Here is a 131,900-nt window from a genome sequence, read left to right as displayed (position 1 = left end):
ATAAGAAGATGGTAATCGTTTTTGTTCCTAATCATTGTATTTTCCAATTCTTCACGTTCTTGAATAATTAGTTTCTCAATCCGATTTTTTCTGATCTGAATCGGCTTGTTTGTTCACAATCCCTTTGTGGGTATCTCTTTTTTCTGATCTGAAATTCTTTTAGTTGTTAATATTCATATCAAGAATTTTAATTTAGGGTTTTTATTAAACAATAAAAAATCTAATCTTTTGTTTTTCAGTATTGAATAAAAGAGATAGAAGATTGCAAAGAAGACATACCTGAACTCTCCATTGAATCTATCTTTATGAAGCAGTCAATTTGATTTCAACTATTTTGATCTTAATAATAGTTTTCCAATCAAATGAAAAAAAATTGAAAAAAAGAAGAGACTGAAAAAAAAATTAAAAAGAGGAGATGAACAGATTTTTTAGTTAAGGTTTAGGTTTAAAAATTTTAATTAATTAAATTTTTAATTAAAAATCTATTTTCATCCCATTTAGAAATCCAAGTTGACATCTAAAATCTAGTTGGACTGCCATATAGATTACCGTTAGAGAGATAACAGAACTTAACGGTAGAGTGATCACTTCGTAATAAAATAGTAACATAAATGGCTAAAACAAAACATTTCAAACATAAGTGACTAAAATGTAACCTGAGGCAAACAATAGTGACTATCTTTGTAGATTACCCTTTAAAATTTTACCAATGCAATTGGTGTGTATTTAAATCCCACCATATGCATAATTTTTATTTTTATTTTAAATTAAAAAGACTAAGTACCCTTGAATATTATAACTTATTTAAATACGAAAGGATATTTTTATAATTTACCTAACCGAGTTGATACTTGGTTAACCAAAGGACACCAACTTAGTCGAAATTTTATTAATTGTATAGATACATAATTGATGAAGGTAATAAAATGTGCATAATAAAATTAAAACTTATAAAGAAATCAAAATAGTAGTAAATTTAAACTTTTATCAATGCAACTGATGTGAATTCAAATTACATCATATGCGTAGTTTTTATTACTTTTTAAATTTAAAAATTTAAGTACAATTGAATAATATATTTTATTTTAATAAAAATATATTTATAATTTTTAATCAAATTGATATCTGATTAATATGTGATACTAACTCCATAAGTTTTTTATTAATAGTATAGATATTAATTTAATGTTTTAAAATTTCGCCCCAGCCAGGTGAATGCCATGCAATAAATGTTATTTGTGTAAGTAGGTAAAATTTTCTTAATTCTTCATATACTTGGGAAAAATTTCCTCCACTTTTCTAAACTATTTATTAATTATTTTTTTAAATTTTTATTACTTTTATTTAAAAATAATAAGTAAATTTATTATTGAACCTGTTTTCAATAAATTAGATGGCTCAATAAAATTAAATCAACATTTCATTAGCTAACTTTGAAATTACATGGAAATTATCATGCATTGATTAGTTTTAATGTTATTGGTGTAACATTTTGTTGTTATTGAGTTCTTTTTTCTTAATGCTAGGTAACAATAAAGTTAAAATTAGGGGGAAATATCAAACAAGGACGTGGAGGATCCATTGAAGACAAGTTCAGGATGTCAGTAGGGTTGCCATTGTGAGCTATGCCAATAACACCACTGCTACGAACCTCTACATCATCTTTGTGAAGGGAATCAAGGGCCGCCTCAAACGATTGTTGTCGGCTTGCGTTGAAAACATGGTGGTGGTTATTGGTTTACCGTTGCTTCATCCCTACTGAAGGCATCGCCATTCGGTTCTTCTTCTTCCCCCACCCCCAACTCGCGAGTTGGCTCAATGAACTTCGCAAAGGGTCCACTCAGTCGGTAAAGAACGAAACGCCGTATTGACTCAATCGAAACAAAAAACCCAAGAAAACCAAAAGCAGAACGTTAAAAAAACAGGGAAGTAAGGAAACCCAATAGATAAAACTTCAATTAAAAAATGGATCGAGAACGAGTTTGCACCAAGACTGATAACGTTTGACTCATCTACAACTGAGTGGTGAGTAAACAAAGAAAAAGAAGAAGGTGAAATAAAGATGGCCAGAAAATGCTGATTTTAAAAAATATTTAGGGGAATTTTTTTTTTCGATATTTAGGGAAATAAGTAGATTTTTAAAAGCGGAACATAAAACATCCTACAAGAGTATTTTTGACTTTTTTGATGTATTAATTTTTTTGGTTAAATGGTTAAATTTGTATTTTTATTTTATGTTATTTTAAGTTTTTATTTTAATTAATATTTTAATTAATAAATATATTATTTTTAAGTTTTTTAATTACTAAAATTTATTACACTCATGATATAGAGTGAAAAATATATATTACACGTATAAAAATTATATTTACTAAAAATAATAATATTTGCAATAATTATTTGATTTCATAAATAAAAGAGTTATTAATTAAAAAGATGGATTAAAAATAATAAAAATTAAAAAATATATTTATTAATTAAAAATAATAAGAAACTTGAAAGAACATAAAATAATAAATACAATTGTGCTGATATGTTAAAAATATTAATTAAAAAAATTGAAACAACATGAAATAAACAATACAAATGTGAATAAAAGAAGAATCAATTCGGATCCTCGGACAATACTATTAATATTTTAATAATCTAACTAAATGAGTTAATATATTAAAAAATCAAAAGTACATCCTATAGAACATGTTTTCGTCTTTTTCTTTAAAATCAATATTTTTTAAATATCATAGAAACTAATTTTTTAATTTTTCTATTTTCATCAAATTTAGCCGAATAAAAATCAATTAATTCCAAGTTTTCATAACCTCACGCCAAAAAAGAAAAACCATGAGACCAAAAAAAAAATTTATTTATAAAAAGGACCTTTTCCACTAGAAATTAAAAAGAGAAAAATAGAATTAGAGTTTTGGAATTGCACGAAAATCATATTTTTGGAAAAATAAAAAATGAAACGTCGTTTATCCCTATAAAGTAAAGAGAGAATGAAGCGGGGTTTAATTTGCGAACGCTTTAAGCTTTCATGCCCCATAAATTCAATTATAAATTTTAATTTTAATTTTTTTTACATGTGATTTTTGTGTGCCAGATTCAAGAGCTAGATTGTTTTCTCATCTCTGTTTGAAACGGTTTTTCTCTTTAGAATTTTATGAATTTTTTTTGGGTATAATCATCATTTTAAAATTATAATTTCAAAAGTAAATAAAATTTTTAAAAGTTTTTTATATATTTATAATACTTTTTAAAATTATGATTGAAAACTTTGTAAAAGGAACAACTGAAGCCATAATTCATGGATGAAATTAAATATTAAATCATGAGATTTTTAGTTAAAGCTTCAATGATTGTTATGAAATGCATGATTAAAATATTATAACTCGATAATGTTAAGGATTAAAATATAAATGTTAAAGGATTAAAATGTAATTTAGATAATATGTATTGTTATAGATTGATATATTGACACATATATTTATAATTATATTTGTAACCCTTTAAAAAAAATAATATTATGTAAAAAAGAATAAGAATTATAAATTGAATGCATTATGTTTGCTCATTCTTGCTTCCCTACCATTCGTTCCAAATCCTGCTTATTCGTTGTCTTCGTTCCAAAGACCTAAAAGTTTAGAACTTCGAATTATCAGCCATGGGAGCTTTCTTTCCAAACCCTGTAATTGGAGTGGCTGGAATCTTTGCCTTGTTGCTCTTTAGCTATTTGTTGTTTACAACTGTGATTACTCGAAAAAGCTCAAGCAAGAAGAAAAAACCACCAGAAATTGGCGGTGCAAGGCCATTTCTTGGCCACCTCCACCTGTTAGGAGGGCCAAAACCAGCCCACATCACCATGGGTAACTTTGCCGACGCATACGGGCCGATCTTCACCTTCAGGCTAGGCATGCACCCAACACTAGTAGTAAGCAATTGGGAAATGGCTAAAGAGTGTTTCACCACCAACGATAAAGCCTTCGCCAGTCGTCCCAGAACTCTAGCGGCGGAGCTTTTGGGATACAACTTCGCCATGTTTGGGTTCAGCTCTTACGGCCCTTACTGGCGTCACGTTCGCAAGATAGCGACGCTCGAGGTACTGTCCAACTACCGATTGGAGAAGCTGAGACATGTACGAGAATCGGAAATCAGAGCATCAATCAAACGGCTTTATGAGTTAGTCACCAATAATTGTTCGGAACCAGTGGTTGTGGAGATGAAGAGATGGTTTTGGACTTTGAACATAAACACAGTTTTCAAGATTGTTATCGGGAAGAGATACTCCGAGATTGAAACTTCACACGAGGAAGAAGAAAACGAGCAACGGCGGAAAGCGTTGAGAGATTTCTTCCATTTGACAGGGACGTTCACGGTGGCGGACTCGCTGCCGTTCTTGCGGTGGTTGGATTTGGGTGGGCATGAGAAGGCGATGAAGAAGACGGCAAAGAAACTGGACCAAATTCTTAAGGAATGCTTGGATGAACATAAACGGAAGAGAAATTCAGGCAAATCGTACGACGAACTTGATAATTTCATGTACATGATGTTGTCGCTTCTTGAAGATGCTGGAGACCACCCTTCTTATGATGCTGACACAATCAACAAAGCTACCTGCCTGGTTAGTTCTTACTGACTTTTACCTACAAATCGCTTCTTCTTTTTCCTTCTACCATTCAATCATTGTGATGTCAAATTGGGTGGTGCCTGATTTTTTTTCATTATTTAAATCCGATATTTAAGTCAAGAATTAAGATTGGACAATATCAACGTATTAAGCCACCCTGCCTTTTGATCTGAAATCTTAGGTAATGTTTTATTAATTTTTAAAAAATAAATGGAGACAGAGTGGGATTCACATGTCTTGTTTACTCCATTTAAGCACAAAATTATTGAAGCGTCACAGTTGGAGAATAGAGGTAAAGTTGATTGCATTTTGAATCCCATGGTAGAATTTATCTTCAAAATTGTTTCGTTACTTTTGCAGGCGATAATTGTAGGTGGAACCGACACAACAACAGTGACGATATCATGGGCTCTATCGTTACTATTAAACCACCGCGATGTGTTGAAGAAAGCCCAAAATGAATTAGACACTTTTGTCGGTAAAGACAGGCTAGTGGAAGAATCCGATATCAAGAACTTGGTCTATCTCCAAGCCATAATCAATGAAACAACCCGATTATACCCCGCCGCCCCACTGTCTGTACCGCATGAATCCGTCGAAGACTGCATCACCGGCGGATACTTCATACCGGCAGGCACACGCCTTCTTGTAAACATTTCCAAGCTTCAGCGAGATCCCAAAGTGTGGTCCGATCCCGACGAGTTTCGACCCGAAAGGTTCCTTACAACGCAAAAGCACATGGATGTGAGGGGACAAAACTTCGAATTCATACCATTCGGCAGCGGTCGAAGAGTTTGCCCCGGAATCTCATTTGCTCTTCAAGTTTTACAACTCAACCTTGCGACTCTGCTGCAATCGTTCGAGATTACGACACTGTTCGATGAGCCAGTCGACATGCGTGAGGGTGCCGGTTTGACTAATCTCAAAGCCACGCCACTTAATGTTGTTTTCACACCTCGTCTTCCTCCTCATCTGTATGAATAAATCTACCCATATATATAGTTGTTCGCCGGAATGTTATATTTTTATAAAGTCGCATGTTATCATAGGAATGGAAGCAAGCGACAATCTAGGACTGTAATTTGAACCTGAAAAATGGATGTCAAAACTCTTCCCTATAGTCCTCTTCTAATGGAAATCCATAATATAAGATGACAATAGTCAGTAGATAGTGTGGATTGAATATTATTGTAATAGGCTACTTTAGCATACTTTAGTGAATGATATATCACATATATGTATGTTATAAGTTAACCTTTGTTTTTAATATGGATTAATGCTTAATTTTTTATTTTTAAAATTATTATTTGGTTACCCAATTTAGTTTGATTTTATAATAGCAATAAAAATTCAGTTGACATGCAACCCCAATTAGAATAGGTTATATGACATTCATGTTTATTAAAATTAATATATATATAAATTTAAAAATAAAAAATAGAAAAATAATGTTAATAATTTTAAAACAATTTAAACATTTTAAATATTTCTGTGACTTTAGCTAATAGTTTACAGACTTCTCCTTTAAATTTTAACATTTTAATATTTTCATAATTTTTATACAATATTAAAGATGAGGGATGGGACAAGACAGTTCGAACCTATGTCAAATAAGTGTAACCAAAAAGTTAACTAGTTCTAATTCAAGTCAAGACAATATTTTCATAATTTTAATTTTTCAATTTTAAAATTATTAAAATTTTCTCAATTTTATATTTTTTATTTTTATTTTTAATTTCTAAGTTAAAAGATTTCATTTTTTCAATTTATAGAATGTATACTTTTTAGTTAAATTTTTTGAATGTTTCATTTATTGTTTTGAATTTTCAGAATTTAGAATTTTTGAAAAAATTATTACAATATTTCTAGAATATATATTTTGAAAATTTTAAGGTTTTTTTCAAGTTTCTAAAATTTAAATAATTTTAAAATTTTTGCAAATTTTTTTATTTTATATATTATTTTGAATTTTTAAAATATATTTTATATATTTTATAATATTTTATCTTAAAAACATTTTTAAAATTTTAAAATTATTTATATATTATATATGCTTTTTCAATTAATATAATACACATAATATTAAAATATAAAAGAAGACAACGTTGCACATTCTAATAAGCCACGTGTTAGCTTTTTTTGTTTTTTTAACATTATGGGAAAATTTGTGTAATGAATGATAGTTTAAGTATAAATGTGAAACAAAAAAAAATTTAAATACTCAAGTGAAAAAACGAGTATAGTTCGGGGGCAATAAACATTAAGATTTTCAATATTTTTAAATTAATATTCACACGTATACACGTATAGTTCGATGAGCCAGTTCGTGGAATAGCTCCCTTCCACCGGGAAAGCCTCTCTATTGCTCTCATGGTCACCCACCTTCGACATTGCCTGAGCAAACTCCGAAACGCTCCACACTTTGACGGACTTATCAAGGCTTCCACTGTAAACGATCCATCGATGGTCATTCCCCGATTCATGATCTTTTTCGACGGCCAAGCACTTCACTGGCCCAGTGTGCCCCGTCAGCACCGAAAGGCATGTGTGGATGTTGCCATCTTTACGCCAAACACATATACTTTTATCAGCTGACCCGCTGAAAACCAAATTCCCAGCCGCCGCAAGGCAAAGAATGGCTAATTTATGGCCCTTAAGGACTCCACCGTGGGATAATTGCTTTCCAATCCCCCAGAAATTGACCAGGCCCTCACTGGAACCACAGTAAACTGCTGAACCAGCGGCATTGATGGCTAAGGCAGTGACCGCGCTTTCTTGTTGTAAAAGTGTTTGAGCCAACTTATGCTTTGTTCCTTTATGTTGCAGTTCTCTTTTCCACACTTTGACGGTTCCATCTGCTGAACCAGTGAAAACCATTTCTCCCGCGGTGGAGATCACTGAGTTAACAGCGTCTTCGTGTGCATGAACCGATTCGAGACATTTAGAATCTGAAATTCTCCAAACGTTGAATGTCCGGTCCCATGAAGCCGAATAAAGAAGACCGTGTTCGCTGTTCAAGCTCAAACACGACAGCGCATCCGAGTGTTTGATCCATAAAGAACGCTTACGTTTCACTTCGATGTAGCTGCTTGGTTTAATGGAGCTTTTAAGAATGTCTTTAAGAGTTGGCAAGGTTCCAGATCGTTTATGAATGCTGGGGTTCTTAAGCGACACTTTCCAAACACGAATCTTCCCATCTTGATGACCCGTAAAAATCTTTTCACCAGATATAACAATGGCCTTAACCAATCCACTGTTTGACTTAAACCCTGTAAATTCTTTCAAATTCTTCCACACACGAATGTTCTTGCTATCAGAGCCAGTGTAAAGAAGATCCTTTGTTGCTGCCAATGAATAAATGTGCCCTTCTTCACGTACAATGGAGCCGATGAGACTATTAGCCGGAACGTTGGCTTCGTCGGAGTGGGTCCATGGCTTTTTGCTCAAAGGAGAAGCTTGCTTCCAAGGCGACATGGTCAAAGGTGAAGCTTCGCAACTCACCCTGTTGACTTCATAACAAGCGGGGGCGGCCGATGCGCTGCTGTATCGGATGTTGAAATCATCTTCACTGGCGGGATCAGTGATGGAAATGTTGGGATCAGAATGGATGGTTTTGCCATTTCTGGCTCTTGGAAAGCCATCAGCCTCAGCAAACATTGTGACCTTACTGCGTCTCTCATTACGATCACGACAGAATCGAAAACCAAAAAAGAAAGAAGTATGAAACTAACTATGGCCCAAAAAACTAATGCCAATTCTAAATATAGGAAAAGGAAGAACATATGATGGACAGGAGGGATTTGAGGGTTGAAATCAACATCAGAAACAATAAAACAACTACTTTAGGTCGAGAATGGCCATTGGAATCCAGCTGGGTCCGTTTTGCCTAATAATAACGTTCCTTTGTAGTTTAATTTAATTCCCAATTTGTGTTGTTTTTGTTTGTATGATATATGCTTGATTGGTTTAATTTCTGTTTATTTTCTTTTTTTATATAATAATTAAGATGACCTTTGTTCTTCCTAAAAAGAGAAAAGCAAGAGTCGCAGAAGTCTGTTTTGAGCTGTTTCTGAAACCTGACACTAATGAGGATTGGGGGAAGAAAAAGGAAGTTAGTGAGTGCCAACATTAGGTTTTCACGGCATTTTTCAAGTAGGAGAGATTAAACCTTAATTTTGGTATTTCAAAAGTAGAACTAACTCAAAATTAAAACTGAACTCATTTTTAAATTTATAAAAATATCAATATTTTAATTATATAAATATAAGTATTTATTTAAATAATATTTTACTTCATTTATCTCTTATAATGTTAATGTGTCAATATATACTCTCATATATGTAATATATGTAATTTAAATTAAGTTTCAAAAGTATTATTTATAATTAAGTTTATATATGACATTACTTATTACAAAATACTTTTTATTATAAAATAAATTTCGATTGTTAAAAGGAAATTATATTATAATATTTTATAACAAATACATTTACGTCGTGTTTGTTTTACAAAAACAATGTAAAATATAAATTTATAAATACAAAACAAACTCAATTAAACAATAAAATATAAGAAAATATCGAATGTATGTTTGTTTCATTAAAAATAGTTTTATGAAATATTTTAGGAAATCATTAAATAACAAAAATAATATTTTACAAAGATTCATCTAAACACCAAAAATATTAACTTTTCCGAAAAATAAGTTATTTTTAGGAATTATTTTTCCGAAGTTATTTTCAATGAAACAAACAGAGCCTTAATTTGTATTTTTTTATTTGATATAATTTGGTTCCTATATTATGATGACACTGGTTAATCTAAATAATTAACATTCTTAATTATTTCGTTGAAAATGTTAATGCAAATTTGTTATTGAAAACACATTCAAATTCATCTTGATAAAATAAAACTTTTTGAAGAATAATATTTTTAAGAAATATGTTGTCGGTATTTAATTAAAATAGTTAACAATATTGATCATTTAGGGTGGGTTTGGATGGGCGATCGTTTACTTGCGATTAATATAAAAACAACAGTAGTGGTGAGATTAGATACTATAGCGATACTGTAGCATGAGACAAAAAATAGATATACGCCCCGCACCAACCATTCAAACCCACTCTAAACATATAGATATCAAATCATGTAAAAATTTAATGTATAAAAATTAAAATTTAAATCCCGACATAGAATAAAGATCAAAACTGAAATTTAACTATTGTATTATAATTAAAAAAAAAAAACAAAAAGCTAAGGTTGACACTTGTTAAAAGGTAAAAACCCACCGTACTATAGTAGTATAGATTAAAAAAAAAAAAAAAGAGTAAACTATATTTGTTGTCATCCAATTATGTTTTCTATCCAACTATGAAAAATTACAAAATTGTTACTCAACTATTTAATTTTGCCTTCTTTAGTCACCAGCTGGCTAACGTGGAAATGGAAACATTCAAAAATTCAATATAGTTGAGTGACAAAAAAAGAAATTTACTAATAGTTGAGTGACCATTTTGTAACTTTTCATATTCGAGTGACCAAAAAATAAAAATCATAGTTAGATTAATACTAATGCAGTTTACCCAAAATAATAATAATGAAACGGTAATCTAAAAATTTGTTGGGTAAACTACACCATTAGTCATTAAACTATGGGTAAGTTTTCGTTTTGGTCACTTAACTAAAAAAAGTTACAATTTGATTAATGAACTATTCAAAAGTTTTTATAAGTAACTTGGTTGCTAAGGGGTTTTTTTTTTTTAAAGTTCTGTCAATGAGCTCTAAGCGACAATTCGATGATCGGAATAGTGGATCAATACAAGTCAGTGAGTAAAAAAAAATATTTTAGGTTCAAGTTAATCTGATAGTTAGTGTTATAGATTAGAGAAAAAAAGTTGTTTGAATTTTAGTTCACAGATTCATAATGTTCAAAATTATTTTATGAAAAAAACTAAACTATAAAAGAATAAGAAAAAAAAGAGCTTTCAATTGGTAGAGATAATGCGAACAGATAAAATCATATAGAATAGTTCGGTGATTTAAATGAAGATATTTTAATAATTTAATGATAAAATTGTAATTTTTTTTAATTAAAGGAGGAAAACAAAAACTAGTTTACCCCCAACTTGTTTTAAGATATTGAAAAATGATAAAAAGGTCGAATCCAACACTACTTGGGTTGTAAACTCGTGATGCTTGACGAATTATATCCAACACTTCTCGGTTATCACAATCAAAGACGTCAACTTTCCCATTTTGAGCTTTGAATTTCGGACATCTGCCTAACACGCACTTTGAATTCAAAGTTTCTTACATTAGCCGATATGCATAAAATATGAACGATTTGTCATAACCCAAAGCCCACAGAGTTAAAGACAAGTACTCTTCTTTTTGTTGCCCAAACTTGTCCCCACAATCATGATTTCCACCGCGGTCACGTCTACTTTACAACCATTTCCTTGCATTTCTCGTTTTTGGCTAAAAAACCTTAAATTTTTAGTATCGTGTATTTAAGTTCTTAACTTTGCACTTGGAATAAGCCTATCATATTAATTGATTATATCCCACATACAACCATTGCAAATAAGAAAATAAATTATAAAAAAATATGTGATATAATATCCTACCATATTACATGACTGACTTTGTCAAAGTTTACAATTGACAGAAGCTAAAACTTGTTGGGCTTAAAAACTAGCTCTCTTCAAGGATGTGACGGTAACGGCAGCCCCCAAAGCCGACTTACCCACTTCGATATCAAACGAGTCGTAACGTCTAAACAATTCCACCACCAAAAGCCTCGACATCAACACCACGAAATCCTTCCCTGCACACTGTTTGTTCCCCAACGTCGGTTGCTGAGTCTCGGGTCCATTTGACCATATCACGTGCTTCAACAACTTCTCCCCCTCCTCTCCCATGAACCTCTCCCCCACAAACTCCTCCGCTCTCTCGAATATTTTCGGGTCTTTCGTTGCAAATGGTTGGAACCCGAACAGCATCTCCCCTTGTTTCACTTGGAACACCGCGTCGTGGCTCTCTATCACGATATCTTTCTTTGCTCTCCCGTACTGTAACGGGACCGGTGGTTCGATCCGTAACGCTTCGTAGACGACCGATTTCATTAATGGCATCTGTTCCATGGCTGCCATTGTGAGTTTTCCACCGTTGGATCTTATGGCTGATCTGATCTCCGTTGCTAATCTATTGTGTAGCTTAACTCCAGCCCTGCCAATCCATTTAAGCATGTTGGGGAAGAAGATCTTCATGCCACCGAATGAATTGAAACACGTAGCAAATAACAGATTATGGCAAGCTTCTTCTCGTGAAATACTCAGTTTCTCAGCTTCATCTTGAATGGAACCAGATGATTCGTAGAAGAAATCATACAGTCTCTGGTAATCCTTTTTAACCAAAGCCGGGGGAAGAGGGAAGGTATGGATCAAGAGTTCTTCAACATACTTTGGGAGACCGAGTTTAAGAACCGGACCGAGTTGAAACAGTACCCATTTACTGATCAAACTAGGACCATCGGTTCCTAGTTTAGTATCCGGTGGGTTTGAACCGAAGAAAGCCCGGCACAAGAAGTTAAACCCAGCTTGATCGTTAGCTGTCTGAAAGCTGCTTTTGCCTTTCTCGGCGACTTCTTTCTCTAACGTTTCGAATAACTCACTGTAAGAGGCTTGGAACTCGGGGATTACATGATCTCTCCTAGATTTCAAGAGGAAAAAGAGGAGTTGTTTGAGCCTAGCGTGTTTGGGCTCGGAAGGGTCGAGATATGAGAGGATTCGGTAGCCGCCGGTGAGGTCAGTTGAAGGCATGTAAGTGCCGGTGAAAAGGTCTTTTTTTTCAACCTTGGTGACATCGAAAAGGACGGGGAAGCTCTTACCGTCGAGTAAAGCGACAACCTTTGGATCTTGAGAAATGAAAGGACCAGGTGGCATGTTGGTCCGAAACACTGTCGAGTTGTATTTCTGGATTTTCGATTTAAAAAACTCGTCCCGGCCTTGATTGTAGAAATAATCAAGTCGATCTTTGAATGGACCAACAATAGGAACCCCATAATTCCCCGGAATTTTCTTCAATGGAAGCTTGGTTTCTCCCTTCGCTGGAACCGCCACTGCCGGCGCTGGAACAGGTGGTTTCTCCGACACTGAGGCTCTAATCCGCCGAGAAGACAACCTAGTGGTAGATGATTTTGTGTTTGGTGAAACAAATTGCAGATGAAGAGAGGTAAAAGGTAAAGAAGAAGATGCCATTTGAATAGAGTAACAATGAGCTTCCTGAGCTCCGCGAAAGGTGTTGAGGTGGGGGATATTATGATAATAAGCTGAAGTGGCTCGCAAGTGGATGACAGAGTCCAGTCTTCAATTCTATATTTATAATGTTTGCCAACAATGGCGTAAGCAAAAGGTGAGGGGCCGGGTCGGACCGGTCGGTGATTTCTATTAAGCTTCAAATATATCTTGATCCAGTCATGAAAGGTGTGCACTATTGAATATTATATTTTCTTTTCCCTTTTTCCTTTTTTCAAGGAAATTTTTTAAAGAATCTTTTAACATTTTATAATTTTTTTAAACTGAAATTACCGTTTCAGGATGTAATAGGCACGTGTGGACGGTATGCAGTTAAACGGATTATTTCGTTGACTGTGAAGGATAATTAAGAGGTTGATAAGTGCGTTATAATGAATAGTAAAATATTAAAAATATATAATATTATTTTTAAAATTATTTATAAAATAGAAAAATATAATATATCAAATACTAATTTTTACTATAAATTATTTAATAATAATTTGAATTAATGTTAAAATATGAAAATAAACCCTTTTCTCAAAGCTAAATACTAAAATCATTCAGTAATTTTTTTAATTACAGCTAAATCTCACCGAATATTTTCAAGTTATTTACGGGAATTAATTGTATGGATTAATGCTTAATTTTACCATATATTTTAATTAATTTATGGTAACAAATATTTTTATAATAATTTTAAATTCTTACCATATATAATTTTAATGCATATTGTTTTTAAGGGAAATTTTCCCATGGGGAATTATTGAAAAATAGAAACAAATTTAATTTAATGATTGAAAATGACTTTTTTTCACCTTTTAAGTTTAGTTTGTAAATGTTATCCATCTAATTCCTAACACACACTTTAGCTTTTAGTTTTTTTTCCTTATTTGTTCTATGATTTTATCATATTTTATTATTATTATCATTATTATTTTTATTTTTACTTCCTTTTGTTGTTATTTGCCGATTTCATATTTTGTGTTTGTTTCAAACTTATTTTATATTAATTATTTTGTTATTTGTATTTTTGTTCATTTACTGTAATAGTAAACACACTATATTTTTAGACGATGCATGAAACGGTACATATTTTGTACCAGATTTTTAACAAATAAATATAATGTATTTAATTAATATATACCACAATGCATGAGTAAAAATTATATAATTTTGTTAATAAATAAAATAAGGTTCCTTATTAAAAGATTCTGAATATAAAAATAAAAAATTTAATTTAAGGTTAGATTAACCAGCTGGAGCTGGTTGGAATTGCTTGAGGATGCTGTCCATGCATGATATGTATTAATGGAAAATATGAATTAAAGTTGAATGATCTTTTTATTAAAAATATAAATCTTCTTTATGGATTAATCAATACAAAACCTTGAGTTTCTAAGCATTTTCCTCCATGAATTCGCACGTTTTTACATGTTGATTACTTTGGCTAATCAACGCGGTAATAGGCTTATGAAGAATTTCATAGTTTGACCGCCCTAACTCTTAATAATTTATGTTGTAAAAATTCCTAATAATTTTATATTTTAATTATTGAACAAAATATATTTTATATGTTGTGGAGGTTATATAACCCAAGAAGGACAAGAGGCAGTTGAAAACATTGACAAGAGGTGGACCAAGAAAATGGTACAAACTACAAAATGTCAAATGCTCTTCGACGCCGTCACAGCTCCGACCAATTTAACTTGGGATTACGGCTGGTTCTCACTGCCGGCCAAATTTGACATTAACTTCACGTGACTTATTTTTTGGGCAAATTACACTATTAGTCACTAAATTATATAATTTTTTGTTTTGATCACTTAACTGAAAAAAGTTACAATTTGTCATTGAACTATTCAAAAGTTTTTATTTAAATTACTTAACTATTCAAAAGTTTTTATTTAAGTCACTTGGCTATTAAGTTGTTTTTTTTTTAAGTTCTGCCAGCTAGCTTCAAGTGACAATTTAACGATTAGTACAGTGGGTCCAAGTCAATTTGACATTCAGTATTGAAGATCGAAGAAAAAATTGTTTGAATTTTTGTTTGCAAATTCATTACCTCCAAAGTTGTTTCATGAAAAGAATCTAAACTGTAGAAGAGTAAGGAAAAGAGAAATTTCGATTGGTGTAGGCAATGCGAATAGAGAAAATCATAGAGCATTAATTTTAACAGCCCAATGACTTAAATAAAATTTTTTTGAACAATTATATAATTAAATTGTAACTTTTTTAGTTAAATGACCAAAATAAAAATATTAGCCACTAATGATGTTCACCTCTTTTTAGTTTGTTTTTTTTTTTATATAAAACCAAATGTCTAATTTAATCTTTTTTCTACGGACATAAGTTTATTACAATTTCTATAATTTCAAACATTGTGATTTTTTTTAAAATTTGTTGTTGTCACATATAAAATAAAAAATTACTCACTTGATAACTATGTAATTAAAAATGATGTCGTAATTAACTTGAATTTAACAAAAAATTTAACAATATCATTTGTGGACCTAAATTTTGAAATCTGAAAAGTAGATAGACTAAATTCTTAAAAATACAAATACAAAGGCTAAATTGTTAATTTTCAAAAGTATAGATACTATAAGCATATTTTAACCTAAACATAACACCGATACAGAACTTTGTCACTAAACTAGTGAGTTGTCAGCTTGGTAATATGAAAATAAGGGAAAATAGATCTATCATCTATCCAAAACCATACATAATATATTTTTAATTACTCAGATCTTGTAAAATATATTTTATTTCAAGTTATTTTTATAACTTATGTTTTATTAGTTACACATTTTAATAAATTTTTATCTATAATCTACACTCTATATAATATATATATAAAAGTACAGGTTTAAATATTTTTTAACCGAAAAAATACATTTTATTGTTAATTATATTACTAAATCAACATTAGAATAATAATTTATTAGTATTATTATGTGATAATAATAGAAATAATATTAATTAATATGATAATATATTAATGTAAAATTAATTAATTTGGTATTTTTTTAAATTTCTACTAAAAATAACATAATATGTTATTAATTAATAAAACCATTGGATATATTAAAAAATAAAATTCCAATTTTTTAATTAAACATTTTAATTCAATAAATATAAATTATATATTATTTTATCTAAATATAATAATAAATAACTTTAAAATATTTTTTATAATTAATAAAATTAAACGTGTGAGATTAAAATTATGTATATAAAATATAATATTAATATATTGATAATCAAATCTAAAATGCATAAAGTTATTTATTTATTTTTAATTTATATATCAAAATTAAAAATAAAATAAATATATTTTATAATTAAAATTAAATATTATTTTTTGTAAATGTTAATTGCATCTAATCAAATAATTTTCATCCAACACAAATATTGACATGACAAATAGTAGGTCTCAAATCTATTTGATAAATTAATATAAAAAATTGATTAATTAATAATTAATAATTTGCATTATCTGTGTTTCTCATATTTTTTAAATTGGTAAAATCAATAATATAATATAAGATTAATTATAATTATATTTATTTTATTAATAATGTTTTCATTATCAATTAAATAGTTATTATCATTTAATTAGGCTTTAGGTCTATATTAAAATATATTTATTATTTTAAACTAATTATCACCGCTTAATTAGTGTTACAGTTATATACTAATTAAAACAAATATTTAGCACTATAAATATATGCATTAGTAAAACATTTTCATTCAAAATAACAAATAAAAGATTATATTCAAAATAACAAATAAAAGATTATGGGAAAAATCACATTTTAGCATTATTTAATAGGTTTTGTTTCCGTCATCTTATTTGATTTTAATAATATTGATACAACTGTGAATGTTGTTTATCATTGTCTTATGAAATTTTATATAAAAATAATTAAATATTAAAATAATGATTCTTTGTAAGTGAAATTTTAGATTTATATTTGAAGGACAAATTATTTTATCTAATTAATTAATATTTTACTATCGGATGCTTCCTACTTTTTATTTTCAATTACTTTTAAAATGTTATTTTACCTTTTAATTAATTTTCAAAATTAACTGACTTTTATTATAAATTTAACCATTTCTCGTTTAAATAGTAAATAATATATTTAAAATATTTATAAAATATATTATTTAAAAATTAAATAAGTAAAATAATTTGCAATAAACATGAAATGGTAACTAGTTAAAAAAGGACTAAATGAAATAATCAAAATGAATTCAATTATATATATATATATCGGTTGACAATTATATAATCCCGTAATATTCTTCTACCAACAAAAATATGAGTAAATTATTCTCAAGTTTACTAAACTATTAGTAAGTTTATATTTTGAATATTTAACTTTAAAAAGTTATAAAATGGCCACCAAATTATCTAAAAGTTTTCATTTAAGTCATTGAACTATTAAAGTTGTTGTTATATGGCATTCTCTGTTTACATCGCCTGCATTAATCAAAAGCTCGACTTCCCATTTTATTCTACAGTTCAATTTTTTTCATAAAATAATTTTAAACGTCATAAATTTACGAACCAAAATCCAAACAACTTTCTTCTCCGATCTCCAAGGTTGACCATTAGATCGACTTGGATCTAAAGTATGTTATTTTACTCGTCAATGGGTACTAATCCACCATAATCATTACTTGAAGCTTGTTAGTCGGGCTTCAATAAAAACTTAACAATCGAGTAACTTCAATAAAATCTTTTGAATAGTTGAATGGCTTTAATGTAAACATTCAAATAGTTCAATGACTATTTTATAACCTTTTGAACTTGAGTGACTAAAACATAAACTTATTAATTGTTTAGTAATCTTAATGTAATTTGCCCAAAAATTAAGGTAGTAAAAGGGCCATGGTAACCCAAATTTTGTTCATTGATTTTCAAAATTGACATATCATAGGTGGGATTTAAAAAAACTAATAAATTTTTATAGTATCAAAATTTACTTGTCACACCTATTTGTATGGGCTAATACGTAATTTGTCTTTAGAATTTATCTAAAAGTATTTAGTTAGTACCTAATTTTTTTTATCTAGTTGGTTCTTGAATTTGCATTGTCACTCAAGTTGGTATTTTCACACTAACATTGTTAATTTGTGCTGACACGACATTAATGTCAATCCGGTGATGACACATGACAATCTCTTAATACAACACATGACAAATATAAATTAAAAAAATATATGAATTAATAAATATCAAGAATGAACATGGATAAATGTTTGTCCATCATGTGTTATATTGAAATGTTGCCACTTATCATTATCAGATTGACTATTAATGCCACATCAACACAAACTAAAGATATTAGTGTGAAAGTACTAACCTGAGTGGCAAAATGTAAGTTCAAATACGAACTAGATAAATAAAAGTTTAGATATCAACTAAATACTTATAAATATGTAAATAATGATATGAAAATCACTTATCACACAAATAAAGTGTGTAAAATTTAAACCCCGGTCCCCACTTGTTGAAGACCTTACCTTTCCAAAAATGATTGTGTAAATCAAATCAAGTAGGTGAAATTCTGGGGACCATGTTATTTATACTTGAACTGCTCTGCTTCAAAATCGACAAACTACTATATATATTCACGAAGAATCTTTATTACTACCATTGAGGTCTCTCAAACTCCAAAATTTATAGTGCATGTGGATGGCTTTCGAATGAAGGAAAATTGGTCGACCTTTAACTCAGCTCAAGAAATTGCTGTCTCAATGTCACTCAAGTGTGCTGTTGAGCTATCATCCACAATCATGGCCAATCCATCACTATTTCAGACTTGGGTTTGGCCCTTGGAATCCACCCTCCAAACTCCATTGTCTCCACCGCCTCATGCGCATCCCACTTTGCTGAATAAAAAACTCACCAAGAAAAGGCTTATATGCCCTCACCCCTCTTTCTCATTGATTCTCATTGATAATCACTAAAGTTCAACTCACAATGTTTTACTCTATACAGGTGCGAATTCAAAAAAAATTTTAGAGAGGTCAAATTTGAATTATAAAATTTAAAAGTCAAAATATAATGTTATAATATATTAATTTATAATTTCATTATTTTTAAAAATATTTATTAAATTTTTTAAAAAGATTTATTAAAATTTTTATTTTTGAAAAGACTAAAGTACAATTTAATTATATATTAATTTATAATTTAAACATGGGTCAAAATCTCCTGCCTACCCCTTTTAAATTCACTCATGTCAATCCCACTCAAACCACCCTACGGCATTCAGTGCGGCCCAAGAGGAGATGTTGTGAGATTATGTAGCTCAAGACCCATGGGTTAATTTAATGATGCGCTAGTGATGGTCTTCTGGCGGGGAACGTTGTGCTTAGTAACTGCAAAAGAGTTCTCGAGAGGTTGATGTACTTTGGGGTCTATGCATTAAATGAAATTTGGGTTAAAATTATGATGTGGAATTTTTATTGATAATTTTCTTACTAGTTCAAATAATTTAATTACAGTTAAAATACTAATCTCATGAGTATTATTGTAAAGTTAAAACATGCTCCAAGTTCTTATATTTTTTTCGTATACTTGAATTTTAATAACATCTCTACTTATATTTTTGAGGATTTAGTCCTTTTACTCTTTAGATTTAAAATTTAAATCTAATTATTGACATCGTTAAAATTATTTTGTTAAATTCAATAGTTTTAAAATAAGAAAATACTCATTTAATAGTCATGTAACAAAAAGAATGATATTGTAATGACTTTGACGATGCCAACAACTAAAAATGAGTTTGACGATGCCAACAACTAAACTTGGATTTTTAAATTTGAAAAGTAAAAGAACTAAATTTCTAAAAATATAAGTAGAGGGATTAAATTCTAAGTGTGTAGAAAGTACAATTGCTTGGAGTATATTTTAACGTTATGGCAATGCTTAATTGAAATCAAGGGTGAATCTAGAGGGGAAGTAGAGTCTTGGCCTCCAAAAAATAGAAATTTTTTAATTTAATCACTATAAATGATTAAATTATAAAATAGCATATAATAAAATTATACTTTGACCCTTCAAAATAAAAAATAAGTATATTTAGTCTCTTCAAAAATAATAAAATAATATTTTAATATTTCAAAATTTTATAATTGAATTTCCCCTCTAAAAAATTTCTCATTCGCCCATGATTGAAATATTCTTGTTTGTTTTAGAAATTCACACCACCAAGCTCGTCATTTGTTAATTAAAAAGTTAAGCGCTACCAAAAGTGATCCGGAAAGTTGACACTTCACCAAATATTATGATGAAGGAAATAAAAATAGAAGACACAAATATTGATTAGCCCATTTTGAGATAGACTATGCCCATGGACGCAAACACCATCATCATGTCTTTCTTTCATCTTTCATCTCTTTCTACTTATTCTTGAATTGCTCCTAATTTATTTAATTTTCACTTTCAGATTCAAGAATTCGATTCATATTTGGCCTCATCATTTCAAAATTCATCTAATATCGGCCAAAATTTTATTTCCTTTGGTTGTTGAATTTTTAGAGTTGGTTCTAAACATTTTAACAACTTGAAATCTATTCATCTGTTGCCCTCTATAATTATAATTTACTACTTAAAAATAATATTTATCTTTGATCATATGTAAATATATATACTTGATTATAATTACTAAACACTAAGGGGGGTTTGGATCGCTAAATCTTAGATAATGTTCTGTAATAAGATTATAGGAAGAATGTGAGATTAACTTGTTTATTTTATTTAGTTGAAATATAAGATATATGTGTTTAATTGACGGAATGTAATATTACCTAGAAGTACATTTTATTCAATTGTCCTTGTTATAGAATTTTTTTTATAAATTTAGTTCTTTTAATAATTTTTTAGCCTCAATTTCCATAAATTATGATAAATTATTAGAATTCTTACTCTTTGCCAAAATTTATATATTAATAAATAAATATATTATATTGAAATAAATTTATAAATCATAATTATAATAGTTGATGAAAAATTATTACAACATCAACCATAATTAATATATTAATAAATGAAATATAATGATTATAATTATAATGTATGATATCAACTAGTTCATTATTATGGAAAAATATTTTTTTATTTTTAATTAGTCTTAAACTTTATTTAACAAAGAAGCCTAAATTGATAGAATAATAAAAACAAAATGTAAGTAAAGATCACACCTGCATTTTAAGATTACTTAAAAAATGGGTCATAATGAATTACAATTTATATTATGAGATGTCCGAATATTGAAATTTAAATACATTAATTTTATTTTGAAATATATAGTATTATACGTCATAATATAATATTGTATTCAGGGAACCAAACACCAATTAAAGATATTCATGTATCTAATAGGGCCTAGACTCAATTTAACAAATTTCCAGACCCGAAAAAGTAGATTTTCGGTCCTCAAAGTATAATAAAAATAATTTGTATTTAAATTTGATTATAAAAATATTTATAAATTTGAATTATTGAATAATAAATTATGTCGGCCAGAGATTGAAAATACAAAACCTAAACATGGTTGGGGCGAAGCACCTGGCTCATTTACCTTACTTTGTTCATTGTATAAAATTTGAGTTTTTCGACTATTGATGATTAACATTTCACTATATTATTTTAAATATAATTGATTATTTTAACTACAACAACATTCCATCCAAACACTTTCATTGCAACAAATAATGATAATCTATACTTATATATTAAAAGAGTGTCTATGCTATTGCCATGGTGACAGGACAGGAGAAAATGCCTTAAAAGCAATTGGTAGAAATAAATAATGAATAATTCTAAATTGTTGCTTATACAATTAGATCCCTATTTGAAGCATTTAAAATGTTGAATTAGGTCCATGCCTCTAATTAATTAATTAATGTAATTTGTTACTAAATTTAGACTAAAATAATTATTTTTGAGCAAAATTAAAATAAGTTATATTTCTTTAATTTTAGTCTCTCTATTATACTTAAATTTGAGATTTACTTTTATACTTTCATTTCTAATATAATTTGGTCTCTATATTTTTATAATATTATTGATTAGTTCAAATAGTTAAAATCATTAACTTTTCGATTAAAATATTACGTAATTATATTAAAATAAAAAGTAGATAAATTAAATTCTAAAGAAGTATTGACTTAATTTTTGGGTAAGCAAAACAATAAAACCCTTTTTGAAAAAAAGAAAACAGGCATCAATTACTAGGAATTAATTGTTGATGGTATAAGATTACTTACAAATTGGCATGTTGAAACTTTCCTTTGTATGAGCTTAAGTTCGTAATCCATTTTTTATTATTGAAGTTGTAGTTACATGAAAGTGGGCATGAGAACTAGCCTTGAAACAATTTTTTAATAGATGAAAAATGTAAAAAAACTAGTTAAAAGAGACGGAGAAGAAAATTAAAAATAAAGAAAAAAAGAATATAAAAGAAAAAATTAAATTACTCAAAATGAAAAATATGGAGATTAGTTGTAGAATTTAACTTAAAGTTTTATTAAAATGATGATTTAACATATCACATTAGGTTGTCGTTACACCGTTAACGACAATTAACTGCTCAAACACTAGAATGTTACAACATTTTAACTTAAGTGACTAAAACATAATATTTCAAATATAAATAACTAAAACGTAATGTGAGATAAAATAAAAACTACTATTTTAATAGTTAACCTTAAAAATAAAACATCAAGTTGGATACACTAAAATCAAAATTAGACCAAACGTAAACGACTGAAAAGCACTGCTCCAGTTCTCTCAGTAGGGAAAAGAAAACTAAACAAAATTCACCAAAGACTATACGTTTTTCGCTTTAATTGGTGATACTTTTGCAGCTGCTACAAATAATGTTCAAAGCCAAAATATTTGTTTCCTCCATAAAAAACCTACTTTCACATCCCCAATTTGAGCATCAACAATGGAGGGGCATAGTGAAAGTGAGGTTGAAATGGGTTAAGAATCGTAGCCTTGACCACGTGATTGATACCGACACCGATCTCAAAGCGGCTTGCCTCTTGAAGGATGCTATTAAACGCTCGCCCACCGGTTTTCTCACTGCCAAGTCTTTTGCCGATTGGCAAAAGCTCCTCGGCCTCACTGTCCCCGTTCTTCGCTTCTTGCGTAGGTATTTTTTGGCCTCATATCCTCCATTTTTTAAATGCCCTTTAGCTGGTTTTGCAACGATGAATAGTTTTTTCTTTTCTCTTTTAAAAAGCTTCATTTTAATTGCTATTTCTGTTGTTTACTTTTTGCATTGTAATGTAGCAGTTGTTATACATGATAAAATCATTATTTATATTATATGAAAAATTGATTAAATTTACATCAAAATCACCCTTTTTGTTACAAAGAAATTTGTGCTTTTAGTTTTGATTAGCCAATATATTTGTATTTTTCTTTTTAATGGCAGAAGCACAAAGCAATACCCTATATGTAGGTTTTGGCATTAGTGAATCCTTTTTGGTGGGTAATTTGCTGTGTTGTTATATCTCGTGATACCCGGACACTTCATTTTTCTTAAAATATTTGTATTCGACTCCATATTTCCGATCATAGCTCCTTCAAAATACACTGAAAAACTTAGAAGAATTTGAACATACTCGTCTAAGACATATATATATATATCTGTATTTGGCACTCACCTCAAGCCTGATTAACATAACTTGGTAGACATTGTCAAAAGAGTGGTTTTCCTTGTTTAGTAAAGTGATATTAACTTGAGTTGAATATGTAGAATAGTAGTTGAAAATTGAAAATTGGTTTTTCCGACTCTGTTTTAAGTGTCCTACTCTGTTTGACGAATTCCCACATTGCTGTGTTGTTATATCTCGTGTTACTGGACTCTTTTACATTACAATGGCTATAAACTGTAGAGTAAAATTGTTCAAACACATAAAAACTTTGAAAATTTTGAGCATTCTAATGTCAGGCATATATACCCATATCTTGCACTAACCTCGAGCATGAGTAACATAAACCATTTGGCACTAACAAGAGACCTTGTTTAATAAACTGGTATTGACTATGAGTTGAATACGAAGTATAGCAGTTGGTGATTGCAAATTGGTTCTTCTGAATTTGTTTTAGGTACCCTACTCTCTTTGAAGAATTCCCACATGCACGTTACGCGAATTTGCCTTGCTTTCGATTGACGGGCACTGCACTCTTGTTAGATTCTCAGGAGCAAAGCATACACCAAGCGCATGAGAATGATACCATAGAGAGGCTTTCAAAGGTGCTTATGATGATGAGAAGTAGGACTGCACCTCTTCAGTCCCTTCATTCCTTGAAATGGGATCTTGGTTTGCCAGATAACTTCGAAAAAGTGTTGATCCCGAAATACCCTGATCATTTCAGTTTCGTTAAGGCACCAACTGGTGTTTCAGCTTTGAGACTCAAACAATGGCGCGAGGAATTTGCTGTTTCAGCATTGGAAAAAAGTAACGAGGGTGAGGAGATGGGAGATGAGTACAGGCAATTTAAGAGGGGCCAAACCACATTAGCATTCCCGATGAATTTCCCAAGGGGTTATGGAGCACAAAAGAAGGTGAGAGCTTGGATGGAGGAGTTTCAGAAGCTTCCGTACATATCTCCGTATGAAGATTCTCGGCATATTGATCCTAATAGTGAGCTTATGGAGAAAAGGGCTGTTGGTGTATTGCATGAGTTTTTGAGCTTGACAATTCATAAGAAGACCAAGAGGAACTACTTGAGAAGCTTGCGAGAGGAGCTGAACATCCCGCATAAGTTTACTCGATTGTTTACTAGATATCCTGGGATTTTCTACCTCTCGTTGAAGTGCAAAACGACGACTGTGGCTCTCAAGGAAGGATACAGACGGGGAAAACTAGTGAATCCACATCCTCTTGTTCATCTAAGACATAAGTTCTATCACGTAATGAGGACGGGGCTTCTTTATCGTAGTAAAGGTGCGAATCTGATACCTCGAGAAGACATTTTGCTGAAAGACATGGAGAATAGAATGGAAGACAAAGAAGAAGAAGGTGATGATGATGATGAAGACGAAGAATATGAAGAGATTGAAGCAGGTGATGAATATGATGAGGAAACCTCTGATGTGGAAGATTAATTTTGTAAAGAGTAATATGATTACATGATAGATTATATTGCGGCTACATTGAAAGAGTCATGTGATTGATGATTTCTTAACAGCTATGTTAAATTTATTTTTCTCAACAAAAGAGTTGGTTATTTTAAACTGATGTATTAAGAGGTGTATAAGGATTATAACACTTCTACCAAACGAGGCATCATATGTTTTGGCTCCTAGTTGTGTAACTGAAATTTGGCCACATCCTCCTATCATCACTACAGAGGAAAGAAGAAAAAAAAAACTTGCTTGGATTGATATTTGTGGGCTAATAATACTGGTTAGAGTGATGGTGAACTACTTCAGATTTTTTCCTTTAGATAGGGTTTTCTTTGGATCTAGAGTGACTGCATTTTATTGTATTTTTTTTTTTTTTGTTATCTTTGTGGTGGATACACTTTAATTCAATGTAATGTAAGAGGTAACTGTAGGGAAATGTTTTGCTGGCAGTTTTTATCATTAATTTCCACTTCAATGGAATTATACTCTGTGCTAGGTTGATGCTAGATATTTAAATCATCGGAGTCTCTGCTTTCGGTTACTTTTTTCTGTTCACAAAGATACATGTTAACTTTGTTCATAGTAGATTCTGCATTGCTAGCATTATCTTTTAAAATTGAAATCAACAACACTGAGATTGATATCAAATTTAAGCAGTAACTATTTGTGTATTTCATTTGGATGAAACCACTTTTCTACTATTTCATCTATTGGCGGCTTAGAAGTCCTTTACCATTCTCAGAGGAAATCATGAAAGCTGCCAGGTATGAAGTCTGCATCTTCTTTTACTTTTTCCCTCATCCACACACATACACACAAAGTTTGAAATTTTTGGTGTTATATTTTTCATACCTGAGTCTCAATTCAAGCTCTAATATGAGCTTTTAACCAATTATTGTAGTAAATGTCAAGCGAAATCTTTAGTCATTCTTTTCTCTTGCCAGATCACTCAAGTTTATGGTTTTTATGTTGAATGCCTGCGAAAGTGAGTTTTTATTGCTTAAGCTTCATTTGAAAGGGTGTAGTAGTAATAGCCTTAAATGTGCTAGCTCTACTAAATGTCTATTCATTATCATTTTTGTCTTCATGATATTTCTTAAACTATGCTTATTTCTAGTTAAGAAAATAAATTGGTACTGTATTTGCTTTGATTGTAGTTGCTTCTTTCTCTTGCCAATCCGTGATAATACTTTTTACAATGCTTTGCTTACAGATATGGAAATGCTAATGTTTGGAAGATCTTTACTGACCATTTTGACTATTTTCCATTAACTGCTTTGGTGGGTAGAACTAATATGAGGTGCAAACTGTTTTGATTTCAATTAATAGCAACATAAATCTTAGGAAAGAAAGAACTAAGGACATGCATATTGGCCTTAGTCCCTTTGATGTTTGGCATTTATGTTTTAATTGTATTTCATTTGGCTTTGCAATTGAATACTCTTATTGTGCTCCATATTTTTTATTATCGTGGTACTAGACTACTATATTATATTAGCTTTGATCATATTCATTCTATCTGAATTTTAAGTTTTGAGAACTCATTTTGTCTTTCTGGTTGGGCAAGAAAAAGTTGGGATTTATAGCTTGCTACCTTTATCCTGTTTCATTTTGAAATCATTCTAAATAGGAACTAGAAGTCTCTTACTTTAAGAAATGACACCAAATCTTTTTGAAATGTTATGGAAGCAATTAGATTTTTCTTGTATTTAACGTTTATTGTAAAGTCAAGATAAACGACTGTATTGCTCTATTGTTTTATTCCTGGCTAAAAAGATGTATTGCCTTCGTAACGTTCAAACTCGACTTTGTACCTCTTAGAACAAAAGGGAAATGATGGTAGTTAAAATGCTATTGTTGTTTCTGTTCACTGATGTAGTGTTTTTTTTCTTCATCTTAGGTGTCTGCATGGTTGATTGTCCTTTCAATTGAAACCGTGGATAACATAAGAAACTTTGACCGTGTTCAAGAGGTTCCTCACGAAGGCCCCATGTGTGATTTATTGTGGTCTGATCCAGATGATCGATGTGGTTGGGGCATCTCACCTCGTGGTGCTGGCTATACTTTTGGTTGGTAACTAATGTTTGGAGTGACCATTCTTCAAGTTTTTGTTGTTGTCTTGCCTTTTTTGTTTCAGTATTTTAATATCAAAAGTTTAAGTTCTTGTTTGTAGGATATATCTGAACAATTCAATCACACAAACAGCTTAAAATTGATTTCTAGAATTCATTAACTAGTTATGGATGGGTTTAACTGGGCACATGTAATCATTCATGATTCTTACAAGTTAAGCTCTTATTATTTTTTGCTTATATGCTTGCTCGGGTTTATGAATTCCCAATTATTTCCTTGTAACAGGAACGAAAGGTGGTAAACGTATTTAGTGCCCCTAATTATTGCTATCATTGTGGGAACAAGGCTTTGATTTTGGAATTCGATGATTGCAAGAGACACATTCATCCAGGTCTTTCTTCCCCCATTTCACTCTTTTTCCTTTTCCTATCATTGCACACAAATTAAGGTAAAAGAGCAATAGCTAAGTTTTGAAATTGAATTCCCGGATGCCTCTTCCTAGTGTTTGTAAAACCATTAAGTTCATCTGGCTACAGTTTGATCCAGCTCCAAGGAGAGGAGAACTCGATGTTACTTGTAGAATGCCCGATTATTTCCCCTCCCCTGAAGGAATTCTCTGATAGCTGGTTCAAGATACTTCACTTTTCCTCCACTACTCCTTCCTGTTACACAGGTAGTTGCCAATCCTTTGCCAAACTATGTTGCATCTACTACCTGCCAATTTTTACATTCTTTTTTCTTCAATGATGAGTACCGAAAGCATGTTTATTAGTCTAGCAAGATGGCCTCTAATGTTACACTTGAGTATTCTGTCTAAAAAATTGTATAGCTGATGAAAGACACACCATCATAATGTAGATTTTTGTGTCTGTTTTTGATTTTTTGTATTCCCTATCCTTCCGTTTTTGTTCTTCTTAGCCTTTTGGGCTCTACTGAAGATGGATTTTATTTGTTACACGGACTTGGATGTATATGAGCAGGTATCCTACATATGTATGTTCATAGTTTGTTTAATTTTTTCCCCATATATTCGGAGTATCATTGGAAGGCCATATCGTCATACTTATATGCAGAAATGAGTCAAGCACATGTTGAACAGAAAAAAGAATATGAAGAGTCAGAGCAACGTGGGGTGTTTTACCTTTTTAGTTTGGATCGTTCTTTGCTTTAGCTTATACTTTTAGGAGATATTTTGTGAGATAATTTTTTCTTCTTTGGCTTTGGAAACGGCCTTGAAAAATGGGTTGATTTCCTTTTATTAGTAAAACATTTTTTTTCGATTAAATCACTTTAGGGGCGTAAACTTGGCAATTCTTCTCATATTGGGGTCTTAACATTTTTCTTGATCCAAGTTAGGTCTTGAACATGGCAAATGTTCCTATAGTGAGACCTAAACGTTTTTTTTTATCCAAGCTAGTCCTTGAAAACCATAAAGTTTAGGCCCCAATGTAGGCATAATTGTCAAGTTTAGGCCTCAACGTGGGAACAACTGCAAAGTTTAGGGATTAACTTGAACAAAAGAAAGTTTAACCCCAATGTGGGAAAAGTTAAGTTCAAGTCTGAATGTGAAAATAATTGTCAAGTTCATACTCTAATGTAAAAGGAATTACAAAGCTCAGGCCTCAATAAGTGATTTAATCTTTTTTTTTTTTTCACAAAACTATTTTTCATGACAAACATATAAGGAAAAATATTTTTCAAATTTTTTTTTTCTTGTGAAATAAACAAATCCTATACTAGAGATATGAGAATGGCCTGATTTGTGGATGGTTAGCATAAGTTATGTCAAGTAGGATTCCAAAATAGAAATTTTAAACTTTGTATCCTAGAGGGATATGGTATATATTACCAATAACTAGCAGATAAAAAAAGGTTTAACATAGGTTTTAGCACAAGCAAGCATTTGAAATCGGATCTAATTTTGGGTTTAGTCCAATTGATTCATAATATTCTAGTTTCAAATAAAATACGACAGTACTATTTGGCTAGGAAGGTGGACGAAGGCGACCATGATAAATAATAATTATTAAGTGAATAATTCAAAACACTTCTTGAATTTGTTAAGTTTGTAAATGTTATATGAAAATAGTAAATTGTTATGACATTACATATATGATAATATATTTTAAAAATAATATAATTTAACTTAACAAATTTAACAATCATGTTTGGAATGATTTGGATCAAGAATGAAATTTCAAAATTTGAAAATATAGATTAAAATCATCAAATTGAAGTGCAAAGTTTAAATCTGTAAGTTATGCATATTATAAGGTGGTTATTAGAATTAAGAACTAATATGGTCTTTTCATGCTTTGCAATAAGTTGATTATTTGTTTGTATCAGATTATAAAGTAAAAATTTAAAGGGTAAAACATACTTGAAGCAAGGTTCATAATTGGATCGGTTTCAAATCATTGGCTGTATGGTTTGATTAAATAAAATCATTAAAAATTATAAAAAATAAAAAACTGTTTCAAGTAGTTTTTAGATTGACTCATTTGGTCCATATCGATTTGTTAGTCAATTGATCTAATACTTCTCTCTGGATTAGCATCCAATTAGTCCGCTTCGGTTTAAAAATCATGACTCCGAATCTTTATATATTTTGTATATTTAGATTTTAGTCTTTTTCTCTTTTATTTTAAAAAAAAAATTAATTTCTCTATGTTTTGAATTTAAAATCCACTTTCAAATAATATATAGTCACTTAACAATATTATAAAAATATAAAAATTATGTCGAATATAAAAATATAAAAATTATGTTAAAATTAAAGTATAAAAATTGAATACAAAGTTTATATATTAAAGGATTAAACCATTTTATAAAAATGGAAAATAATAAAAAAGAATGGTGGGTGTGTGCCACCTGTCATCAAGAAAGTCCTTTAATAGGTATATAGATCTAAAGCAAAAGCTAATACAGCAGTTATCGACTCCAAATAGAAGCACAAAAATGGATTTTGTACTGGGGGAATTCTTACCCTTTACAAGGAAGCAAGAAGATTTCTTATCTCGCTGACCGAAGGGATGCTTTCCGTCGGGTAAATTCTGGCTGCAAGTTGGGTGATGCCAACGTATTTGTCCATAAATGCTTTCTGTCAAATTCCCAATCAAAATGAATGAAACAATCATAAGTTTCTTTTTCGGTACAAAAGAGGTTGTCCGAAATGGGGCAAAGGATTGCCATGCAACAGTCATGGCCAATGCATACTCGGAATACGAATATGGGGATGTGATCTTTCAAACTCATGCTAGACATGTATTGCTGTTCCACATTCTTATCCGAATTTGAGTAACATAGGAAGTTAGCTTACCTTGCACATTTCCCACAAGGAGGGTAACAATTCCTGGGATGTTAAGCTCTTCTGCAACTTCTTATGCATTGCAGCGATAGACTTGTCAAACTGAAAGAGACAAGTAAAGATATAGATTCCACTCTTCGGAACTAAGGACAACATGTTGGGAAAATTGTTGATCAACTCACCCCAGATAAACTGGATTTTAGCATCTTCCGGAATTCCATTTTAGACAATCCAAGCTGGAACTGTATCTGAAAATTTTCAAGGACACAATCAGCCAAATCATTCATTTGTCTTATGGATGGCGGCGATGTCTAACACACAAAACTCACTGATTTCCTTTTTGTAAAGGAAAAAGAGATTCAATTTTTAATATGATTCCGGGTTATGTAAACACAGGATGGAAATATGATACACCCTATTCATTATTCTGTAAAATTAGTGAAAAGTTGGATTGATACTCTTGGGGAGTTAGCTGAAGAGACAATGGATAAATTATGAACATGGCAAAACAATGTTATTAACACACTGACCTCTTCCGGTGAAACTGTAAACATTAAATCCTTAATCTTCCGAGCAAACTGGAAAAGTCGCTCAAATTGCTGCAAAGAGATCAGGTCATAACATGGAAAGCTTTTTCAGTACACCACAATTATTTAACATAACTGCTCAACAAGTAAATTAGAAGCCACCAAAGTGGATTACTTACAGAATGTATTAACATGTTGATATGACGCATACATGCTTCCTCATAAGCTCCACTTGCTTGTTGATAAAATTTGGCTAAGGTGGGCACAAAATTGGCTACGTCATACAAGCTGTGAAGTGCACATGAAAGAAACAAAGAAAATCACCTTCCACGATATATATCCACATCCATGGAAAAAAAAAAAGAGAGAGAATTAAACAAACCTATTTAGAAATGCTGCATAGTTTTCCAAAAGAAATATATCGTAGGTTTTGGGATCTGTTTGTGCAACTTTTTCGAGAGTCACAAATATAATACTAACCTGCCAAACAATATTGAATTGAAAAATCCTTTCATTAATAAAGCCTTATCGTTGAGCTTATTTATGACCCATGACTCAATTTCATGCAATGGTATGCTGATAGTAAGCAAATCTAGACCTTAACACAACATGCTTAAATCTTATCATTATGTTAAGGTTAATGAATGTTCCATCTCGAGCTCACTTAACAAGGGTGAAATGCAACTTACAAGTTTTGTGTATGCCTGATCAACCAAGTCCCTAGATTGTCCCTGGGCGTACTGTTCCATGCGGATGGCTAGAGTTGCAAAGCTGTGCATAAGAACATAAAAATTGTTTAAAACCAACTTAAGTAATAATCCGAGCATCAATTAAGTATATTAAACCCAGCATCAAATAAGAACGTTTCAAACTTGTAAATAGACAATCCAAAGTATTGCTTTAGTACTGTTTGGCTGCAAGAATTGCAACCGTTCAGAGGCTGTTTGATTGTAGGGATTATAACTGTTCCATATACTTTAAACTTACTAGCAAAAACTAGAAAATTGGGGCCTAAGCCATGTAGTACACCAATGGATACCAATTCATAGTTTATAAAGGAAGATAGTGATCTATCTGAAGATCTTGAGACGAATAAAAGACTAGTCGGCAAATTGAAATTCCCTTATAGTGTGACTCGTCCTAACATTGCATATTATGTTAGTATTGTAAGTTAATTCATGTATTCACTAAGAGTCAAACATTAGACAACTTCGGAGTAGATTCTATGTTATTTAAAAAGTGCTCCACTATGTGATCTATTATATAAGAATCATGAAGACACTAGCATTGAGTATTTCTTAGATTTAGATTGGGCTGGATCCAAGGAAAAGAGATCCACTACAAGATAGTGCTTTTGTTGGAGGAAATTTGGCGTCATGGAGAAAGAAGAAACATAAAGTAGTGTCCTAATCGAGTGTAGAACCATAATACAGAGCTATGACACAATACATGAGTGAGATTGTAAGGGTGCACCAAACTATTAAGTGAGGTGGGTTTAAAGACTTCATTGCCAACAAAACTGTGATGTGACAATCAAGCCGTTCTTAATATTTTTTCTAGTCTCATGTTGCACAAATGGATCAAGCACATTGAAATAGATTGTCACTTTGTTTGTAAAAAGATTTAATAAAACTTAGATCTACAAGCTTTGCCAAAACTGGGACCAATAATGGGCTCAAATTGATTATGTTTATAATAAGTTAAGCATGATTAGTATTATGCAGGGGAACTTTAGAGAATAGTGGATGTAAATATCATAGGACATTTGTAAGTACTATCTTATTTATTTTTATTTTCTTTCCATTCTAGTTAGGTTGTAACTAGCATAAATTTAGACCTTGAGATAGAATGCGATACACATTCACTCTATCTTTTCTTTTCAATTTCGTTTCTTTTTCTTGATTTGTTTCACAAACTAACCATTAATGAAAAACAATTACCATGCATATTTTCTTTGAATATTTATCAGAACTGGCCTCAAATTAACCATCTCTGCATTCTCACAAAGACTAAGATTCACTTTACCGAGGTATGTATGGTAAGATTCCCATTTGACGCACATTATGCTCATTTCTTTCAATTTGATGACAAGCCTCATCAACAAACTGCAAATGCAATTGCAGCCTAAACAAGTTATTTTCATACTAAATGCAAAAGGTCATAAAATTCTCAGTTTCCAAACAAACATACCCGGTTGAACTGCAAAGAAATTTTTGACGCTAGGTAACCAAGCAAGACACGTACAAATCCTGCTGCATCAGCTTGCTGGCCAGATAGATAGCGCTCTGTTATCAAATGCATCGATATGCAACGTAAAGGATCAATCTTGTATGCCCAATCCACTACAGCGTAAAAATCTTCCTGTAATTCAGAAACATCAAAAAAATGTGCTAATAGAAACCAAAGGAAAACAAGTACAATAGACATTCATGATTTAAAATGTAATAGTAATTCCATAAACTCAAAAATAAATAAGGAACACAACAAGGAGCAACAGAATCTATCCGCAAAAAAATCCAATATGCTTACATGAATTCCATCAAGCAAATCTTGAAGTGATTCATTTAATGATTGCAGATCTGCAGATTTTATATTGAAAATCATATATAAACTAACATAGAAAAATCATATAGTTTCTTTTTTTGAGATTTTGAATTAGAGGAAAGGGAGAATGCGTCCAACAAATTATAAAGGCACAAGAAAATGATTACCGGCCTTGCTGTCATTGCTATCCATGTTCATAATTCCCAGATCATCATTGGATCCTCTTTTATTACCATTAGCACCAACTCCTGGGGGAACAAGTGCAGGAACTTCAAAGCACATGAAGTGTGCTAAGAAAGAACTCTGCCGTTTAAGCCATGAAGGAAAAAACTGTAATAAATTAAGACTTGCGAAAAGATTCAACCTAAACTACATGCAAAAGGAACATTACCTCATCTACAAGTAATGGAATGAAAATCGTCAACATTTTGATATAAGCATCGGAGAGTGCAGAAGTGTCTGTACTATTCCCAATTTGATTGCCACCTGGGGAACCTTCCAGCCAAGTAGTTGGACTTATTGATACTTTTGTACTGGCACGAAGTTCATTGGCAAATTCACGAGCCTAAACAGAATTTTAATTCCTTATCAAGCACTGTAACCAGAATAAAGTTCAAATGAGAAATGCATTTCTTTTCTAGATAACTATATGTTTAATTTTGCATTCCAAACCTCTCGGCGCAGAAGTAAGTTAAGGGAGCTACAATAAGCTTTCCTCAAAGGAAGCAAGCAATTTTTATCAAGACTCTGAGAGGGAGAAGGAACAAAATATCAGAAACAACCAAGGGGTGATGATATTTTACAGATTTTAGGGTTGATCAGCAATTTGACCTTTAAATGTTGCAGAAGGTGAGCATATATCCTGCATTTATATCGCAAGTCAGCATGATCAGGTTGCTTCAACTGTCCCCGCTGTTTGGAAAGCTGGTTAACCGCATTAGGAATCCTTGCCACACAATTGACATAACACTTATCATCACGATGAATAACATGAAGGAAATACCTGAGAGAAGTAGTTTTTGTCACTCATCACAGAGTCCACCAAATTGGCAAAGTATTTTATCAAGAAACCAGAAGCTCTCCGGACAAATGTAGCTTTTAATTTTTCGAGTTCTGCCCGCTTCTCTTTAACCTAAAATAAAAGGCACAACAAACAGAGAGCTACTTTTATTCTTCAGTGGCCACATATATCGGATCAAATAGCAATACTAGTTCATTGCAAAGTAACTGAAAGTAAAAATTCCAAAAAAATCCAAAGTTAAAAACAGACATCGAAGTGATCAGCTTGGGTTAAACTAGACATGTACCACATAACCAACTGGATAATTTGCTTAACCATAAAACTGAAGAAACTGGGGGAAATGAGAGTAGAGTCCATACAGCTCGCATGTTTCCATAAGTGGAATCCAAGTTAGGAACTTCAATGCCCCGTAAAGCTCCTGTTAACCACTCACATGCTTCAATATTTTGAGTCATGCGAGCCTCGTCAAACTTTCCTCTTGACATACATGTTGCATACTACATCAAATAAAAGAGGTTATTAGGAGGAATACAAGCGACATACCTTAGCTGAAGTCTAAACAAAAAACATAAAGATGGATAACATACCTCAGAAGGGACACATAATCGTTCAAGAAGCTTATCAAGTTCTTGGATGAGTGCTTTATTATTTACAGAATGCATCTCTAACTTATTGTTACGAGTTTCTATCTGTATATTGTGAAAAGAATTACAACCAGCATAAGAAGAGGTTAGATGTTGAAGTCAAGAATATATAGTTTCTATCTTCAGATTATCTACTTTTGGAAAAAAGTTGCAGCAGACTAGAAGCAAATAAATAATACAAATGGAAGTTAGAACTATCTTTGCTTCAGACAAGCTCCTGGTAGAGGGAAGTGTAAAACAAAAAACGTCAAAAGCCCCTTTCTTAAAATAACTAAGTTGAACCAGCGTGTAAGGATTTGGCATAATGGCAGGAACAATGACAGACAGAGAAGAACCCTACATTTTAACAGACTATGTACAAAAGGTCCATACCGACTCAATATCTTCTCTTATGTGTCGTAATTTAACATTGAATGTGCCTAACCATTCATCCATGTCATCAACACAATGAGTTGCCGCGTCAAGCCCTTGCAATACCTGAAAGACCAAATAACAGAAAAATAATTTGGTGAGTAAGAAGCATATGATTAATAAAGATGAAAGCAACACCAAGATTTATAAAGAATTTTCAAAAAAACCAAATAATGTCCTGAACATATGAAAAATAATAAAAGCCACAAGGAAAGAGGGAAAATAAACAGAAGTTCCTCAAGCACAACAACATACTCATTGAAACTATTTAGGAGTAGACAAACACAATAAGAAGCTGTCATAGAAAAATGGCTAGAAGTCAAAGTGAAGAAATAGTGAAGTTGAGTACATCCGAACTGGGAGTAAAGAAGACCACATAGAACAATTGATAAGCCTGTTCGAAACCTAAAGCATATGGGTGTGGGACTGGATTAAAAAAGCTATACAGCATGGAACAACGGAGACCATTGATTCTTCATGGTCCCAACATGATGTTAGAGAGATTTGAGAATATACATGATGTAAAGGAAAAAAATTGAAAAGCAAAAGTAGAATGAAAATACCTCTTCAACTAAAGGCTCACTTTCCAACATGGCATGCACATTTGCTGCTTCCAGAGCAAGAAGCTCTCGCTTCAATCTTGCAGAAAATGCCTCAGCTTCACCAATTCCCATGACATAACTGTGTACCATGTTATGAGAATTTAGGATAGGATTAAGACCTTCAACATTTAGCGACTAAGCATAAAAAACAGTATATTGCTTTTCAGTAAGGCGAATGAAACAGATGAAGAAAAAGACATCAGGAATCATAGACTGCCATGGAACTATGACCACTACAAGAATCAATCCATATCTTCAAACACCTTTGGCTCTGTTTCTAAAATAATCAAAGATATTACTGACAAGATAAGGACCTCCTCCCGGGCCGCCTTTTCAAGGGGAATAGATATGACTTTAGCCATCTTTGAAATTTGGCAAATGATACATGAAAATAAAAATGAAAATGCAATGGTATAGAAACCTTACTCATCTGATATCTTTCTGAATCTAACCAACAATATATTAATACTTGAATATCAAATTTAAAGAATTGGGCTGCATGTATGTTTCATGCCTTACGTCTACTCTATCAATTGGCGTTACCATTCCGTACTTTAGAAGGAAACTGGCTTTCACCGAAGAACCTTAGGACAGAATAGAGGAAATACATTAAGGGGCGAAGCCATAAAATTTTTGAGGGGCCAGATTTAAATTGTATATTTTTACAATAGTAAAAATGCAATTTCAACATTTTAATAGCCATCTTTATAACTTTTAAAGGATTAAATCAATTTTTTTAATCATTTTTGGGGGTCAAAGTGTAATTTTACAATTACTAATTTAAAATTTTATAAATTATAAAGGGCTTAAATAGAAGTTTTTCCATTTTAGGGGGGCCTGGGCCGTTGCCAGTCCCCCTGGCTTCGCCACCGAATACATACCTGCCCAAAAGGGCCTCCATGTCGTCTTCCTCTGCAGTGGAGATAAGATACTTTTCAACAGTCACCTTCAAGTCACTTTCTGCTACTCTAGTAGAAACTGGACCATGGCCAGCTTGCTGATTCTTTTGGGTAATAACTGAGGGTTTATTTTCCTAGATACAATATAAAAGTCAAAGACAAGAAAGAGAAGACAGATTCAGATAAAACTATTAAAATAAGATTTACTGAATCTTAGGGGAAATTAAATCTGCTTCAGATCAGAACTCAACAATATGAAATGATACTCATTAGAGAGAGTATCCTTAAACTTTGTCACTTGGCAGAAGCAACAAAAAGATTATGTTATACACTAGACTAGAGAGTTTTTCCAATTACTCTAGAATTTGCATAAAAATGATTTAGAATTAATTCAATAGTAAAGAACTCGGAAAGAATAAAAATATGACTCACCTTAGCCCAAAGAGCCATCTCCACAACATCTATACCAACAACTTTGGGGAGACGACCAAATGCTTCTTTACAGACGTTTAAAATGCAGAATAAAATGCGGTTTCTACAAAAATATTGAAGAAAGAACATAGAAAAATCAACAACTATAACATCCAGTTGTAAAAAGAAAACTAAGAAAAGAATATAAGAATTGGGTTTTTTCAAAACCAAAAGGAAAGGACCATAAAAGGGGAAAAAGAGCTACCCTGACATGAAAAAAGTGATATCTTCAGTTCAGAGATATCTCAATTTACCTGTCATCAATGTTGCGCATGGTCCATTGAGGTGGAGCAACACTCTGACTTGAGAGGTTATCGAATCCCTAAAAGAAATCCAGTAAGAAGCAGAAGAAAAAATCTCAAGCAGGGAGAGAAACGGCTTCAACTTCAGCTGAATTACTTCATTAGGTAACATAAGCGCTAAGAATTATTTGGCCTACTGAATTGACAAAAATCAAAGATCATACAGCTTTCAAAGCATATACTAATTCAAACAACAAAAAGAAGGGCTTACCATAGTAAAAGTACATCCACTGGGTTCATTAGTTATAACCTCCACCCTTGAAAGATGCTTCAGCTTGTACAACTTAGCAGGCTGCACAATTTAAATGATTTATATGTCAATCTAGAATAACTAAAATCCTTACTACTTAAGAACCTTGTCTTAATCAAATAGTACTCCTCCCTTTGTATTGGAAGTTATTGAATTTCGCTTTCTGTTTATACTAGAAATATTCTCTTTTCTTTAACGCTAAAAGAGGTGCTATAAATGATTCCGTGTTCCACACGAAGAGGTTGACAAATGACTAACTTTAGTTTCTATTTGTTTATTCTTTATTTTTTATCCGTAGTAAACTTCAGTAGAAAGTGAAAAGATATGATCCATATGAAAAATGAACAAAGCAAGCTCCTACTTTACCATGGTCCATGGCCATCTTCAGATAAGACTCTTGATTAAGCACAAATGCACTCTAAAGAAAACTAATTAGACCCTGACAATTCTTTTTGGTAACACTGAAATCTAATCTATAATGAACAATACTTAACTATATCAGCATAAGAAGCCTGAGGTGCACATAAATGCACCACCAAAGCCTTAACAAAGAACCAATAAACATAAAAGACAAAAACCGTTTACAGGGAAGCCTAACCAACCATGCGATGGCCACTGTTAAGCTCTAGCAAGCTACCACGTAGTAACACCATAAAGCTTTAATAATGAACCATAAACCCACTAGATAATCTTTCTGCTTTTGTTCTTGTTTGTCCTAACACACATTGTCTAAAGGATTGCAATAAGAGAATTACCTCAATAACTCCTCCACTAGAATACTTCAATACTCGCAGAAATGCTTGTTTTTTGTGACCTTCTGATTTCACTGCACAAACCATAGTTATTGCATGAGAACATGAAAACTTGCACCTTCTCTAAGGGAAAAAGAAAAGGTTAAAATACTTCATATTTACTTGCATCTGGCTTCTGTGAAGAAAAACAAGCTTCAAGAATCCAACATTATTCAAAATAAAAACTCCAAAGGGGACAAATAAGGAACCAGATGCTACTTCAAATGTGATCATATTATGTAAATCAAAACCTTTAAGAAGTATAGTTTTTATTCCTTGAATTCGAGCTGTCCTATCGGTTGTGCACAATTTTACTATCTTTCGCCAGTAGTTCAACATCGTGTTTAGCACAATTCTAGCATAATCAAAGACATTACAAATGAAAAAAGAAAGTAAAAAAAAAAAAATCCTACATCCTGCATTAAAGGAAAGAAAATACTTGTCAGATTACCGAAAAGACGTACAGCAAAGAGCAAGGACTCTAGGTTTAGCCATGTAGCTGGCCAATTTGCCAGATTTGCCCCATATCCCGCGGCGTTTAGCTACGCGAATTGATATCATGATCTTCTGCTTCGAACCTTCGATTGCAGCTTGGCAAGCTCGCCTTAGCTCCTCGTCATCGGCGCTCGATTTCGCCATTTCGGTTTTGTTTCAACCCTCTCCTTCCTATGCGAGCTTTCCCTGGTGCCCAATCTCAAAGAGAGGAAATGTTAAAAAAAAAAAAAAAGTAATTAACGGTTAACGGACACAAACCAACAAAATGAAGAGGAAAACCGGTTGCGTTTCTTTTTCTTTTAATTTATGGATAGATGAAAATCATTTAAAATAAAGGCATAATCACAAATTTAGTCCCTAATATTCATCTCTTTTGTCACTTTGGCTCTAATTCTTTTTTAGCACTCAGACTTCAAAATTTTGTCAAATTACTTTTCTTTGAATAAAAAATTGACTAAACTGTTAAAATTTTACTTGCAATGACATGAGAACATATGTGACAATCCATGTGTACTTCATAAAATTTCAAAAAATCTATAAAATAATAATAATTTCAAAAATTTTAAAAACTTAGTAAAATTTTTAAAAGAATGTCCAAGTTAGCAATAAAGTACATATGGATTACTGTAAATTTTAACAATTCAATTAATTTTTCTTTAAAAAAGTAAATTGAACTAAATTTAAAAGTTGAGAGCCAAACTAAAAATATATAACAAAAATAATTAAAAAAAGTAAATAAAATTAGATTTACCATTATGCCTGAAATAAATTACTAGTATTTAAATCAGATTTGTCTAGTTAATTTTGCCTAAATAATGGGTGCGGTAATAATTCATTTTATCTATATTACATTTAAACCCCTGTGATTATTTTTAATTGAAAAATAGCTAATTTTTTTATAAAAAACAAATATTACTATAAGAATATATTTAAATTCAAAATAAAATTAAAATCTCTAAGATTTTTATATCTTAATTTTACTATTTCAATCAAATCTTTTATGATTTTACACTATTTTTTCATCTACATCAAGGTTGTGTCATAATCTAATTTTGTTTTATTTTATTAATGATACACCAAAACATTGTTGAAAAAAATTCATGATAATGTTGAGATTATTATCTTTTAAGGAATATTTAAATTGTTATTTGATATATTGGTGAAGATTTTAATTTCGTAAATAAAATTAAGAAATAGGTTAGTATGTCATTTTAGCTTTTAATTTTCTTTATATTATTAATTAAGGATGTATGCTAATTAGATTTGTTTATGGTTTGGGTAGGCCGCCCGATAGCTCGACTCAATTTGGGGTGAGCTTGGACATAATTTTTTATGTCTTAGGTTAGTCTAACTCGACTCAAATTCAATTTAAATAATAAAAATATTTTATTAATTTTTGAACAGTGAAACGAGTTTTTAAGCAAATCGGGCCAAGGCGGAAGTAACTTGAGCTTGAAAACTTTTTAAAATCAGACCACAGCCTGACTCATAGGTAGGTCTAATACTATTAGTATATGTAATATAGGAAAACCCAATTTCTAAGGCGCTTTTATTTTGGGCACTTAAAATGAAATCCTTTCAATTTCGTTACTCAATTTTTAAAACAGTTTCATTTTAGTCGCCCACCCATTAAATCTCTAACAACAGTTAACTTGTATATGCTACATCATGTCCACACTTTTATTTTGATCCCCAACATCTAAGTTGCTTTCATTTAGGTCATCCCAAAAATATCTTCTTTTTTTAATATTAATTGGGGTAAAAAAACATTAATGATTAAAGTGAAAATGCGGTAGAAACTAAAATAATGCTTTAAAAATTGTCAAATTGTACTTGTTTGCCCCATTGCCGAAAGTTCTAATTTTTTTTTCAATATTGAAATTTAAATTTCAAAACATCAAAATCAAATAAATAAGTTATTGAAAATTTTTATCCCTTAATAGTATCAACCAATTTGTTACTATAATATTGAACTTAATTAATTAATTTAGTCTCCTTTTAATTCTTAAAATTTTATTTTATGTTTTTAAATTAAAATCAACTCAAATAAATCATCTTTAATAATTGCGAATGAAGCCCAACTTTTATTATTATATGATCTCAAGCCTTTCATGCTAAGCTAAAATTAAAGAATTCTTTTTACAATTAATTAAATAAATTAATTTTTCTTAAGTATTTCTATGTATCCTTTAGATGGGTGGAGTTATGTATTTCTATGTATCCAAATTGTGATATTTTATAAATATTATTAGTGCTTAGCTTTAAATGAAAATGTAGTTCTTTTTTGCAGATTTAGTTTATTTATTTCCATAATTAAGATATTAAAAAACAAAATTTATATGTTTTATAAAAAAAATTAAATGAAAATGTAGTTTAGTCATTTTGATAAAATTAAGATAATAGACACTTGATTCATGCGACCACAATGTTATTTAATAGATATGCATTCAAATTCTAAAATCCAACATTTGTACCATAAATAAAATACAATAAAATAAAATCGGATTATACAATTGTGGATTTGGGACTAATTATTCAAAAAATAGAGTAAAAAAAACAAACCAAGTATTATAGAGCCCTCATATGGGAACAAGCACTTAACAACTCTGGTTTTATGCATTAAAAATATAAAGGGCACCCCCCTGATAAGGAAGTGCCCCTGATAAGGAAGTGAATAAGCAAACCTGCCATGGATGCCATTTTCCTAAAACCCTGAACTTTCCACAATGGCAGCCATGAGTATCATGGGTCCAAATAAATGACTTCTGCATATATCGAAGCTCGCCGGAACCGCAGCAATTCCTTCATTAACTCCCATTCGCCTTCCTGGGAAGCAGGCTTAACAGTCAACTGCTCAAGCACAGGTGAATTCGATAGCAGGAACTTGATAAAATCCATTTCCGATTTAACACCAGAGATGCCAGACACTTTGACCAGCCTCAGATGTGCAAACAAAGAGCTCCAATGATCATCTTCCCAGAAGTTGGTGGATCTTTCCATGGAAGATTGTTCCTCGGGCCGAGCCTACATAAAACATCATACATTTCTAATCTGCTAATCGACCTCCGAAACCAAGAACCATTACATGCATAATCTTTTTAGATTAACGATGTTGCTAAAAACATTAATGCAATATAAGAGCTGGAGATATTACTATTTGCATCATCATAAAGAACCTAAAAGATTAAAAGATATGGAACTCACCAACATTTCCAACTCTAGGAGATTTGGACAACTTCTTAGGAGGCATAGAGCAGCGGTATTTTCCTCCAAATCATCAAAATCTATACGAATCGATAAATGATTCAGATCAACACATAGGTTAGGCAACCTGCTCGGCACATATCCCATTGCCAAATACTGGAGTGGAAAAAGGAAAAACAGTATATATTAGAATCTGCCATGGATAAGTTAAAGTGGAATATGCACATTGTAGAGGACTTGAACAAGCATATCAGGATTCAATAACCATTTTTCGGGATATTTTGTGTATGCAGACACCTGTAAAAGGCAGTAAAAGTGCATATAGATGTCCAAATGATAATGAGCACACAAAGACACTCAGATTGAAATGTCCCAGGGAACCAACATATCCAAGAAGATACTAGTTCTATATAATGATGTTCACTACGCCATTACCTTCAAAAAGTAACTCTGAATCTCCAGCCTCCGTATATGAGGCAGATTAACAAAGAATCTGAGCAGTTTACTAGAATTGTCTCGAGCATCATTCTCTTCATTGTCAATATTTACATACAAACCAATGGAAACATAAGATAAATGGACCGTATTCAGAAAGCTAACATCTTCAAAAATACCACCAATGTCAAAGAATTGCAGATTTGGTGCATCAATGACAAGATGTGTGACACCAGTAAAGTTCATCAATGTTAATCTCTCAAGAGAAGGGCAGCTCGAAACGAGCTTTTCAAACACATCTTGGGTGATGGTAATATGCTGGAGATCAAGACTCTTCAAATTCTTGAAACCTTTGAACATCAATGGAGGTTTTAGCAAACAATTAAATAGCTCCAAATGAACTAAATTCTGGCAATTAAATAAACAAGAAGGTGGTTTGTAGCGCTGGCCCTTCCATATTTCCAGCACGACTTCTTTGATAGAGCTCCTTGATATGCAAAGTATCCATCGATCAATGTCATTGACACCTAAAAGATCTCGATGTGAAAGTTTGAATTTGTGTATTGGACCGTTGTGAAGTAAAAGTACATGGTCAATGATGTTTACAAGCTTGTTTTTTATGAAAGATTGGTCTTGGGAAGAGAAATTAAAACAATGATTATCGAACACAAGACAAGGTATCTTAGCCCATTTGTATCTCCACTTCCTTGACAGAACACTGCTCCTTACCGCATCCCTTATCGGCAAACGTGACAAGATTTGATCAATAACATGTCCTGGTAAATTGCTGATCCTATCAAACTCTGCATCTGTTTTGCTGGGCAATCTTGATGGTTCTCTTTGCTTCTTAAATACTCATAACAGACAAAACAAGCAAGTTAATGAAATAATACATAAATAGTTAACACCTATAAAGTATTGAAGTTCAACAAACAAACATAAGTTATACGATGAAAAGCAAACTAATCGCAAAAGAAGTGGCCAAGGAAACAGATTAGTTTCCCATCAAAATCATTTATGATGATATATTGCACCTTTTTAAGTTATGTAGTTGGTAATTGAAACAAATTTAACCATGGAATCTCAATACTCTAAAGATGGCAAGTACAAAAATGCAAGCATTTTGAAAGCACGTTGTCTGAAATAACAGTACATAACATTATAAAGATAGTCATTGCCAATCCTTAAAACATGGTAAACTTTGTCCTAATACTCTGTTGTATCTCCATTGGTTAAGCTTATAAAACAGATTAGTCTCCTATGAATCTCATTGATGACAACAAATTGCACCTTTTCAGATTATTTTGTTAGTTATTGAAACGAATTAACGCAGATTCTCGATATTTCAAAGGAGGCAAGTATGAAAAAGCAAGCATTTTGAAACCATAATGTCTGAGATAAGAGTACATAACATTATAAAAGATAGCCCTTACCAATCTTTAAACATGGTAAAATTAGTCCTAATCTTCACTTAATCTCCATTGTTTTATGCTTAGATATACAAGCAAGAATGTCGGAGAGTTTCAAACAGACAAAACTAGACAATGTGACCTATATGGTTTCTCCAGCACAAATCCAACATCACTGTTGGTGTTCTATTTTATTTCTTTTTTCAAGATGGATACTATGGCACCTTAAAAAATGCAAAATCTATCAAACCCTCAATTCAGCAAATGGAAACATAACAGGAAGAGATATCTACTTCATTTCTTAAGGCTTTTCACCCCATTACTGAAATGAAAAAGTGGCTCACATATAGAAACAATAGAAAGAAAGAAAAAAGAACTTACGATTACAATGCTCATTCCGTTTAGTTGTTTGGGGGATTTCAAGAAATGATCTTAAATTATCCAAAAAGATAATTAAACCATCAAGGCCTGGTTTTCAACTAATCCACCAGCCGAAATCTGAGATATTTAAACACAAAAATTTGTTCGCTATATGTTCAAATAGACACTCATAATAATAAAATAAAAGCTTTCAACTTTGAATAACTTTAAATTGAAGAACCAGTGTATCCAAAGTAAATATAACCTTTCACTATAAAATGTCAATGAAATCAAGAAAAAAGGAAGAATTTAAAGGTTTTAAGTAGTTTGAGTAAAAAAAAGGTACTTTCCTTAAAATAGAATATGAAAAAAGAAAAGGGAAATGGGGAAATTTTATTCCATTAGAGCTTACACTGAACCAAATGTTGAGATGATGAGATTGTAATAAAAAGGGGATGAATAAGAAAGGAAGATAATTACCGTAAGGAGGACGCATAATGTTCAGAGAAGAAGGCAGGGGAATTTGGTGTTTGGGGAAAGCCTCGAAAGCCGAAACCCCAGTGGCAGTGCACTGTGCGATGTGCGCGCGTGTTAGCCTTTAGGGAAGGAACTTACCTTCTTCACAATCACAGGCCTTTTTACCCATTTTCGATCAACTTGGTAGGCTCAATTAAATTTGGGTTGTTCTTCAATATTTTAATTAGCGTTAGTAATAAAATCTATTTTTTAAATTTAAATTGATTTAATTATAAATATTAATTTTTAAAAATTGGGACTATTTAAGTATAGGTTAAACCACATTATTAGTCACTAAATTATGAGTAAGTTTTTGTTTTAGTCATTTAACTAAAAAATTATAATTTGATCATTAAATTGTTTAAAAGTTTTTTTTTAAGTCATTAAGGTATTAAAATAGATGTTATATTACTTGATTTATTTGCATTGCTTGCACCAATTAAAAACTTTATTTTCTTTTCTTTTCTACAGTTTAGTTTTGTTTTCATGAAATAGCTTTAGACATCATGAATCCGCGAATCAAAATTCAAATAGTTTTTTGTTTCTAATTTTTGATATTGACTGTAAGATTGACTTGGATCTAAGGTGTGTTATACTAATCTTCGAATCATCGCTCGGAGCACGTCAGCGGAACTTTTTTTTATTAATGTTGAATAATTTAGTGATTTAAATGGAAATTTTCAAATAGTTCAGTGACATATTGTAATTTTTTTTTTTTTTTTGCTTAAGTGGCCAAAATGAAAACTTACCCATATTTTAATGACTAATAGTATAATTTACCCTTAAGTATATACTCAACTAAGCTTAGGTAAAAAACTAACTATATCAAAATAAGTCCCTCAACTTACTTGATACTAATAGAGCCTCTAATTTTCTTAGTAGAACCCTTTCCATTGAGGGAGGTGATAATAAATTAATTTAGAGATTTCATCAGGGTCTTTTTGGTTAAAATTGCTTCTTCCCTTTTTTCCTGGATGAGCACCGCTACCACCCCTCATCAATCTCAATAAAAAACTTGGGTTAATCTTTGGCAACTTAAACTTCCTTCAAAGTCATTATTTTCCTATGGAAGATATGTAATAATTGTCTTCCCACAAAAGACCTCCTCTTAATAAAACACTCTATTAATGGTAATATTTGTCCTCTCTATAAAGAAAATAGGGAAACCGCGAACATCTCTTTTTAAATTGTAATTTTTCTAAGGCAATTGAATTCGATTCTCTTCTTGCGCTCTGCTCTAACTCCTTAACTAACTAATTCATCTTAAACTGGATTCTCCAATGGCTCCAAGAAAACAACACCAACTCTCAAGATTCAAGAAGCTTCTGTATTGCTATGGCATGTACCCTTTGCATTATATGGAAATCAAGAAATGAACTCATATTTAGAAGATCTAATCCCGATCCTTTAGGTGCTATTGAAAGAGTATCTGATCTCTACCATTCAATTTTCAACACCTATCTTGTTAATATTTATCAAGTCAGTCAATCAAGGACTCAAATTTCGTTCAGTTCTAGAGAACACTCCTCTCAATGGTCTCTTCCATGAAGCATTGTTCAAAATCGACTAATGACATGATTGAAGGGGTTGCTATTGTTCAGAACTCAAATGGATTTCAATTGTTGTCCATTCAAAGCTTCAACTTTGCTAGCAAACTTCAGGTTAGTATTCTTACCCTACGGGTTATTCTTTTAACCCTTAAGTATCATAATATTACTTCTTGTAAGCTAATGGATATCGACAAAAATGGACCAACATTATACTTGGACACACCAAAGTAGTACAGAAACTTCAATCAACGCTCAAAGACATCCGGAATCTCCTTCAATCTGTCACTATTAGATAGAAACCAACGGGCAATCACAAGTTAAGGAGAGAAGTAATACAATAGGCAACATGTGCTTTGAAAGCTTTCATTGTTTTTCTTCCTTGATGATGTATCAAAAAGGAATTCTCTGGGTAAAAATTATAAAAGAAAAGAAAGGGTTGTAAAGGAAATAGAAAGAAAATAATGTATGTTTATTTTGTTTGGATAAAAACAATAGTAAAAGGATTATAATGATTTTTCAATTATATTTGTAAAAAATAATTTATGTAAAATTTAATAGGAAAATGTACTTTTGCAACAAAACCTTACTTTCCTTTCTCTAATCTTACCCACAAATCGAGTAAATAAATACTATGTAATTCAAGGAAAATCAAGGAAATTCAACTCATTATTTTCCTTTCTCTTGATGCAAGGTTATGTTTGGTTTTCAAAAATAATTTCCATTTTCTATTTTTTAAATTAAAAATATGTTTAGTAAATAGAAACAAAATTTTGTTTTAATAATAAAAGATGTTTGGTAACTATTTTTTATAATATAAACATGATGAATAAAATAAAAATATATATTTATATGGATTTGAACCACAGTATTAAATTTTTGAAAAAATATTTAAAAAGTAAATATTTTTATTTTTATACGAGGTTTGAACTAAAGTCAATTCATTTATAGTTAAGAATTTGTTTTCTATCTTTTCACTTTTACAAAATAATTTTAGTGAAAACATTTTTTTGTTTTCTAATTTTCACACAGTTTCATTCTCATTTTTTCAAAATTATTTTTAAAAATTTTAATTAAACAAATTTTCTTCAATATTTTTATTTTCCGGAAAAACAAAAATAATATCTATTTATTTAAACAAACCCTTAAACTATTGTTATTGTTAAATAAGTCCTATCCTATAATTTTTACCCATAAAATTATTAATTTTAATATTAAAATAAAATTATTTTGAATTTTAAAATCTTATTATCATCAACATAAAATTTAGAAAAGTAATAGGAATTTCTAAAAGAGGCATTAAGCCTTATTTATATAAACATTTCCAAAAAAAATATTTTATTTTACTTTCAAAAATATTAAATAAAAGTGAGAATTGTATAGTAATCAAAGGGAAAAAAGAAACTATTTACAAAGGCAAATTTGTTTTTTATTAAATAAAAAGGATCCACGGAAATTATAGCCACCTCTTTAATTTGCTTTTATTTTTTATTACAGTTATCATACGCCCGAACAAAGATTGTAAAATCCATTGCTATTTTCCTTCTGGATTTTCAATTTCTTCATCTTTAATGCGTAATCTTGGCAAAAGAAGAAACAATACACAGCTCGATCCACCCATTTCTTGATGATTCTGTTACTTTCTCGGCAAACAAACACTTGCCAGAAAAGCTGGTAGATTTATAAACCGCTGCAATCCAGCTACGAATTAACAAGCATTTCAACATTTCCAAATTTCCCCATCAAGAATCCAATGCAAACGGCATTTGCAGGAGATCATAAGGTGCCCATAAAGCATCCAAAGGGCAAGGCCTGTTAGCATCAAGCCTCACCCATGGCTTTCCTTTTCCACTCCAATGTAAAAGACTAACTGGACCTGGATGCAAATCCCTGCATAAACCTTTAAAATTATCGCCCCCAAGTCCATGTTGATTCCATCGATGATCAACGGCAACTATGCTTCCTGCAAAAACTAATAAAAATGGCGGCAAAGAACCCAACTCGTAGATTCTTGTTCTTTTTTGAATCTCCATCCATTCTTCAATCTTTTTTGTGTAATCTCCTCGTCTCCATCTATCAAGGTCGATCACCATTACTCCGGTGTTGAAATAACAAGGTTTACGGTTCGCAAATGTTAAGGATAAAGTAGCGCTTGACCAAAACGTTAGAGTGAAGTAAGACGTGAAGTTTGCATTGCAATGTTCTGGAGCAGCCAAGACCGAGTTGTCTCCAAGTTGAGTTGCGGCGAGTTTAGCTATGTCGTCGACGAGAACCAGGTCGGAGTCGAGGTACACAATTCGGCGGACGCATGAAGGGAGGAGATCGGCCAAGTAGCTTCGAGCGTAGTTCAAAGGGCAGTCTAGTGCGGAGCGGATTGAGGTTGAAATGAGACGTGAAACAGAAGAGTCGTCGAAGGAGTAGATTTGGAAGTTGAGGTAAGGGAAGGAGGAAGAGATGGTGGCGCGTAAAAACGAGGCGTTGGCGGTGGCGGAGGCGACGAAATGGAAGACGATATTCTGGGGACAAGAGGAGTGTTGAAGTATTGAAAGAACAGCCGCCATTGAACCCCGTATGTAAGCTGAATCAAGGGTCATTGCCACGTGAACAGATTGATCCGAGCATAAAAAAATGGAGGTTCCATTATCAGATTCATCATCTTCGCCAACTATCTTAGGGCAAATTTCAGAGTTATAGAATTGTGGGGCTTCTTTGAATTGTTGGGTTATTGGCCGTGCAGCGGCGATGGCATCGGCGGCGGCTAAGGAAAAGATAGTGAAGAGTAAGAGAAGGTGAAAATCGAAGAGTGATGGTGATTTAGGCATTTTAAGATATTGTCGAAAGGTCAAGCCAATGGAGTAAAAATGGTATTGGGGTTTTAAACTATGCAACGGCTGCTTTTGATTCTTGACCAGGAAGTTCAATTTTGTTTTTATTTAAATTATTATGAGCTTAATATACCGATAAATTATACTAAATTATATACCCACTTTAGACTTTTTTTTAGTGACATAATCTAGTTCATTAATAGCATGGTCATTAATAAATATAATTTCAATATTCTCTATTAAAAGTTTATTATAAATGTAATTCACATGTTGGGTCAATCAGTAAAAGTGAAGTTTTTGAATTTTAAAGATTTAAGTTCGAGACTCAACATATATAATTATGATGTATGGGTCTTCGAGTCCTACTATAAGCTATTGTTATGTATGGGTTTTAATTCAATAAGTTAAACTATAATTTGAATTGACGCAGAGCGATTGTTATGTGTAGTTTTTAGTTCAAATCCTATAATAACTTTACTAGTAAATTTTCAAACAAAAAAAAAAAAAAAGTTTACCATAAGTCTATGTGTCATATCATAATGTTCGTATTAATCCCTATACTATTAAAAGAAACATATTAATCCTTGTATATTTGAAAAATTGACAGTTTAGTCCCTGCACATCAACTTTGTTGCTAATTATAGTAGTTGAAATTGCATTAAATCAAACATTAGCATTAAATTAAAAAAGTTAAACAATAGTTTTGAAGAATAACTAGAGATAAGAAGTTAATTTTGCTTTTACCCCTAAATTATTTTCGATTCAATTTTTGTACATAATTATTGTGTTTAAATGGTTTGCGGTTTGATTCATGTCAATCACCATTAAGCCACGTAATTCTATTTATTTTTAAGAGTAATAAATTTTTAATTTGATTTAATATCGCGATTAATGATAAAATTAACATGTAAAGACTAATATATTAATTTCTCAAATATACGACTAATATGTTTCATTTAATAGCAAATGGATCATTTTATAAGGTACAAATATTATCTCATTCATGATAACACATTACATATATGAATTCTTCTAAATCCAAAGTTAGTTAGAAAAATGTTGTGCAAAATGTTCATGGTTTCACATTGAAGAATATGTATAATTTGCTACCATCTTTAAAATATTCTCTTCAAGATTAATTAATATATTATTTATAATAACAACATCATATATATAAATATTTGAAAAGAGGATGGTGCTACATCGTTTTCCCTCAACGCCTCAAATGTTATTCTCCATTTCACTCCATTAGGAAAGGCTAGCATTTTCTTAAAGAATAGAGTTGCTCCCCAATGGTAAAATTTGGAGTCAAATATGAGAAATTTCAATTTCCAAAATCCCATTTTTTTTCTTAAATAAAAATGCTAAATGCTTCATCATTATATATATTAATTATTAGGTTAGCTGAACTGTTTGTTCAGTATCTTGAGGTCAACAATATATGATAATCATTATTATTTGTTCTTTAATTTCTTAAAGTTTTAGCATTAATTCCAAATTAAAAATACGGTGCAGTTTTTCGTCTAAACCACTGGGGCTTTTTTTCTTCTTCTTTCGTATTAATAAAAACAAAGTGGGCATTACACACATGGATTGAAGTTTAAGTAAAAAATTTGTCAAAGAAAAAAGAGCATCTTTGACGACACTTATATTGAAAAGTAGATTAATGAAAATGAGTTGCTCTGCCTTTCTCAATGGTGACCATTCAAGCATATGGGTATGAATTTATTTAAACTTTATTCAGATAACAGTGGTTGTTGATGGTTCCTGGTTGTAAGTAAAATAAACCTTTAGATATGTTGGACAATCGCAGTCGCAGACAAGTATGGCTAAGCAACCAGCAAATGCAATCCTGATGTCATTGCTGTATAAAATAAGAAAGAAAAAAGTTTCAGATCGATAATTAACTGAACCAAGAAAATTTTTGTGTTTTAATTTTTTTCTCTTTGCAAATAATGGGTACTTCATGTCAGTCAAATAACAAATTATGTTTAAAAAAAAATTTAAATGCGGAATTATAATATATATCACTTTAATTCAAATCATGTTACACAATTATATTTACAGAAAAATCAAACATTCGTTATTTTAATTATTAATACGAAATTACGTGATATGATTCATATTTTAACGTGACATAACTATTTTATATCCGACGATAGTATGCTCGAGGATTAAGCTGGAGCTGTCCTTTAGCCCATAAGTGTGTGGGAAGTGGCTCATTTCTCTTTGTCCATGGCAGGGCCATGCGCAAGTTTGTCAAGGTGTGCTGTGCGCATGTCAAGTTTGTATAATTTATAAAAGATTAGCTTCTCCATATCTTGCTTACATTACTGGTTATAAACTAAGCTCAACTCAACTTACCATTGGGCTGACTTGTACAGGAAAGCACACATTCATGGTCTTAAAACACATGGTCCAGGTCCACCCTCCATTGGGTCTGCTAATTTACATCTTTTGAATTCGAATCCATCTATATTCATGTACATTCTCTGAACTCCAATATAATATCAAATTAAGTTTTTGAAGAATTAATCATTTAATTTAATTTAACACGATATTAAAATTTTTGATATTTTTAACAATTTCATTATAAGTTTTGATCATATCTGTTCTTTTTGACATAATATCTAAAACTACCTATAACTCATTACCAACCCATAAATAGGAAGATAAATGCACTTCAACGCACTTAAACTCACCTCCTCTTACATTAACAACAATGCTCATGCTAATGAAGCTACAATTCAATAATCAAAACTTTCAAATTTAAATTTTCCTAATTGCCTTCAATTTGATACTTCTCATCTAATGTCCTATTACTCGCCCAGTTCGGGATTGTTGCTCTAGCACACAAATATCTATAGTATATTATTCATCTGATTTATATATAATACGATGCAATGAAACTTAAAATATAACAACTAAATGATTGGATGGACTGACTTGGATTGCAGGCCTTTGTCAAACCGTTATTGCTTGCTCAACTTCGTTTGATTTGATCTATGAACTTGTCCAGTCTGGGGATAAGCTAAGAAACATGACCCTACACTTTCCCAACTAATTATATGTGATATGAAAATTGCAAGTGCAAACTTAACAAGCTATTCCCATATTTGATCTCCTCAAGAAACTAAAAGAGAAAAAATCATTAGTAGTCGGTCAATCTTTCCTTCAAAGTCACTTTATACACAAAGCAATAACAAGTAGGAGGGTTAGATGCTTAAAGTTACTATATTCATTTTTTATTCATTCCGATTAAATTCTTGTATTTTTATCAAAACTCAAATTTTAATTAAATAATATTATTCATCACATATTAAAATTCATTAAATATTAGAATTCAACTGTTTTCCAAGATTCAACATTTTATAAGTAGTAAGGAGAATTGGGACTATTTTAGAGGTGGATTTAGGGGGGTTGGCAATGGCCTCGCCCCCCTAAAATGTAAAACTGTTATTTAAGCTCTTAAATTTTTTTTAAAAATTTAAATTAGTAAAGATAAAATTATAGTTCGGCCCCCTAAAATTATAAAAATTTGATTTAATTTTTTAAAATTATAAAGATATAAATTATAAAAAATTAAAATTTCATTCGACCCCTCTAATAATTTGTTCTGGCATCCTGAAATCTTTGCTCGAAAAAAATGCGGTATAAAGGTAATAGATATAGGAGGATGAATTATTTCCTCATCATCAAGTGTGGTTAAAATGAAACACCAAGCTGGGTTTGTTGTGCGTGTGTGGTAGGTTTTGCTATTTCCCACATCAAACATGAATCACATGACTGATGACCTCACAAAAGATTCCACCAACTGCCTTACTAAGCAAAGAAATTAACGCGTTTTAGGTGCCGTTAAACAAAGCCTTGCAATTTAAACATTTTTTTTTGTGTGAAATGGTGAAGGTGAGAGTTACTGCTGTCTCCTTTGTCAAAAACACACATGGGATGTCTGAAAAAGTGTTTATATTTGTTCTTCTTTTTTAGTTATGTTGGGTTGTTCAACTAAAACTGCCTAATTTAAATTATACAACTTTATCATTATGAAAAAATAATTTAAATTTATGTGAAAATATTACAATTTATTTTTATTCTAGTAAAATATCAATCAACAATTTTCATTACTTCAAGAAAAATAATTTTCATAAATAATATTGAAAATTAAGTTAAAATTAAAATTATATATATAAATTTATACCAGATCAAAGTTAGTATATAAAATTTATCGTTTTATGTATGATATTTATTCCTTCAGCAATCATGAGCTCACCAAATACCGATATTTAAGTATGAACAATTGAACATCATGGCCGAAAAACATGGAAAATGCCAAGAACTATGTGAAAGTTGGTTGATCGGAAGTCAATCGATAATGAACGGGTAGGCACAGACTATATAGTGTGAAAAATGAATTTAAATTAACTATTAATTTATATTAAATTATTTCATTAATAAATATCACTTTAATCAATCAATGTCATACAACATTTAATGTCAATTATCCAATCGAAGATACGATCCTTTATTGGACTTAAAGTCATGATTAAGTTGAAATTAAGTTATCCATTTTGAGAAAATATTGAAGGTTATCAAATAATTAGCCATTTTGTCAACTGTTTAAGGAGTTTAATGTCTGGAAGGAATGACATAATGATAATTGTAGCTTTTTTTTTCCCGAGGCATCGGATTTAAAGGAATCTCATGTACGTACTAGTTGAACAAATGTTTGATTCACATTTTTTGCACTTAAAATCTGCTTAACTAATAAACTTTATTTGAGTTTTTATAATCCAATTATATGGTACGTTATAAACTATATGTTTTATTATATGGAAGTATATTTTTTTGAATATTTTTAAAATATTTATGATGTTGTAATAATTATAATTGAAAAGTTACAAGTGAGTTAAAAGTTATGTCACTCGGTTGTTAATTAAGAGTTGTCACTATTTATAGAGATAAGTTATGTCATTTATTATTAAAAGTTATATGGTTTTATTAATAACAAAATGTTATAATTATTCAAGTAAATATCTATTAAATAATTATATTTATAACTAAAAGACGTGGCTATCCATTTATATAGTTATATTTCTATGAATAGACGTGAGAACTTTTGTAAATAAGACTCAAATTTCATTTGTTTGGTACACAAAAAAAATACATCAAAAGTTCCTTTCTATTTCCTCCATCTTCTAATATTCCTAAATTGTTTTATAAAGAATTATTATAGAGGTTTTTTTATAGAAATCAATATTTTTGCTATGCCCCGCTTAATATACAGTTGATTGTTTCCATTATTGCAAAACATTGACAGTCATTGGGCTTTATTATATCCTCGAATTTTATTTGCAAGTAACTCTCTTTCACACCAAAATATATGTGGGGTCGAATAAAATCTTAAAAAAAGTGACATTGATATACATCTCGTAGCCTTCTTCATTTCTCATAAGTTTATTTTTATTTCCATACACCAATAACTTTAAAGTTCTATTTTGCAATTGATGGGAAATTAAAAAAGGCATGTCTATTCACCGATGTATTCACATTCCTCTACAAGCATGGTACTATGAGGATGACTATTGAAAACTGTAGTTGCATTGAGGTCAATAATATTGTCAAATTTTGATTTAGAAGAAACTTTGAGGTTTATTTACCTGTAATATTGTCAAATATTGTCAAAACTATTTCTATCAATGCAAAATGTCAATAGTCATTATGCTTCATTGTATCCTTGAAGTTTATTTACATGTAATTTTTTTGCACACCAAAATATAAGTGAGACAAATAGAACCTTTAAAAAAAATGACATTGATACATACTTTTAAAACCTTCTTAATTTCTTTTAAGTTTATTTTTATCCTCACATGTCAACAGTTTTTAGTTACTTACTGTGTCTCGCTTACTAATATATTTCAAAGGCATCTTATTTTCTAAAAAAATAAACCATAAAAGCAATATTTTATTTTGGAAAGTGAAAAAAATATCTAATGAGTTTGGTTCGGAACTCTTTACGTCAAATAGCAATTATCTTTGTGATTAAATTTTATTTTCTAAAAAATAAACCACAAACCATAAAGGCATTCATAATTGTGATTAAATTTTTGTGAAAGATTGTAAATGGGAATAATATGGTCTTAAAGGAAAATTATTATTTAAAAAAAATAGTTTAATTGAGTGGAGAGAGGTAAATTTAAATTTTATGGGAAATTGCAGGATCGGAATTCGGAACCAAATAGTCGTAGGTGAAACTCACGTGATTTGAAGCTTCTCTTGCACGTGCAGTCCTCTTCTCTCTAGTAAACCCCTTTAAATAAAACTTATCAACTAGCATTTTACAGAAAACATAATTTGAATAAAATAAAACTTAATATATATATATATATATATTAATTATAGAATCTAAATCAATGTAAAACTATACAATTAAAAAATAATGACGCCAGTTCATCTCACAGTCTAAAATAAGAATACAATCATATGACACCGTATAAAAATAATACAAATTATACAAATATATAAACATTTAAAATTAATATTTAAACTATATTTATATAAAAATTAGTCCAAATTTGAGTTATAATTATAATAGTAAATGCTTTGAATTTAAACGTTAGAGATTGTGTTTTTTTTATTTAAATATTTATATAAAGCTTCATATGTAAAAAAGCCCTAAGAAAATGTAACAAAAATTAATTAAGCTCATGTATTAAATTCCCATCCAATTAAATTCTTGTCATTAATTAAAATAATCAATTAAGCCCTTCATGATTTTCATCATTGACTATGCTGACTGTTAAATAAATTAATAAATCAATTAGATGATGGCACATGACGGTTTTTTGTTTGATTTATATTTTTCCTATAAAGATATTAAAATCATAAAAATATTTAAAATATACAAATTATTAAATATTTAAAAATATTTAAAAAATATAAAATTGATATCAAGTTATAAAATTTATAAAATAAAAAATCTAAAAATTATAAAATTAATAAAAACATATTTAAATTATTTAAACTTTTATAAAAACATATTAAATTTCTATAAAAAAACTTGTTAAAAAAGTATTAAAGGTATAAAATTTACATAAACTTATAAAATTATAAAAAAAACCATAAAAACTTGAATTGGACTGGATCTATCGGTTGAACCGATTAGACTAAAATCAATAAAGGTATTAATCCAAAGAAAGACATTAGACCAGTTAACTTAGGAATTGAATGATTAAATCGATTTTTCATTCTGAAATTCTCGGCATATGCTAATAATTTGATAATGAAATTTTGATTTGATAAAAAATATTTAAAAAAGTAAAAAAATCAATTCAATCGTCCAATTCTAGGTCAATCAGTCTAATAGCTTTTTTCGGACAGGTACCCTTCCGATTTCGGGCTAACTAGTTTAGTTCAAGTTTTTATTGTAATGATCAAATTTTTATCGATATTGGAAAAGCCAGTTCATGACCAAATCTAATAAATCAAATTGTTCGAAAAGTTGAAATGAGAAGGTTACGAATCGATTATGAATTTAAGAAGTGGGAATAGCAAATAATTAAATTGATTTAATTATTATAAATAGTATAGGACTAAATTAAAATGATGAGTAAATAAAAGAATTGATTAAGCTCATGCATGTCCTTGTTTGATAATTAAACAAGTCCTTAAGAATCAATAACCCATAATTAATAAAAGATTACCGGTTCGCATTGATCCCAACCTTTTATTTCCAGTAATTCAACCATCAAAGAATCATGACCATTGATTTATATAAATTGTTTTAATTAATTAAGCTTAATATGGACAAGTAGGTAGTGGAATGAAAGAGAAAAGCCATTCTCTTCTTCCACATTCGGTTCATCAAAGCATGAAAGAAAAGAGAAATTTTGGTAGTTTTTCCTAGTATTCGTCAATCCACATTCTTAAGGTAGGTAAGATTTTTAATTGAAATTTTCATGGATTGTGAATATTGAAACTTAGCATGTTTTGCTCAATGTTTAGAATTTTCAATTGTTGAAATAAGTTCAAGTTTCCATTGTTGAATGCTGATAAAATTTAAATCTTGAAATCATGATTTTCATAATTGTATAAGTTTGATTAAGTACAGAACATGTTAGATCATAATGGGTAATGTTGGTTTAAGCTTAATTTGGAGTATAGTTTATATGAATAATTTCATCATATTAGGATTCAATTGAATAAAATAAAAGTTGTTAAAATTTATATCATAAATTGAAAGTTAGAGGTTTGTAGTAAAGAAATGTCAAATCAATTTTCAATTCGATAAAGTAAATCAAAAGTTACTACCATTCCAAATTATAAAATGATGAATTTGATGTTGTCAAATTAAGTCTAACATCATTTAACAAGGAATAATCATTATTATCACCATTATAACATGATTCAACATGATATCAAGATTTCAATATAACATATATACGACTTAATTCGGATATAGTTGGCATGTCATAGCGTCATTGATATAGTGATTTACTAGCTCAAATTCCCTGAGGGTCATGAGCAAATACTAAAGTCATCATTGTTAGGCAACCCAAGATGGTTAAATAAAATGGTTCGCGCAAATACTAAAAGTCATCATTATCGAGCAACTCGGATGATAGAATAAAACAGTCCCAATTCTTAAAGGGTCGTGGACTTACTCATTTTACAGATCCGAGTATCCGTCCTAATGACTATCATTCGTTAATAAAAGCCGAAATTAGTTAATATTGAAAATGAGATTGAATGGTATTTTGAATTATTAAATGCATCAGAATATGAAAGTATGAAATGTTGAAATATGTAATGAATGAGGAAGTTGGGAAATGATGTGATTATTGACTTTGTGATGGAGTAAAATAGCTAATGTATATTTGTTTAAATTGAATTATATACATTGAATTTTAACTATAGTAGTACCATTGAGTATTCAATATTCAGCTTGTTTCCGTATACAAATCTTAGACATGAGTAGACATAGATTTACAACATTCAAGCATCCAACTCAACAACTCAGTTCGAGATATGTATTATTAACTCTTTTGTATGTATGTATGTATGTATGTATGTATGTATGACTTTGGGCTATATGACATGTACCTAGGTTAATTGTGGTTGAGTGTTGAGTTTGCGTTTTGGTAACTTGGTTTATTTGTTTCATAAACTTGAATTTCATAATTTGATTAGTAGTTAATTAAGCTAGTTTTATATGAGTTTTGAATATGCAAATTGGTTGTTTGGGTATTTATGTGTGAATTGCTATGAAATGGTGGTGTACAATTGTGTTTATATGTGACAAATTGATGGTTTGGCATTGATATAAAGTTTACGTATGTTTAAGGTTGTATTTGGAATGTTTTGAATGTTTGAAATTGAGCATTTAGGGTCATTATAGCATTTAGTGTCGAGACAAAAAGTACATGTCTTGAGATGTCTCGAGACTTTAAGAATGTGAAATTGTTATTTGGGTTGTTAAAATGGCTAATGTTTTGAGACTATTCTTTCATGTCTCGAGACAATTGACAGAATGTCTCAAGATAAAGTGGGTTTGTCTTAAGACATGGAAACATCAAAACTAAACAAGTTTTGTCCTATTTCAAGACTCGAGACAAGAACTCCTTGTCTTGAGATATCCAAACACCGAAGTTTAATTGAGAAAATAGGGGAGGTTGGTCTCGAGACCTAGTCTCGAGACTTAAGGAACCTTTCCTAAATACATCACTTCTAGTGCCTCAAGACATGTAAACTTCGAAGCAAAAAAAAAAAATCAAAAATAAAATAAAGTCTATCTTGAGACTTAACACTAAAATTTGATAATTGAGTTTGGATTCGATTCCTAACTCTAAATTTGACCTTGTATAACTCCGTAAAATGATGAATTTGATTCTTGGACATTATGAATGTGTGATTGTGATTATGATTGGTGGCTAAATTGGTTTGAATGATAATTATAAATTAAATTTTATGATTGTATAATGAGATAGTCTGAGTTGCTTCGACAATGTAGTGATTTGGATCTGACAATTAGATCAGGTTTGAGGAGTTTCATTTATGATTTTTTTATAATAAGTTTACATCAATTTTAATATTTTTATAATTATTTACAATTTTTTTAAGAATTCTAATACTTTTTATTTTAAATGTTTTTTTAAATTATTAATTTTATAAAATTTATAATTTATTATATTTAATATTTATATATATTTTATAAAATATTAGATTAAACCAAAAGCTACCCCATATCACCATTTGATTGGTGTGCCAATTTATTTTAACGATTAACGTGATCAATGACGAAAACTATTAACGAATGAGCTTAATTGATTATTTTAATTAACGACAAAAACTTAATTTGATGCAAAATTAATATAGGGGCTTAATTGATTTTTTACATTTTCTTAAATACTTTTTACATATAAAACTAGTAAAAGATGAAAAATATCATTATATTAATATTTAATCTTTTATTTAAAAATTAAATAATTTATTTAACTAAATTGGTGTTGTGATATAAGTATAGATACGAAAAATTTATGAACTTAATAAATAGCATCTTAGAACATAATTAGTATTAAAAAAGGATAAAATATCATACAAATACACGAATTACCATGTTTCTAGAACCGAAGCAAGAGATTAATAATCTAAGTATCATAACCGACCATGAAAAGACAGAAGAGAGGAAATTAATGTTAGAAATTGTTTTGATAATTTACTCAGTACTCCCAAAGAGAACTGAGAATCTAATATTGTTCACGAAAAGTTTGACAAACTTTTATTATATTTGCAAGCAAAATTTATGGGGTACACACAACAACTTTCTATATTAACACCTAACCATCCCATTTTTCCCCTGCATCAAATCTCTCCACTTCCTTCCCATTTATCTCAACCTTTCCTTCCTTACAAATACCATCAATGGCGATTTCTGGGCTTTATCTTCTTTTTCTAAATCTCTTCTCTTATGGTAAATCTGTAATTTATAAAGTATCCATGTTGTTTGTCTTTTTCTTTTTTTCTTTTTTCTTTTTTTTTTTGTGAATCATTTTTAGTTAAAAGCTGATTTAAACATTTGGATTCTAGTTGCATTGTTTCAACTTTGGTTGTAATGACGGTTTCAGGGACGATTCTGTCTTCAGCGACGCTTTTTACACTCCAAAACCATTGCAGTTTCATGGTATGGCCAGGTTCACTCTCCGGTAACGGTGCTGCGATTGGCGAGGGTGGATTTGTTTTGGCACCTGGTTCATCAGCTCAATATCAGGCTCCACCTGGCTGGTCCGGTCGATTCTGGGGTCGAACCGGCTGCACATTTGACAACTCTGGCTCTGGGAAATGCGTAACTGGCGACTGTGGTGGAGTACTGAAGTGTACTGGCGGCGGCGCGCCACCTGTCTCCCTGGTGGAGTTCACGATTGCAGGCGGAGGCTCGGGTGATAAGGACTTTTACGATGTCAGTCTGGTGGATGGTTACAACGTTGCCTTAGGAGTCAGGGCAACTGGTGGTTCAGGGGATTGCCAATATGCAGGCTGTGTCTCGGATCTTAATTCCAATTGCCCGCCCGAGTTGCAGGTCATTGACTCAGGTTCTGTCGTAGCTTGTAAAAGCGCCTGTGCGGCGTTTAACTCGCCTGAGTTTTGCTGCACTGGCGACCATGCTACACCTCAGACTTGCTCGCCGACGCAGTACTCGGTGATGTTCAAGAATGCTTGTCCTACAGCATATAGTTATGCTTATGATGATGCCTCAAGTACTCGGACTTGTTCTGGGTCGGATTATTTGATCACGTTTTGTCCAACTGAGTCTTGATTCATAATTATGGTTAGAATAAATGTTGATTGGTTTTGATCATGATTGTGGTTAGAATAAATGTTTATTAGTAGTTTCTTAGGTAAATTTGATGCTTGGTATTATGGGAATTTTTTGATTGGATTGTTATGCAACGTTGAAATCAAAGCATTTTTGCTTAAAATAGATGATAAGGTATGGTCTTTTAGTTACAACATTTCGACTGTTTCAAAGATTGTGATTTTGTTTGTTTGGCCAGAAAGAAAATGCGCGTTTAAGAAGGAAAATTTTCTTTCAGTATAATGAAATTCAATGAACCAACGATGAATGGCAGCAGGGATTCAAAAAATATGTATATAAAAATTAATTAATAACTTATGATTATTACCTAAATTAAAGATTATTATCCATAACTAGAAATTTTTAAGATGAAAAGAAAACAAAAACTATAAAAATAGTTATTTATATATAATTTAAATTACTTTTAATCATTAAATTTTAATTTATTACAAAATATCATTAACATTATCAATTTATAATATTTTAATTACTGTATTATTATCTAATAATAAAAATGTTAAGAAATTCTGATGAACTATATATTGTGCCATTAAATGATACTGTGTCATCAGATCTTTTCAAACAATATATACATTAAATGGTATTTTGGTGAGACGCACTAATACTAAAAATAATATATATACATATAATATTTATTAAGTTAAATTACATTAAAATTATTTTAACTTTAGTTTAAATAATAAAATAATTACTTAATTTTTAATTCAGTCATTCAATTTTAAAAAATAACGATTCAAACATTAATATTATCGAAAAATAACAATTCAATCATCCACTAACACCTTTCATTATAGACTTAATAAGACATTTAATGTAACCTGTTAACTAACTGACCTGACTAATTAAGTAACCACGGAAACTCAATTTAAGAACCAAACAAAACAATAAAAGAAGAAATATGCCGAAGCAAGAGAGAGGCGAATCTGAATCTAACAAAATGTCAATTGTCATTGCTAGCTTTTCCTATTCTAACATAGCATTTGGCAACAAGAGAAAGGTGAATTTGTAAGGAAACGTCACAACTAAAACTTCCCTTTCTAAACCCAGGTAAACTCAACCTCCAAAGCTCCACTCATCACTAATGGCATATCATCATTACCTCCAAAGCTCATTAAATCCACTTTCAGATCCCTAGAATCTATCAACCCAAAACCTCATTCGGGTTTCTCAAATTTTTATTTCGTCTATCGAGGAGAAGAAAGCTTCACAGAGGAGAAGCGATAGTCAAAGTTTCATCTCCATCTGACAGTGGAGATGGTAGATGGGGGTATTTTGATTTTGAATTTTTTCTTTGTGTTTCTAATATTATAGGGAGCTTTCTCTTAAAGTGAAAGTCGGTAGATGAAAAGGTATATAGATGGGAAACTTAGTTGCAAAGCATTTAACCTTTGCAGAGTTCGTTAATGGTCATATAGATGTGTAAATTTTCGACATGTTTTTTGTATTTTCAAATTTTGCAGCAATGGCTTTGTTCTCGGATTCTTCCAAACAATCTCTTCTCACAACCTTCCTCCAACAACTCTGCCTTCCTCACGTTGCATCATCATCACTACTAGAGGCCACATGACCACACCCATCCGGTGTCCACCAAGGCACCAGCCCACCACTGCCATTCGTCTGCCACCCCTCTCTGACGATGCTAAGATATCTCTGACGGATCTTAAATGTGTTTTTGTGCTGGGGGGTTTCGGTTTCATCATTTTATTTATTTTGCTGATCCAAATTCGAGTCATAAAGATTGGGATTTAGAATTTTTCTCTTCTTCTTCCCTTTTGTTTTTCTCTTCTTATTTATCTCTTCTTCTACTGCTCAGTTAGGGTTCTAATATTGGGACTAATTAAATGACAAGTAAAATGCTATCGTGACCAGTTAAATGACAGGTCAACTTTTCATTACATTTTAATAGAAAAGAACTGATTTGTTAATTAAGTAACTGAGTTAAAAGCTGAATGATTGTTTTATTATTGAAACCAAAATTGAGTGATTACTTTTACCTTTAATTTTTTATTTTTTATAAGCGTGGTGGAGCCCATTTGTTTTTTGAACTTTTCGTTTTCTTTCCCCTTTTTTTTTTAGTTTCTTTTCTTCCCCTCCAGCTCAAATGTTCTATCAACTCTCTAAAACTAGAAGCCAAACCCAGAATCTGGCTAACTCCGGTGTCGGGTCGCTGTGCCAGCCGTCATTTCCGATGGCTCGAGGAGCCCAAATTTCATCTCCAAGTTCGTTATCTCATGCTCTTTTTGAATCTATCTTCCGTTTCTTCAAAATAATCACCGATTTTCTTGATTTAAAACCAAAGTTGTAGCCTACCTTTCTCCGATCTCCCTCCCCCATCGTCGGATCAGTTTTTGTTTTCTGTACGTTGTTTATCTACTCTTAAGCTTCAATTTCACCGTTGAGATCTACGAATGGAGCACCAAAGCCTCATTAGGCTTGTCCTCTCCACTATCCAAATTCATGGATTTAGGGGTTCGTTGTTGACGTTTGGGTTTTGTTTTCAGTGGCTTGGGGTTTCTGGTTCGTGGGGTATTAGTGGGTTGAAGATGAGAGTTGGATGTTGAAGATGATAATGGTGAAAGTTCATAGGTGAGATGAAGGTGGTGATTAAAGAACAGGGGAAAAAAAGAAGGGAGAAAATAAGAAACGTGATGATGTCATCACTTAACGGCACAATTCATAACATTTTTGAGATTGGTAACGGCACAGTAATCAAAATGTTTTTAAGATTATAAAATTTAATGATCAAAATGTAACTTAAATCATATACATATATAATTACTTTTATAGTTTACCTGAAAATAAAGAAGACAATAATCTGAGACATTTCCTTTCCAAAGGCCTTCGGCCAAACTTCCGGACACTCGCTCACAAGAGCTTCTTCCTTCTGTTTTCTTCTATTTTCTTTCTTTTGCTGCTTTTACATTCTTTTTCAATTTTCTCTACATTTGACTTTAAAGCCTAATCAAAACCCAAATTTTCCTATTTTTCTACAACTTTCCTACACTGGAACCCTAAGCCAAATTTAGAAGGAACAAGAGCAAGAGAATTAGGAGGGGCCTAGAGTTGGCTATATTTTACATACATTCCTTCCAAGGATGAATTGCTTGAAAATAAACGATTTCGGAAACGATTGAACCACGAAACCTTCATCTCGCCAGAGCCGGTGCATTGCCCCTCACCTTCCTCCTCACTACTAAACAGAGTTTGGTCTGAACAGTCTAGTGATGCTCCACATGCTAAATTATACGCCTGACATGCTGAATGGCATACTCGTAGTCTGTTGTCCCCATCACTATCGCATTTTTGGATCGATATCTGGTCATATATGATTGGTGTTTAGAGTCAAGCTCGTGAGGAAAATAAGAGCCATGAACCAAAAGCAAAATAACTACGGAGATGAATAAAACAATAGGGATGGGATGTTTTACCCAGCAGGCCAGTCGCTTGGCAGCCGATTCACAGTAGCTGGTTCCAAAGAGATTAGTAAACAACTTCTGAGCAACACTTGGGAATAGACGGTGGTAATTCGGCATGATGACAACTTCTTCAAGCTGTTGCAATACACTTGCCTCACTGGGTGCACAGTGTTGCCCAGACAATACTCTCTCCAACTTATTTTTGCATACAGAAAGACTAGAGAGGAGAGTGGAGCTGTTCTGGCATGTGTATCCCGCATAGTCAGAGCAGCGGAACTCGCAAACTCCATTGTCACAGACACCACCATGAAGACTACATTGTTCATCGCAAACGGCTGCATATGAAATTCAAAGCAAAAAGGTAAAGAGTGGGGGCGGGGGGAAATGGTATTAACCGCCTGTATTTATCCTGACATAAGCAGGAGGATTACATATTTCGCATCATGAAATGGTATAAAAAATGACATGAGAACCTTAGGAGGTGTCTATAAATATATATAAGCATATTGAAACAGCCCTCTTCAATTCTTTTTCTTTGAAAAGGAAAGGAATATATCTTTTATTTGTGTGCTTAACTATGTGATAAAAGTGCTCTAAAAAGGCCTGTGCAAAAATGACAAAAAGATCAAACCTCTCAAATTTTTCTTCACAAAAAAAGAAACTTACAGAATAACAGCTAAATAAACACATTACCAGTGGAACAGTCAATGCCAGTATAACCATTTTCACATCCACAAACCCCATTTGACAGACACGTCCCATGCCCATTACAATTGCTAGGGCAATATCCTGTATAACAGAAGAGGACAAAGGAAAATAACATCAGTTTATTGAAAAGGATTAGCTCAGAACAGATTTAGCATACCATGAGTTATTTTGTACATAGCTAAATAATGGAATAGAGAAGGATCCTGGAGCTCACTTTTACTACAATCATGACCATGAAACCCAGGAAAGCAGCGACATTTTCCGCTGACACAATCACCATTAAAATTACAAGAATTGGGACATTGCCCGGACACTGGAACCGGACCAGCACTACAGAGTTCATGGTAAGCAGGACAAATCAGCTCACCTGCAGATAAAAAACATTGAAAGAAATTGTCAACGCATGCAGATATATCTTATTAACTAAAAAGTAAGTAGATTGAAATTACCATTAAAACCAGGGAACTGAACTGGTCCACCAACTTTGGCACACACTTTCCAGATACCATCCACAGCAACCTAATCAAACAATTATAAACAAAAGGATGAAGAAGTGTATGTGAGAATGAGCTTAAAGTTCAACCTGCAAATTATTCTTTGTCAGTTTCAACATTTACAATATAAACAAAAGGTATTATTTCAGTCAACCAGGCCATGATCAACAAGTTTAATTCTGACATTGCAGTAAATCAGCATTGGCCAAGTAGCTTATTCTAAAAGATAATATTACAGCCCACACCAATCATAACTCACAAGCTTTGATGCTGCTTTTCTAAAAAATTACAAAAGCACAAAGCTTGACCTTACAAACACCAATCCATACCTCTAATGAGTTATTTACACATCTGTGCTGATAACAACCATTTCCTTGGGTCATAGAACCACGGACAAAACCTGTACGAACTAAGGATGAGGCCATGCACCTAATAATCACATCAAAACAAAAACTTCATCAACCATTCCTAAGGTAATATGAAAATTTTAAACCAATTCCCAGTAAAGTTTTTAAGGTTGAAACTCAAAACTCACCTGGAGTTACTCCCTCTCACTTCGCCTAACATTCTATCCGGGGCCCTTGCACTATTACTATCCGTACAAGATCCATCAGAGTAAGCCACAAAGAATGTGCAATAATCAGCCAATGAGGACTGACCACCTGGAAAAGTAAAAAACATACGTACATAGACCTCACAAGGAGGACCAAACTAAAAGTTCAATGACGTTGATAAGCATAAAATGGTAGCATCACATGCCCATATCTTGAAACCTGTTCATTCACTTTAATACTTGAGTTGCACGTGCAAATATGAATTCAGTTTATAATTGTAGGGAGCAGGTCATAAAAGAGGGCCTCAAAAACAAAAAGCAGACAGATAAAAGAACACAAACAAGAACATACCCTTGTTAGCCTGAGGAAAGTACCGAGTCCATTGAGGTAGGTCCGTGTTATAACTTACAATAGGACAGTAACCTTCTGCTTCCCTGTTATACGTACAACCGGACAAATTGGTTGTGTTGCAATGATATGCTCCCTTCCAGAGATTGCAAGGAGAAGTCAGAAAATCAGTTCCTTGGTTGTGACCCCAATCAAGATGATCTGCCATGCTATAGTTAGCTTGATACCATCCACTATCCTCCAACAAAGCCAGTGTCATTTTTGAAACAACTGATTTTGTATCCACAGATCCCGTCATTATCTCATTCATCAAAAGCCTTTTCTCCCAATGAGATCCTGCAGCCAAGTCATCACTTAAACTTTATTGACCAAACTGCTTGCTGCATCTTCCGTTAGGAATCATATTGTGCAATGTATGCTAGTTTTGAGAAAGGTTCTATGTGAGCAACATCTCAATAGAGAGGAGAGAGACAAATAACAGACAGAACTGAATACCTGATGTCCCACGTCCTCCCCCATCTTCTAGCTCTAAGCCAGTAAAATTTTCTGAGAATGCCTGTCAATTAAACTGCCATAAACTATTTTTTCGATTTTCTCATTGTTTCAATAATCTAAAACCACAAAACTCGACACACAAAAAATGTCAACAATACCCCATAATGATGCCGCGAGTGCATAACAACACGTGGGAGCACCACACGTGTAACCATCCTCCCAAGCCTTTCATCTATAATATGTTCAGTAACCTGCAGAATGCACACAGAGATAACCGAACAGTATTTATGCAAATTGCTTTGATGCCTCAAGGGCATATTCATAGTAAACACCATGCAATTACCTTACTACGCCTCCTTTTTCTCTCATCCCTAAAGTGCATAAAAGCATGCGGATCAAAGCCAAGAACATGCATAACCTGGATAAGAACAATATTTAGGACACTAAATTTCCTTCTATGCTTTTCTAAACTCATAAAATAACATCACCACACCTCGTGGATAAGAGTAGCTGAAAGTAAAGTCTCTGCTTCTGCAGTTAAATGCCGAGGAGCAACATTCACATGTCCTACAAAAACATTGCCTTTGGTTTTAGACTTCTACTTCACACAACAGCAACATATTCCACACTTTAGAGATGTGCCAATTAGAAATTACCGGCAATTGCACGGCCCCACTGGTCACGTTCACATGCTACTGCCCATGCCAAAGTGCTGCCAGTGGTAGGTCGTGTAGTCACAAGAAGGACCAAGTCTGCATCAGCAACACCCTCTGCAAGAAAAGTTGGATGAAGATAACAGTTACAAAACAATGAACCTAAAATGAAAGTGCTCTTAGAGGCCACATTCAAGATATTAATGGAACCAAACCACAGTGACAGAACTGAAATGAGATACCTTCAACATATTGACGAGGAAGCTGTACACCTCCATCTTGTCCGCATGCAGAATATCCACTCAACCTCAAATTCCCTTTCACAGACTCTACGGCCAAGGCTCTCTTGAACCAGTCAGCTGTCTGCCCTAGAGCCTTCATTATATTTCTTTCAAAAGTTAGCATTGGCTTCATTGTAATTCAAATGAATACAAATTTCTTTTGTAGTTTATCTGTAGTATGTATAGGGTAAAACCTTGTGAAGACGATGACGTTTGTCTTGCCCAGATAAATCATTCAAAGTGCAATTATACCAACAGTCACCATAAATCGGAGGATCACCATGAGGATTGCAGGAGCGTGTACCAGGAGATGAACTCACAGGAGGCTCCCCAAGCTGATAAATAAAAATATATACAAAAATGAAAACAAAACAAGCATAGAGAGCAAACACCAAGGGTGAACGTTAGGTTTATAATCATGACCTTAACCACGATGTTACCAAGTCTACCAACGGAAAAAAAAGCACTCACCTTCACAATGTCACCAACTTTTCGACAATCTCTATCCGGTGAGAGGCCAACAGCATCATAATTTAAATATATTCTTATAGGTTGCTTAGCCTCCTTTGGATGCTCAAGCACTTCAGAAATCTCAAGCAAGGACCTTCCTTTGTGAAGAACACTATTTGAGGTACTGGAGTGGACATAAAATTGAGGGGTAACTGAATAAACCTTACGACCTGGTCGTCTCCTCTGTTCAATTATCTGGTCATGAATACATGAATGTGAGACAATGTTTTCACCAAGTCCTCTCTCTGGGCCTTCCCATTGTGGATGAGGCCGCTGAAATTTCGAAGTAGCTGCTCCAAACCATAACAATATCAATAAAACCTGCAATAGACGCCAGAAAAAGCCTGGGTTTCAGTGGGAAGTAGACAAACAAATTAAATACAAAAGCCAACAGAGACTATGTACGCAACAATGAAGATAATGAAACCAACCTAAGAGTGACTAATACCGGCACAAAAAAGATATTTTTGTAAATTATGAATTCAAATCCAGCTAATTTGAAACGACAAAATTTCAACTTCAAACAATTAATAAAAATTAAAAGCTTTATATACATAATCCTGGATAATTTTCAAATTCCAATGATGAATTAAACTAGAAGTTCACAGTTTTGTTCAATTAGTAAACCCTAGTGAACAGTTACCAAAAAGGAAAGGTCCCGGAAAAGTTTCAAAAATGGAAGTAAAATAAATAAATAAAAATAAAACTAAAAAGTAACCAAATTAATTTCATCTATATACGAAGAGAAAACCAAGCAAAATGATTTGATTTTGTTTAAGAAAAATATTAGACAGAAAAAATCGGAAATATCTGATCTTTTTCCCACTAATTAGCTCAGTAACGGCAAGAGCTCTGCACCATTTTGATTTCTACCAGAAAACCCATGGATTCAATTTTTTTCAAGAAAAAGAAAAGGAGAAAATTTACAGTGAAATCGAAGGTTCACCTCGAATATAACGACAGCAAATCGAAGCTTAAAATCAAATCTTGTTACCATGATTGAACCAAAGCTGATTATATCCTCTCCAAGAAATGTCGAAAAAAGCAAAGCATTAACTCTTGTAATTCCATTCAAAATTCCCTCGACTCTCTAGCCGGCATTAAAATCCAGAAAAACTGCTCTTTACTCCACATTTGAACCCCACAAAATGCAAACCCAAAAATGACTCCAAAATTTGCAGAGCTTCTTTGATTTGATGAAAGCCCAAGCAAATCAAAAATTAAAAAAAAAAAGGAGGGAAATATAATGGAACTATAACTTTCGACTTGGTTTTTTTTTTCCTCTAATAAAAAATATTCTCTCGAGGTGAATTAACACCGCTAAATATTCTAAAGCTTCCCCCTTTCTTTGTTTCCGGGTTTCTTTTTGGGTGTGCAGAGATATGAGGAACAGTGACAGTGAAGTAAGAAACAAAGAAATGGTGAGAGAGAGACAGCGAGAGGAGCTAATAGAAAGAAACTGAGAAAGAAAAATCAAGAGATTAGTAAGGGTGGGAGAGTTCACCATTATTTTATAATTTTTTATAGCTTTTTCTTTTTGCCTCTCTTTTTTCTACAGTAGGAATTTTTCAGTTATGTAAGAAATATAATTATTAAAAATTCATATAAAATTCAAATGTAAAGTTAAATGTTAATAACTTATTTTATCATGGTTTAAAATTTAATTTTTATTATTTGATTTATAGAAGATAAAATTATAAAATACACTCATTATCGTTATTAGTTACTAAATTATGGATAAATTTTCGATTTGGTCAATTAATTAAAAAGTTATAATTTGATCACTAAACTATTCAAAAGTTTTTATTTAGGTTATTGGGTTGTTAATCGATATTACATGCCTTTTTGTATTCGCGTTGCCTACACCAATCAAAAGTTGTCTTTCATTTCCTCTTCTACAGTTCAATTTTTTTCAGGAAACAATTTTGAACATCACAAATTTACGAACCAAAATTCAAACAATTTATTTCTCTGATTTTTGACACAGACTCTCAGATCAACTTGAATATAGAGTATGTTATTCTACTCGTCGATAGGTACTAATACACAGTATAAATCATCGAATCATTACTTAAAGCTCGCTAGTAGAACTTTTAAAAGAAAAAACTTAACAGCTCAGTGATTTAAATAAAAATTTTTAAATAGTTTAATGAGCAAATTACAATTTTTTTAGTTAAGTGACCAAAACGAAAATTTACCCATAATTTAGTGACTAATGATGCAATTCACCCTAATTTTCTATAAAATTTTAAAACAAATACTAATTAATAACCAAATACCAAGGTTTTCAAGATTTTAACTAGTTCCATCATCAAGGGTAGGTTGTAATTTTGAAGTTTCTTTGTAGTCATCTACTGGTTTCTTCCATTTGATTAAATATATTATTAAAAATTTATAAAAGTTATTTTTTAAAACAGAAAAAATTAATTTTACTAAATCAAATCATTTTTTAGCCCAAATCAACCATCTGTACCGATACTCCAGCAAAATTAATCCAACAATTCAGGATTTTTTACTAAAAAAATATATAAAAAATTAAAAAATTCGAAAATAATACAGTAAAAAAAGTAAATACGAAAATGGTATAGTCAGGTGGTCACGCCACTGACAAAGCGGCACTTCCTACGACAAAGCAGTACCAAAACAGTAAAAAAAACTCAGTAAAAAAAAAGTGAAAAACGGAAAAAAAAATAAAATATTGGACATGTGGGTGCCAGAGGCGGTACCAGTGTTGCCTCTGGCAGAGGCGGCACCAGTTGTGTGAGTCCCACAGGTGGCACCTAAGCACTATAAAACCAAGCAGAACCAGCAACCCCGGGAGCAAGATTCAAAGAAGCAAGGAGAAGAAAATAAAAGAAAAGAAAGGAGAAAAGAAGGAAGAAAAGAAGGAGAAGAAGAAAAAAAAGAAGGTATAATTTTTTTAAATAATGAATTTTATATTGTTAATGTGCTTTTCTTTGTTATTATTATTGTTGATTTTATTATTTTTGTTGTCGATTATGAATATTGTTATTATTGTTAGTAAAAACTATAATTATTGTCAGTTATTATTATTGTTAAAAAACCTAAAAAGCCTATTTATGTTATGTAAATAATATATTATTTTCTTATATGTGTTTTAGGTAGATTTTTACCCATATTATATAAAAATAAAAAAATAGCGAAATAAGTTGTTTGAAAGATTAAGTACCATTTTTGGCACTTTTGGCACTTAATCTTTCAAACAACTTATTTTAGTATTTTATTTTATTTTTTATATTATTAGGTAAAAACTTCGTTTTAAGTTGATTTTAAATGGTTAAATGTAAAGATAAATGTTATTTATGTATAAAATGAGAATTGAAAACTATGAGCTTATGAATGACAAAATTGCATATTGAGTAATTAAATTTTTATTTAAGTAGTTTATTTGGTGTTCAAATTATTTTGAGAAAGTTTATTTATTTTTTAACATTAAGCATTGAAGATGGATAATCAGTTTTTAGTATCGTTTATTTCGATGGAATTATCTTGACAACAACCGTTGGATGTATATTTGAATGTCGGCAACAAATAGCAATGAGATTTAATAGAAATGTCTCGTTGGATGATATGAAGGAAGAATTAACGTAAAATTTTCAGACGTTGTGGGAGAAGGATCTCAAACTTTTCTACAAGTTTCCGGCCGACAGATCCAATCAAATTCATTGAAATGGAACTTCTAGACAGCGAAAACATGGAGACAATGATCGCTCTTTCTTTGTGGGAATGGGGTGACAAAATGCACCGATTCACTTATTTCTTTGAGTTAGTCGGTATGGAGGAAAATGAAAATCTCACTGCATATGGTGAAGAACATAGAGCTCAAGAACCGTGCATGGTGGCTCCAATATCGTACGTTGATAGTGAATCGACTATAGGTGGGATCGATATCGATCTTAATGTTACACCCGATATGGATGTGGTTGGTGATGATGGTTACGATAGTAGTGATCCTTGTTATCAAGAAGTCGATAGTGATAGTGATCCCGATGTGGACGATGTCCCCGATGATATTGATGATGAAGACGTGAATGACGATAGAAACATTAACGCGTATTCGGTCGGGAACTAGATGCGACGTGTTGTGATTCACAATAATCCTGGGCCACACATGTCGCTCATAGACCCCGACGCCTGGCGCATGTAGCCGAAGTTTCAGAGTACACGAAATACTTCCGCTCACCGACCGGTAGTAAATTCGATCCCGAGGAGTTATTCGTCGGCCGAGATTCAAAGTAAAGAAGAGTGCGTATTTACTATTAAGCGGTATAGCATGAATATATCAGTATATTATAAAGTTGCAGTGTCGAAATCGACATTATATATTGGGGAGTGTTAGAAGTCGGGGGAAGGCTGCAATTGGCGGGTACGAGCTGCATTTATTCAAAATTCGCAGATGTGGGAGATACGCAAATTTGTTGGGCCTCACACATGCACATCAACACGTATGACAGAAGATCATCGAAAACTTGATTCTAAAACTATTTGTACGTGTATCATGCCAATGGTGAAGGACATGCCGACCATTAAAGTTTTTGATCGATTGTCAAATACAAGTACGATTCGATGTCGAGTGTCATATCGAAAGGCATGGATAGCAAAACAGATGGCAATGGAGCAATTGTATGGGGATTTCGATGCGTCGTATAACGAGCTACAGGGATGGATAGCCGCTATGCGGGAGTACGTACCAGGGACCGTTATTGAGTTACAGACACGACCTTATTACGGCCGGATGACCAACTACGCTTGGGAAAACGAATTTTCCATCGATGTTTTGGACGTTTGATCCATGTGTGCGCGCATTTCCCCACTGCAAGCCATTTGTGCAAGTGGATGGGACCTGGCTATATGGAAAATATACACAGATCTTACTTATTGCGGTTGCTCAAGACGGCAATAGGAACGTGCTCCCGATAGCATTTGCCATTGTAGATAAGGAGAACATGGAATCGTGGAATTCTTCCTTACCAACTGCGGAGGTATGTTATTAGCAACGATAATATTTGTATTATCTCCGATAGAGGAAAGGATTAATTGCCGCCATTAGACGTTCCAGTGTACCATGGAGATCCGTTTACTGCATCCGTCACATCGCAGCTAACTTCATTAGAGATTATAAAAATGCAAACTGGAAAAGACAATTTGTGAAAATAGGTAAACGATTGCCTTATCATTTCAATATAAGTTTTAGGCACATCAGTAACTTATCTATTCTTAATACATATACAACAGTCTGAGCTAGAGCCACACATTTTTCGCCAAATGATGACTCGACTTGAGAGTGACATGGAGGGTCAAACAAATACATCTTTTCGGCGTTGGTTGGGTACTATGGAGCCGTGGCAATGGGCTCAAAGTTTTGACGAGGGCTTTCGTTATGGTCAAATAACCACAAACTTAGTTGAGGGGGTCAACGCTGTATTGTTGAAAACACGACACCTTCCGATTTCAACAGTCTTCTCGGCTACATTCTACAGGTTGGCTACCTTGATGCCAAGAATGGGTCAGCAACAAGTTAACCAGATTGAGGCGGGACACATATTTGTCGAAGATATTAGGGATGCAATGGTTGCAAACCGTCGGATGGCGAGGTCGATGAATGTAGAAATATATTCACGACGCCTTGAAATGTTTCGAGTTACGGAGACCATTGGTCGTCGACCCGGTCTACCACCTAGGTCCTACAGAGTTGATCTCCGGAATAGACAATGCGATTGTAGGAGATTCCAAACACTTCATTACCCGTGTGCACATGTCGTTGCAGCGTGTGCTAAAGTGAACCTTAATGTTGAACAATTTGTCGAAGATGTGTATACACTCAATCGCACGTTACGTGTATGGGAAAACGAATTCCCTGTCCTGCCCGACCTATCTACATGGGAAGTACCTCCGATAACTTTCGAACTTGTCCCAGACAGAGGGCTACGCAGGAATCCAAGAGGTCGTCCGCAATCAACTAGAATCCGTAATGAAATGGACATTAGGAGAAATCCGATGATGCAGCGTTGTGGATTATGCAAGTTAGCTGGTCATAATCGGAGTAAATGCCCGCAATGAAACTATCATGTCGGACAATTGTCACGATCGGTAGGAATTGAACTTATGTTGTAATGTATTTATTTTATATGAAAAAAATTATATTGCAAATATTCCTCTATTTGTTAAAAATCTATCAAGCTGTTTTTTGGAGTTACAGTTACGATTATATCTGGAGCTACAGAATTCCAAATTAAGATCCGTTAATTTTTCTAGAAACTAAGCTCACATATCTTTTACCATAAAATTTTTAGAATTTTTATTTAGCCAATTAGTACAATTTATTCTTTAAAGTTACCCTTGCTTTCTTTGTTCCACACTCAGACCCTTATTAACTAAAACGAATTATATTATAGTGCGGATTTGGATAATGATATTTATCATAATATCATTTACAACTAATCATGAACTCACCATTTCATGGATCCCATGGTCAATTACACAATAAAACTTAATATAATCATCATTTAATTCTCATGAAGCACACATAACCAAACATTTTTACCAATTACCTACACTCAATCAACAAATTGACATATACAAACAAGGAACTGGTTGAGTTTACATTTACTCAACTTGCATATATAACTAAATATGTATCATCTATTTCATACGCCCATGAAATCTCTATATATACCGGTAATAGTATGTTCCAATTTAATTAATGTTCAAATTAGATTACTGTTGTAATGTATTTAAAGTTTGTTCCAATTTATATTACAAGACTAAGTTTGATACAAGTTTTAGTGTTTTAATGTTCAAAAATGTCCAAATTAATCTAATTTACGTTATGGTCAAATTTTGTTCCACGTTTAAAAGTTTCAATTAATCTAATTAAATATATACAAAAAATACAAACTTTTTAATATCAAAACCGAAGAAACCCCTAAAATTGATGGTTCGATGGTGTGGTCCTAGGGGTATATTTCTGCGGAGGTCGACGTGAGGGTGTCTGATACATAGAAGAAAAATCATATGGCTCGAATGGCATCGATGAACTTGAGCCGGGAGGAGTGCCATGCTGCGGTGGATACAACCCAATTGGAGTGGAGTACTGCAGTGGATACGGGCGGGCGATCTATATAATGCGGTGGATATGGGTAGGAGAGGTGTTATCTTTGCGGTGTGTACGACCCAAACATATCAAATCAGAATGGTATCCGCCTCGATAAGCCCAGAAATTGTCATTGCCATAAAATCTGGATGATAAAAGTATCGGTAGAAAGTGAATCGATGACGAGCCCGATAAATAGTCATTGCCCGCCAAATCCGGATGATAAAAGTATCGATCGAATGTGAATGCGATTACTCGGACTCGGCCTCCGGTACATACCTCTGCTCCGGCTCTGGGTCATGCTCGGCATCTGGGCGTGGATCGGGCTCTATATCGCCATCGCTCGTATGCCCCAGATCATTTGACGTCTTGGGGGACTATAGTCGATCGCCCACCAAGTAAATATGGCTTCCCATACTAAAGTACCATTGTATGTACTCTAACGATGGGCGCAAATCGGAAGACATATCCATCTCGAGGTCTTCGAGCCATCCGACTCCCCACACCGCAATATATCTTGATGCGTAACCCCCAATGCTGTCCATGTCTCCTCTCTTGTTCTTCTGTGAACCTCCTCCCCACCGTATTGGCGGATCCGGATGTCTTGGATGCAACCAAACTGTCGTAGTACTCGATCTCCGTGGTACCACTCGACTACATTGAAACTAATAATTGGTGCGTTTGTGCACCACAATTGAGAATCAACGTAGGCAGACGAGGGTATAATAGCCGCAATTTCTGGTCTACGGTATGGTATCCATATAAACTGCACGATTAATACCATGATTAAAATTTAACACGGTTGGAGTAAGATATAAAAAGCAATTACATGTCACGAATATTTGAATAGCTTACCCCTTCCCTGGCATGTTGTTCAATCATCAAACAATATATCGGGACAGTGTACGACCTCCCGATACCCGGATAAATACTCCATCTACGAAAACAATTTTCAAGTAAATATAGTTTCATTAGAATAGTATTATTATAAAGAAATTGCCAATTACTAACAAGTTAAATTTTATCACCTGTTAACTAGCGGATATACGTATGGTTGGTGACTAACCGATGCCAAGAATGGCATCCGATAAAGAGCCCATGATTGCAACAATATAAGGCATCCGCCCATGTCTACAGCATTAGGCTTTGTCGTCCGACAAAGCTCACAATACAACATTGCCAGAACTGCGGAACCCCAACTATAGGAGCGAACACTACGCAGATCAGTTAACAGAGGTAAATACTTGATATGAACCTTGTTGTTGTTCGAATTGGGCATCAATACACCCCCTATGATATGCATAATGTACGCTCGAGCTGCGCACACCAACTCTTCTTCGGTGGCATTATCTGATAAATGTTGAAAATTGGCTTTTAGCCATGTAAATTTCAACTTCGAAAAAGTAGACTCAGCATCGCCGAGCGAGGCTCCTAGTAGGCTGTAACAAAGTGCAGCCGGCTCAGCTATCGCACTTACGCCCGTGACGGCATCCCCGTCGATTGGGAGCCTAAACTGCAATGCAACATCCTCCAGAGTAACTGTGCACTCCCCACACGGTAAATGAAAAGTGTGGGTCTCCGGTCGCCAACGCTCGACCAATGTAGATATTAAATCGTACCGCAAATCGAACGTCCGGGTCAATGCTGCTGATCCGAATCCAGCTAGCTCTAAGTACGGCATCAGTCGTGCATCCGGGGAATATCCTACACCATTCACCACCTTTAATATGCGGATGCGAGTCATGACGGTGTTAAATTACAAAAAATAGTTATAATAACATAATTTATTTTCTTAAATTACGTAGATTTTTTTTAATGAAACCCTTGCGTAACAAATAACAATATATTACCGTATTATTAACTGTGTCACATATGTGAGAAAGTTTCTTATTGATCAATGAAGCCATTGCGATGCCTGCAATTTCAAAATAAATTTCGGTTATTAATTTTATTGTTTGATAGATTTTAAATATTTATTAGAATAACTTAATAAAAAAATAGCAAACAATTTTTTCGACAACATTTTCTTTTGCTATACTACATTAAAAAATTAAATGTATCCAATTTAAATACAAATATTATTATTATTTTAAAATGATAATAAGTAAAATATTTTCAGTATATTATTTTTCATATTATTTTAGCAAAAATGTTTTAAATGTATTATGTAAGTATTTTTTATATTAATTTAATAAATAACACTTGATTTTGACACTTTTCTTATTTTTTTTCGTATCTTTTTTAAATATATTACTTTCAGTATTATTTAATTTTAAAACCCTTATTCCATTACATAATGTTTTAAATATATTATTTAAGTATTTTAAATATTTTTAATAAATAACTCGATTTTAGCACTTTATTCATATTTTTTGTATATTATTTTTAAAATATATTATTTTCCTATTTTATTTTTTATATTATTTTAGCAAAAATGTTTCAAATGTATTATGTATATTATGTAAGTGTTTTTTATACTAATTTAATAAATAACCCCGATTTTGACACTTTTTTCGTATTTTTTGTATCTTATTTTTAAAATATATTATTTTCGTATTTTATTTCTTCGTATTATTTTATTACATAATGTTTCAAATGTATTATTTTAGTATTTTTATATTTTTCAATAAATATCCCTGATTTTAGCACTTTATTCGTATTTTTTCAGATATTATTTTTTAAAATATATTATTTTCTTATTTTATTTTTTATATTATTTTAGCAAAAAAATTCAAATGTATTAATTAACTGTTTCTTTATATTAAGGGTTTTTACTAAATAACCCGATTTTGATACTTTCTTCGTAATTTTTTATTTCCGTATATTATTTTTAAAAATATATTATTTTCGTATTTTATTTTTTATATTATTTTAGTACATAATGCTTCAAATGTATTATTTAAGTATTTTTATATTTTTTAATAAATAACCTGATTTTAGCACTTTATTAAGTATTTTTTCAGTATATTATTTTTAAAATATATTATTTTGGTATTTTATTTTAGCATAAAATCTTTCAAATGTATTATTTAAGTTTTTTATATTAATTTAATAAGTAACTGACTTTGGCACCTTGTTCGTATTTTTTATTTTCGGATTTTATTTTTTAATTATACTATTTTCATATTTTATTTTTTATATTATTTTAACAAAAACTCGTCACCACCACTTTCCCCAATAAAGTTTTTTTCAGTATTTTATTTATTCTCGTATTTTTTTCATTAATATATTTTTAATTTTTAAATTTTTACTATTTTTGTAAAAAGTTTAAAACCCGATCACATAAAAATAAAAAAATAAAAAATTTCTATAATAAGTCAAATAAATTAAAAAAATCTTTTAAACAACCTAAAACACACACTTAACAAATAAATTACATAAAATAATAACAAAAAATATTCTTTACACATAAATGTTTAATACTTCAATGAAAATATAAAATAAATACGAACATACCTTAATATCTCTTCTTAACCAAATAACACCTTAGAAAAAATAAAATAAAAATAAAAATTATATCGATTTAAATCTAAAACGTTATTAAACTAACATTAATTACTAAAATTTATAAAAAAATTACCTTTTCTTTCCTTCTTTTCCTTCCTCTTCTTCTTCTCCTTCTCTTTTCTTTTTCTTTTTCTTCTCTCACCGCAGCCTCCTTCTCCTCCTCTCCTTCTTTTCTTTCTTCTTCTTTTCTTCTTCCCTTCTTCCTTCTTCTCTCTTTTCTTCTTCTTCTTTGCGAAAATGAAGCTTGGGGACCATATATTATGGTCCCCCAAACAAAAACAAAACCCTCTCGCATGAGGGGTCAAATCGGTACCAAAAGTAGCTGACATCGGTGCCGCCTCTGCCAGAGGCAACACAGTGCCGCCTCTGCACCAACATGTCCCTTTTTTTTTCAATTTTTTACTGTTCGCAGTGCTTGTTTGTCGTAGGTGTGGTGCCTGTCGATTGGCTTGACCACCCTGACATACCATTTTCGTAATTACATTTTTTTATGTATTATTTTCGAATTTTTAAAATTTTTTATATTTTTTTAGTAAAAAACCCAACAATCCATTGTGAAATACCTTATAGAGTTAGTATAGTTAAAACATGTTAGTGGGTGAGATTTTATAGTAGAATCTAGTGCTGATTCAACAACGGGTGTCAGATTGTACCCATGTACTGTGATTTAGGTGTCACAAATGTTTGAAGGGTTTGTGTCTTGTGTACATCGAAAAATAAAACGATAATTTCCAGTATGCATATCCGAGAGATGTTTTAAATAAATAAAAAAACTACTTTATTGTGAAATTAGGACTGTTTTGTTGAAAAGGAAAAATCCATTCTCGTAACAAGCTTTTTAAGTGGTATTTTGATATAGATGTTTTCATTGGAAAACAATATCAACGGAGGGATAGGAATTAAAATTCTACTTTTATTTAATTTCTTTAGGAGTTTTAATTTTACTAGGTTTTTTTATTTCCTTATAAACTTTAAATTAGGAATTCTATTAGGACTTTAAATTAGGAATTAGATTAGGATTTTCCTTTGTAATTAATAGCCTATAAAAAGGCTGCCAATATGAAATAAAAGGGGAGTTTATTTTTTATCACAAACGTTAGTTTGGGAAGGGGGTTCAGTCAAAGACGAATCTGCCTTTGAGTAACCATAGGTCGAAGCAAGGATACTTTCTCGTCTAGACACTGTGACTAGATCTTACGCCAAGGCGCATAACAACTTGGTATCGAGTCATTTGTCATGGGTGACGAAAAAACTTTGATGACCAAGTGGAGGCATTTATGGAACAAATGGCTACAAGGCAACAAGCATCGAGGAGCAGATGGCAATTTTATCTCTTTCGGTCAAAAGACAACGAAGAGAATTTAGAAAAAATAATGAAGAACAAGGCAAAGTGGAGGCAAGAAAAGAAATTGATTCACAACACGGTGGGGCATGGTGCCAAGATACTCCAAGATGGAATTTCCCACTTATGATGGTGTTGGTGATCCTTTAGGATGGTTAAAAAGATGCGAAAATTTTTTTGGCAATCAGCGGACCAACGAAGAAGACAAAGTCGGGCTAGCTTCATTCCATCTCTTAGGAGAAGCACAATTGTGGTTTGATCAAATCGAGGAAGAGGAGGCAAATCTGGATTGGGAGCGTTTTAGAGAGTGTTGTCATGTCAGGTTTGGGCCACCTATGAGTAATGACCCATTGGGGGAACTTGCAAACTTGAGACAAACTGGGACGGTAGAAGAATATCAACGTCAATTTCAATCACTACTGGCTAGGACTCTTGATCTTAAACCTCGACAACAAGTAAACCTTTTCTTCTTGGGATTAGTAGAGGAACTTAGAATTGATATCGAGATGCAACAACCGGGAAACCTTAGAGTTGCAATGAATATGGCTCGAGCTTTGGAACGGAAACAAAAAGTCTCTTCCAAGATGTTATCTCAAACCAATCTAAACTGGTCAGCTTCCCAAAACACTAGCAGCAATTCCATTATTCCAACAACTAAGAGCTTTGCAAAGGGAGGAGAACAAACAACGAAATCAATGGGGAATAACAGCAAAATAGGTTCTTCCGTACCATTTATCAAAAGATTGACACGAGCAGAGATGGCGGTGAGAAGGGCTAAGGGATTGTGTTATAATTGTGACGAGTCTTACTCCATGGGGCACAAATGTAAAAGGCTATTTTGGATAGAAGTACCAGATATTGATGATGGGCAAGATGATGAGGTAGATGATCTTGAAATTTCCTTACATGCCATTAGAGGAACTTGTAATTCATCTACTATGCAACTACCAGCAAAGGTGTAAGGAAAAACAGTGTTAGTTCTCGTTGATTCAGGCAGTACACATAACTTTCTACGCGAAGGTCTAGTGCCAAGATTGGGACTAAAAATACAAAAGAAAAGGGGGTTGCAAGTATGTGTGGTAAAAGGAGAACGGGTTCCTAGCATTGGCATTTGTAAATCAGTACAGTTCGTTGTGGCCAATGACAACTTTCAAGCTAATTTTTATACAATACCATTAGAAGGGTTTGATATGATTCGGGGGGTTAAATGGTTGTGTACCCTCAGTCTAATTTTATGGGATTTTAGCTCCTTAATTATGCAATTTGCAGTAAACAATAAGAAGATACTCTGGTAAGGGTAGCACCCAGAGGAAGTTCCACGACTCAGTTTGATACAGGGACAGGATTTAACTAATATAGTATTAGATAAGCTACTGGTAGAATTTGCGCATTTATTCCAAGAACCGACTGGGTTACCTCCTAACCGTAAATGTAACCATCGTATAACTCTCAAACCAGGAACGAGACCAATTGTAGTCAGGCCTTATCGATATCCATATTTTTAAAAGGATGAGATTGAGAAGAAGTGTGACCAAATGTTACAACAAGGAATCATTCGACCCAGTAGATCACCATTCTCTTCTCCAGTACTATTAGTAAAGAAGCATGACAGGTCATGGCATTTTTGCATCGATTATCGAGAGCTTAATGCTTGCACTGTTAAAGACAAATATTCAATTCCTGTCATGGATGAATTGTTAGACGAACTTCATGGGGCAAAATATTTTACAAAATTAGATTTACGATCGGGATATTTTCAAATTAAAATGGTAACTACTGATGTGGAAAAGACAGCCTTTCGAACCCACCATGGACACTTTGAATTTCTTGTCATGCCATTCGGGCTTACCAATGCCCCTTCCACATTTCAGAGTTTGATGAATGACATTTTTCGCCCTTACTTGCGTAAGTTTGTTTTAGTCTTCTTTGATGACATATTAATTTATAGCAAAACATGGACTGAACATATGCATCATGTAAGATTAGTTTTTGAACTCTTGGGGGATAATATGTTGTTCTTAAAGAAATCCAAGTGTTTCTTTAGAGAGTCTCAGGTAACCTACCTCGGTCATGTCATCTATGGTGAAGGGGTCGAGGTTGATCACACTAAAATTAAAGATGTCACCGATTGGCCAACTCCTAAAACTATCAAGGCTCTACGAGGTTTTTTTGGGTTAGCAGGATATTACAGAAAATTCATCAAGAATTATGGACAAGTGGCTGCACCCTTAACATCTCTTCTAAAGAAAAGTGCCTTCAACTGGACTAAGGAAGCTGATGTTGCTTTCACCCAATTAAAAACTTCTCTTTCAGCAGCCCCAGTTTTGCAATTACCCAACTTTGCGGAGGAATTTGTGGTTGAATGTGATGCTTCGGACAGCGGGTTTGGAGCTGTACTACAGCAAAAGGGACACCCCATTTCCTTTTTCAGTTACAATATTGCAGATCGACACCTTAAGTTGGCTGCCTACAAACGTGAATTAATTGGTTTGGCAAAGGCAGTGACTCATTGGCGACCCTATCTTTGGGGAAGGCATTTCCTCATCCGTACTGATCACTTCAGTCTTAAGTATTTGTTAGACCAACGACTTACGACATCCCCACAACAACATTGGATCAGCAAGCTAATGGGGTTTGATTTCTGAGTGGAATATAAAGTAGGGAAGTTGAACAGGGCTGCAGATGCTTTATCTAGAAAAGACAAAGACTTACCACACCTCATGACTATTTCATTCCCTCAAGTTGAAATTCTTAAAGCCATCAGACGAGAAATAGAAGCTTCCCCAGAATTATCACAACTCCAGCAAAGAATTCTACAAGGAGAGTTGGGGCCCGATTGGGTTGCACAATATGGGTTAATTTTCTTCAAAGGGAGGTTGTACCTTTTACCTACCTCACCAATTATTCCCACTCTTATCTCCTCTATACCTGCTATGGCACATGAAGGGGAATTGAAAACATTGCATCATCTTCGCCAAGATTTTTTTTGAAAAGGAATGAAGCTTGCAACCTCAGAATTTGTGCAACATTGTTTAGTATGCCAACGCCACAAATGGCAAAATTTACAGCCCGCAGGTTTACTTCAACCTCTTCCAATACCACAACATGTTTGGGCTGATATTTCTATGGATTTCGTGGAGGGTCTACCCAAAGTAAAAGGGAAATCGATACTTATGGTGGTTGTGGACAGACTGTCGAAGTACGCTCATTTTTTACCTTTGTCCCATCCATTTACTGCTATATCTGTTGCTACTGTCTTCTTTGCAGAGGTATTCCAACTTCATGGCTTGCCGGAATCCATAGTTTCAGACCGTGATAAAGTTTTCCTCAGCCTGTTTTGGAAGGAATTATTTCATCAAAGTGGTTCTAAGCTCGCTTTTTCCTCATCATACCATCCCTAATCTGATGGTCAGACAGAGGTAGTTAACCAAACAATAGAAATGTACCTACGATACCTCTCTAGTGATCATCCACGACAGTGGGTCGATTGGGTTCCATGGGCTGAGTATTGCTACAACACCTCATATCACACTGCCCTAAAGGCCACTCCCTTCCAATTAGTATACGGTAGGGATCCACCTCGACTTCTCTCCTATTCAGCTGGTTCTACAAGGATTGAAGCTGTGGATACGGCTCTACAAGATAGGTATGCACTTTTACACAATGCTCGGGATAGACTCTTGCAAGCTTAGCAACGAATAAAAGCCACTTATGATTTGGGGCACAGAGAGTTGAATTTTAAAGTCGGGGATTGGGTTTGGTTACGGCTTCAACAGTATCGACAATTGACGATAACTAAACAGAAGCATCACAAGTTATTGCCAAAATATTTTGGTCCTTTTAAAGTCTTGAACAAAATAGGATCAGTGGCCTATAAGCTTGAATTACCTACAGGTAGCAGAATATATGATGTATTTCATGTTTCTTTCCTCAAAGAATACAAGGAACCTCAACCAAATGCGGTAGGAGACTTGCCCTTAGTATATGATGGCAAGGCCTTGCCTACTCCACAAGCTATTATTAATACCAGGCTTAATCGAGGTCGACGGGAACTATTAGTGCAATGGGCAGGATGTCCTCAAGAAGATGCCACTTGGGAACCAATTGATAATTTTCGAGCAGCTTATCCTGAATTTGAGCTTGAGGACAAGCTCAACTCCGAGAGGGAGAGTAATGATATAGATGTTTTCATTGGAAAACAATATCAACGGAGGAATAAGAATTAGAATTCTACATTTATTTAATTTCTTTAGGAGTTTTAGTTTTACTAGGTTTTTTATTTCCTTATAAACTTTAAATTAGGAATTCTATTAGGACTTTAAACTAGGAATTAGATTAGGATTTTCCTTTGTAATTAACAGCCTATAAAAAGGCTGCCAATATAAAATAAAAGGGGAGTTTATTTTTTATCACAAACGTTAGTTTGAGAAGGGGGTTCAGTCAAAGACGAATCTGCCTTTGAGTAACCATAGGTCGAAGCAATGATACTTTCTCGTCTAGACCTGTGACTAGATCTTACGCCAAGGCGCATAACATATTTTTGGTAATGAACGTAAACCCATATCTATAAAAACAATGGAAATTTGATAATATTGTATTGCAATTTGCAAAGAAACATGTGAAAAATGGAAACTTCAAATGCAGCTTCCAAATCCGACCAAGGACGAAATTTAATCTTGAAGTCTGATATAGAAAAGAAATAGCACAAAATTACAGCTTTACAAGAAGGAATATACTCAAATTGCTTTGCTCTTTTGGGTTAAAATATCGAACACATGGTGGGCACATATTCATTTTTTTCAAAGTTAAAATAGTTGAGCATCTTTCCATCTCTACATTGCTTCTTTTTAACAGATAACTTTTGTGGGCATTTTTCATTTTGACTTTCTGCTTTGCTTTCTCTCTATTAGTATATATGCATAGGCCGTAGGCCGTAGGCCGTAGAGAGATTTAGGTTTCGTTTGATTTTATGAAACTGAGGCCACTTTAGTTTTAGTTGGCTTTTTTTTGAAAAATAGAAAACATTAAATAAAATATATTTGGTTGAAATTGTTAAAATAATTTTGAAAACTAAAATATATAAAAATTATTTTCTAGTTTTCACAAAAATTCTTGGAAAAAATCAATTAAAATTTTCTAATCAAATTTTTAAATATTAAATTGGTACCAGAGTTGAAATCATATAGATGTAATTTTTTCTAATTCTCAAATTTTTATTATAAAAATAAAAACCAAATATGTTTTCATTATTAAAAATAATTTTATTTATATTTATTAAACATATTTTTCAATAGTTTAAAAATTAATTTCTAAAATAAAAATATTTTTAGAAACTAAGGCTTAGTTTCGATGGGCGGTATGATTACCTCCGGTGAGGTTAAAAAGCAATGTGGCGGTGAGATTAATTCTTGTAGCGGTGAGATTGGTTCTTGTAGCGGTGAGATTGGATCTTGTAGCGGTGAGATTAGAAACAATGATTGGAGTGTGTGTTTAAATTCAAACGCATTTATGGCGGTGAGGTGAAAATAAAAATAACTATTAAAGACATCAGATTAGAGTTGATATATAATAGAAATTTTTAAATTATTTTACTTATATAAAATTATTAAAATATGTAAATTTATAAATTCATTTAATAAATTATTAAAATTTATCTTCCAATATTTTATTATAAATATTTTAATGAATTATATAATCAATTTAAATTATTTATTAGATAAAATGATAATAATTTTTAATTTTTATAGTTAAATATTCTTTTATAACAATGATAAATATTATTTTCACAAATATTAACATTATACTTGGATCAAATTTTGAAGTATCTAAAAGAATTATTTTTAATAAATATATATATATAGTAACATAAGACATAACAAGTTTCATTATTACTAGAAATTAGGGTATGATACAAAATTATTTTTACAAATATTGATTCATTAAACTATTTGCAATGGTTTCTCTTAACATTGCAATTTCAAGGTCACTTTCACTGTTAGAAGAACTCGATTCACCTCTATCAAAATGGCCTGAAGAGATTGGCATGTCGGGTATATTCTCAAATTGTCGAAAATCCTCATCATTTGGCCAAGCATGTCTTCGAATATAATTATGCAAAACCATTGTTGCAATAACTATTAAAACTTGCTTGTCGAATGAATAGCTTGGAATATCTCTTAATATTGGCCATTTTTTTTCCACACTCCAAATGTTCGTTCAATCACAGAGCGTAACGAAGAATAGGCATGATTAAAAATTTCTTTTTTTCTAGATGCTCGATGATTACCTCGATGAAAGTCAGGTAAATGATATCGTTCCCCCCTATATGGACCTAGAAAACCTGCCATTTGTGGATATCCCGAATCCACAAGATAATATTTTCCTACAAAAAGTAAAACATAATATCAAGTTTAAAAAAATTAAAAATTTTAATATTGTTTTTATGTAAAGATTAATTAAAAAATTAAAGTTCAACTTTGGTGGAGGTGTGGAAACTTTAACTATTGTTTTCTAAGTGCTTGCAAAAAATTCTCTTGTCATGTCTTTGTTCCTTCCCAACCTGTGAAATGCAAAAATAAAGCACATGTTGAAGTCACAAACTGCCATAATATTTTGAGTTGGTTCACCTTTTTCGTCTGATATAAGGTATTTGACAAGAAGGCGAAATGCATGCTTTTATGTGTGTTCCATCTATGGCCCCTATACAATCCTTTAAAATAAATACAAGTAATGAGATAAAAGTTAGAAATAATTTATATTTTAAAAATATAAATATTGTGTAAATTTTACCTTAAAGTGAGGCCAATATCTTGTATCATGTCGAATATGGTTCGGTACTTCCTCGAATTGACCTTCAGTGGGTTTAATCGCGTCTATTCCCATTCGAGCAAATATATGTAACATATCAGTAAAAATTCGACTAACAATTTCCCCAGATTGTTTAAATCGCTCTGCTGCATTTGAATTTGATTCTCTATTTCTAAGAATATACAATGATAATGCTAACTTCTCCATCGCAGATACATTCCCATGCTTTAAGCCATAATTGGTTTGCAAATCATGCAACAAGCTGTGAAATATATTTTTTGGCATCCTAAAACTATTCATGCAATGATCATCATGCCCATTTAATATTTCGTCCACCTACATTTGACCTGTATAATTTGAATCCATAAACGGTTGCTTAGTGAAATAAGTTTCATGGTGTAGCAATACACTGCTTAACACTTGTTCTTCCTCTTCATGATAATTGTTGTGCTCAACTTGTGTAACAATTGTGGCTATTCTTCGTTGAGCTTCTTCACTTAATTCAGGGGTATCATAATTCATATAAAAACTATTATACATATTGTTAAATTCATCTATAACCTGAAAAAGTAATCAAATGAAAATAAATTAATAACTTGTGACATTCTATACAACATAAAAATTGAATAAAAGCATAGCTAAAAATACCAAACATAAAAATATCATACATTAGGTTTACCTATAAAAAGTAGATCATACATTAGTTTTGCATATAAAAAGTATATCATACATTAGGTTCACATATAAAAAGTAGATCATACATTAGTTTTGCATATGAAAAAGTAGATCATATAAAAAAGTAGCATAGTTATATTACAATAATAATTCTAAGGAGCTTATGGTGGAGGTGATGGATGGTATGGTTGGAAGGGAAAGGAGGATGTTGCTACCAAGGATGAAAATGATGCAATTGGATTTTGTTCAGCATACTCACGTCGAAGCCACCAAACCTTAACATCTGGATCTAAGTTCAAAAACACTTCTCGTTTCACCAGATTTGGAACATTTTGATGGCAAAATAGTACAGTTCATCTTTTTTTGGAATTTCATCTCCCAAATCACGCAAAGCATCAATTGCATTTGAAATAGTATATTCAGAGTGAGGAAAAACAATTTCATTCACCGACTTCCTTGGACTAGCCATACTCTCACACAATTTCTCAATATGAGTAGCCAATGAATCTCTTGATGATTTTCTACTTGAACTTGATTTTTTTCCTTTACCGTGTACAAACCCAAGTGTTTCCTTTCTTAGATTAGGAGTTTCACGAGGAGGGTTTGATGGTACCTCATTAGGAAGGATACTTTCATTCTCATTACTATTTTCATCTGAATCACCAAATCCCTCATTATGTGTATCATCTTCCATAGGAACCCCACTTGGAAGAACACCAGACGAAGGTGCCCATGCATTATCTCCAGTGGCTACAATGCCACCAAACATTTTCCACATTAAATCATTCAATCGTGGTTCAATTCTTTTCTTCTTAAATCCTTTAAAATCAGGATTTTCCTACATAAAAGTTTAAATGTTATACTCAAATATTTATATTTGTAATTTATTAATTTCACTAAACTTTATGCATTAAAATAATGATAAAGTTAACACTATCCTGTATTTTTTCAGCCCACCATTCTTCGGTAGCATCGACCGTCTTTTTAGATGGACACCATCCAATACCTGTAGATTCCTTAAGCAACTCCTTCCATAACCTCCATTCCTTTTTTAATGTATCCCACTTGTTTTTCAATTGAGGTTTTCCTTAATTTTTTTGTGTTTTTGCTTGAAAAAGAGCAACGACATTTTCCCATCATTTTGAGTTTAGATGAGTTGTTGGTCTATTACCAGCATTGACTTCATTCACGCAAAGCTCACTAAATATCAATGTCAGCTCATCATCCCAAACAGCTTTTGTTGCTAAGGTACTATCTCCCTCCACAAATTTTCGTGTCTTTACCATCTATTATTATTTTGATTTTAAATGTCAACCAACATAAAACCATAAATATATAATTAGATATAATAATATAGTTTCATAAAAAAATTAAGAATAACACATCACAAAAAGATGAAAGCCATAAGATGAACAGTAAAGAAAAATTCTCAAAGATCCATGGTAAACAATTATGAGGATATAGAAAGGATAATTGATTATCATATGCTTCATAAAATTAAACAAAGACTAATTGTCTTGCATAACTTGTTTTGGAAATAAATTTTAGACTTAATATATCATTTGGTACCTAAGTTTGACTTTTTTTAATGTAGCAGTACCAACTTTTAGTATGTAATTCAAGTTTTAGGGTTAATTTGATAAAATTAATTGCAAAATTATTAGATTTAAATTTTCATATTTTTAATAAAATCATAACATTTCATTTCATCTTCAAATATCATATAGTGATGAACACGCAATGCCCTTAGAGGTCGAACTCAATAATTCTAAGAAATTACCGAGGAGTACATCATGTGCTTTTTAAAACACTTCACACTGACAGGTAACTCGTGTTTAAATTTAAAGGTTTGTGTGCTTAATTAATTAAAAAGGATATGATTGCAAATTATGAAAATATTGAGGGCAGTTTTAATAGGATCGAATTGTATGTGGTTTTATTAATTAAAGTGTTTGCATGGTTATTAAACCATTTAGTTGTAATGGACGGTAGAATAATAATTTAAATGGCATTATGCATGATTTTTTTTTATATGTTATTTAAGGTTATTTTGGTAAGATAACTATTATTGTAAGTATTATAAAACATAAAAATTAGAAAGCCATGCATGCATTCATTTTAGTGCCGAATTGGATTGGTTTTATAAGTTTGAGTGCTTATGTTGTAAATTAACCTTAGACAAAAGCATAGACGGTAATTTGGAGATTGTTAAGATGAAATTATTAGTGAAGATTGATTTTAAGTACTTAATTGGTAAATAACCCTTTTAATTTGATGAGTGCCGTATATGTCCATGCTATATGTGCCGGTTTAAATCAATTAGAAAGGCTAATATAGTAAATTAGTAATAACTCAAATATTGATAAAACAAAACACAAAAATGTTAGTGCTTGCATGTTCATCTTTTGAGGAGCCGAATGTTGGAGAAGAAAAGCTTTGAAATTTCGGCAATTTGAGATCAAAATTCAAGGTGAATTTCTAGTTAATTTTGTTACATTTTAGTAGTTTTGAACTCCTTGCTTAATTCTCTTCAAAACCCACTTGATAATTTTTGTTATAGTGACTAATTGATAATCTGCTATGGTTTAGAAAGCTATGGAATTTGAGTTTTTATGATAGAAATTTAGATATAAATAATAAGAACAAGAGTTTTTGATAAAATGAATTCCATAATTCTCAGCTTATTTGAAATTTTCTCGGGAAACAAACATAAAAGTACTGTAAACTAAACCAAAACACAATAAAGTTAAAAGAAAAAAAAACTTACTGCCATTTCTTTCTCTCTCAGCAAACTTGAGAAAGAAGAAAAAAAAACTTACTGCCATTTCTTTCTCTCTCAGCAAACTTGAGAAAGAATACCCAAATTTCTCAATAAAAAGAAACTACTTTGTTATCAAATAATTTTTTAAGAACCCATGCCATTGATAAAGTTTGACCTTCCACTCTCCACTCTCTTCTCTTTTTTCTTTTGGTTTTTTTTTTTTCTCTCTGTAATAAAAATCTTTGTTCCTACTTAGTTTCAGATTTAAAATTTTAATAGTACTTGTTGAATATAATTTAAATTGATAAATTGTTTTAGATGTGGTATATTTGGATTACTGATTGTAAATGTGAATTGAAAGTGCTGGAGTAATGACTTTTACTAGTGTTTCGGCTTATGAAAGTTAGCATGATCAGCTTAGAAAAGCATGAACTATGCATGTGAAATGACTTTTGTTTCGGAGTAATGACTTTCATTTGTCTGCATTTACATATGCATGAAGCGAATATAGTTGAGAGGGCTCCTATCAAGAGTATTTTTGAAGCATGACAATATCAGATGTCTTTAATAATGGTGATACTACTTGATAGGATTGACTTTTGTTTTGTTCTACAGAAATGGCTTAAAATTGTTGATATGTTTTCATTTTCAGGAGGCTGATGCATAAAATAGAGTTTACTTCAGACTTCACATGATTTAAGAAAGATGGGGCACAATGGTTGGTTGATAACACAGACATCAAACTTGTAGGTAAGATTTTACATTTTTCCTTGCAGTTACACGATTTTAAACAAGTTTCACTATTTCAAATACATACCTTGCCTGCTTCTACACTAACAAATGAAGTAGGCATCTCAGAGCCTCCAACCTGCAAGACACAAATCATAAGAACATAATATTGAATGTTGAACTAAGCTCACTTTTTTTTCTCACATTTCATAACAAACAAACAAAGAATTTATATAATTGTAAGGTTCATTTTCTTCTCACTTTTCATAGCAAACAAACAAAGAATTTATCCCAATGCACTTCTAAAAACTCAATCCCATCAACACAACAAGGACTTGTTTTTTTTCAGTTCCCATATATTTTTCAATTAACCAAATTCAACTAAGTTTAGTTTTGGTGATTAGGACTTCAAATTTGAGTGCCAAAGAAAATCAAAATAGGGTAATATGAAGAAAACAGAAATGGGAAAAGTTCATCTTGCTTTTCCTCATATTTATTAGCAAACAAACAAAGAATTATTTGTATGTACTTCCAAAAACTCAACCCCATCAAGGCCAAAGTCTATTTTCTTTTCAATTCTCCAAATTCAACTAAGCTCATTTTTTGCTGTTCAGGGTTTTAAATTTGAGTGCAATAATAACAAAACAGAAATGGTAAAATTCTTTTTTTAACCTCACATTTCTCAGCAAACAGACAAAGAATTAACCAAATGCACTTCTAAAACATTAGATCATTAATCTACTGCTTTAACATCAATAGTCAAAAGGACTAACAACTGCGACAAAGAAGAGTAGAAGAAGCCAGAACTAGAGATAATAAGAAATTAATGAAAATACCTCAGCCACAACCAAGAACAAAGCAAAAAAGAGGGGAGAAATCAGTGTTAAAACACTACTAAACCAAGAACAAAGCAAAAGAAAATGGTTGTTTCGTTCTCAAAAATAATAGTAATAATAATAAAAACTGTGACAAAGAAGAGTAGAAGAAGCCAGAACTAGATATAACAAGAAATTAATGAAAATACCTTCAAAAAGCAGCCACAACCAAGAACAAAGCAAAAAAGAGGGGAGAAATTAGTGTTTTACTTCTCAAATATGAAAAAGAAAATGGCTGTTTCGTTCCCAAATCTGAAAACAACTGTGGTTGGGGAAGAAATTAATTTAAGTTTCGAGGCTAAAATGGTAAAATAATAAATAAAAGTATGGGTATGTTTGTCTCAAAAAAATACCTACAATTGTACTGGCCTTCACTGCAGCTGAATCCTCCAGCCTGTTTTCAGCATATCAGTGTGGCTGAAATAAGTTTTCACTGCACTGTGCTGTTGAACCAAACAACATACCAGTGAGTTTACTATCCCTCACTGCACCACACTGACCTTCACTGGTAAACCAAAGGAGGCCTAAATCTAACCTTTTTATTTATTTATTTAAGTTTCACTATCACTTTTGCATCTTTATTAAAAGGTTTTTTTTTTTTATATAATACTTAGAGCCGTAATTTCTTTCAACCCTTAAATAGAAAAATAAACAAGCTTAAACTTACATCCTCCTGTAATGACAGCAATATCAATATCAATATCAATCAAATTAAGACTTGATTGATTCACGAATATAATTTTATACTTTCCTTACAAAATTCAAGTGACATTTTTTTTAAGATGCCCTAATTTTAAGCATGATTTTAAAAACTATAAAATGGAATAAGTTTATATATATATATATATATATATATATGATATTAATAATTAATGTGTGAAATTTTTATAAATATATGTTTCAGAATTATTATGACATATTAAAAATATTACAAGAAAAATATAAATAGAAAAATTCTATTTTTTATAATTTGCTTTTGGACCTTCTGCATTTGCATATTTACAAAGGGGTTAGTTGGATATTAGATTTAGGCTTCCTTTGGTTTAGTATTTAATGTCAGTGTGGGGCAGTTAGGGTAGATAACTGCTATCAACCTCACTGATAGCTTGTTTGGATCAGCATCAATAGTACGTTCAAATTTATTTCAATCACATTGATAGTCTCAAATTTGACCTGAGGTTTTAGCACCAGTTCAACCCAATAAAGCAGTAGATATTTTTAACAGACAAAAGTACTCATACTTTTATTTATTATTTTACCACTTTATCATTGAAAGTTAAACTAATTTCTTTCCCAACCTTATTTGTTTTCAGATTTGGGAACAAAAAAGTCACTTGTTTTCAAATTTGAGAACTAAAATAGTGATTATTGTTGGTTTCTTCCTACTTTTTTGCTTTGTTTTTTGTTGTGGCTGCTACTTTTTTCTTTGTCTAAAGGTTAGTTTTTATATATTTGTGTTGAGTATGGTATCATGTTCATGTTACGTTTTCGTCTCGTTTTTAAATTTTCCGAGTTTAGATCGGATTATTGATTAGTTGGGGTATCCGCAAATACAAGTTGTAGTTTCCACTTCTACAATGAATGCAAAAATTTAGCTTGTAGTTGGGAATTTTTTAAGAATTTTTTAGTACAATGTAGTGCTCAGTTGTAGTTTTTCTTCTTAATACAAGATTGAAATGATGAAACAAACGATAAAATTGGGAAAAATTATTGAAGAACAAAAAATTGGTAGGCTAAGAACAAAGGGTTTGTTTAAAAACTAATTTATTGCATTTGAATAGGCAATTGAGTTTTGCTCTAATGATATTAGAGATGTAGTCTTTCCATATGTATATACGTTCTTATGCTTATTCAGTTTTCCTTTCAAATTATGTAAGCTTTTGAGACCAACAAATCTTGAGAAACACAACTTTGAAATATCCCCCTTTTGAAAGAATTTTAGCTTTCTCATTCCCCTACAGATCTTTGTGTTTGAAAAGCTAAACTGTTATACGTCTTTAGAAAATCTAGACATATGAAACTTAGGTAGTGTGGAAAATCTATCTAACATGGTTATACAACTATCCAATAAGAAATGAAATGTCGTATGATTTGGTGCTAATGCTAGACTATGTCACATTGACTCTTTATTTTTTTTTTAAGTATTCATATTGGATGCCCTTAGTTTTTTTCATTCATATTTGAAAATCGGTGTGGAGACACGATATACATGTATACATGTCCCATATGAGTGAAAATTAAATACTTATATTCTATATTTTGTTTAGTACAATAAATCAAGTTGTTAGAGAGTTTTTGTGAGAAATATTGAAGGAGCTTTACAAATGTGTGGATGTATATATACCATGATATCTGTAATAGTCCGTTTTTAGGTCAAATCAAAACAGTAGTTTCGGGACCACAAATCTGAAGTTGAAATATTTATTTTATTATTTTAATAAGGTTTAAAGCATGATAGATTATTTTTGTGAAAGTTTTGTAAAGAAATTTTATTGTTTAAATGTTCAATTCGGTAAAAATGACTAAATCGCGTAACGTGTAAAAGTTGAGTACTATTGTTAAAAGTGTTTAATTTCTATGGCTTATTAAAATGGGAGTCCTTGCATGTCAATTAAACCTTAAATGGAGTTAGTGGAAGTTAGTGGTTTGGTATATATGTGAATATTAAAATTATTAAAGGTTAAATAGGTAATTTTGGTTATTAATGATTAAATAAATAAAAAAATTACAAAATCATGGAAAATATGCTTCATTCTTGCAAAAAAATACAAAGAAAAGAGAATTAGAAAAGATTTATAGGGTTCGGCACTCTTAAAGCTTAATTCGGACCAAGATAAACCGAGTTCGGGTTTAGAGCGAGGAATGGAAAAGATTAGCGAGTAGCCATTAGTTGATATCCGAGCAACTCGAGGTAAGTTCGTATAATTAGAATCAAACTATAATATACTTGTAATGGTTGAATTGAATGTTTATAATTGAATTAATTGATGATATATCGGATGTGTTATCAAGCTTTAGTTGAATTTATAAGAATTCATTGGATATGAGTGACATGTTATTGTACTTACCGAAATGGTCGAGCTCCTGCGTTTGTTACAGACTCACCATAGCTCGTATGAGCTTCCCGTTCAGCTCAATAGAGCTTCCCGTTTCCATCTCAATCGAGTTCACTGTTATCAGCTCATAATGAGCTTACTGGCCATGCCTCGAAAAAGCATGTATGATGATGAATTAACGGATTATTGACATTGTTCACTCGATTATCCTTTGAAGTTCTAATAGATTCAACGAGCCTAAATAATGTTATATGAACAAGATATGGTTTATGTATTAGTTGAATGACTAACATGTGATGATTATGTGTAATTAGATAATAGATTTATATTGAATTGTTGGCCTGTTATTATTGCATTTGATTTCTTTAAATGGTAAGTTTAATTCTGAATTATACGGACTTACTAAGCTTAGAACCTTACTCTGTTTCAGTTTCTTTGTCTTATAGAGGTTCGTTAGCTCACTCGTTCCAGACAAGTCGGAGTTCCGCGTCACACTATCCAAATTTCCGTTTGGTATTTTGAACTTATGAACCTTTGTAAATATGGCATGTATAGGCTAGTTTGATAATATAAGTTATGTTTTGGAACCATGTTTTGAGTAAGAATTGTATATAAGTTAAGCCATGTGATTTGGCTTATTTGGTACTATGTTTTGGTTATATATGTGTGCGTTTAATCATGGTATGGTTTTAGTATGATAATGTATGTGTGATGTAATGGCCTAAATTCAAGGTTATCAGAATAGTGGTTTCATAACCACAAATCCGATTTAAAGAGAAATTTATCTTAATATTTTTACATGAATATTTATATGATAGTAAAATCGTATTAAAATATCGATAGAAAAATTTTACCGATTTAGTGGTTAGTTAGAAAAAGAAATTATTAAAGAAATTGGGTAAAAACAAAGTATCGAGATCTCGATCTCATAAAACCGAGTTGGAAATATTTTTATAAATATTTATGAAATGTTAGTGATGCGGTATTAAAATTTCGTTAGGAAATTTTAATGTTTGGGAAGTCAATTAAATGAAAAGGACTAAATTATAAAAGTTGTAAAAGTTGCTAGAATGATTAAATAGCTTAAGTGTCTAATGAGAAAGGATTTAAAAGGAAATTAGACTCAAAATTTATTTGGTCTGGATGGAAAGGGCATGAAATCAGCCGGAAAATTGATGATTTAAGGGAAAAATAGGAATTTTGCATAATTAACTAAATAAATATAGGACTAAATAGGAAATATCTAGATTTCTCTTTATATTTCTTCATTCTCATCATCCAAAACGTCATAGGAGGGGTTCTCTAAGCTGGTATTTAATAATTTTTGCACCAAGTGAGTTAATCCTTGCCTATTTCTTTTAATTTTTGTGTTTCTAAGACTTTTACAACTAGGTCCTACTATTAAATTCATTAGTTTTTGATTTCATGGATGAAATTGAAAGTCACCATGGTTGAGTGCTGTAAGTTTATGATGAAATAGAATAAAATTGAAGCTTTAATTTATTTATGAGATGATTTTATTAGGTAATTTCAATAGAAATTGATTTTTGGGACCTAATTGTGAAAATGTTTGGAATTAAAGTCTAGTGCTGAAATTATGATTTTCAAAGGTTGTAAACTAGTTTAAGGTGATAGAATAAAGTGTTAATTGAGAAAAATCAGTTCAATTGAGAGGCTAATTGAGTAGGGACGAAATTATCATTTATTAAAAGCCTAGGGGAAAAATGGTAATAAACAGCTTGCACTAAAACAGTTTTGGACAGCAGCAGTAGGATAACTTTGAAAAATAACCATAAATTATATAAATATAATTAAAAGATAAACAAAATATGGAATTAAAGCTTATTGAGTCTAGTTTCTCGTAGAAGAAACAGTGTAAGAAATGGATTTGTAAATATTGAGATATAATGAATTTTGCGAGACAAATTCAGAATAAATTCGGGTTCTAACTTTGAAAAATCATAAAAATTGAAGAAAAATAATTGTGGGCTTAAATTTATATTTCTAGAATCCTGAATGAGTCTATTTTTAATATAAATAAACGAGAACATCATTCAAATACTGTATGAAGAGATAATTAATAATTAATTTTTAGTGAAGAGAGGTCAGAACTGTTGGACAGCAGAACATGGGTGACTTTAAAGAATAAAATGTACTTATTAGATAAACCAAAAATTCTGAAAATTTTATAGTAAGAAGATATGTGAGTCTAGTTTTAGGGAAAATTAGCGGATCCTAATTTGGATTTCTGTAGCTCAAGATAAAAATAATTTAGTGACTATGACTCAAGTAGACAACTTTGAATGAACTATAAATAATAGTTGAATTATAGAGAATGTTGCATATGAACATGAAATGTATTAAATTGATAATTAAATTTATTTATTTAGATCCAAAAAATTCAAATATGAAGCTAGATCAAGGAAAAGAAAAAGTTCAAGATCAATAGGTTTGTGTATACGAACAAGTATCGAGGTAAGTTCATGTAACTTGAATTATATTCTTAAATGCTTGAAATGTATGTTATTGATGTGAATACGATTTTAATATTCATTGTATGAAAATTGATGAAACATTGATATATTTGATAAAAAGGGAAGAAATCCTGGTTGAATGAAAGGAAAATTCGATGGATCTCTGAAAAGGAATTGACGGTAAAAAGGATCTAGCCCAGACGGGTGATCCTATCTTGATATAGCCCTCCAAAAGAATATGTATAAAATGGATTTAGCCCGGACGGGTAATCCGAATTAGGGTCTGAATTTAGCCTGGACTGGTAATTCAGATCCAAGCTCATTAGAGTAATTGTCGTTGCAAGGGATTTAGCCTGGACTGTTAATCCCGACAATACTCTATGAGTTTATATTACAGGGGATTTAGCCTGGACTGGTAATCCCGCTGTAAGGATGAGGTTCGAGGGAGTGTGCTCTCTGAAATAGAAATGTGCGCACATAAATATGAATTGACGGACCCAGAAATGTACACTAAAAGTGTACCTCTGAAAATCCATCGAAATTCTGAGAAATTCAACAGGATAAATATGGAAAAATAATAAGGGAATGGAAATCATGGTATTGATGAGTTCATCAATCATGATATATATTATTATTGACACATGGAAATTAATGGACTAACTTAAATGTTGAGTTTGTGCATGTTAAGTTAATAATGCATTGAATGGATATTTGAATGTTTATTGCATTATATTGAAAATATTAGGTAAGTATAATTCTTGCTACATGAGCTGATTAAGCACAAATTGCTTACCATGTTTCCTTTTCCCCTGTTTTGTAGTGTTAAGAGCCCGGAGGTCGAATTCGGTTGGAGATACATCACACTATCAACCTCAAGATTTCGGTATATCAATAAACTTTATTTTGGAAATCAATGGCATGTATAAGCTAATAAAGTAAATGTTAATGTGATATGAATGTAAGGTCAGCCATTGGTATGGTTAACAAATCTTGGTTTTGGTATGTGATGAAGTTATCTTATAAAAATGCATGAATCTATCTTGAAAATATGTTGAATTGGATTGGTTGATGTGGATTGGTCTCGGTTTAATATTGCAAGGAAGGTTAGATATCTATAAAGGGGCTATATTGAGTAAAAAAAATTTAATTCGTAAACTCCGGTAATGCCTCATACCCTATTCCGGCAATGAGTACGGGTAGGGGGTATTACATATGAGATTATGCAAAGGTAGTCTTAATTTAGGAGGTTAAATGGATGAATTGTATATGATGTTATATAGGTGTATGAACATGTGAATGGTAAGTTTGGATATAGCTTTATTTGTGTATTGAATTGGTTCATTTGGCTGCAAATTGAGTTGTTCATATGAGGTCAAATTTGAATGTATTTGCTTGTGTTTTAGGGTGGCAATTTTGGCTATTCAAATGGCCTATTTTTGTCCACACGGGTAGAGACACAGGCGTGTGTCTCAGCCGTGTGCGACACACGATCATGTTACACGGCCGTGTGTCTCCTAGGGTACCCTACGAATTAAAGTCAGTATACCATCCAGTTTTCATAGGGCCTAGACACATGGGTGTGTCTAGTGGTCGTGTGTAGCACATGGGCTGGCACATGGACGTGTGGTCGGCCGTGTGGCCAAGTCAGTAGCCTCCTTAATTTTCACACGGCCTAGCACACGGGTGTGTCTTGTGACCGTGTGGATAAGTCAGTATGTATACCCTGTTTTGTCACGACTTAGACACACGGGCTTTCTAAGGCCGTGTGAGGCACATGACCTGTTCACATGAGCGTGTGACCTTTTAAAAGTTGAAAATTTTCTAAGTTTTCGAAACTTTTATATGAGACCGAGTTGGTCCTGAATGCATATTTAAGTATTGTATGCTCGATTTTATGTTCATAACGAATGTGAATGAATGACATTTACTATAATGAGATGATATTTTAATTGTAATTGTTCTGAACTAAATGACAAGTCCAATAATGACTTTTAACCTATTCCGGGGACAGTTACGGGTTAGGGGTGTTACAATATCTTAAGATATATGTTTGCTTATATTTGTTATAATGGTCATCTATAAATGATGCTGTTTGGGATGATGAGTTGACGTTGATATTTTGTGAACTTTGCGTGAATGAAGTCAATGCTGGTAATAGATCGACAACTCATCTAAAGTCAAAATGATGAGAAAATGTCATTGCTCTTTTTCAAGCAAAAACACAAAAAAATTATAGAACACCTCAATTGAAAAATAAGTAGGATACATTAAAAAAGGAATGGAGGTTATGGAGGGAGTTGCTTAAAGAATCTACATGTATAGGATGGTGTCCATCTAAAATGACGGTCAATGCTACGGACGAATGGTGGCCTAAAAAAATACATGTTAGTGTTAACTTTATCATTATTTTAATGCATAAAGTTTATTAAAATTAATAATTTACAAATATAAAAATCTTAGTATAACATTTAACATTTAACATGTTATGTAGGAAAATCTTGTTTTTAAAAGATTTAAGAAGAAATGAATTGAACCACGATTGAATGAGTTAATATGACAAATGTTTGGTGGCATTGTAGCCACTGGAGAGAATGCATGGGTACCTTCGTCTGGTGTTCTTCCAAGCGAGGTTCCTATGGGAGATGATATACCTAATGAGGGATTTGGTGATTCAAATGAACATAGTAATGACAATGAAAGTATTCCTCCTAACGAGGCACCATCAAACCCTTCTCATGAAACTCCTAATCGAAGAAAGGAAACACTTGGGGTTGTACACTGTAAAGGAAAAAAAATTAAGTTCAAGTAGAAAATCATCAAGAAATACATTAACTACTCAGATTGAGAAATTGTGAGAGAGTATGGCTAGTCCAAGGAAGTCAGTGAATGAAATTATTTTTCCTCACTCTCAATATGCTATTTCAAATGCAATGGATGTTTTGGTGCTTTGGGAGATGAAATTCCAAAAAAAGATGACTATTTTGCCATTAAAATGTTCCAAATACCAGTGAAACGAAAAGTATTTTTGAACTTAGATCCAGATGTTAGGGTTTGGTGGCTTCGATGTGAGTATGCTGAACAAAATTCAATTGCATCATTTTCATCATTGGTAACAACATTCTCATTTCCCTTCCAACCATACCATCAACCACCTCCACCATAAGTGTAATATCCTGATTTTGGGCCTAGTCAGAATAGTGGTTTCGTGACCACAAAATCCGAGATAGAAATAATTATTTTATGATTATTTTAAGGTCTATAATATGATTGCATGATTGTGTGAAAATTTCGTGAAGAAATTTTATGCATAAAGTGCTTAAATTGAAATTAGGGACTAAATCGAATAATTTGCAAAACTTGCATTCTAGAAGTTTCTAGTATGAAATTGTTTTGAAATATTAATTAGGAGGTATTAAATAGAAATTTTACCAATTTCTAAGTCAATGGACAAAAATTGGACATGGATGGAATTTTTGGAAAGTTAGTAGTAAGGGCATTTTGGTCATTTTGGGGTAAAATGAATTAAAATACAAAATTAAAAGCCAATTTTACTCATCTTCAACCCCATGGCCGAATATAGCAAGGAGAAACCATGGCTAGGGTTTTTCAAGCTTCCAAGCTCGATTTTAAGTCCGTTCTAGCCTCGTTTTTAATGATTTTTACGTTTTTGGAGTCCCGGTAGCTCGATTAAGCTTATGTTAGCAATAATTCAACCTAGGGTTTATATTTGGAAAAATACCCATAGGTGAAATTTGTGTATTTTGGTGTTTTATGATAGAATATGAGGTTTTAAATTATGTTAGACAACTTGTGCTACTCGGTTTTAAGTGAAAACGAGCAAAAGGGCTTAATCGGTAAAAATACCTAATAGTCATAAGTACATGTTAGAGTGAGAATTTGATGTTGCCATAGAAGGGAAAAATGATCAGCATGTCATAAAACATAAGAAAATAGGCTGAATTTTAATTTACGAGCTTTGGGGCAAAAGTGTAAATATGCAAAAGTTTAGGGGCAAAATTGTAATTTTTCCAAAATATGATTTTGGGTCAATTTGAATAATGTGAGTCCTAATTATACTATATTTTAAATGATAGAGCAAGGAAAACTGAAATTCGGGCTAAAATGGGGAAAATACCAAGTTGTGGACGAAATGGTAAAAGTAGCCATTTTCGCATACGAGGTAAGTTCATGTGTAAATGTAGTAACATAATTGTCATTTTAAGCAATTTAATGTTGTTTATATGATATGATGCTGATTATTATCATGAAATATTATGCTTTGTGGTTATTGTTGAATAATATGTAATTATGTGAATTACTTGATGAGTATGAACTATCACCGAAGTACCGATTTCGATATTCTGTGGAAGACGGCAAAGATGTGTGATCGAGGAAAACGCCCGTTTGAACCTTAAGAATAGATTAGGATACAAGTGACATGTCACTAGGATGGTTGAGCATCCGAACTCGTTGAGTTGAGTCCGAGTTCACTTATGGATGCAAATGTCCGAACTCGTTGAGTTGAGTCCGAGTTCGAGAGATGTAACTAGGCATCCGAGCTCGTTGAGTTGAGTCCGAGTTCACTTATGGGCGGGTTACATGGTAGCTTGGCTACATATGTAGCACTTATGTGCAAACTTTCCATGTATCCGAATTATATTCCGATGTGTTCAACGGGTAAAATTCTACTCAAGCGGAGGAATACTCGAGATGAAAGGGACGTATTGGTAAGTGTTGTGAAATGAATACTTTGAACAGGTATGTACTTAACCCTCACGTTGAAAACCCGATATAACAACAATATGGTAAGATGATAAATGAAAATGTGATATGAATGTCTTGGTGATGATTATGCAAATGATGTTTTATGTTTGCTTATATGGTTATGTTACTTGCTATTTGCATGTGAACTTACTAAGCATTTATGCTTACTCCCTCATTTTCATTCCTTGTAGTGTTGACAAGCCAGCTCGAAAATCGGAAACGGTCAGAGGCACGCTCACACTATCCGTATACCATCTTGGCATAATGGCTTGTATATTTTGAGTATGGCATGTATAGCATTATAATCATTTTGTATATATGGTCTTATGATATGGTTATTGAGTGGTATGTAAATGCTTGGTAATGATTAGCCATTGGAATGGCTAATCATGATCATATTTGGTGTTATGGATGTCAAATTACTAGCTAATCCATGGAAACCATGAAATAGGTAAAATTTACCATAAAATAGATTCAGACAAGAGAGTGACGTGAATTTGAAAAATCACTAAAAATAGTAGAAATGGAATTAAATAATGAATAAGTTATGGAATTGAAGCTTGATGAGTCTGTTTTCATATGGAAGAAGCGAAACAGGTATATGAGCTATATTTTATGAGATGGTTAATTTTTTGTAAAATAGGGCCAGAGCGATTTCTAGATCCCCTATTCTAACTTTGAAAATTCACCATAAATTTTACAAAGATAATTAGAAGTCATTATTTATATTTACAGATTCATTATTGAGTCTAGTTTTATTAGAGACAAACGGCATAGTCATTGAAGCTCTATACAGGAGATATCTGATTCAGTAATACACAGAGGTCGAGTAGTCAAACCACAAACAGGGAGACTTTAACTAATAAACTGTACTAATTGACCCAACCAAAAATTCTAAAAACAATTAGTAGATAGATATATGAGTCTAGTTTCAGGAAAAATTACGAATTGGATTTGAGTTTTGAAACTCGAGATATGATTTTTAAAGCTCTTGTGATGCGTTAGCCACTTGTCCGGAAATTTTAAAATGAATTGTATGAAATGTTTAAGTAATGAATTAAGTCCGTTAACACCTCGTGTTCGACTCGATAACGGTCTCTGTGCAGGCGTTACATTTAGTGGTATCGAGCAGGTTTAGTCGGTTCTCGGACTAACCTAGCATGTGTAAAAGTTTAGCTATACATGCCATCGATGCGTGATAGTGTGATGTCTTCCGACGCGTATGAGTACCGTCTTATTTAGACAGGTACTCTCCAACCAAGGCTGTGCCGACCATGTTCAATGTTATGTGAAGGTATTTGAGTAAAATTATGATTATGATAAGTCTCGGTTCAGAAAAGTATGAATAAAGATTTGCTATACATATGTGATAAATATTCATATTTGCTTAATGCTCATATGATGTAGTGTATGTGGCTTACTTGATAAGATGAACGGAATAAATAGAAAGTAGTAGAGGTATGAATAAAGGTCATAATATTATGATACGAGTGAAAATGTCTTTGTCTTGATTTGGACGTTGAATATTGATAAATGTTAATGATATATAATTTTTATGAGATAAAGGATTATAATGAAATGAACTTATCTATGTTAAATTGTTGGACTGAATTATATGATTGTAATAATATGTACATGATGATGCACAAAATGAAAGTTGTGATTGTGATGCAAATATCTATGTTTGTTTGGCCTTATATAATGTCATGAGCATGAATTAATTTAATTAAATGAATGGATAAGTAAAGCTGTCTAGAAAACATAGAATGTATGCATAAGTATATTGTCTAAATGGGACAATAGGAAAATCGGTGTAAGCTAACATGAATGAATGACATGATTTTGATGATGTTATTATGATGATGGAAGTTGTGTCATATGTGTATGTATAAGAAAGTCGAGTCAGAGGTCCTACAACCCCTCCCCCTTACCGAAGTGGTACTTATAATGGAATTTCATGAGATTTGTATTGAATAAGTTTCCGGTTGAGAACCCAAAGAGTACAGTGATAGAATAATTATAAGTATGATTAGAGATTGAAAATGAGCTGATAAGTAAAGTCAGAGCCAGTAAAATATCGGATTGACGTAAAAATTATTGGAGTTATGCACTGTCCCAGTTAGAAAAGGAATTCTCCTTGGTAAACCGAATTACTCAGGTGCAAGGTCGAAAAAAGTGTAAATCGAAATTTATTCGAATCGGCCTTCTTTAGTGAATGGTTTAATATGAAATTTATGATGGCAGAACTAGTTGGGGAAATGATAATTGAAATGTGAACTATCCGAGTGTGATGATTATGATCGGACAGATTTAATGATCTCTTTTGAGATGTTCTATGTGTTTACCCGTTCTCAAAAATATTTCTATGGCTATTGATCTTCGAAGAAATTCTTGTTATATGGGAATGTCTTCTAATTCGTGTTGGATGAAAGCGGTGGTAGTCTGATTGGTTTATAATTTATATTTCTCTATTTCATCGGGTATTCTATTTCATTTCAATCGATAAGAATTGATGAGAGAATACGTATGATATTATGATTCTGTTTCTTCTACTTGATGCTTCATCGATATATATGTATGGGAAGATATATTGATCTTGTTATATTTGATTTCAGTGGGATTAAATGATGTTTTCTTCGGACTTTCTTTCTTTGAAGAATTATCGGGTATTCCGTATTTTCTCTATGAGTTTGGTTTTCGATTCTCCAAGCATAGTATCGTATCTTGGGTTTCTTTATCCTAGATCTCTTTATTCTGGATTTCTTTATTCTGGGTTTCTCTATCTTGGATTTCTTTATTTGGTTTTCTTGTTATCTTTGTTCCATAATTTGTCAATTACAACTCATGTTCAAAGTGGGTTCTTCAGCTCGTGATAATCATGTCAAATATGACTATACTTCTAATTTGATCTTGGTAATGTGGTGATTTTAGTATTGGGATTTTTTCTAATTTCTGTGTAAGGATTTGACATCAGTAAAGGCATAGGTGATAAAAGCGCGAGTTTCAGCCAGTATGGTAAATTATTTATTTGAAAGATTTCATGTGACAATTATGTTAGGATTATTTTTCCCAAGTCTAATAATAGAATTTCATTTTGTACGGATAAAAGAGTAAATAGTTTGAACGAGAAGTGTATATTTATTAGAAAAGAGTTAGATATTAGTTTAAGTCACTACGAATGATAAGGTTTCCATCTTGTGAAAGCTGAAAAGTTTATTACATGTTGACAGAGTTCAGATAGATGAGAATATTGGTAACCAAAGCGTCAGAACTAGACTAGTCTACATTGAGCAAATACTTCCTGACTTTCAGTAATGTATTGTTGTATGAATTGTGATGTGTTTCAAAACAATGAGGTAATGTGATAGTTTAGAGCATCCGATGTTACATAAAATCGGAGTTGTTAAAGGGGTTAAAGCCGAGCATTGGGATCTATCAAAATTATCCTTGTCAGTGTTGATATTGGGATGGAAATGAGAAGGATTATTCTTGAGGCCATATCAGAATTATTTCTATGGCGGAAAGAGGAAAATGCGATGTATCCTATTGTTAAATGTTTGGCGAGATCTATAAATCATATCTGTATTGAATGAATTCCTACTCATCAGATCCATGGAATTTCAGGTCTCTTTGATTGTTGGATTTCTTGGAATTCTGGTCTCCATTAAATCAAGTTGAGATCCGGGTTTTATGTCATGATATCATGGGAAACTGAGAAGGGTTGAAAGTTTAAGAACAGTTGAGAGTTGAGACTGTAAGCTTTTAGATCATATGAGGAATTGAAGAGATGTATTGGAGGTACAGTCTAAGCGCAAGTTCTTCGGCACCGAATATGAGATTAAAAGTGAAGATCACTTTTCTGGTAAGATTTTCGGGGATGAAAATCCTTGAAGGGGGGGAGAGTTGTAATATCTTGATTTTGGGCCTAGTCGAAATAGTGGTTTCGTGACCACAAAATTCGAGATAGAAATAATTATTTTATGATTATTTTAAGGTCTATAATATGATTGCATGATTGTGTGAAAATTTCGTGAAGAAATTTTATGCATAAAGTGCTTAAATTGAAATTAGGGACTAAATCGAATAATTTGCAAAACTTGCATTCTAGAAGTTTCTAGTATGAAATTGTTTTGAAATATTAATTAGGAGGTCTTAAATAGAAATTTTACCAATTTATAAGTCTATGGACAAAAATTGGACATGGATGGAATTTTTGGAAAGTTAGTAGTAAGGGCATTTTGGTCATTTTGGGGTAAAATGAATTAAAATACAAAATTAAAAGCCAATTTTGCTCATCTTCAACCCCATGGCCGAATATAGCAAGGAGAAACCATGGATAGGGTTTTTCAAGCTTCCAAGCTCGATTGTAAGTCCGTTCTAGCCTCGTTTTAATAATTTTACGTTTTGGAGTCCCTAGCTCGATTAAGCTTATGTTAGCAATAATTCAACCTAGGGTTTATATTTGGAAAAATACCCATAGGTGAAATTTGTGTATTTTGGTGTTTTATGATAGAATATGAGGTTTTAAATTATGTTAGACAACTTGTGCTACTCGGTTTTAAGTGAAAACGAGCAAAATGGCTTAATCGGTAAAAATACCTAATAGTCATAAGTACATGTTAGAGTGAGAATTTGATGTTGCCATAGAAGGAAAAATGATCAGCATGTCATAAAACATAAGAAAATAGGCTGAATTTTAATTTACGAGCTTTGGGGCAAAAGTGTAAATATGCAAAAGTTTAGGGGCAAAATTGTAATTTTTCCAAAATATGATTTTGGGTCAATTTGAATAATGTGAGTCCTAATTATACTATATTTTAAATGATAGAGCAAGGAAAACTGAAATTGGGCTAAAATGGGGAAAATACCAAGTTGTGGACGAAATGGTAAAAGTAGCCATTTTCGCATACGAGGTAAGTTCATGTGTAAATGTAGTAACATAATTGTCATTTTAAGCAATTTAATGTTGTTTATATGATATGATGCTGATTATTATCATGAAATATTATGCTTTGTGGTTATTGTTGAATAATATGTAATTATGTGAATTACTTGATGAGTATGAACTATCACCGAAGTACCGATTTCGATATTCCGTGGAAGACGGCAAAGATGTGTGATCGAGGAAAACGCCCGTTTGAACCTTAAGAATAGATTAGGATACAAGTGACATGTCACTAGGATGGTTGAGCATCCGAACTCGTTGAGTTGAGTCCGAGTTCACTTATGGATGCAAATGTCCGAACTCGTTGAGTTGAGTCCGAGTTCGAGAGATGTAACTAGGCATCCGAGCTCGTTGAGTTGAGTCCGAGTTCACTTATGGATGCGAACGCCCGAGCTCGTTGAGTTGAGTCCGAGTTCACTTATGGGCGGGTTACATGGTAGCTTGGCTACATATGTAGCACTTATGTGCAAACTTTCCATGTATCCGAATTATATTCCGATGTGTTCAACGGGTAAAATTCTACTCAAGCGGAGGAATACTCGAGATGAAAGGGACGTATTGGTAAGTGTTGTGAAATGAATACTTTGAACAGGTATGTACTAAACCCTCGCGTTGAAAACTCGATATAACAACAATATGGTAAGATGATAAATGAAAATGTGATATGAATGTCTTGGTGATGATTATGCAAATGATGTTTTATGTTTGCTTATATGGTTATGTTACTTGCTATTTGCATGTGAACTTACTAAGCATTTATGCTTACTCCTCATTTTCATTCCTTGTAGTGTTGACAAGCCAGCTCGAAATCGAAGCGGTCGAGGCACGCCACACTATCCGTATACCATCTTGGCATAATGGCTTGTATATTTTGAGTATGGCATGTATAGCATTATAATCATTTTGTCTATATGGTCTTATGATATGGTTATTGAGTGGTATGGAAATGCTTGGTAATGATTAGCCATTGGAATGGCTAATCATGATCATATTTGGTGTTATGGATGTCAAATGACTAGCTAATCCATGGAAACCATGAAATAGGTAAAATTTACCATAAAATAGATTCAGACAGCAGTAGTGACGTGAATTTGAAAAATCACTAAAAATAGTAGAAATGGAATTAAATAATGAATAAGTTATGGAATTGAAGCTTGATGAGTCTGTTTTCATATGGAAGAAGCGAAACAGGTATATGAGCTATATTTTATGAGATGGTCAATTTTTTGTAAAATAGGGCCAGAGTGATTTCTAGATCCCCTGTTCTAACTTTGAAAATTCACCATAAATTTTACAAAGATAATTAGAAGTCATTATTTATATTTACAGATTCATTATTGAGTCTAGTTTTATTAGAGACAAACGGCATAGTCATTGAAGCTCTGTACAGGGAGATATCTGATTCGTAATACACAGAGGTCAGAGTAGTCAAACCCTGAAACAGGGGAGACTTTAACTAATAAACTGTACTAATTGACCCAACCAAAAATTCTAAAAAACAATTAGTAGATAGATATATGAGTCTAGTTTCAGGAAAAATTTACGGAATTGGATTTCGAGTTTTGAAACTCGAGATATGATTTTTAAAGCTACTGTGATGCAGTTAGCCAGCTTGTCTGGAAATTTTAAAATGAATTGTATGAGCTGTTTAAGTAATGAATTAAGTCCGTTAACACCTCGTGTTCGACTCCGGTAACGGTCTCAGGTACGGGGCGTTACAATAAGCTCCTTAGAATTATTACTATAATATAACTATACTACTTTTTTATGTGTAAAACTAATGTATGATATTTTTTATGTTTGGTTTTTTTTATGCTATGCTTTTATTCAAGTTTCTGCGTTGTATAGAATGTCACAAAATATTAATTTATTTTCATTTGATTACTTTTTCAGGTTATGGATTAATTTAACAATATATATAATAGTTTTAACATGAATTATGATACCCTTGAATTAAATGAAGAAGCTTAACGAAGAATAGCCACAATTGTTACACAAGTTGAGCACAACAATTATCATGAAGAGGAAGATTATGTGTTAAGCAGTGTATTGGTACACCATGAAACTTATTTCATTATGCAACCTTGTATGGATTCAAATTATATAGGTCAAATGTGGGTGGACAAATTATTAAATGGGCATGATGATTGTTGCATGAATAGTTTTAGGATGCAAAAAAATATATTTCACAGCTTGTTACATGATTTGCAAACAAATTATGACTTAAAGCATGGGAAAATATCGGCAATGGAGAAGTTAGCATTATCATTGTACATTTTTGAAAATAGAGAATCAAATTCAAATGCAACAGAGTGAATTCAACGATCTAGGGAAACTATTAGTTGAATTTTTACTGATATGTTGCATATATTTGCTCTAATGGGAATAGACACGATTAAACCCACTAAAGGTCAATTCGAGGAAGTACCGAACCATATTCGACATGATACAAGATATTAGCCTCACTTTAAGGTAAATTTTACACAATCTTTATATTTTTAAAATATAAATTATTTCTAACTTTTATCTCATTACTTGTATTTATTTTAAAGGATTGTATCGGGACCATAGATGGAACACATATAAAAGCATGCATTTCGCATTTTTGTCATATATCTTATATTGAACGGAAAGGTGAACCAACTCAAAATATTATGGTAGTTTGTGACTTCAACATATGCTTTATTTTTGCATTTCCTGGTTGGGAAGGAACAACACATGATAGTAGAATTTTTTTGTAAGCACTTAGAAAACAAGAGTTAAAGTTTTCACACCCTCCACCAGGTTGAACTTTAATTTTTTTAATTAATCTTTACATAAAAACAATATTAAAATTTTTAATTTATTTTAAACTTGATATTATGTTTTACTTTTTTGTAGGAAAATATTATCTTGTGGATTCAAGATATCCACAAATGGCAAGTTTTCTAGGTCCATATATGGGGGAATGATATCATTTACTTGATTTTCTTCGAGTATCTGAAAAAAAAAAAAGAAATCTTTAGTCATGCCCATTCTTTATTACGCACTGTGATTGAACAAACATTTGGAGTGTGAAAAAAAAATGGCCAATATTAAGAGATATTCCAAGTTATTCATTTAACAAGCAAGTTTTAATAGTTATTGCAATAATGGTTTTGCATAATTACATTCGAAGACATGGTTGGTCAAATGATGAGGATTTTCGACAATTTGAAAATATACCCGACATGCCCGTCTCTTCAGGCCATTTTGATCGAGGTGAATCGAGTTCTTTTAACAGTGAAAGTAATTTTGAAATCGCGATGTTAAGAGAAACCATTGCAACTAGTTTAATGAATTCATATTTGTAAAAACATTTTGTATCATAACCTAATTTCTAATAATAATGTAACTTGTTATGTATGTTACTATATTTTTTTTATTAAAATCATCTGTTTAGATATTTCAAAATTTGATCTAAGTATAATGTTACTATTTGTGAAAATAATATTTATTATTGTTATAAAATAATATTTAACTATAAAAATTAAAAATAATAATCATTTTATCTAATAAATAATTTAAATTGATTATATAATTCATTAAAATATTTATAATAAAATATTGAAAGATGCATCTTAATATTTTATTAAATGAATTTATAAATTTACATATTTTAATAATTTTAAAAAGTAAAATAATTTAAAAACTTCTATTATATATCAATTCTAATATGATGTTCTTAATAGTCATTTTCTATTCTTACATCATTGCTACAACTGCGTTTGAATTCAAATACACACTCCACCATTGTTTCTAATCTCACCGCTATAGTATTTAATCTCACCACTACAGTAACTAATCTCACCGTCAGCACTATTTTTAATCTCACTAGAAGTAAACACACCACCCTTCTAAACTAAACCTTAATAAAAAAAATTTAATAACAATATTACAAATTTAACTACCGAATTGAATTTAGATAAGAGGTTTTAAAAATTCAACTAGGAAGATTTAATATTTTTATTTTTAAAAAATTGAAGTATCGGTTCTTCAAATTTAAGCGATTAATCGAATTTATGAGTAGATTTGAAGAATTTATCTACTCCAATTATCAGGTTAAATCACAGTATCCTTTTTTATTTGAATAATTAATGACGGTATGAAGCAAACGTGTGGGAAATTCGAGATGAAAATTGAATAATATTTTTAGTTTTAATAATTTTATATGATTTTATAAAAATTTAAATATTTTAATAGAAAACAGTTAATAAAAGAGTTTAATTAATTTTTTTTGTTAATAATGGAGTCTTAATTGGGTGCGTATTTAGTATTATATTTAATTGATTTTTTAAAAGGTCTTTTGACATATAAGCCTTAAATAAATGCATCCAAAATTAAAGTTAAATTACGTTATTAGCTATTGTATATAAGTTATGAATTTAGTCTTTATATTTTAACTTGGTCATTTTAATATGCACCTTTTAAAATTTAAAATTTCAATATTGATTTAAATGTAAGTGGTTAAATTTATTAAGTTAAATTTTGTAAATTTCAAAATCTTATATGATAAATATATTATTACATGTGTAATATTATGTCATCTTGTTATTTACATATAATACTAAAAACACTTAATTTTAGTTGGTGGGTTTAATGGCTATTGAAATAAAAATTCAAATAATAGTGCAACAACTCTAACATTAATTTTAGCCAACAAATTTATAACTGCATTCTACGCCTGTAGTATATGTTTAACATAAACCTCTCTCGAATCCAATAAAAAAAATTAAAATTAAGAATTTAGCATAAGCAATCACAAATTCATTGCCTTGATTAAGCTTAGCACGATGTGATAGGTATCATAATTCATCTCCCTAATCCACGAAAGAACTTCCCCCACTGCCATAACTTCTCCTAGATGAAAGGCCAAGCTTCCTAATTTGTGCCCAGTACAACAGTTCACCACAATGTCGTTTGTGCCCCCTATTGATCACTGTTTCATTCTCAAAAGTGGCTGCATCAACATTACATTTGGGGTTTACACCAGCTTTCATTCCTTCCATCACTCGCACTACGATTACACGACACAGCACCAAAGACTGCTCTCGAGTTTGTCCATTCCTGTAAGAAATTATCAGCAAAACAAACAATATTAGAATACAGCACCTCTTTAGAAAATCAATAGATTTATTTTTTAAGGCAAAGTTAATAAATTTACTGAACATATCAATTTAGTCATGTTCTTTTATTACATTATTTTCGTATTTAATATTTGTGAGCAGGCCGTCACCCACTTGAACCCGACATTGCACATGGTCCAATGACAATGACGAAATAGGCTGTGCAGGACCTGTCTATCAGTAGCCAGGCTCGTTTTGGGGCTAAGCCTGATCAAATCTAAACGACTGTTCAATATAATAATAAAATATCAAAAATTATTTTTCTACTAATATTTATATTTTTATAACTAAACTAAATGTTTATATTATTAAATAATAAATTAGATCAAGTTTACTCCAATTTGTGAAAACCTAAATTCAAAATTTTAACCCCAATTAAAATGGAGAAAAGAAATGTGAAGAGAAAAAGATCGAAAGTGAAATTGCCAAAAGAACATCTGACGTTAGAAACAGTAAAGATCAGATGATGTATCTGCTGGGTCTCGTCTCCATTCCCTGTTAACGACTTGGCCCCACCCCTTCCTCGTAAATGTACTTTGAACTTCCACGCGCCATCCCCCTTTTTTCCCGCCCTCTACGTTTCCCACCTTTCTACAGCCCGGGCACAAAGGCATGTAATTAAGGCGCCTATTACAACTTAAGTTTGTTCTTAGGAGTGGTTTGAGCTTGCATTAGCCCACCAAATTTAGCTAAATACGAAAGGTCTAGAAATTCCGATATTGTATTTTATCAAGGTAATTTTATATTCTAAGGATAAAATTTAATTTTTTAGGACTATTTTATCGATAAGTTTAAACATTAATCATTAATATAATCTAATAGGTAATTTCCACTTCAATTGTATTTGAGTAATCAAATGTAGACAGCATTTAAAGACACACAGTTTGATCTGTTAAAATTTAGGCCCATGACAATTAGTGTCAAAGCAAGATTTAGTTAAGACGTTGAGTCGAGATGGTGACTCAAGTAGATGGTCAAAATGTCTCACTAAAGACTTGTGGGAGGGCTAAGAAAGTAGTTCAAGGAATATGTAATTAATAATGGATGGTGGAATTTTTTAAACTTGTTAAAATTAAGTGACCCAATTTTTTATTTAAATAAAATACGATGGAAAAGAAAATAAAAGTAAAATCCATATAGAACTAGACTTCTTTTATTTTATTTTAGAATAAGCTTTTTTAAACCTTATTAAACTCCATCTATTTTATATTGATTAGGATAAGGTGTTTCAATCCTACTAGAATATGGCTTTACAAGCCTATAAATGACATAGTCTATTCCTCTTGTATTGATTCAAATTTTTGATATAGTGGATTTTCTTCTCCTCTGCCTGTGGTTTTTCCCGAAAAGGTTTCCACGTAAAATTTGTGTGTTTTTTTATTTTATTTTATTTTTCACAAATTGGTATCTGAGCTTCCGGGTTGTTCATCTCAATCACAGTAATGGCGTCTTTGAAGTATGAAATTCCGCTGTTGGATCGCAACACCAGATTTGCATTGTGACAGATTAAGATGCAAGCAGTTCTTGCGCAGATGGATCTGGAGGATGCCCTGCTAGGGATAGATAAGATGCCTTCGACATTAACAGATGAAGAGAAGAAGCGTAAAGATCGAAAGACATTAACACAATTACATCTGTATTTGTCCAACAAAATTTTGCAGGATATGATGAAAGAGAATACTACTGCTGTATTACGGAAGAGGCTAGAACAAATATGTATGTCGAAAACTCTAACAAGCAAGTTGCATATGAAGCAGCGTCTTTATGCTCATCGTTTGGAGGAAGGTGTGTCTATACACGAACACTTAACAGTGTTTAAAGAAATTCTCTCAAACTTGGAGGCCATGGAGGTTCAGTATGAAAAGGAAGATCTAGGGTTGATTCTACTTTGTTCGTTGCCCCCGTCTTATTCAACCTTTAGAGACACGATTTTATATAGCCACGAGTCTCTCATAGTTGATGAGGTTTATGATTTTTTAACCTCGTATGATAAGATGAAGCATCTTGTAGTTAAACCCGACTCTCAATGAGAGGGTCTCATTGTTCGTGGGAGACAAGATTAGAATGCTGATGATGATCGTGGTAGGAAACAGGAACGGAATCCTCGTGGTAAATCTAAGGGTAGATTGAAGTCTTCAAACAGAGGTAAAACTTGTAACTTCTGCAAGAAGAAAGGGCATATTAAATCTGAGTGCTATAAGCTACAAAATAAGATTAAAAGGGAGGCTGCGAATCAAAAGAGAAAACAACCAGAAAATTTCGGTGAAGCTGATGTTGTAGAAGACTACAGCGATGATGAACTTCTAGTCGCTTCTGTCAATGATTCTAAAGTAAGCGATGGGTGGATACTTGATTCAGGCTGCACCTTCCACATGAGTCCCAATCGGGTTTGGTTTACAACTTACGAAACAGTGTCTGAATGTGTAGTTTTGATGGGAAATAATGCTTCGTGTAAAATCGCAGGTGTTGGAATAATTAAAGTTAAGATGTTTGATGGAATTGTCAGAACACTTAGTGACGTACGGCATGTTCCAGAATTGAAAAGAAATTTAATTTCATTGAGTATTATTGATTCAAAAGGGTACAGATACACAGCTGAAAGTGGGGCTTTAAAGATTTCCAAAAGGTCCCTTGTTGTGATGAAAGGGCAGAGAAAGATTGCCAAGTTATATATTTTGTAGGGTTCTACTATTACTGGTGATGCAGCTGTCGCTTCCTCTTCCTTGTCAGATGATGATATTACTAAACTTTGGCATATGCGCTTAGGGCATATGAGTGAGAATGGCATGGAAAAATTGAGCAAAAGAGGACTTCTTGATGGGTAAGGAATTTACAAACTTAATTTCTATGAGCATTGTATTTTTGGAAAGCAAAAGAGATTTTGATTCACTAGAGGAATCTATAACACAAAGGGAACGTTGTAGTATATTCATTCTGATCTGTGGGGGTCATCCAAAGTGCCTTCGAGAGGTGGAGCTAATTATATGCTAACCTTTATTGATAATTTTTCCAGAAAAGTTTGGGTGTTCTTCCTGAAGCAGAAAAGCGATATGTTTTCCACATTTAAGTCTTGGAAAATTATGATTGAAAACATACGGAAAAACAGATAAAATACCTCCGTACAGATAATGACTTAGAGTTCTGTTCTGATGAGTTTAATAGATTGTGCAAGTCAGAAGGGATCATGAGACACTTGACAGTTCGTCATACTCCATAGCAAAACGGCGTTGCAGAACGAATGAACAGAACAATCATGGAGAAGGTTTGATGTATATTTTCAAATGCCAACTTACTGAAGTTATTTTGGGCAGAAGCAGCCTTTACTGTATGTTTTTTGATCAACCGATCTCCATCCGTTGCCATTGAGAAAAAGACTTCACAAGAGGTATGGTCTGGTAATCCTGCTAATTATTCTGATTTAAAAATTTTTAGGTGTCTTGCGCATACTCATGTTGATAATGGAAAATTGGAACCGAGATCCATTAAATACGTTTTTCTTGGTTATAAAGCTGGTGTAAAAGGGTATAAGTTATGGTGTCCTGAAAATAGAAAAGTTGTGATTAGCAGAGATGTTGTTTTTGATGAAACTGCTATGCTACCTAACTTATCTCTTAAAGACTCTTCCAATAAAGAAAATCAAAAGCGGTGGAGCATCGAGTTAATCTGAGTCAACTCCTCAAACCGAACAAAAATTGAGAATAGAGTTGCTTCTTCACCACAATACTCTATCGCCAAAAGCAGAACTAGAAGAGAAATTAAACCTCCAAAGAAGTATGCCGAGGCTGATCTAGTTGCTTATGCTTTAAATGTGGCTGAAGATATAGATGCGAATCAAGAGCCATCTAATTATTCTAAGGCGGTTAGTTGTGAAGACTCAGAAAAATAGATGTTTGCTATGCAATAAGAGATGGAATCACTCCACAAAAATAAAATATGGGACCTTGTGAAACTTCTTAAAGGTAAAAAGGTTGTTTGTTGTAAATGGGTGTTTAAAAAGAAAGAAGGGACTCTAGGAGTTGAAGAACCCAGATATAAAGCAAGGCTTGTTGCAAAGGGTTACAGTCAAATTCCAGGAGTGGACTTCACAGATGTGTTCTCTCCAGTTGTTAAGCATAGTTCGATTCGAGCTTTGCTTAGTATTGTGGCTATGCATGATTTGGAGCTTGAGTAGTTAGATGTAAAAACTACATTTCTGCATGGAGAACTTGAGGAGGATATTTACATGCAACAACCAGAGGGTTTTATAGTCTCAGAAAAAGAGGACTATGTTTGCTTGCTGAGAAGGTCCCTTTACGGTTTGAAACAGTCACCAAGACAGTGGTACAAGAGGTTTAATTCCTTTACGACTTCTCATGATTTCAAAAGAAGTAGTTTAGACAATTGTGTTTACTTTAAGAAAAATAGTGATGGTTCTTTTGTGTATCTACTTCTTTATGTTGATGACATGTTGATAGCATCAAAAGATAAATGAGAGATAAGAGAGGTCAAAGCCCAACTAAGTGAAGAATTTAAGATGAAAGATTTAGGACCAACAAAGAAGATACTTGGTATGGAGATTCTCAGAGATAGAAAAGCAAGTAAATTGTACCTAAGTCAGAAAGGGTACATTGAGAAAGTTCTTTGCAGGTTCAGTATGCAGAGTGCTAAGCCTGTTAGTACTCCTTTAGCAGCCCATTTCAAACTTTCACCGGCTTTATCTCCACAATCAGATGATGAGATTGAGTACATGTCACATGTTCCATACTCTAATGGAGTGGGATCTCTCATGTATGCTATGGTTTTTTCACGTCCAGATTTATCATATGCAGTCAGTGCAGTTAGTAGATACATGGCAAATCCCAGTAAAGAACATTGGAAAGCAGTTCAGTGGATTTTAAGATACTTACGAGACACTACTGATGTTTGCTTACAGTTTGGAAGAACTAAAGATGGAGTCATAGGGTATGTTGATGCTGATTTTGCTGGAGACCTTGATAGAAGAAGATCTTTCACAGGTTACGTATTTACAATCGGAGGTTGTGCAATTAGTTGGAAAGCCACTTTGCAAACTACAGTCACTTTGTCTACCACTGAAGCTGAGTACATGGCGATTACTGGGGCTTGTAAAGAAGCTATTTAGTTGAAGGGACTATTTAGTAAACTCAATGAAGACCTTCAAATCAGTACAGTATTTTGTGACATTCAGAGTGCCATCTTCTTTACAAAAGATCAAATGTTTCATGAGAGAACAAAACATATTGATGTTCAGTATCATTTTGTTCGTGATATTATTGCTCGTGGTGATATTGTTGTGAGCAAAATTAGTACTCATGAAAATCATGCAGATATGATGACTAAGTCACTTCCTATAACCAAGTTTGAGCATTGCTTAGACTTGGTTGGTGTTTATTGTTAAAGTTAAACCCTTAAGGGGTTTTATGGAAGAGGTGGAGAACTTGTTCATTAAAAGTTCACGATGAAGAACTTGTTCATTGAGAATTTGTGTCCAGGTGGATATTGTTAGAATTAAGTGACCCGAATTCTTATTTAAATAAAATACGATGGAAAATAAAATAAAAGTAAAATCCATATAAAACTAGACTTCTTTTATTTTATTTTAGAATAAGGTTTTTTAAACCTTATTAAACTCCATCATTTTATATTGATTAGGATAAGGTGTTTCAATCCTACTAGAATATGGCTTTACAAGCCTATAAATAGACATAGTCTATTCCTCTTGTATTGATTCAAATTTTTGACATAGTGAATTTTCTTCTCCTCTGCCCGTGGTTTTTCTCGAAAGGTTTTCCACGTAAAATTTGTGTGTTCTTTATTTTATTTTATTTTATTTTTCACAAAACTCAAAGAATCCATGGAGGATGTGAAGAAAAAATTCTAGATGGTTGAAGCCTCTTAACACCACAGTGGCTATGTTGACCCAGAGGAATAATGCTTTTGAAGCCATAGTGAAGGCTTAGAAAAAATAGATGGACAAGCTTAGGAGGAGCTTGCTTTGTACGAAGTAGACATGGATAAATGATGTGCTAGTTGTGACACCCAAGCACAAGATTGATATCCCTAAGGTGAAAGAGTTCAAGGGTTCTTGGGTTGCGAGGGATGTGAACAATTTTTTATAAGGAGTAGGGCAATGCTTTCATGTTGTTAGCATGGTGATTTTGTTACTAAGGTAAATATTGTCTCTATTTATTTTACAAACATTGCTCTTTTATGGTGGCGTCATAGGTAAACAGATAAGAAACGTTGTGACATAGTTATTAGGACTTAGGAGGAGTTTAGAACATAATTCAAACAATGATTTTACTCGGGATATGCCAAAGACAATGCTCACGCCAAGCTCTGCTAACTTACGAGACAAGGCACTATTTGAAAGTATGTATTTGGTGAACTACTACTCCAAATTTCTAACTTGGGTGAAAAGATTTTTTTTTTCTTTCATGAATGAATTTAAACCTTAAGCCAAGCGAGAGTTGCAATGAAAAGGTGTCCAGGATCTTACCGAAGCCATGACTATGGTTGAATCCTTGATCAATCTTGGCATGAAATGTTAAACAAGTTTGAATCTTACATGTTGGAAAATTGGTTTAGAAAATGGTTTGTTTGCATAGTGGAAATTTAATTTCTTTTTTCTTAAACCCGAGCTCCTTGTGATATTTATAACAATTAAGCTTTACAAAAATTAGTGCATATGTGTAATACCCCCTACCCGTATTCATTACCGGAATAGGGTACGAGGTATTACCGGAGTTTACGATTTTTTTTATATTCAATATGGTCCCTTTATAAATATCTAACCTTCCCTGCAATATTAAATTGAGACCAATCCACTTCAACCAAACCAACTCAACATATTTTCAAGATAAATTCATGCATATTTATAAGATAACGTCATCACATACCCAAAACCAGGTTTGTTAACCATACTAATGGCTAACTTTATATTCATTTCACGTTAACATTTACTTTATTAGCTTATACATGCCATTGATTTCCAAAATAAAGTTTCTTTATATACTGAAATCCTGAGGTTGATAGTGTGATGTGTCTCCGACCAAATCCGACCTCTGAGCTCTTTACACTACAAAACAGGGAAAAAGGAAACAGGGTAAGCACTTCGTGCTTAGTAAGCTCATGTAACAAGAATTATACTTACCTAATATTTTCAATACAATACAATAAACATTCATATATCCATTCAATGCATTATTACCTTAATATGCACAAACTCAACATTCAAGTTAGTACAATAATTTCCATGTACCAATAATATATACCATGATTGATGAGCTCATTAATACCATGATTTCCATTTCCTTATATTTTTTTTCATATTTATCCAGTTGAATTTATTGGAATTTCGATGGATTTTCAGAGGTACACTTTTAGTGTACAATTCCGGGTCCATCAATTCATATTCATGTGCGCACATTTCCATTTCAGAGAGCACACTCCCGCGAACCTCAACCTTGCAGCAGGATTACTAGTCCAAGCTAAATCCTTGCAATATAAACTCATAGAGTATTGTCGGGATTACCGGTCGAGCTAAATCCTGCAATGACAATTACTCTAATGAGCTTGGATCCGAATTACCAGTCAAGCTAAATTGAGACCCTAATTTGGATTATCCGTCCGGGCTAAATCCATTTTACACATATTCTTCGGGAGGGCTATATCAGGATAGGATCACCTGTCCGGGTTAGATCCTTTTTACCGTCAATTTCTTTTCAGAGATCCATCGAATTTTCCTTTCATTCAACTGGGATTTCTTCCCATTTTATCAAATATATCAATGTTTCATAAAGTTCCATATAATGAACATTCAAATCATATTCATATAAAAAACATACAATCTCAAGCATTTAAGAATATAATTCAAGTTACACGAACTTACCTTGATACTTGTTTGTAAACAAAAAAAATCTACTAATCCTGAACTTTTTCCTTTCCTCCATCTAGCTTCGTATTTGAATCTTCTGGATCTAAATAAATAAATTTAATTATCAATTTAATACATTTCATGTTCATATGCAACATTCTCTATAATTCAACTATTATTATTTATAGTTTATTCAAAGCTGTCTATTTGAGTCATAGTCACTAAATTATTTATAACTCGAGCTACAGAACTCCAAATTAAGATCCGTTAATTTTCACTGAAACCAGACTCATATATATTCTTACCATAAAATTTTCAGAATTTTTGGTTTATCCAATAAGTACATTTTATTCTTTAAAGTAACCCCTATTCTGCTATCTGACAGTTCTGACCCTTCTTCACTAAAAATTAATTATCTCTTCATACAAGATTCAAATGATGTTCTTGTTTGTTTCTATTAAAAATAGACTCATTCATAATTCTAAACATATAAATTTAAGCCCATAATTATTTGTCTTCAATTTTTTTATGATTTTTCAAAGTCAGAACAGGGGAACCCGAATTCATTCTGACATTATCTCACAAAATTTATTATATCTCAAAATTTACAAATCCATTGCTTACACTATTTCTTCTATGAGAAACTAGACTCAATAAGCTTTAATTATATATTTTTTTCATCTTCTAATTCGATTTATACAATTTATGGTGATTTTTCAAAGTTAGTCTACTGCTGCTGTCCAAACTGTTTTTGTGCAAGCTGTTTATTACCATTTTCCCCCTAAGCTTTTAATAACTGATAATTTCGTCCCTACTCAATTAGCCTCTCAATTAAGCTGATTTTTCTCAATTAACGTTTTATTCTATCACCTTAAACTAGTTTACAACCTTTAGGAATCATAATTTCAGCAATAGACTTTAATTCCAAGCATTTTCATAATTAGGTCCTAAAAATCAATTTCTATTGAAATTACCTAATAAAATCATCTAATAAACAAATTAAAGCTTTAATTTCATTCTATTTCATCATAAAATTACAACACTCAACCATGGTGACTTTCAATTTCATCCATGAAATCATAAACTAATGAATTTAATAGTAGGACCTAGTTGTAAAAGTCTTAGAAACAAAAATTACAAGAAAAAGGCAAGGATTAACTCACTTGGTGCAAAAATTATGAAATACAAGCTTAGAGAACCCTCCTATGGCGTTTTTAGCTGCTGGAATTGAAGAGAAATCAAGAAAAATCTAGATATTTCTTATTTAGTCCTAGTTTTATTTAGTTAATTTTGCAATATTCTAATTTTGCCCTTAATTTATCAATTTTCCTTCTGATTTCATACCCTTTCCGTCCAGCCCAAATAAATTTTGGGTCTAATTCCTTTTAAATCCTTTCTCATTAGACTCTTAAGCTATTTAATCATTCTAGTAACTTTTACAGCTATTACAATTTAGTCCTTTTCATTTAATTGACTACCCAAACATTAAAATTTCCTAACGAAATTTTAATACCACATTACTAACATTTCATAAATATTTATAAAATTATTTTCGACTCAGTTTTACGAGATAGAGGTCCCGGTACCCTGTTTTTATCCAATTTTTTCAATAATTTCTTTTTCTAACTAACCACTAAATCGGTAAAAAAAAATTTCTATCAATATTTTCATACGATTTTCCTATCATACCAATTTTCATGCAAAAATATTGAAATAAATTTCTTGTTAAATCGGATTTGTGGTTACGAAACCACTATTCCGATAACCTTGAATTTAGGCCATTACAATATGTTTTTGGCTTAACAATTTTGTTCAATTCTCAATTTTCAATCAGCAGGATCTTTTCTGCTATTCTCAAACCCTTAGTTTGCTTAGGAAGTGAGCTCTAATTTATTAACCGATTACACAATGAAAGCTTTTAACTGTCCAGTACAAAAAGTTAATTCCTTTTTGGGCAATAAACCTAACTCGAGTTCTCGTGAAAATAGAATTCATTTGAGAAAAATAAATCTTACTATTTTCCAACAAAGTAACCACACCCAATGATGTTCATCTTTGACTTAATCTATGTGTTCTTAGTTATAGGGTAAATTCACAAGAGTTCTAGTTGAGCAAGAAAAAACAAAATAATAATATTTTAACAGAAAACATTGAGTTAATCGGGTTTTTCATGTGTTTAGTACAATTATATGTATTATCTAGTCTTTAATATCCAACCAAAAAACTAATGTTTTGTTCTCAAAATATGATTTTTCAATTAATTAAAATAAATTTAATTAATTCTCTTAATTAAATTATTTTTAACCCAATCCTAATTCTATTAAAATATGATAATTTTATGGTATTAGAATTTATGAGTAAATAAATTTAATTATCTTGTTCCTTAACATTGCAATGAATATATAATTCAATTTTTCGGTATCACCTAAATCAATAAGTTCTTGCTCTCATTAATTAATCTAAAGAATACACCGTATCAGTATTTTGGTATCATTGATATCATAGTTCTATTCATTTCGTAGTAACAATCATATCAACCTCTCATTATCCAAATTATAACGCTTGATTTATCATAAATTCATAACTGCCCTTTGACCCATAAATTCAATTTGGATGCTCTTTACATCCAAGTTATTTATATAACACAATCATCTTTATATAACCAAATCACATTATCAATCCAATTCTATATGTATCATTGATCAAATATCATATTCATATCCCTATTAACTTGACTCGAACTCGAATGAATACATGAATTCAACCAATCACACTAGTTTGACACCCAGTGCCTATCAGATAAATATGAAATAGTAAGTTGCACCCTACACTGGTCGGTATAACCGACAAATAGATGTGCCCAACATTGGTCGATACAATCGACAAATGGGTGTGCCCAACACTCCCCGACATTAACCCTGAACTCTTCCTATCCTATGGTATGTAAACTATATCCGACTCTACCCGAATAGTTAATAGGGTAATCATTATCAATTTTCATTATAATCTAATTTCTCAATTCAATAATATCCGTTCAATAGCCAATCATTAGTACATATAAATATATCAACATAATTCTTCTCAATACAAAGTTAATTTTGTATTTACATCAATATACAGTAATCTCAATCAATTCGATTTAGTCCTTACCGTAAACAATCGATTAATTTCATACCAATGCGATTCGATAAGTTATAACCAACTATCAATTCAATTTTATTTGAGACTTCAATTCAACATATTAAATTTTATCCATCAATTTATCATTTCTCTATGATTTAGTCCATAATTCACTCGTTGTATCGAATTATGAACAATTCAAACTACTATCAAACAAATACAAATTCACAAATTAGATGTAAAACAATTTAAATACAATTATATTAAGTGAACTTACTTGATCAAAACAACAACCAAATAACTCTCTAAAAATTAATCAACAAATTTTCTTATTTTCCCAATTTTGTTCTAATGTGATTCAATTTTGGATCAATCCAAGGTTGAAAGCTTGAAGTATCACAAATGGTTTCTCCCTTATGTTTTAGCTTTGATATTATAATTATTATTAATGAATCTAATTTAGGTTAAATTAATCATACTTGTTTAACTTAAATCATGTTTAACCAATTTAACGGATGCCAACTATCATCTAGAGCCGTTTGGCATCAAGGCAATAGGTCCAATTACTCAATTGAACCCTCAATTAACTAAAAATTTACACCAATTAATTTTTACCACTTTTACAATTTAGTCATTGTACCTTAATTAGTCATTAATTTGTCAAAATTACCTATCCAAAACTTAATTCACCTATATAATAACTACGTAAACTTTTTATTAAATATTTGCGGGTTTGATTTACGAAAACGAGGTCCCAAGACTTCATTTTCCAACACCACTAACTTTAGAGTCGAACCACTCCTACTTTAACCAACTTTCAAAACAACAAATTTAACAGATCAAAATCAATATAACACTGTAATTGACTCTAAATATTAAATAATAATATTTACTGACTCGATCATCAAAAAATGGGGTCCTAAAACTACCATTTTCAGTACCACTGAAAAACAGACTGTTACATATCTTTCATCTCTTTGGGTTAAATTCGTTAATCAAATATAATCATATTCTATCTCATGGTAGCCATTGCATATTCCTCAATGAAAAAGTTTGTTATTAACATATAGTAATAAAATAATTCGTCGTAGACAAATGACCCGTGACCATATTTCTTTTTCATCAACTATGCAATGCCAATGATAGGATACCATTTACCTTTTATTAGGCTATGAATTTCCCTATTGTAAGTAAAGTTATGTCATACATAAGTCATGTAACACCCCTAACCCGTATCCGTCGTTGGAACAGGGTTTCGGAGCATTACTAAAACTTTTAGAATAATTTTTAAATAATTTATGTAAATTATTATTCATTAACTGAGATCATTCAAAGCGTCCCTTGATTGGTCCCTCGATGCCCAATACGAGTATTAGAATCGAGTCAGGACTTAATCGGAAGCTCTAAGAATTTTTTGCAAAATTTTAAAATTTTTTTAAGGTGCAAAGCTAACATGTCCGTGTGGTCCAAGGGACACGCCCGTGTGACCCTAGGACACGCTCGTGCTGAAGGCCATACTCGACCCCGTGTAACTCTCTGACTTATGCACATGGCCATGCCACACAACGTGTGCTAGGCTGTGTGGTTAATTAATTCAATTCAAAATTAGGTGCAGTTTTCACACGACCAAGACACAGGCTCGTGTTCTAGGCCGTGTAGCACACACGGTTGAGACACACACCCGTGTCTCTGCCTGTGTGCTCAATTTTGAGCATTCTATTTCTTAAAATTAGGGTGCAGGGGACACACCCGTGTCTCTGCCCGTGTGCTCAATTTTAAGCATTCTATTTCTCAAAATTAAGGTGCAGGGGACACACGGCCTAACTACGCGACTATGTTATAAGGCCGTATGTCACACACGGTCTAGACACACGCCCGTGTGGACAAAATAATGTCATTTCCTAGCTTTATTTGTCACCCAAATTTACCATTTTCCTGCACTAAAACATACCAAACACATTCCAACCATTTCTAAACATTCAAGTTAAGCAATTTCCATAATTCTTCATGGCATACCAATACATGCATACATGTTCACAATCTTACCTTGATTCAATCCATATGTTAGACATAATTTGATCAACTACTTAACATATATTTAACTACCATAACATGACATTACAAGTATATCAAAACAACCATTACTAGCCATTCCAATGGCTAGATTACAAGTATCATTATCAAGCCATTAATGGTCAAGTTATCCTATACATGCCATTATACCAAAATGATTTTATTATGTATACCCAAAATAACTAGTTAATAGTGTGACAATGCTCCAATGATCTTCCAACCTTCGCGAGCTTCTGAGCACTATAAAATAGGGGAAAAATAAAACAGAATAAGCATTACATACTTAGTAAGTTCGTATAATCGGAAACTAAACTTACTTGTAGCACCCCTAACCCGTATTCGTCGCCGAAATAGGATTACGAGGCATTACCAATCAATATACATCATTCACATGCATAACGTATTCATTTATGCATTCATATATAAAACTCAGTCAAATCATTCACATTGTCCCTTATAAGGCTTTACAAGATCCTATAACATACTTATAAGAGGTTCGAAACTAAACCGATAACATTTGCAAACTTTGAGAAACATAGAAAATTTTCAAACATTTAAGGGTCACACGCCCTGTGAACAGGCCGTGTGCCTCACACGGCTACCAAACATGCCCGTGTCACAGGTCATATGAAAACAGGGCATACAAACTGACTTGCACCTCACGGCCAAGGACACGCCTGTTTGTTATGGCCGTGGAAAAATTAGAGAGGTTACTAACTTGGCCATGCGCCCATATGCCAGCCCGTGTATCACACAAGGCCAATAGACATGCCCGTGTGTCTAGGTCGTTTCAAAACTGTAGGGTATACTGACTTAATTCGAAAGGGTACCCCAGGGGACACACGGCCGTATAACATGACTGTGTGTCGCACACGGCTGAGACACACATCCGTGTCTCTACCCGTGTGGACAAAAATAGGCCAATTGTAAAGCCAATTTGCCACCCTGCTCTCAAGCACGCAAAGTAACCAAATTTGGTACCATTTCATCACATATATAAGCATTCAAAACATGCAATTTCCTACACAAATCATGCCAACTATCCACAACCATTTCAATTACTCAATTTCATATTCAAAACATACCAAATCATTGTACCAAAATCATCAAACTTAAATAACTTCTAAATGCATTTTTAATACCTTTCCATCAACTAGATCATGCTTCTCAAACATATCAATTCATCATCCTCAAATCATGCTAAAATATACCAAATTACAAGTAATAATACCACAACATATGACTATCGAAAAGAGCATCCATACAACCATTCCAAACAAGCCAACACTTAGAGCATTATATACATCACATATATCATTTATCAAACATATAATTCAAGCCAACTTAAATGACCATATTCCAACATTTACAAGCCAAATCTCATGGCTATAATCACAATTCAAAACATACCAAGATGACACTAGTCTATACATGCCATATACCATATATACAAAGCTTCAAAAGTACCAACAAGATGACCGATAGTGTGATGACGTTTCCCGATGATCCTCGAGTCTGAGCTAGCTTCGATAATTTATAAACATAGAAAGAACACACGAAGTAAGCTTTAAAAGCTTAGTAAGCCATATACAAATAAGCTATCATATGAATCTTTGCATATCAATTCAAATATGCTAAACTTAACTAATCACACACAAGTTCACAAACTTTTCACATTGAACACATATTCAATATCATAATTAAATTTGTCATTTACTTCACATTTCAATGTAACACCCCTCACCCATATCCAACTTCGGGACAGGGTTGAGGCGTTACCAGACTTAAACATTCACAAACATACAAAACTGGGCTACCAAATTTCGCCCAAAATTAAAACTTTTCAAACACATGCATATTATCCCTTATATAGGCCTTCGAAGCCTATAACATACATCGGGGTGGTTAGCGACTAAACCGTGAACTTTTGAAAGTCTTTGGGCAACTTAACAATTTTCTAGCTTTGAAGAGTCACACGCCCGTGTGGGTTTGGCCGTATGGTCGCACACGTCCGTGTGGCTTGGGACACGCCCGTGTCCTCAGCCAGTGTAACTCTCTATTTATGACGTCAGCAACCGTTTAAGGGCACACGGCCAAGGCACACACCCGTGGCCAGAGGCCATGTCCTCCACACGGCTGAGACATACGGTCATGTCTCTACCAGTGTGGTCAAGACTTAGGCTAATTTCCAAGCCTTTTTGTCATCTTTACATACACACACATACACGATTTCATTGGCATTCATCATGTACATATGGCATATACTTCTCATACATAGTGAACAAGCATAATCACATAACCACGTCACAAGACATTAACACATATCATAGATACATAGGCTTACAAGCCAAAATCCTTATAAGCCATATCTCATGGCTATAAACAACAAATACCTTTGGCTTATCACAACAATAGTCATCATAGAAAAACTAAGTCCCTATACATGCCACTCATTTGAAAACATTTAACATACACATATCAATACTCCACGGATAATGGCTCGATAGTATGATGCTGCCTCCGACGATCTCCAACCCCGAGCTGACTTGAAAAAACTAAAAGAAATGGAAATGAGGAAGTAAGCTTTACGCTTAGTAAGCTTTACGCTTAGTAAGCTCGCATGAAAATAATAAGCAATGCGATAACATGCTATTTTCATTATTTATTTATTTATTCAAATTCCAGCTAAGTTATTTTCCCGAGTCACAGTCATTAAATTATTTATATCCGGAGCTACGGAACTCCAAATTAAGATCCATTAATTTTCCAAAAAACTAGACTCATATCTATTCTTATCATAAAATTTTCAGAATTTTTGGTCTAGCTAATAAGTATAGTTTATTATTCAAAGTCTCCCCTATTTTGCTGTTTGACAGCTTCGACCTTTCTTCACTAAAATTTATTTATCTCATAGTACGAGACTCGGATAATGTTTCGTGTCTTTCTCCTTAAATTATACTAATTAAAGATTTCAGTCATATAAGTTTTAACTCATAATTATTTTTTTACAATTTCTAGTGATTTTCCAAAGTTGAGACAAGGGAGTCTGGAATCACTCCGACTCTATCTTACAAAAATTCAAATATTTCATGATACAAAATTCTTTTGCTTTCATAGTTTCCTTTATGTGAAACTAGACTCATTAAGCTTTAATCTCATATTTTATTAAGCTTCTAACTTAATTTTCACTATTTTTAGTGGAATTTCAAATTCGAACCAATGCTGCTATCCAAATCTGTTTTGGTACAATATAATGATCACTATCATAAGATCGTTTCCAACTATCATGAACTTACCATTTCATGGATCCCTTACTCATTTTTTTTTCACAATGGAGCTCAATATAAAAGTTATTATTTCTCATGGGCACACTTAGTCATACATTCCAAGTATAGGATAATTCCCTATCACATGCACTCAATCATCAAATTAGTCACATGACAATTCACCATGTAAATTTGTCTTAGAAGAGCTCATCATTTATCATTTCATTGATATTCATCATATTAATCCCATTGAGTTTCTAGGAAATTCCGATGGATTATCCATTTACTGTCAATTCATAAGAATGATCATTTCATGTATGCACTCCCGCGAACCTCACATCTTACGGCGCGATTACCAGTCCAGGCTAAATCCCCCATATCGTAAACTCATAAGGTGATGTCGGGATTACCAGTCCAGGCTAAATCCCTTATTGCGACAAACACCCTTACTGAGTTCGAATTTGAATTGCCAGTCCAGGCTAAATTCAGACCCTAATCAGATTACTCGTCCAGGCTATATCCAATGCACATATATTCTTCAGGAGGTTCGATCATCCAAAGGAACACTCGTCCGGGCTAGATCCTTTTCATAATTGAGATAAACGGATTACCCGTCCGAGCTAAATCCTTTCTGCAACACATGCAGGATCTCAATTCGCTTGTAAATCATGGTTTATCAATCGAATTCCCTTTTTAACCTCAACCGAGACATTTTTCGACAAATAATTTTCAAAGATGCATTTCATGTAATTTCATGCCATCAATAAATGAACTTATCATGCACTCATAAATCATATAATTAGGCATGTTAGAAGTTTACTTTAAGTTATCCAAACTTACTTGTCGAAATCTCGTCAAGTACAACAGTGTAGCAATTCATACAACCCAGGTAATAGTAATTTAACACTCAATTCATGTAACAATAATTTGCCATTCAATTTCACATGACACAACAAGCATTACATTTTTCCATATCATACACACCACCCATCAACTTCTAATAAACATATTAAATCATACAATTTATATCATATCAATAGAGAATTACTATTCATGCATGGTATTGCATTATTATTAACACACGAACTTACATCGATCCAGAAACAGTAATTTACCATTTTAGTCCATAACCTTGTATTTTCCCGATTTAAGCTCGAATTTCGATTTCCTTGATCTATAATATCACATTTAGCCTACTAATTAGTCACATTATTCATACGGGTTCAAAAATCATATTTTTACAAATTTTCATTTTGACTCCTAAATTTTGCATATTTACACTTTTACCCCAAGGCTCGGAAATTAAACTTCATCCTATTTTCTTATATTTTATGACATGATGATCATTTTTCCCTTCTATGGCAACATCAAATTCTCACTCTAACATGTACTTATGAATATTAGGTATTTTTACCGATTATGTCATTTTACTCGTTTTCACGTAAAATCGCTTAACAAAAGTTGTTTAACACAATTTCAAGCTTCATATTCTACCATTAAACATCAAAGTACATGCATATCATTCATGGGTAAATTTTAAAACACAACCCCTAGCTTAAATAAATGGTAGAAATAGCTAGAACATGTTACCGAGACTTCAAAAATGTAAAGAACATTAAAAACGGGGCTCGAGATCACTTACAAATGAGCTTGGAAAGCTTGAAAACCCTAGCCATGGTGTTTTTCATGAGACATTCGGCCATGAGGAAGAAGATGGGCAAATTTGGCTTATTTTGGCATTTTTAATTCATTTAATTACCAACTTACTAAAATGCCCTTAATGAAAAACTTTTAAAAACCTATCAACCATGTCCATTTTTGTCCACAAACTTCAAAATGGTCTAATTACCATTTAAGGACCTTTAATTTAAAAACTCATAACAATTAGATACTACTAATATGTAGAACTCAACTTTTGCACTTTTTACAATTTAGTCCTTTTGACCAAATTGAGTGCCCAAACGTCGAAATTTTCGAACGAAAATTTCACAAAATTATTTTGTGAAATCATAGACCATAAAAATATAATAAAAATGAAATTTTCCTCATCAGATTTGTGATCCCGAAACCATTGTTTCGATTAGGCCTAAAATTAGGATGTTACACTCAATACTCGTATGAATCTTGTACATACCTGAGTCACTTAGCTCATTCACTATTCTTTCTCAACTTGACTTTGCCTGTTGAACCATTCGGAATCATTAAGGATACTTGAAAACCACATAAGCTCGTACAATGCCATATCCCAGATATGGTCTTACATGTTATCACATATCGATGCCACTGTCCCAAATAGGGTCTTATACGAAATCGATTAACGACGCCAATGTCT

The 131,900-nt window shown here is 32.2% G+C and overlaps 9 protein-coding genes, 3 long non-coding RNA genes and 2 pseudogenes across 16 annotated transcripts; 8 read left to right on the top strand and 6 right to left on the bottom strand.

Moving 5' to 3' along the window:
• Window positions 1–3,517: 3,517 nt before the first annotated feature.
• On the top strand, window positions 3,518–5,924 carry LOC128293075 (cytochrome P450 CYP82D47-like). Its single transcript, XM_053028388.1, has 2 exons — window positions 3,518–4,618; window positions 4,985–5,924. The coding sequence occupies exons 1-2, from the start codon at window positions 3,662–3,664 to the stop codon at window positions 5,606–5,608; spliced, it is 1,581 nt and encodes a 526-aa protein (XP_052884348.1). The 5' UTR covers window positions 3,518–3,661; the 3' UTR covers window positions 5,609–5,924.
• A 943-nt stretch (window positions 5,925–6,867) lies between these two features.
• On the bottom strand, window positions 6,868–8,364 carry LOC108450133 (protein JINGUBANG). The gene has a single exon (XM_017747622.2). It carries the CDS (start codon window positions 8,279–8,281, stop codon window positions 6,908–6,910), a length of 1,374 nt encoding a protein of 457 aa, XP_017603111.2. The 5' UTR covers window positions 8,282–8,364; the 3' UTR covers window positions 6,868–6,907.
• A 2,946-nt stretch (window positions 8,365–11,310) lies between these two features.
• Window positions 11,311–12,882, bottom strand: LOC108450356 (allene oxide synthase 1, chloroplastic-like). The gene is given in 1 exon segment (NM_001330006.1): window positions 11,311–12,882. A coding segment is annotated over 1 exon segment (1,572 nt).
• A 9,780-nt stretch (window positions 12,883–22,662) lies between these two features.
• LOC108450240 (protein WHAT'S THIS FACTOR 9, mitochondrial) lies at window positions 22,663–25,598 on the top strand. Its single transcript, XM_017747774.2, has 2 exons — window positions 22,663–23,096; window positions 24,059–25,598. The coding sequence occupies exons 1-2, from the start codon at window positions 22,819–22,821 to the stop codon at window positions 25,059–25,061; spliced, it is 1,281 nt and encodes a 426-aa protein (XP_017603263.1). The 5' UTR covers window positions 22,663–22,818; the 3' UTR covers window positions 25,062–25,598.
• Window positions 25,372–28,422, top strand: LOC108450241 (serine/threonine-protein phosphatase PP2A-4 catalytic subunit-like; annotated as a pseudogene).
• Window positions 28,423–29,942: 1,520 nt separating this feature from the next.
• LOC108451890 (exocyst complex component SEC3A-like) lies at window positions 29,943–39,724 on the bottom strand. 3 transcript variants are annotated; one of them, XM_053027662.1, is made up of 26 exons: window positions 39,376–39,724; window positions 39,176–39,279; window positions 38,889–38,959; window positions 38,095–38,175; window positions 37,836–37,903; window positions 37,543–37,645; window positions 37,093–37,244; window positions 36,173–36,290; window positions 35,571–35,675; window positions 35,142–35,243; window positions 34,914–35,051; window positions 34,537–34,665; window positions 34,365–34,445; window positions 34,206–34,280; window positions 33,925–34,098; window positions 33,701–33,836; window positions 33,519–33,568; window positions 33,180–33,350; window positions 33,015–33,094; window positions 31,679–31,760; window positions 31,372–31,469; window positions 31,169–31,277; window positions 30,993–31,061; window positions 30,645–30,710; window positions 30,475–30,564; window positions 29,943–30,255 (listed from the first exon to the last, which is right to left on the bottom strand). In XM_053027662.1, exons 1-26 carry the CDS (start codon window positions 39,561–39,563, stop codon window positions 30,145–30,147), a joined length of 2,751 nt encoding a protein of 916 aa, XP_052883622.1. In that variant the 5' UTR covers window positions 39,564–39,724; the 3' UTR covers window positions 29,943–30,144. The 3 variants fall into 3 exon arrangements, with proteins under 3 accessions (XP_052883622.1, XP_017605083.1, XP_017605084.1); XM_017749594.2 differs by lacking the exon at window positions 39,176–39,279 and having other exon boundaries at window positions 34,365–34,457; window positions 39,389–39,724; XM_017749595.2 differs by lacking the exon at window positions 39,176–39,279 and having other exon boundaries at window positions 39,389–39,724.
• A 2,147-nt stretch (window positions 39,725–41,871) lies between these two features.
• LOC108449991 (F-box/FBD/LRR-repeat protein At1g13570-like) lies at window positions 41,872–45,529 on the bottom strand. Of its 2 annotated transcripts, none has more exons than XM_017747401.2 (5): window positions 45,308–45,529; window positions 44,849–44,965; window positions 43,059–43,904; window positions 42,624–42,779; window positions 41,872–42,443 (listed from the first exon to the last, which is right to left on the bottom strand). In XM_017747401.2, the coding sequence occupies exons 2-5, from the start codon at window positions 44,861–44,863 to the stop codon at window positions 42,162–42,164; spliced, it is 1,299 nt and encodes a 432-aa protein (XP_017602890.1). In that variant the 5' UTR covers window positions 44,864–44,965; window positions 45,308–45,529; the 3' UTR covers window positions 41,872–42,161. The 2 variants fall into 2 exon arrangements, with proteins under 2 accessions (XP_017602890.1, XP_017602891.1); XM_017747402.2 differs by having other exon boundaries at window positions 43,059–43,901.
• Window positions 45,530–48,297: 2,768 nt separating this feature from the next.
• LOC108452041 (probable galacturonosyltransferase-like 1) lies at window positions 48,298–49,767 on the bottom strand. Its single transcript, XM_017749773.2, has one exon. It carries the CDS (start codon window positions 49,710–49,712, stop codon window positions 48,633–48,635), a length of 1,080 nt encoding a protein of 359 aa, XP_017605262.1. The 5' UTR covers window positions 49,713–49,767; the 3' UTR covers window positions 48,298–48,632.
• A 10,762-nt stretch (window positions 49,768–60,529) lies between these two features.
• LOC108452300 (pathogenesis-related thaumatin-like protein 3.5) lies at window positions 60,530–61,790 on the top strand. The gene is made up of 2 exons (XM_017750077.2): window positions 60,530–60,681; window positions 60,836–61,790. The coding sequence occupies exons 1-2, from the start codon at window positions 60,633–60,635 to the stop codon at window positions 61,522–61,524; spliced, it is 738 nt and encodes a 245-aa protein (XP_017605566.1). The 5' UTR covers window positions 60,530–60,632; the 3' UTR covers window positions 61,525–61,790.
• Window positions 61,791–62,461: 671 nt separating this feature from the next.
• Window positions 62,462–64,860, top strand: LOC128292764 (uncharacterized). Its single transcript, XR_008282674.1, has 2 exons — window positions 62,462–62,631; window positions 62,712–64,860. It is a non-coding gene; the product is annotated as an uncharacterized LOC128292764 (long non-coding RNA).
• LOC108453648 (uncharacterized) lies at window positions 64,408–70,589 on the bottom strand. 2 transcript variants are annotated; one of them, XM_017751879.2, is made up of 17 exons: window positions 69,990–70,589; window positions 69,005–69,364; window positions 68,728–68,868; window positions 68,495–68,627; window positions 68,256–68,369; window positions 68,093–68,166; window positions 67,943–68,017; window positions 67,758–67,850; window positions 67,600–67,660; window positions 67,108–67,440; window positions 66,738–66,864; window positions 66,532–66,631; window positions 66,158–66,227; window positions 65,923–66,075; window positions 65,694–65,789; window positions 65,013–65,335; window positions 64,408–64,899 (listed from the first exon to the last, which is right to left on the bottom strand). In XM_017751879.2, the coding sequence occupies exons 1-17, from the start codon at window positions 70,038–70,040 to the stop codon at window positions 64,642–64,644; spliced, it is 2,562 nt and encodes an 853-aa protein (XP_017607368.1). In that variant the 5' UTR covers window positions 70,041–70,589; the 3' UTR covers window positions 64,408–64,641. The 2 variants fall into 2 exon arrangements, with proteins under 2 accessions (XP_017607368.1, XP_017607369.1); XM_017751880.2 differs by having other exon boundaries at window positions 70,038–70,589.
• An 11,952-nt stretch (window positions 70,590–82,541) lies between these two features.
• LOC128292632 (uncharacterized) lies at window positions 82,542–85,232 on the top strand (annotated as a pseudogene).
• Window positions 85,233–90,815: 5,583 nt separating this feature from the next.
• On the top strand, window positions 90,816–96,689 carry LOC108450772 (uncharacterized). The gene is made up of 3 exons (XR_001866271.2): window positions 90,816–90,958; window positions 91,902–91,999; window positions 96,356–96,689. It is a non-coding gene; the product is annotated as an uncharacterized LOC108450772 (long non-coding RNA).
• A 1,628-nt stretch (window positions 96,690–98,317) lies between these two features.
• LOC128292966 (uncharacterized) lies at window positions 98,318–99,430 on the top strand. Its single transcript, XR_008282966.1, has 2 exons — window positions 98,318–98,384; window positions 99,204–99,430. It is a non-coding gene; the product is annotated as an uncharacterized LOC128292966 (long non-coding RNA).
• Window positions 99,431–131,900: the final 32,470 nt, after the last annotated feature.

The sequence above is a fragment of the Gossypium arboreum genome, chromosome 5 (genome assembly GCF_025698485.1).
Source record: "Gossypium arboreum isolate Shixiya-1 chromosome 5, ASM2569848v2, whole genome shotgun sequence".
NCBI classification, from domain to species: domain Eukaryota; kingdom Viridiplantae; phylum Streptophyta; class Magnoliopsida; order Malvales; family Malvaceae; genus Gossypium; species Gossypium arboreum.
Note: the sequence above shows the minus strand (reverse complement) of the source record. Positions and strands in the feature narration are given on the sequence as shown.

Excerpts from the sequence above, each read along its gene's own strand:
- LOC128293075 (XM_053028388.1), top strand. The coding sequence starts at position 3,662 with ATGGGAGCTTTCTTTCCAAACCCTGTAATTGGAGTGGCTGGAATCTTT. Across the intron at positions 4,619-4,984 it reads TCAACAAAGCTACCTGCCTG|GCGATAATTGTAGGTGGAAC; the intron begins GTTAGTTCTTAC and ends TTACTTTTGCAG.
- LOC108450133 (XM_017747622.2), bottom strand. The coding sequence starts at position 8,281 with ATGTTTGCTGAGGCTGATGGCTTTCCAAGAGCCAGAAATGGCAAAACC.
- LOC108450240 (XM_017747774.2), top strand. The coding sequence starts at position 22,819 with ATGTTCAAAGCCAAAATATTTGTTTCCTCCATAAAAAACCTACTTTCA. Across the intron at positions 23,097-24,058 it reads GTTCTTCGCTTCTTGCGTAG|GTACCCTACTCTCTTTGAAG; the intron begins GTATTTTTTGGC and ends AATTTGTTTTAG.
- LOC108451890 (XM_053027662.1), bottom strand. The coding sequence starts at position 39,563 with ATGGCGAAATCGAGCGCCGATGACGAGGAGCTAAGGCGAGCTTGCCAA. Across the intron at positions 33,095-33,179 it reads TTTCTTTGCAGTTCAACCGG|TTTGTTGATGAGGCTTGTCA; the intron begins GTATGTTTGTTT and ends TTGCATTTGCAG. Across the intron at positions 31,278-31,371 it reads TATGCAGCATTTCTAAATAG|CTTGTATGACGTAGCCAATT; the intron begins GTTTGTTTAATT and ends TGCACTTCACAG.
- LOC108449991 (XM_017747401.2), bottom strand. Across the intron at positions 42,780-43,058 it reads TTCAGAGTTACTTTTTGAAG|TATTTGGCAATGGGATATGT; the intron begins GTAATGGCGTAG and ends TTTCCACTCCAG. Across the intron at positions 42,444-42,623 it reads TCCTAGAGTTGGAAATGTTG|GCTCGGCCCGAGGAACAATC; the intron begins GTGAGTTCCATA and ends TGTTTTATGTAG.
- LOC108452041 (XM_017749773.2), bottom strand. The coding sequence starts at position 49,712 with ATGCCTAAATCACCATCACTCTTCGATTTTCACCTTCTCTTACTCTTC.
- LOC108452300 (XM_017750077.2), top strand. The coding sequence starts at position 60,633 with ATGGCGATTTCTGGGCTTTATCTTCTTTTTCTAAATCTCTTCTCTTAT. Across the intron at positions 60,682-60,835 it reads TCTAAATCTCTTCTCTTATG|GGACGATTCTGTCTTCAGCG; the intron begins GTAAATCTGTAA and ends TGACGGTTTCAG.
- LOC108453648 (XM_017751879.2), bottom strand. The coding sequence starts at position 70,040 with ATGGTAACAAGATTTGATTTTAAGCTTCGATTTGCTGTCGTTATATTC. Across the intron at positions 66,865-67,107 it reads CTTTCCTCAGGCTAACAAGG|GTGGTCAGTCCTCATTGGCT; the intron begins GTATGTTCTTGT and ends TTACTTTTCCAG. Across the intron at positions 66,228-66,531 it reads GTGTAAATAACTCATTAGAG|GTTGCTGTGGATGGTATCTG; the intron begins GTATGGATTGGT and ends TTGTTTGATTAG.